Below are 107214 nucleotides of genomic sequence, written 5' to 3' on the forward strand. Positions count from 1 at the left end.
TGACGACGCGGGAGTCCTCGCACTGCCTGACACAGGGCTCGTTGCAGCTGTTAGCCAGCGGGGTGGGTCCGCAGGGGCGGCAGAGGTCGGAGCAGGCCATGGCTGTGGTGTGGAGGGGCCCTGGAAGAGAGGGGGGTGAGAAAGCGGAGGGGCGGTGGTGCAGGAGGGCGAGGGAGTGGGGAGGCGTGGTGTGGGGCTGTGGGGAGCGTGGCTGCGGGGAGGCGTGAGGGCTGCTGAGGCTGGGGCCAGCAGAGCGTGCTGGAAGAGCCGGGCCAGGCAGGCCAGGAGAAGGAGGGGAAGGGGGTTGAGGCTCACCTTGTTGAGCGCGGAGGAGAAGGCGTCAGGAGAAGGGTGTGAGGGAGAGAGGCGCTGGGCCGGCTTTTATGCGGGTGCCCAAGGGGCGGGACAGCCTTTGCGCGTGACGGCATTTTGCAGCAGGCGGCTCTTGTGTGCCACGACCTCGCCAATGATGAGGTGGGGTGTGTTTCCCTTCCCAAAACGCTCACTTTTGATGTCCTTTTCTGGAGGACGTGTACTCGTGACACTGGAGGCAACTTTTAAGTGCGAGTAATAGAGGAAAATTGCATTAATGTTGGTTCTTTGTGTCAGAGCATTTGCTAGATGTTGCCGAAATGTAGATGTGCTTGTCAACAATGAGGTCAACCCAATGCATTCGTGTGTTGTGGCTTGCGGTATGTTGTGTAATGGGGTCTCCAGTTCCTCACAGCCCTGGCAAACTGGTCTGGTCTTTGCATTTTTGTCAGGCACAAGGCATTGACCCTGCCATGGCGTTCAGTCCCTCCCCTCCTCACTGCCAGCTCACTAAGCCTCTCTTTAGACCCGGCCTTTCCTGTCATCTGCTCTGTGTGTGTCCTGTTGCCCCTCTGGCTTGTTAGGCTGTGGCTGGGAGGAAGGCGGCTGCCTGTTTGGGCTTGCAGCCCCTTGGGGCTGTCCCTGGGGGTGGCAGTGCCAGCAGGCAGAGGAGGGCTGTTTGCGAGAGCAGGCCGTTGGCCTGGCAGCCCTGGTTCAGAGCTGGCAAGCCCTGTGCTGTGGGGAGGCCTGCCCTGCTCCCCAAAGGCTTGGGTTGGCCCCTCCGGAGCAATCGCCTCGGCAAGGGCTGGTAAGTTTTCAGCCTGGGCTCTGGTGTCATGTGTCCAAAAAAGAGCAACAAAGCTGGTGAAGAGTCTAGAGAAGAACAATGAATGGGGAATGCTTCAAGCAACTTGGCTGCTTTAGTTTCCCGAAAAAGAAAGTTGTGCATGGATGTTATTTCTCTGTACAACTGCTTGAATGAAGGTTGTACGGAGGTGCCTGTCAGTCTCTTATTTCTAGTAACGAGAGATAGAGGAGGAAACAGCCTCCTGTTGTGTCCAGGGAATTTTGCATTGGATATGAGGAACAATTTGTGCACCTAGAGTGTCATCGCGTGCAGCAGGACATGTTGGGGGTAGAAAGGCTAGAAAGCAGCTTTTCTGAACCCTGCTTTGTGTTGCTGCTTGGGAGAACGAGCTGACTGCAAGGTATCATTGTGATGTCATGTCCGAAGAGGGCAAGTGTCTCCAGGGTGTCATTGGGAAGATGGTTGGCAGGAGGTTGGGGAGGTGATCCTGTACTCTCTGCAGGGCTGGTGAGGTCCCATGGGGAGTCCTGTGTCCATTGAGGGCTCCCCCATGGAAGAAGGACATGGACTTATTGGAATAAGGTAAGTGCTGGGCCACCCAGATGCTGAGAGTAGTAGAGCATCTTTACTATGAGGGGAAGCTAAATGATCTTGGCGGGTTTTCAGGCATGAGTCAAGGCCATGCTGGGAAGATGTCATCAGTGTGTCGAAATCGCAGGTGGGAGGGCAGAAGGGCAGAGGAGTGAGAATCCTCGTATGGGTGCCCATGGACAGTGCAAAGGTGAATGGAGAAGGCTGAAAAGATGTGCCATTTCCTTGGAAGGGAAGGCAACCCTTTTTTGGTGTGAGAGTGGTCAAAGAGTGAAACTGGTTGTGCAAAGATGTGCTGAATTCCCATCCTTGGAGACACTGAAAACCTGTGTGGACGTGTTTATGGACATCGTGCTCGATCTGGCCATGCTTGAGCAGGTTGGGATGGAGACGTTGAGCTCTGGAGGTTGCTTGCACTCTCAGTGATTCTTTTTGCCGTGTTTCTCTTTGCTGTGATGGCCAGAGTTGTGATGAGCAAGGGAGTGGGTCAGTGGGGAGCAGAATGAAGCCCTCATAGTTCAACGGAGATGGTTAGCGACCTGCTAGAGTGCTTGGACATGCACAAGTCTATGGGAACAAAATGATCCACCCACGGGCATTGAAGGAGGTGTTGGATGTGCTCTGCAAGCCACTTTCAAGCACTTCTCAGCACTCCTTGGCTAACCGGGTAGGTCCCAGCTGACTGGAGATTAGCAAAAGTGAGGCTCATGTGCAAGAAATGCTGGATTGAGGATGTGGGGAACTACGGTCCTGTGAGTGTGACCTCAGTGCCAGGCAAAGATATGGAGCAGATCATCTCGAGAGCCTTCACTCGGCACCTACAGGTCAACCAGGTGATCAGGCTCGGTCAGCATGGTTTTATGAAAGGCAGGTCCAGCTTGACTATCCTGATCTCCGTCACTGAGAGGAGAGGCGTTGGACGTTCTTTCCCTGCAAGTTAGTAAAGCACTTGATGCTGTTTCCTACATCATTCTCCTGGAGAAACTAGCTGCTCATGGCTTGGACTGACATATTGTTTGCTTGGTAGAGAACCGGCTGCATATTTGTGCCCTAAGAGTTGTGGTGAATGGAGTTAAATCCAGTTGGTGGCCAGTCACAAGTGGTGTTGGCCGTGGCTGAGAGTTTGAGCCAATTTTCTTGAATAGCTTTATCAGTGATCTGGAGGAGGGGATAAAGTGCACCCTCAGTAACATTGCAGACATCAACTAGTTGGGTGGGAGTGTCGATCCAGTAACAAGTGATACGATGAAAGGAAACGGCCTCACGTTGTGCCAGGGGAGGGTTAGATTGGATAGTAGGAAACATTTCTCCACTGAAAAGTTTGCGAGGCATTGGAACTGGGTGCCTTTATAATTAGTTGAGTCACCATCCCTGGAGTTATTTAAATGCTGTGTCAATGTGTTGTTCAGGGATGTGGATTAGTGGTGGACTTGGTATCATTAGATTAACGAGTTTGGACTCGATGATCTTAAGAGACACTTCCATCTAAATTGTTTTATGGTGGTGTGTGTTGTTGTTGTTGCTAAGGACATACTCGATAGGTGAGGCCTTGCAGCCCATTTCCACTCAGCCCAGTGGGTTCCTGAGCCCTGTCTTTGTGTTGGGTGAGGTTGGAAGAGCCTTGGGAGAAGAAAGGAAGTGGAGGCATTTCAAGCTGGGATGCAGGAGAGTTTTATTGAGAGAAAAAACCAGGGAGAATGCAGGATCGCCGAGTGGAAGGGAGCTGGTCTGATGGAGAAGTACGGCGACCATCAGCCAAGGTCCCTTGCATGCAGTAGATCACCCAGCTGTTCCTGTTCTGCAGTGGGAGCATCCCACCAGAGTCCTTGATGGCCTTTCTCTGCTGAGAAGGTGTTTGCAGCGGAGAATATTGGACATAGCAGGAGTGGCGATGCAAAGAAGACAGTTGGAGAACAGGAGGAGGAACATGGGTGATGTTTCCAGGAAACCGTGGCTACCCCATCCTTGCTTCCTTATTTAATGCATAGAGAGGAGGAGCCGTTGATGTTGAGCTCGTGTGTCAGGGGCCCTTAGCAGGGGTAGCAGCCTCTCCCGGCGCCGAAGCAGCCCAGGCCGCCCAAGCCGTAGCCGAAGCCGAAGCCTCCGGAGGAGACGGGCACTCCCTGGGAGCTGAGGACGTTGCCCACGGCAGCCGATGAGGAGGATCCGACGGCGGTGCTCTGGGGGAAGGAGCTGAGGATGGGTCCTGGCAGGGTGACCACCACGGTGGAAGGCTGGATGACGACGCGGGAGTCCTCGCACTGCCTGACACAGGGCTCGTTGCAGCTGTTAGCCAGCGGGGTGGGTCCGCAGGGGCGGCAGAGGTCGGAGCAGGCCATGGCTGTGGTGTGGAGGGGCCCTGGAAGAGAGGGGGGTGAGAAAGCGGAGGGGCGGTGGTGCAGGAGGGCGAGGGAGTGGGGAGGCGTGGTGTGGGGCTGTGGGGAGCGTGGCTGCGGGGAGGCGTGAGGGCTGCTGAGGCTGGGGCCAGCAGAGCGTGCTGGAAGAGCCGGGCCAGGCAGGCCAGGAGAAGGAGGGGAAGGGGGTTGAGGCTCACCTTGTTGAGCGCGGAGGAGAAGGCGTCAGGAGAAGGGTGTGAGGGAGAGAGGCGCTGGGCCGGCTTTTATGCGGGTGCCCAAGGGGCGGGACAGCCTTTGCGCGTGACGGCATTTTGCAGCAGGCGGCTCTTGTGTGCCACGACCTCGCCAATAATGAGGTGGGGTGTGTTTCCCTTCCCGCAACGCTCACTTTTCATGTCCTTTTCTGGAGGACGTGTACTCGTGACACTGGAGGCAACTTTTAAGTGCGAGTAATAGAGGAAAATTGCATTAATGTTGGTTCTTTGTGTCAGAGCATTTGCTAGATGTTGCCGAAATGTAGATGTGCTTGTCAACAATGAGGTCAACCCAATGCATTCATGTGTTGTGGCTTGCGGTATGTTGTGTAATGGGGTCTCCAGTTCCTCACAGCCCTGGCAAACTGGTCTGGTCTTTGCATTTTTGTCAGGCACAAGACATTGACCCTGACATGGCGTTCAGTCCCTCCCCTCCTCACTGCCAGCTCACTAAGCCTCTCTTTAGACCCGGCCTTTCCTGTCATCTGCTCTGTGTGTGTCCTGTTGCCCCTCTGGCTTGTTAGGCTGTGGCTGGGAGGAAGGCGGCTGCCTGTTTGGGCTTGCAGCCCCTTGGGGCTGTCCCTGGGGGTGGCAGTGCCAGCAGGCAGAGGAGGGCTGTTTGCGAGAGCAGGCCGTTGGCCTGGCAGCCCTGGTTCAGAGCTGGCAAGCCCTGTGCTGTGGGGAGGCCTGCCCTGCTCCCCAAAGGCTTGGGTTGGCCCCTCCGGAGCAATCGCCTCGGCAAGGGCTGGTAAGTTTTCAGCCTGGGCTCTGGTGTCATGTGTCCAAAAAAGAGCAACAAAGCTGGTGAAGAGTCTAGAGAAGAACAATGAATGGGGAATGCTTCAAGCAACTTGGCTGCTTTAGTTTCCCGAAAAAGAAAGTTGTGCAGGGATGTTATTTCTCTGTACAACTGCTTGAATGAAGGTTGTATGTAGGTGCCTGTCAGTCTCTTATTTCTAGTAACGAGAGATAGAGGAGGAAACAGCCTCCAGTTATGTCCAGGGAGCTTTGCATTGGATATGAGGAACAATTTGTGCACCTAGAGTGTCATCACGCCCAGCAGGACATGCTGGGGGTAGAAAGGCTGGAAAGCAGCTTTTCTGAACCCTGCTTTGTGTTGCTGCTTGGGAGAACGAGCTGACTGCAAGGTATCATTGTGCTGTCATGTCTGAAGGGGACAAGTGTCTCCAGGGTGTCATTGGGAAGATGGTTGGCAGGAGGTTGGGGAGGTGATCCTGTACTCTCTGCAGGGCTGGTGAGGTCCCATGTGGAGTCCTGTGTCCATTGAGGGCGCCCCCATGGAAGAAGGACATGGACTTAGTGGAATAAGTTAAGTGCTGGGCCACCCAGATGCTGAGAGTAGTAGAGCATCTTTACTATGAGGGGAAGCTAAATGATCTTGGCGGGTTTTCAGGCATGAGTCAAGGCCATGCTGGGAAGATGTCATCAGTGTGTCGAAATCGCAGGTGGGAGGGCAGAAGGGCAGAGGAGTGAGAATCCTCGTATGGGTGCCCATGGACAGTGCAAAGGTGAATGGAGAAGGCTGAAAAGATGTGCCATTTCCTTGGAAGGGAAGGCAACCCTTTTTTGGTGTGAGAGTGGTCAAAGAGTGAAACTGGTTGTGCAAAGATGTGCTGAATTCCCATGCCTGGAGACACTGAAAACCTGTGTGGACGTGTTTATGGACATCGTGCTCGATCTGGCCATGCTTGAGGAGGTTGGGATGGAGACGTTGAGCTCCGGAGGTTGCTTGCACTCTCAGTGATTCTTTTTGCCGTGTTTCTCTTTGCTGTGATGGCCAGAGTTGTGATGAGCAAGGGAGTGGGTCAGTGGGGAGCAGAATGAAGCCCTCATAGTTCAACGGAGATGGTTAGCGACCTGCTAGAGCGCTTGGACATGCACAAGTGTGTGGGAACAAAATGATCCACCCATGGGCATTGAAGGAGGTGTTGGATGTGCTCTGCAAGCCACTTTCAAGCACTTCTCAGCACTCCTTGGCTAACCGGGTAGGTCCCAGCTGACTGGAGATTAGCAAAAGTGAGGCTCATGTGCAAGAAAGGCTGGATCGAGGATGTGGGGAACTACAGTCCTGTGAGTGTGACCTCAGTGCCAGGCAAAGATATGGAGCAGATCATCTCGAGAGCCTTCACTCGGCACCTACAGGTCAACCAGGTGATCAGGCTCGGTCAGCATGGTTTTATGAAAGGCAGGTCCTGCTTGACTATACTGATCCCCTTCAGTGAGAGGAGAGGAGAGGCGTTGGGTGTTCTTTCCCTGCAAGTTAGTAAAGCACTTGATGCTGTTTCCTACATCATTCTCCTGGAGAAACTAGATGCTCATGGCTTGGACTGACATGCTGTTTGCTTGGTAGAGAACGGCTCGATGTTTGTGCCCTAAGAGTTGTGGTGAATGGAGTTAAATCCAGTTGGTGGCCAGTCACAAGTGGAGTTGCCCGTGGCTGAGAGTTTGAGCCAATTTTCTTGAATAGCTTTATCAGTGATCTGGAGGAGGGGATAAAGTGCACCCTCAGTAACATTGCAGACATCAGCTAGTTGGGTGGGAGTGTCGATCCAGTAACAAGTGACACGATGAAAGGAAAAGGCCTCACGTTGTGCCAGGGGAGGGTTAGATTGGATATTAGGAAACATTTCTTCACTGAAAAGTTACGAGGCATTGGAACTGGCTGCCTTTAGAATTAGTTGAGTCACCATCCCTGGAGTTATTTAAATGCTGTGTCGATGTGTTGTTCAGGGATGTGTATTAGTGCTGGACTTGGTAGCATTAGATTAACGGTTGGACTTGGTGATTTTAAGAGGCACTTCCATATAATTTGTTTTATGGTGGTGTGTGTTGTTGTAGTTGCTAAGGTCATACTCGATAGGTGAGGTCTTGCAGCCCATTTCCACTCAGCCCAGTGGGTTCCTGAGCCCTGTCTTTGTGCTGGGTGAGGTTGGAAGAGCCTTGGGAGAAGAAAGGAAGTGGAGGAATTTCAAGCGGGGATGCAGGAGAATTTTATTGAGAGAAAAAACCAGGGAGAATGCAGGATCGCCGAGTGGAAGGGAGCTGGTCTGATGGAGAAGTACGGCGACCATCAGCCAAGGTCCCTTGCATGCAGTAGATCACCCAGCTGTTCCTGTTCTGCAGTGGGAGCATCCCACCAGAGGCTTGATGGCCTTTCTCTGCTGAGAAGGTGTTTGCAGCGGAGAATATTGGACATAGCAGGAGTGGCGATGCAAAGAAGACAGTTGGAGAACAGGAGGAGGCACATGGGTCAAGTTTCCAGGAAACCACAGCTACCCCATCCTTGCTTCCTTATTTATTGCATAGAGAGGAGGAGCCGTTGATGTTGAGCTCGTGTGTCAAGGGCCCTTAGCAGGGGTAGCAGCCCCTTCTGGCACCGAAGCAGCCCAGGCCGCCCAAGCCGTAGCCGTAGCCGTAGCCGAAGCCTCCGGAGGAGACGGGCACTCCCTGGGAGCTGAGGACGTTGCCCACGGCAGCCGATGAGGAGGATCCGACGGCGGTGCTCTGGGGGAAGGAGCTGAGGATGGGTCCTGGCAGGGTGACCACCACGGTGGAAGGCTGGATGACGACGCGGGAGTCCTCGCACTGCCTGACACAGGGCTCGTTGCAGCTGTTAGCCAGCGGGGTGGGTCCGCAGGGGCGGCAGAGGTCGGAGCAGGCCATGGCTGTGGTGTGGAGGGGCCCTGGAAGAGAGGGGGGTGAGAAAGCGGAGGGGCGGTGGTGCAGGAGGGCGAGGGAGTGGGGAGGCGTGGTGTGGGGCTGTGGGGAGCGTGGCTGCGGGGAGGCGTGAGGGCTGCTGAGGCTGGGGCCAGCAGAGCGTGCTGGAAGAGCCGGGCCAGGCAGGCCAGGAGAAGGAGGGGAAGGGGGTTGAGGCTCACCTTGTTGAGCGCGGAGGAGAAGGCGTCAGGAGAAGGGTGTGAGGGAGAGAGGCGCTGGGCCGGCTTTTATGCGGGTGCCCAAGGGGCGGGACAGCCTTTGCGCGTGACGGCATTTTGCAGCAGGCGGCTCTTGTGTGCCACGACCTCGCCAATAATGAGGTGGGGTGTGTTTCCCTTCCCGCAACGCTCACTTTTCATGTCCTTTTCTGGAGGACGTGTACTCGTGACACTGGAGGCAACTTTTAAGTGCGAGTAATAGAGGAAAAATGCATTAATGTTGGTTCTTTGTGTCAGAGCATTTGCTAGATGTTGCCGAAATGTAGATGTGCTTGTCAACAATGAGGTCAACCCAATGCATTCGTGTGTTGTGGCTTGCGGTATGTTGTGTAATGGGGTCTCCAGTTCCTCACAGCCCTGGCAAACTGGTCTGGTCTTTGCATTTTTGTCAGGCACAAGGCATTGACCCTGCCATGGCGTTCAGTCCCTCCCCTCCTCACTGCCAGCTCGCTAAGCCTCTCTTTAGACCCGGCCTTTCCTGTCAGCTGCTCTGTGTGTGTGTCTTGTTGTCCCTCTGGCTTGTTAGGCTGTGGCTGGGAGAAAGGCGGCTGCCTGTTTGGGCTTGCAGCCCCTTGGGGCCGTCCCTGGGGGTGGCAGTGCCAGCAGGCAGAGGAGGGCTGTTTGCGAGAGCAGGCCGTTGGCCTGGCAGCCCTGGTTCAGAGCTGGCAAGCCCTGTGCTGTGGGGAGGCCTGCCCTGCTCCCCAAAGGCTTGGGTTGGCCCCTCCGGAGCAATCGCCTCGGCAAGGGCTGGTAAGTTTTCAGCCTGGGCTCTGGTGTCATGTGTCCAAAAAAGAGCAACAAAGCTGGTGAAGAGTCCAGAGAAGAACAATGAATGGGGAATGCTTCAAGCAACTTGGCTGCTTTAGTTTCCCGAAAAACAAAGTTGTGCATGGATGTTATTTCTCTGTACAACTGCTTGAATGAAGGTTGTACGGAGGTGCCTGTCAGTCTCTTATTTCTAGTAACAAGAGATAGAGGAGGAAACAGCCTCCTGTTGTGTCCAGGGAACTTTGCATTGGATATGAGGAACAATTTGTGCACCTAGAGTGTCATCGCGTGCAGCAGGACATGCTGGGGGTAGAAAGGCTGGAAAGCAGCTTTTCTGAACCCTGCTTTGTGTTGCTGCTTGGGAGAACGAGCTGACTGCAAGGTATCATTGTGCTGTCATGTCCGAAGAGGGCAAGTGTCTCCAGGGTGTCATTGGGAAGATGGTTGGCAGGATGTTGGGGAGGTGATCCTGTACTCTCTGCAGGGCTGGTGAGGTCCCATGTGGAGTCCTGTGTCCATTGAGGGCTCCCCCATGGAAGAAGGACATGGACTTATTGGAATAAGGTAAGTGCTGGGCCACCCAGATGCTGAGAGTAGTAGAGCATCTTTACTATGAGGGGAAGCTAAATGATCTTGGCGGATTTTCAGGCATGAGTCAAGGCCATGCTGGGAAGATGTCATCAGTGTGTCGAAATCGCAGGTGGGAGGGCAGAAGGGCAGAGGAATGAGAATCTTCTTATGGGTGCCCATGGACAGTGCAAAGGTGATATGGAGAAGGCTGAAAAGATGTGCCATTTCCTTGGAAGGGAAGGCAACCCTTTTTTGGTGTGAGAGTGGTCAAAGAGTGAAACTGGTTGTGCAAAGATGTGCTGAATTCCCATCCTTGGAGACACTGAAAACCTGTGTGGACGTGTTTATGGACATCGTGCTCAATCTGGCTGTGCTTGAGCAGGTTGGGATGGAGACGTTGAGCTCCGGAGGTTGCTTGCACTCTCAGTGATTCTTTTTGCTGTGATTTTCTTTGCTGTGATGGCCAGAGTTGTGATGAGGAAGGGAGTGGTTCAGTGGGGAGCAGAATGAAGCCCTCATAGTTCAACGGAGATGGTTAGCGACCTGCTAGAGCGCTTGGACATGCACAAGTCTGTGGGAACAAAATGATCCACCCACGGGCATTGAAGGAGGTGTTGGATGTGCTCTGCAAGCCACTTTCAAGCACTTCTCATCACTCCTTGGCTAACCGGGTAGGTCCCAGCTGACTGGAGATTAGCAAAAGTGAGGCTCATGTGCAAGAAAGGCTGGATCGAGGATGTGGGGAACTACAGTCCTGTGAGTGTGACCTCAGTGCCAGGCAAAGATATGGAGCAGATCATCTCGAGAGCCTTCACTCGGCACCTACAGGGCAACCAGGTGATCAGGCTCGGTCAGCATGGTTTTATGAAAGGCAGGTCCAGCTTGACTATCCTGATCTCCGTCAGTGAGAGGAGAGGCGTTGGATGTTCTTTCCCTGCAAGTTAGTAAAGCACTTGATGCTGTTTCCTACATCGTTCTCCTGGAGAAACTAGCTGCTCATGGCTTGGACTGACATACTGTTTGCTTGGTAGAGAACGGCTGGATGTTTGTGCCCTAAGAGTTGTGGTGAAGGGAGTTAAATCCAGTTGGTGGCCAGTCACAAGTGGTGTTGGCCGTGGCTAGGAGTTTGAGCCAATTTTCTTGAATAGCTTTATCAGTGATCTGGAGGAGGGGATAAAGTGCACCCTCAGTAACATTGCAGACATCAGCTAGTTGGGTGGGAGTGTCGATCCAGTAACAAGTGATACGATGAAAGGAAACGGCCTCACGTTGTGCCAGGGGAGGGTTAGATTGGATATTAGAAAACATTTCTTCAAGAAAAGTTTGCGAGGCATTGGAACTGGCTGCCTTTAGAATTAGTTGAGTCACCATCCCTGGAGTTATTTAAATGCTGTGTCAATGTATAGTTCAGGGATGTGTATTAGTGCTGGACTTGGTAGCATTAGATTAACGGTTGGACTCGATGACCTTAAGAGACACTTCCATCTAAATTGTTTTATGGTGGTGTGTGTTGTTGTTGTTGCTAAGGACATACTCTATAGGTGAGGCCTTGCAGCCCATTTCCACTCAGCCCAGTGTGTTCCTGAGCCCTGTCTTTGTGCTGGGTGAGGTTGGAAGAGCCTGGGGAGAAGAAAGGAAGTGGAGGCATTTCAAGCTGGGATGCAGGAGAGTTTTATTGAGAGAAAAAACCAGGGAGAATGCAGGATCGCCGAGTGGAAGGGAGCTGGTCTGATGAAGTACGGCGACCATCAGCCAAGGTCCCTTGCATGCAGTAGATCACCCAGCTGTTCCTGTTCTGCAGTGGGAGCATCCCACCAGAGGCTTGATGGCCTTTCTCTGCTGAGAAGGTGTTTGCAGCAGAGAATATTGGACATAGCAGGAGTGGTGATGCAAAGAAGACAGTTGGAGAACAGGAGGAGGCACATGGGTCATGTTTCCAGGAAACCGCAGCTACCCCATCCTTGCTTCCTTATTTAATGCATAGAGAGGAGGAGCCGTTGATGTTGAGCTCGTGTGTCAAGGGCCCTTAGCAGGGGTAGCAGCCTCTCCCGGCGCCGAAGCAGCCCAGGCCGCCCAAGCCGTAGCCGTAGCCGTAGCCGAAGCCTCCGGAGGAGACGGGCACTCCCTGGGAGCTGAGGACGTTGCCCACGGCAGCCGATGAGGAGGATCCGACGGCGGTGCTCTGGGGGAAGGAGCTGAGGATGGGTCCTGGCAGGGTGACGAGCACGGCGGGAGGCTGGATGACGACGCGGGAGTCCTCGCACTGCCTGACACAGGGCTCGTTGCAGCTGTTAGCCAGCGGGGTGGGTCCGCAGGGGCGGCAGAGGTCGGAGCAGGCCATGGCTGTGGTGTGGAGGGGCCCTGGAAGAGAGGGGGGTGAGAAAGCGGAGGGGCGGTGGTGCAGGAGGGCGAGGGAGTGGGGAGGCGTGGTGTGGGGCTGTGGGGAGCGTGGCTGCGGGGAGGCGTGAGGGCTGCTGAGGCTGGGGCCAGCAGAGCGTGCTGGAAGAGCCGGGCCAGGCAGGCCAGGAGAAGGAGGGGAAGGGGGTTGAGGCTCACCTTGTTGAGCGCGGAGGAGAAGGCGTCAGGAGAAGGGTGTGAGGGAGAGAGGCGCTGGGCCGGCTTTTATGCGGGTGCCCAAGGGGCAGGACAGCCTTTGCGCGTGACGGCATTTTGCAGCAGGCGGCTCTTGTGTGCCACGACCTCGCCAATAATGAGGTGGGGTGTGCTTCCCTTCCCGCAACACTCACTTTTCATGTCCTTTTCTGGAGGACCTGTACTCGTGACACTGGAGGCAACTTTTAAGTGCGAGTAATAGAGGAAAAATGCATTAATGTTGGTTCTTTGTCTCAGAGCATTTGGTAGCTGTTGCCGAAATGTAGATGTGCTTGTCAACAATGAGGTCAACCCAATGCATTCGTGTGTTGTGGCTTGCGGTATGTTGTGTAATGGGGTCTCCAATGCCTCACAGCCCTGGCAACCTGGTCTGTTCTTTGCAGTTGTGTCAGGCACAAGGCATTGACCCTGCCACGGCGTTCAATCCCTCCCCTCCTCACCGCCAGCTCACTAAGCTTCTCTTTAGACCCGGCCTTTCCTGTCAGCTGCTCTGTGTGTGTCTTGTTACCCATCTGGCTTGTAAGACTGTGGCTGGGAGAAAGGCTCCTGCCCGTTTGGGCTTGCAGCCCCTTGGGGCCGTCCCTGGGGGTGGCAGTGCCAGCAGGCAGAGGAGGGCTGTTTGCGAGAGCAGGCCGTTGGCCTGGCAGCCCTGGTTCAGAGCTGGCAAGCCCTGTGCTGTGGGGAGGCCTGCCCTGCTCCCCAAAGGCTTGGGTTGGCCCCTCCGGAGCAATCGCCTTGGCAAGGGCTGGTAAGTTTTCAGCCTGGGCTCTGGTGTCATGCGTCCAAAAAAGAGCAATAAAGCTGGTGAAGAGTCTAGAGAAGAACAATGAATGGGGAATGCTTCAAGCAACTTGGCTGCTTTAGTTTCCCGAAAAAGAAAGTTGTGCAGGGATGTTATTTCTCTGTACAACTGCTTGAATGAAGGTTGTATGGAGGTGCCTGTCAGTCTCTTATTTCTAGTAACGAGAGATAGAGGAGGAAACAGCTTCCAGTTGTGTCCAGGGAGCTTTACATTGCTTATGAGGAACAATTTGTGCACCTAGAGTGTCATCGCGCCCAGCAGGACATGCTGGGGGTAGAAAGGCTGGAAAGCAGCTTTTCTGAACCCTGCTTTGTGTTGCTGCTTGGGAGAACGAGCTGACTGCAAGGTATCTTTGTGCTGTCACATCCGAAGAGGGCAAGTGTCTCCAGGTTGTCATTGGGAAGATTGTTGGCAGGAGGTTGGGGTGGTGATCCTGTACTCTCTGCAGGGCTGGTGAGGTCCCATGTGGAGTCCTGTGTCCATTGAGGGCTCCCCCATGGAAGAAGGACATGGACTTAGTGGAATAAGGTAAGTGCTGGGCCACCCAGATGCTGAGAATAGTAGAGCATCTTTACTATGAGGGGAAGCTAAATGATCTTGGCGGGTTTTCAGGCAGGAGTCAAGGCCATGCTGGGAAGATGTCATCAGTGTGTCGAAATCGCAGGTGGGAGGGCAGAAGGGCAGAGGAGTGAGAATCTTCTTATGGGTCCCCATGGACAGTGCAAAGGTGAATGGAGAAGGCTGAAAAGATGTGCCATTTCCTTGGAAGGGAAGGCAACCCTTTTTTGGTGTGAGAGTGGTCAAAGAGTGAAACTGGTTGTGCAAAGATGTGCTGAATTCCCATCCTTGGAGACACTGAAAACCTGTGTGGACGTGTTTATGGACATCGTGCTCGATCTGGCCATGCTTGAGGAGGTTGGGATGGAGACGTTGAGCTCCGGAGGTTGCTTGCACTCTCAGTGATTCTTTTTGCTGTGATTTTCTTTGCTGTGATGGCCAGAGTTGTGATGAGGAAGGGAGTGGGTCAGTGGGGAGCAGAATGAAGCCCTCATAGTTCAACGGAGATGGTTAGCGACCTGCTAGAGCGCTTGGACATGCACAAGTCTGTGGGAACGAAATGATCCACTCACGGGCATTGAAGGAGGTGTTGGATGTGCTCTGCAAGCCACTTTCAAGCACTTCTCAGCACTCCTTGGCTAACCGGGTAGGTCCCAGCTGACTGGAGATTAGCAAAAGTGAGGCTCATGTGCAAGAGAGGCTGGATCGAGGATGTGGGGAACTACAGTCCTGTGAGTGTGACCTCAGTGCCAGGCAAAGATATGGAGCAGATCATCTCGAGAGCCTTCACTCGGCACCTACAGGGCAACCAGGTGATCAGGCTCAGTCAGCATGGTTTTAGGAAAGGCAGGTCCTGCTTGACTATCCTGATCTCCGTCAGTGAGAGGAGAGGAGAGGCGTTGGATGTTCTTTCCCTGCAAGTTAGTAAAGCACTTGATGCTGTTTCCTACATCATTCTCCTGGAGAAACTAGCTGCTCATGGCTTGGACTGACATATTGTTTGCTTGGTAGAGAACCGGCTGGATATTTGTGCCCTACGAGTTGTGGTGAACGGAGTTAAATCCAGTTGGTGGCCAGTCACAAGTGGTGTTGCCCGTGGCTGAGAGTTTGAGCCAATTTTCTTGAATAGCTTTATCAGTGATCTGGAGGAGGGGATAAAGTGCACCCTCAGTAACATTGCAGACATCAGCTAGTTGGGTGGGAGTGTCGATCCAGTAACAAGTGATACGATGAAAGGAAAAGGCCTCACGTTGTGCCAGGGGAGGGTTTGATTGGATATTAGGAAACATTTCTTCACTGAAAAGTTTGTGAGGCATTAGATGTGGATGCTTTTAGAATTAGTTGAGTCAGCATCCCTGGAGTTATTTAAATGCTGTGTCGATGTGTTGTTCAGGGATGTGGATTAGTGGTGGACTTGGTATCATTAGATTATCGAGTTTGGACTCGATGATCTTAAGAGACACTTCCATCTAAATTGTTTTACGGTGGTGTTTGTTGTTGTTGTTGCTAAGGTCATACTCGATAGGTGAGGTCTTGCAGCCCATTTCCACTCAGCCCAGTGGGTTCCTGAGCCCTGTCTTTGTGCTGGGTGAGGTTGGAAGAGCCTCGGGAGAAGAAAGGAAGTGGAGGCATTGCAGTCTGGGATGCAGGAGAATTTTATTGAGAGAAAAAACCAGGGAGAATGCAGGATCGCCGAGTGGAAGGGAGCTGGTCTGATGGAGAAGTACGGCGACCATCAGCCAAGGTCCCTTGCATGCAGTAGATCACCCAGCTGTTCCTGTTCTGCAGTGGGAGCATCCCACCAGAGGCCTTGATGGCCTTTCTCTGCTGAGAAGGTGTTTGCAGCGGAGAATATTGGACATGTCAGGAGTGGCAATGCAAAAAATACAGTTGGAGAACAGGAGGAGGTACATGGGTCATGTTTCCAGGAAACCGCAGCTACCCCATCCTTGCTTCCTTATTTATTGCATAGAGAGGAGGAGCCGTTGATGTTGAGCTCGTGTGTCAAGGGCCCTTAGCAGGGGTAGCAGCCTCTCCCGGCGCCGAAGCAGCCCAGGCCGCCCAAGCCGTAGCCGTAGCCGTAGCCGAAGCCTCCGGAGGAGACGGGCACTCCCTGGGAGCTGAGGACGTTGCCCACGGCAGCCGATGAGGAGGATCCGACGGCGGTGCTCTGGGGGAAGGAGCTGAGGATGGGTCCTGGCAGGGTGACGAGCACGGCGGGAGGCTGGATGACGACGCGGGAGTCCTCGCACTGCCTGACACAGGGCTCGTTGCAGCTGTTAGCCAGCGGGGTGGGTCCGCAGGGGCGGCAGAGGTCGGAGCAGGCCATGGCTGTGGTGTGGAGGGGCCCTGGAAGAGAGGGGGGTGAGAAAGCGGAGGGGCGGTGGTGCAGGAGGGCGAGGGAGTGGGGAGGCGTGGTGTGGGGCTGTGGGGAGCGTGGCTGCGGGGAGGCGTGAGGGCTGCTGAGGCTGGGGCCAGCAGAGCGTGCTGGAAGAGCTGGGCCAGGCAGGCCAGGAGAAGGAGGGGAAGGGGGTTGAGGGTCACCTTGTTGAGCGCGGAGGAGAAGGCATCAGGAGAAGGGTGTGAGGGAGAGAGGCGCTGGGCCGGCTTTTATGCGGGTGCCCAAGGGGCGGGACAGCCTTTGCGCGTGACGGCATTTTGCAGCAGGCGGCTCTTGTGTGCCACGACCTCGCCAATAATGAGGTGGGGTGTGTTTCCTTTCCCGCAACGCTCCATTTCTGTACTTCTCTTGAGGACGTGTCCTTCTGACCGTGGCGGCCACTTTTAAGTGCGAGTAATAGAGGAAAAATGCATTAATGTTGGTTCTTTTTGTCAGAGCGTTTGGTAGATGTTGCCAAAATGTAGATGTGCTTGTCAACAGTGAGGTCATCGGGATGCATTCGTGTTGTGGCTTTGGGTGTGTTGTGAAGAGGGGTCTCCATTTCCTCGCAGCCCTGGCAGACTGGTTTGGGATTTGTAGATTTGCCAGACACGAGGGACTGACCCTACCATGACGTTCCGTCCCTCCCCGCCTTATGCCAGCTTCCTAAGCATGTCTTTAGGCCTGGCCTTCCCCGCTGGCTGAGATCCATGAGGTTGCCTGCCCCTTGGTCTTGTAAGGCTGTGGCTGTGAGAAAGACGGCTTCCCTTTTGAGCAGTTCCTGATGGCTGGAAGAGAGCTTATAGGCCTGATCTATTGAAGCAGACGAGGATGGAAGATTTGGGAAAGTAGAAACTGTTGAGACTGGCCTTGCTGCTGTGGCAGGTGATGTTGGAAATCCTCGCAGAAAGCACTGTCAGTCCCAGGAAGAACAAGAAGCTGGTGCGGATCTGTCGGTGTGGATTTACAAAGGGGAAACCACAGTTGACCGACCTCCATGTCTTCTATATTGAAGTGACTCTCTTTGTGGACAAGGATGAGAGCCGTGGCTGGTGTTTACCTCGCCTTTTTTCATTAAGCTTTGACGCTTTCCCCCCTTGCATGTTCCTAAACACACTGAGAAAGTATTGGTTGCGAAAGTGGCTGAAGGGCTGGGCGCAGTGGCTTGTGATGAGTGTCCTAAATTCCAGATGCAGGCAAGTCTCAAATGGCGTAGCCAAGGACTGGCATCTATGGGGCCAACAGTGTTCAACATCCTCATCAGTGGCGTGGGGAGTGGGACGACGTGCTGACTGAGGAAGTTGTCAGATGATGCAAAATCTGGTAGAGAACCTAAGACAACGGATGGTCGTGCTGCCATTCTGAGGGAGTCTGGAGAATGAGGCAGAGAGGAATCTCTGGGAGTTCAAGAGGCAGAAATGCAAAGGCCTGCATCTGTGTGTTGAATAGCACAGGGCATCTGGACATGCTGGGGGTAGAGAGGCTGGAAAGAAGCTTTACCGAACCCTGCTTTGTGTTGCTGGTGGAGAATGACCTGACTGCAAGGCATCACTGCGCCATTATGTCAAAAGAGGCCAAGTATCTGCAGGGCGGCGTTGGGAAGAGCGTTGCCAGGAGATTTGGGGAGGTGATCCTGTACTCCCTGAAGGTCTGGTGAGGCCTCACATGGAGTCCTGTGTCCATTGAAGGCTCCCCCATTGAAGAAGGACATGGACTTAGAGGATTGAGGTAAATTCAGGGCCATTGAGACTCTGAAGGGACTGGAGCATTTTTGCTATGAGGGAAACTGAGAGAGCTGAGAGCTTTTTTCATCTGGGAGGCAATGCTGTGCCGGGGAGATGTCATCAGTGTGTCTAAATCCCAACTGGGATGGGCAGGTGGAAACGGCAGTGAGACTCTTTTCATGGGTGTGCATGACCAGGACAAGGGAGAATGGAGAAATCTGAAATGACCTGCCATAGCCTTGGAAGAGTGGCAATCGTTTTTCAGTGTGAGAGTGGTCAAAGTGTGAAACTGGTTCTGCAAAGAAGTGCTGAAGTCCCATCCCTGGAGATACCGAAAACTTGACTGGCCATGTTTGTTGACAGCGTGCTTGAGCTGGCCATGCTTGAGCCGCTTGGGTTGAAGCAGATGATCTTCAGAGGTAGCTTGGCACCCAGTGATTCTTTTTGCTTTGATTGTGCTTGTTGTGGTGACCAGAGAGTTGTGCTGGGGAAAAGGGTTGGTCAGGTGTGTGTAGCCATAGGGAAGCTATGTTAAGGGCATGTCTAGAAATGCATAGCGTGTCCGAGCCTTTCTGCAGGCAAGTGAAGGGCTTGTGTCATGGGCGGGAAGCCCCCCGCTTCCACTCTGTGTTGGTGTCCTTGCTGGAGAGATCGTCACTAAGAGTTGTTGTGTAGCGCTTTTGTACTCATTCTGATGGCCTGTTGAGCCCTGGCTTTAGGTGGGTGAGGTTGGAAGAGCCTTGGGAGAAGAAAGAAAGAGGAGGCTTGTTTGGGTGGTTTGCAGGAGAACTTTATTGAGGGAAAAACACAGGGAAAAGGCAGGAGTGCCGAGTGGAAGAGAGCCGATCTGTGGTGGAAGTACAGCGACCACAAGCCGAGGTCCCTTTTGTGCAGATGATGTTGCCAGATCTCTGAGGTCTTCCCGCCCTGCAGTAGGAGTAGCTCACTGGAGCTCCAAGTGGGCTTTGGCTTGTGAGAATGTGTTTGCAGTGGAGAGTAGTAGACATAGCAGAAGGGGCGATGCAAAGAAGACAGTTGGAGAAAAGGAGAAGGTACGTGGGCCAAGTTTCCAGGCAGCCGGGGCTCCCCCTTCCCTGTTTCTTTTCATGGTGCCTTGAGAGGAGGAGCCATGGAGGGTGAGCCCATGTGCCAGCAACAGCTCGGAGCTGCGTCCTCAATCGATGCCGTCGCTTCCAGGGTGTGGGTGGTTGGTGTCAGGGGTGGTGGTGAGGGCCCTTAGCAGGGGTAGCAGCCCCTTCTGGCGCCGAAGCAGCCCAGGCCGCCCAAGCCGTAGCCGTAGCCGAAGCCGAAGCCTCCGGAGGAGACGGGCACTCCCTGGGAGCTGAGGACGTTGCCCACGGCAGCCGATGAGGAGGATCCGACGGCGGTGCTCTGGGGGAAGGAGCTGAGGATGGGTCCTGGCAGGGTGACCACCACGGTGGAAGGCTGGATGACGACGCGGGAGTCCTCGCACTGCCTGACACAGGGCTCGTTGCAGCTGTTAGCCAGCGGGGTGGGTCCGCAGGGGCGGCAGAGGTCGGAGCAGGCCATGGCTGTGGTGTGGAGGGGCCCTGGAAGAGAGGGGGGTGAGAAAGCGGAGGGGCGGTGGTGCAGGAGGGCGAGGGAGTGGGGAGGCGTGGTGTGGGGCTGTGGGGAGCGTGGCTGCGGGGAGGCGTGAGGGCTGCTGAGGCTGGGGCCAGCAGAGCGTGCTGGAAGAGCCGGGCCAGGCAGGCCAGGAGAAGGAGGGGAAGGGGGTTGAGGCTCACCTTGTTGAGCGCGGAGGAGAAGGCGTCAGGAGAAGGGTGTGAGGGAGAGAGGCGCTGGGCCGGCTTTTATGCGGGTGCCCAAGGGGCGGGACAGCCTTTGCGCGTGACGGCATTTTGCAGCAGGCGGCTCTTGTGTGCCACGACCTCGCCAATAATGAGGTGGGGTGTGTTTCCTTTCCCGCAACGCTCCATTTCTGTACTTCTCTTGAGGACGTGTCCTTCTGACCGTGGCGGCCACTTTTAAGTGCGAGTAATAGAGGAAAAATGCATTAATGTTGGTTCTTTTTGTCAGAGCGTTTGGTAGATGTTGTCGAAATGTAGATGTGCTTGTCAACAATGAGGTCAACCCAATGCATTCGTGTGTTGTGGCTTGCGGTATGTTGTGTAATGGGGTCTCCCGTTCCTCACAGCCCTGGCAACCTGGTCTGTTCTTTGCAGTTGTGTCAGGCACAAGGCATTGACCCTGCCATGGCGTTCAGTCCCTCCCCACCTCACCGCCAGCTCACTAAGCTTCTCTTTAGACCCGGCCTTTCCTGTCAGCTGCTCTGTGTGTGTCCTGTTGCCCCTCTGGCTTGTTAGGCTGTGGCCTGGAGAAAGGCGGCTGCCTGTTTGGGCTTGCAGCCCCTTGGGGCCATCCCTGGGGGTGGCAGTGCCAGCAGGCAGAGGAGGGCTGTTTGCGAGAGCAGGCCGTTGGCCTGGCAGCCCTGGTTCAGAGCTGGCAAGCCCTGTGCTGTCGGGAGGCCTGCCCTGCTCCCCAAAGGCTTGGGTTGGCCCCTCCGGAGCAATCGCCTCGGCAAGGGCTGGTAAGTTTTCAGCCTGGGCTCTGGTGTCATGTGTCCAAAAAAGAGCAACAAAGCTGGTGAAGAGTCTAGAGAAGAACAATGAATGGGGAATGCTTCAAGCAACTTGGCTGCTTTAGTTTCCCGAAAAAGAAAGTTGTGCAGGGATGTTATTTCTCTGTACAACTGCTTGAATGAAGGTTGTATGTAGGTGCCTGTCAGTCTCTTATTTCTAGTAACGAGAGATAGAGGAGGAAACAGCCTCCAGTTATGTCCAGGGAGCTTTGCATTGGATATGAGGAACAATTTGTGCACCTAGAGTGTCATCACGCCCAGCAGGACATGCTGGGGGTAGAAAGGCTGGAAAGCAGCTTTTCTGAACCCTGCTTTGTGTTGCTGCTTGGGAGAACGAGCTGACTGCATGATATCATTGTGCTGTCACGTCTGAAGGGGGCAAGTGTCTCCAGGGTGTCATTGGGAAGATGGTTGGCAGGAGGTTGGGGAGGTGATCCTGTACTCTCTGCAGGGCTGGTGAGGTCCCATGGGGAGTCCTGTGTCCATTGAGGGCTCCCCCATGGAAGAAGGACGTGGACTTAGTGGAATAAGGTAAGTGCTGGGCCACCCAGATGCTGAGAGTAGTAGAGCATCTTTACTATGAGGGGAAGCTAAATGATCTTGGCGGGTTTTCAGGCATGAGTCAAGGCCATGCTGGGAAGATGTCATCAGTGTGTTGAAATCGCAGGTGGGAGGGCAGAAGGGCAGAGGAGTGAGAATCTTCTTATGGGTCCCCATGGACAGTGCAAAGGTGAATGGAGAAGGCTGAAAAGATGTGCCATTTCCTTGGAAGGGAAGGCAACCCTTTTTTGGTGTGAGAGTGGTCAAAGAGTGAAACTGGTTGTGCAAAGATGTGCTGAATTCCCATCCTTGGAGACACTGAAATCCTGTGTGGACGTGTTTATGGACATCGTGCTCGATCTGGCCATGCTTGAGGAGGTTGGGATGGAGACGTTGAGCTCCGGAGGTTGCTTGCACTCTCAGTGATTCTTTTTGCTGTGATTTTCTTTGCTGTGATGGCCAGAGTTGTGATGAGGAAGGGAGTGGGTCAGTGGGGAGCAGAATGAAGCCCTCATAGTTCAACGGAGATGGTTAGCGACCTGCTAGAGCGCTTGGACATGCACAAGTGTGTGGGAACAAAATGATCCACCCACGGGCATTGAAGGAGGTGTTGGATGTGCTCTGCAAGCCACTTTCAAGCACTTCTCATCACTCCTTGGCTAACCGGGTAGGTCCCAGCTGACTGGAGATTAGCAAAAGTGAGGCTCATGTGCAAGAGAGGCTGGATCGAGGATGTGGGGAACTAAGGTCCTGTGAGTGTGACCTCAGTGCCAGGCAAAGATATGGAGCAGATCATCTCGAGAGCCTTCACTTGGCACCTACAGGGCAACCAGGTGATCAGGCTCAGTCAGCATGGTTTTAGGAAAGGCAGGTCCTGCTTGACTATCCTGATCTCCGTCAGTGAGAGGAGAGGAGAGGCGTTGGACGTTCTTTCCCTGCAAGTTAGTAAAGCACTTGATGCTGTTTCCTACATCATTCTCCTGGAGAAACTAGCTGCTCATGGCTTGGACTAGCATACTGTTTGCTTGGTAGAGAACCGGCTGGATGTTTGTGCCCTAAGAGTTGTGGTGAATGGAGTTAAATCCAGTTGGTGGCCAGTCACAAGTGGTGTTGCCCGTGGCTGAGAGTTTGAGCCAATTTTCTTGAATAGCTTTATCAGTGATCTGGAGGAGGGGATAAAGTGCACCCTCAGTAACATTGCAGACATCAGCTAGTTGGGTGGGAGTGTCGATCCAGTAACAAGTGATACGATGAAAGGAAAAGGCCTCACGTTGTGCCAGGGGAGGGTTAGATTGGATAGTAGGAAACATTTCTTCACTGAAAAGTTTGCGAGGCATTGGAACTGGCTGCCTTTAGAATTAGTTGAGTCAGCATCCCTGGAGTTATTTAAATGCTGTGTCGATGTGTTGTTCAGGGATGTGGATTAGTGGTGGACTTGGTATCATTAGATTAACGAGTTTGGACTCGATGATCTTAAGAGACACTTCCATCTAAATTGTTTTATGGTGGTATGTGTTGTTGTTGTTGCTAAGGTCATACTCGATAGGTGAGGCCTTGCAGCCCATTTCCACTCAGCCCAATGGGTTCCTGAGCCCTGTCTTTGTGCTGGGTGAGGTTGGAAGAGCCTGGGGAGAAGAAAGGAAGTGGAGGCATTTCAAGCTGGGATGCAGGAGAACTTTATTGAGAGAAAAAAAACAGGGAGAATGCAGGATCGCCGAGTGGAAGGGAGCTGGTCTGATGGAGAAGTACGGCGACCATCAGCCAAGGTCCCTTGCATGCAGTAGATCACCCAGCTGTTCCTGTTCTGCAGTGGGAGCATCCCACCAGAGCCTTGATGGCCTTTCTCTGCTGAGAAGGTGTTTGCAGCGGAGAATATTGGACATGGCAGGAGTGGCGATGCAAAAAATACAGTTGGAGAACAGGAGGAGGTACATGGGTCATGTTTCCAGGAAACCGCAGCTACCCCATCCTTGCTTCCTTATTTAATGCATAGAGAGGAGGAGCCGTTGATGTTGAGCTCGTGTGTCAAGGGCCCTTAGCAGGGGTAGCAGCCTCTCCCGGCGCCGAAGCAGCCCAGGCCGCCCAAGCCGTAGCCGAAGCCGAAGCCTCCGGAGGAGACGGGCACTCCCTGGGAGCTGAGGACGTTGCCCACGGCAGCCGATGAGGAGGATCCGACGGCGGTGCTCTGGGGGAAGGAGCTGAGGATGGGTCCTGGCAGGGTGACCACCACGGCGGGAGGCTGGATGACGACGCGGGAGTCCTCGCACTGCCTGACACAGGGCTCGTTGCAGCTGTTAGCCAGCGGGGTGGGTCCGCAGGGGCGGCAGAGGTCGGAGCAGGCCATGGCTGTGGTGTGGAGGGGCCCTGGAAGAGAGGGGGGTGAGAAAGCGGAGGGGCGGTGGTGCAGGAGGGCGAGGGAGTGGGGAGGCGTGGTGTGGGGCTGTGGGGAGCGTGGCTGCGGGGAGGCGTGAGGGCTGCTGAGGCTGGGGCCAGCAGAGCGTGCTGGAAGAGCCGGGCCAGGCAGGCCAGGAGAAGGAGGGGAAGGGGGTTGAGGCTCACCTTGTTGAGCGCGGAGGAGAAGGCGTCAGGAGAAGGGTGTGAGGGAGAGAGGCGCTGGGCCGGCTTTTATGCGGGTGCCCAAGGGGCGGGACAGCCTTTGCGCGTGACGGCATTTTGCAGCAGGCGGCTCTTGTGTGCCACGACCTCGCCAATAATGAGGTGGGGTGTGTTTCCTTTCCCTCAATGCTCCCTTTTCATGTCTTCTTCTTGCAGACGTATCCACCTGAGCCCGTCAGAAGCTTTGAATGGAGAGTAGGTATTTGGGAGCATTTACATGGAAGGTGCGTGTCAGGGCATTCAGCAGACGCAGCGAAAGTGTAGGACTAATGGGGTGTCATCAGTGAGGTCATCCCGTGGCACCCGTGTGAGGTGGTTTTGCGGGTGCGTTGTGAAGAGTGGGCCCCATCTCCTCAGAGCCTTGGCAGACTGATGTGGGCTTTGGACGTGTTGTGGGTGTGAGGGGCTGGTTCTGCCGTGGCGTTCCATCCCTCCACACCTCTCTGCCAGCTCACTAAGCCTGTCCTTATACGTGGCCTTTTCCTTTGGGTATGCTTTCTGTATTTCTCATTGCCCATCAGGACTGTATGTTTGTCGCTGGGTATATTGATTTATATCGCAAGGTTTTGTTAGCAACAGATCTGCAGGGTTGTCTTCTGTGAGAATATGCCAGAAGCTTCCCTCACATCCAATAAAGCCAATGCCAGCCGGCTCCATGACAGCACATTCCATGCCAAACCTGAGCCAATCAGCTGTTGTAGTCGCGCCGCTTTGCTAATGTATTTAAGCAGGGGAAGAAGTACTGCGCAACAGCAGCAGGAAGATAGGAGGGAGAATGTGTGAGAGGAAACAACTTTGCAGTGTCAAGTCAGTAAAGAAAAAGGGGTAGGATCTGCTCGAGGCAGCAGAGGCGAGATTCCCCTGCAGCCTGTGGAGAAGGCCATGGTGAGGCAGGCTGTCCACCTGCAGCGCGTGCAGGTCTGTGGTGCAGTAAATATCCACCTGCAGCACATGGAGGACCCTACCCCAGATTGGGTGGATGCACTCAGAGAGGGGGCTTTCTGTGTGATCTCAGAGCGGAGGAATGGTGTCTTGGGGTCCCCTGAGCAAGTGGCCCAGGGACGCTGAGTTGGGGAGGATGATGGTCCGGAGACCCTCTGCATGGGTCACTGTGGGACCCTGCAGTGAAGAGGAGATGGTGGACTGAGGATCCTCTGCAAGGGATCAGTTGGGGACCCCGAAGCAAGGTGAGACTGTGGTGTGGGGACTCCCACATAGGTGGCAGGGGGACCAGGCAGCCAGGTGGACAGTGCCACAAGGACCCACGCTTGGTTCAGCTGAGGAGCCCAGAGCAAGGCGGGTGGTGACCTGGGCACCCTGCATGGGTTGCCCAGGGTCCTGGTAGCCAGGGGGGATGAGGCCATGGGATCCTGTGTGGGTGGCCCTGGGAGCCATCTGTGAGGGCAGATGGTGTCATGGGGACTGCCAGGCAGTTGGCCTGGGAACCACAACAAGGGGGACGATGACAGGGGACCCTGTGTGGGTGTGTCTGGCACCCTGCAGCGCAGGAAGAAGCGCAGGCTCTGTTGAGGTATTAATTGATGGCAGATTTTGGGGGGGATGTTATTTAATCAGGGCATTTTCCCTCCCTCTTTCCCCTCTGAGTCCCCTAACTGCTCTCGTGTGAGGTGTTACTTTTGGTTTTCGCCAGCATTTCTACCCATTCATTCCCTCATTCACAGCCACCCCTCCCAGCAGTTGTTCTGGGGGCTGTCTGGTGAAGATTATCCATTTATTGTACCAGAAATGTCGGTTTTGGAGTCCTGACAGGCACCTTCTGGAAGCTTCCAGGGGCTTCTGCAGCAGCTGGTGCCTGTCAGCTGCCCCCTGATTGGCAGGCTGTTAGGTGTCTCATGATTGGCTGGCTGCTGAGGGTGCTGAGGCAGGGCCTGGCGGTGGAGCTGAGGCTGGTGAGTTGTGGGAGAGATGGTGAGTGTGGGGAGAGGCCCAGGGGGAGTGGGAACGGCAGGCAGGGGAGGTGGGTTCTGACTTTGGGGTGATTGCCGAGGGGTGAGGCCATTTCTCTGCGCAGTGTTTGTGGGGCCAGAGTGGGATTGGATCCAGTGGAGGGGAAAGGGGAGGCGTGCGTGCTGCATGGGGCTGTGCACCTGAGAACCTCGAGGTGATGGTTGCGTGCCAAAGGCTTGGCGAAGCATAATAGACAAGACTGGACTAGAAGAGTCCAGTTGGAAGGGACGTGCAGTGATCATCTTGTCCAACTGCCTGTTCGCTGCTGGGGTGACGAAGAGGAAGAGCATGTAATTAAGGGCAGTGTTTGTCCAAATGCCTCTTAAACACTGTCAGACTTGGGGCATCGTCCACCTCTCTAGGAAGCCTCTTTCAGTGTTTCGCCACGCGCTCTGTAATGAAATAATTCCTTCTGTCTGTCTGAACCTCCCATTGAGGAGGTTCATTTGACCCATTGCCATGAATCCTGTCACTGGGTCTCATGGAGAAGAGCTCAGCAGCTCCCTCTCCACGTCCTGTCCTCTGGAAGCAGCAGAGAGCAATGAGGCTGCCCCTCAGCTTCCTTTTCCCCAGGCTAGATGAACACAGAGTCTTTTGCTGCTCCTTATAGGACTTGCCTTTCCAGCCCTGTCATCCATCAGCTTCCTTGCCCTGCTCTGGCTGCTTTCAAGAACTTTAACATCCTTTTTTAAATTGGGGGATCCAATTCTGCCCACGATACTCAAGGTGAGGCTGCAGCAGCGGGGAATCCAGCGGGCTAATCCCCTCCTGTGACCGGCTGGTTGTACTGTGTTGGCTGCACCCCAGGATGCGGTTTGCCCCCTTGGCTGCCAGGCTATGCTGCTGACTCGTCGGGAGCCTGCTGTCAGCCAGCACCCCCAGATCCCTTTCTGCAGGGCTGCTCTCCAGCCACTCCTCTCCCAGTCTGTTACGTGCGTAGAGAGATTGCTCCCTCCTATGTGCACAGTCTGCCATTTCTTCTTCTTCAATTTCTGGCCATTAATCATTGCCCAGTGCTCTAATCTATCCTGCCTGCTCCAGAAGGTGTCAGCTGTATCCCCGTTCCCTACAACTCTTTGAGCCCTGCTGTTCAGCCAGTTCTTTACCCATCGCTGCGTGTACGTTCTCACATCACAGTTGGAACAATTGTGTAGGCGTATTCCGAGAGGGCCAGAATCGGAAACCTTACTAAAATTGAGAACTGTACATCCACTGCCCTCCCTTTACACTCATTCTTAAATTTGTATAAATCCTTGAAGCCAGGGAATGAGGTGAAGGGAGCCGGGCTCTCCTCAGTAGCGCGCGTTTGCAGGACAAGAGGCCTTGGGCACAAGTGAGAAAGGATGGAATTCCACGGGCAAAAGCAGCAAGTCTTGCTCAGTGTGAGCGTGGTCAAGGAGTGGAAGAGGCTCCATCCTGGGAGATACTGAAAATGTGAGCGGCCGTGGAACCCGGACAACCTGCTGCAGCTGTCCCTGCTTGCGCAGAGGGAGTAGAAGCACCTGCTCTCCAGAGGTTCCTGCCAAAGTAATGATCTCGTGATTCTGTTTGCTGGGAGAGCTGGAGAGTAATGCTGTGGAAGACAGTCAAGTGTGTGCTGGCACAGGAAGGACCTCATCAGAGGTGTGTGTAGGGGAGTGTTGTGCTATCTACCCCTTAGTTTGTGCAAGAATGGGCTTGTGCCACAATCTGGAAGCCCCCCAGGTCCAGTCTGTGTTGGTGGTGACGCATTTCCGAGGAGAGGTCTTGTATCCCTTTTCCACCCACCACAGCAATGGCAGTTGAGCCCTGGCTTTGTGCTGGGTAAAGTTGAAAGAGATTTCGGAGAAGAAAAGATGTGGTATAGTCATTGACTGGGATGCAGAACTTTATTGAAGGAAAAAAAATGGAAAGCAAGGTCGTCTGAGGTGCAATAGGGTGACCATCAGCAGAGGTCCCTTCGGGGCAGTAGACTTTTCCAGAGCACCACAGTCTTCCTACCCTACAGTTGGAGCAGCCCGCCAGAGGTCCCCAGTGGGCTTTGGCTTTGTAGAAGGTGCCTGCGGCAGAGAGTCGTGGACATAGCAGGAAGGCGGATGCAAAGAAGACAGTTGGAGAAAAAGAGGAGGTACGTGGGCAATGTTTCCAGGAAACCTGGGCTGCCCCTTCACTGCTTCCATGTTTGGTGCTTAGAGAGGAGGAGCCGTGGATGGCGAGCCCATTTGCTGGCAACAGCCCGGAGCTGCGTCCTCAATCGATGCCGTGGCTTCCAGGGTGTGGGTGGTTGGTGTCAGGGGTGGTGGTGAGGGCCCTTAGCAGGGGTAGCAGCCCCTTCTGGCGCCGAAGCAGCCCAGGCCGCCCAAGCCGTAGCCGTAGCCGAAGCCGAAGCCTCCGGAGGAGACGGGCACTCCCTGGGAGCTGAGGACGTTGCCCACGGCAGCCGATGAGGAGGATCCGACGGCGGTGCTCTGGGGGAAGGAGCTGAGGATGGGTCCTGGCAGGGTGACGAGCACGGCGGGAGGCTGGATGACGACGCGGGAGTCCTCGCACTGCCTGACACAGGGCTCGTTGCAGCTGTTAGCCAGCGGGGTGGGTCCGCAGGGGCGGCAGAGGTCGGAGCAGGCCATGGCTGTGGTGTGGAGGGGCCCTGGAAGAGATGGGGGTGAGAAAGCGGAGGGGCGGTGGTGCAGGAGGGCGAGGGAGTGGGGAGGCGTGGTGTGGGGCTGTGGGGAGCGTGGCTGCGGGGAGGCGTGAGGGCTGCTGAGGCTGGGGCCAGCAGAGCGTGCTGGAAGAGCCGGGCCAGGCAGGCCAGGAGAAGGAGGGGAAGGGGGTTGAGGCTCACCTTGTTGAGCGCGGAGGAGAAGGCGTCAGGAGAAGGGTGTGAGGGAGAGAGGCGCTGGGCCGGCTTTTATGCGGGTGCCCAAGGGGCGGGACAGCCTTTGCGCGTGACGGCATTTTGCAGCAGGCGGCTCTTGTGTGCCACGACCTCGCCAATAATGAGGTGGGGTGTGTTTCCCTTCCCGCAAACCTCTGTTTCGTGTCCTTCTCTTGAGGACGTGTACTCGTGACACTGGAGGCAACTTTTAAGTGCGAGTAATAGAGGAAAATTGCATTAATGTTGGTTCTTTGTGTCAGAGCATTTGCTAGATGTTGCCGAAATGTAGATGTGCTTGTCAACAATGAGGTCAACCCAATGCATTCATGTGTTGTGGCTTGCGGTATGTTGTGTAATGGGGTCTCCAGTTCCTCACAGCCCTGGCAAACTGGTCTGGTCTTTGCATTTTTGTCAGGCACAAGGCATTGACCCTGCCATGGCGTTCAGTCCCTCCCCTCCTCACTGCCAGCTCACTAAGCCTCTCTTTAGACCCGGCCTTTCCTGTCAGCTGCTCTGTGTGTGTCCTGTTGCCCCTCTGGCTTGTTAGGCTGTGGCTGGGAGGAAGGCGGCTGCCTGTTTGGGCTTGCAGCCCCTTGGGGCTGTCCCTGGGGGTGGCAGTGCCAGCAGGCAGAGGAGGGCTGTTTGCGAGAGCAGGCCGTTGGCCTGGCAGCCCTGGTTCAGAGCTGGCAAGCCCTGTGCTGTCGGGAGGCCTGCCCTGCTCCCCAAAGGCTTGGGTTGGCCCCTCCGGAGCAATCGCCTCGGCAAGGGCTGGTAAGTTTTCAGCCTGGGCTCTGGTGTCATGTGTCCAAAAAAGAGCAAGAAAGCTGGTGAAGAGTCTAGAGAAGAACAATGAATGGGGAATGCTTCAAGCAACTTGGCTGCTTTAGTTTCCCGAAAAAGAAAGTTGTGCAGGGATGTTATTTCTCTGTACAACTGCTTGAATGAAGGTTGTACGGAGGTGCCTGTCAGTCTCTTATTTCTAGTAACGAGAGATAGAGGAGGAAACAGCCTCCAGTTATGTCCAGGGAGCTTTGCATTGGATATGAGGAACAATTTGTGCACCTAGAGTGTCATCACGCCCAGCAGGACATGCTGGGGGTAGAAAGGCTGGAAAGCAGCTTTTCTGAACCCTGCTTTGTGTTGCTGCTTGGGAGAACGAGCTGACTGCAAGGTATCATTGTGCTGTCATGTCTGAAGGGGACAAGTGTCTCCAGGGTGTCGTTGGGAAGAGCATTGGCAGGAGGTTGGGGAGGTGATCCTGTACTCTCTGCAGGGCTGGTGAGGTCCCATGTGGAGTCCTGTGTCCATTGAGGGCGCCCCCATGGAAGAAGGACATGGACTTAGTGGAATAAGTTAAGTGCTGGGCCACCCAGATGCTGAGAGTAGTAGAGCATCTTTACTATGAGGGGAAGCTAAATGATCTTGGCGGGTTTTCAGGCATGAGTCAAGGCCATGCTGGGAAGATGTCATCAGTGTGTCGAAATCGCAGGTGGGAGGGCAGAAGGGCAGAGGAGTGAGAATCCTCGTATGGGTGCCCATGGACAGTGCAAAGGTGAATGGAGAAGGCTGAAAAGATGTGCCATTTCCTTGGAAGGGAAGGCAACCCTTTTTTGGTGTGAGAGTGGTCAAAGAGTGAAACTGGTTGTGCAAAGATGTGCTGAATTCCCATGCCTGGAGACACTGAAAACCTGTGTGGACGTGTTTATGGACATCGTGCTCGATCTGGCCATGCTTGAGGAGGTTGGGATGGAGACGTTGAGCTCCGGAGGTTGCTTGCACTCTCAGTGATTCTTTTTGCCGTGTTTCTCTTTGCTGTGATGGCCAGAGTTGTGATGAGCAAGGGAGTGGGTCAGTGGGGAGCAGAATGAAGCCCTCATAGTTCAACGGAGATGGTTAGCGACCTGCTAGAGCGCTTGGACATGCACAAGTGTGTGGGAACAAAATGATCCACCCATGGGCATTGAAGGAGGTGTTGGATGTGCTCTGCAAGCCACTTTCAAGCACTTCTCAGCACTCCTTGGCTAACCGGGTAGGTCCCAGCTGCCTGGAGATTAGCAAAAGTGAGGCTCATGTGCAAGAAAGGCTGGATCGAGGATGTGGGGAACTACAGTCCTGTGAGTGTGACCTCAGTGCCAGGCAAAGATATGGAGCAGATCATCTCGAGAGCCTTCACTCGGCACCTACAGGGCAACCAGGTGATCAGGCTCGGTCAGCATGGTTTTATGAAAGGCAGGTCCTGCTTGACTATCCTGATCTCCGTCAGTGAGAGGAGAGGAGAGGCGTTGGGTGTTCTTTCCCTGCAAGTTAGTAAAGCACTTGATGCTGTTTCCTACATCATTCTCCTGGAGAAACTAGATGCTCATGGCTTGGACTGACATACTGTTTGCTTGGTAGAGAACGGCTGGATGTTTGTGCCCTAAGAGTTGTGGTGAATGGAGTTAAATCCAGTTGGTGGCCAGTCACAAGTGGAGTTGCCCGTGGCTGAGAGTTTGAGCCAATTTTCTTGAATAGCTTTATCAGTGATCTGGAGGAGGGGATAAAGTGCACCCTCAGTAACATTGCAGACATCAGCTAGTTGGGTGGGAGTGTCGATCCAGTAACAAGTGACACGATGAAAGGAAAAGGCCTCCAGTTGTGCCAGGGGAGGGTTAGATTGGATATTAGGAAACATTTCTTCACTGAAAAGTTACGAGGCATTGGAACTGGGTGCCTTTAGAATTAGTTGAGTCACCATCCCTGGAGTTATTTAAATGCTGTGTCGATGTGTTGTTCAGGGATGTGGATTAGTGCTGGACTTGGTAGCATTAGATTAACGGTTGGACTTGGTGATTTTAAGAGGCACTTCCATATAATTTGTTTTATGGTGGTGTGTGTTGTTGTAGTTGCTAAGGTCATACTCGATAGGTGAGGTCTTGCAGCCCATTTCCACTCAGCCCAGTGGGTTCCTGAGCCCTGTCTTTGTGCTGGGTGAGGTTGGAAGAGCCTTGGGAGAAGAAAGGAAGTGGAGGAATTTCAAGCGGGGATGCAGGAGAATTTTATTGAGAGAAAAAACCAGGGAGAATGCAGGATCGCCGAGTGGAAGGGAGCTGGTCTGATGGAGAAGTACGGCGACCATCAACCAAGGTCCCTTGCATGCCGTAGATCACCCAGCTGTTCCTGTTCTGCAGTGGGAGCATCCCACCAGAGGCCTTGATGGCATTTCTCTGCTGAGAAGGTGTTTGCAGCGGAGAATATTGGACATAGCAGGAGTGGCGATGCAAAGAAGACAGTTGGAAAACAGGAGGAGGCACATGGGTCAAGTTTCCAGGAAACCACAGCTACCCCATCCTTGCTTCCTTATTTAATGCATAGAGAGGAGGAGCCGTTGATGTTGAGCTCGTGTGTCAAGGGCCCTTAGCAGGGGTAGCAGCCCCTTCTGGCACCGAAGCAGCCCAGGCCGCCCAAGCCGTAGCCGTAGCCGAAGCCGAAGCCTCCGGAGGAGACGGGCACTCCCTGGGAGCTGAGGACGTTGCCCACGGCAGCCGATGAGGAGGATCCGACGGCGGTGCTCTGGGGGAAGGAGCTGAGGATGGGTCCTGGCAGGGTGACGAGCACGGCGGGAGGCTGGATGACGACGCGGGAGTCCTCGCACTGCCTGACACAGGGCTCGTTGCAGCTGTTAGCCAGCGGGGTGGGTCCGCAGGGGCGGCAGAGGTCGGAGCAGGCCATGGCTGTGGTGTGGAGGGGCCCTGGAAGAGAGGGGGGTGAGAAAGCGGAGGGGCGGTGGTGCAGGAGGGCGAGGGAGTGGGGAGGCGTGGTGTGGGGCTGTGGGGAGCGTGGCTGCGGGGAGGCGTGAGGGCTGCTGAGGCTGGGGCCAGCAGAGCGTGCTGGAAGAGCCGGGCCAGGCAGGCCAGGAGAAGGAGGGGAAGGGGGTTGAGGCTCACCTTGTTGAGCGCGGAGGAGAAGGCGTCAGGAGAAGGGTGTGAGGGAGAGAGGCGCTGGGCCGGCTTTTATGCGGGTGCCCAAGGGGCGGGACAGCCTTTGCGCGTGACGGCATTTTGCAGCAGGCGGCTCTTGTGTGCCACGACCTCGCCAAGAATGAGGTGGGGTGTGTTTCCCTTCCCGCAAACCTCTGTTTCGTGTCCTTCTCTTGAGGACGTGTACTCGTGACACTGGAGGCAACTTTTAAGTGCGAGTAATAGAGGAAAAATGCATTAATGTTGGTTCTTTTTGTCAGAGCGTTTGGTAGATGTTGCCAAAATGTAGATGTGCTTGTCAACAGTGAGGTCATCGGGATGCATTCATGTTGTGGCTTTGGGTGTGTTGTGAAGAGGGGTCTCCATTTCCTCGCAGCCCTGGCAGACTGGTTTGGGATTTGTAGATTTGCCAGACACGAGGGACTGATCCTACCATGACGTTCCGTCCCTCCCCGCCTTATGCCAGCTTGCTAAGCGTGTCTTTAGGCCTGGCCTTCCCCGCTGGCTGAGATCCATGAGGTTGCCTGCCCCTCGGTCTTGTAAGGCTGTGGCTGTGAGAAAGACGGCTTCCTTTTTGAGCAGTTCCTGATGGCTGGAAGAGAGCTTAAAGGCCTGATCTATTGAAGCAGACAAGGATGGAAGATTTGGGAAAGTAGAAACTGTTGAGACTGGCCTTGCTCCTGTGGCAGGTGATGTTGGAAATCCTCCCAGAAAGCACTGTCAGTCCCAGGAAGGACAAGAAGCTGGTGCGGATCTGTCAGTGTGGATTTACAAAGGGGAAGTCACAGTTGACCGACCTCCATGTCCTCTATATTGAAGTGACTCTCTTGGTGGACAAGGATGAGAGCCGTGGCTGGTGTTTACCTCACCTTTTTTCGTTAAGCTTTGACGCTTTCCCCCCTTGCATGTTCCTAAACACACTGAGAAAGTATTGGTTGCGAAAGTGGCTGAAGGGCTGGGCGCAGTGGCTTGTGATGAATGTCCCAAAGTCCAGATGCAGGCAAGTCTCAAATGGCGTAGCCCAGGACTGGCATCTATGGGGCCAACACTGTTCAACATCCTCATCAGTGACGTGGTCAGAGACAGCGTGCTGCCTCAGCAAGTTATCAGATGATGCAAAACCTGGAAAAGAGCCTAAGCCAAGGGATGTTTGTGCTGCCGTTCTGAGGGAGCTGGAGAGGCTGGAGAATGGGGCAAGAGGTAATCTCTGGAAGTTCTAGAGGCAGAAATGCAAAGGTCTGCATCTGTGGCGTGAATAGCGCTGGGCAGCAGGGCATGCTGGGGGCAGAGAGGCTGGCAAACAGCTTTCCTGAACCCTGCTTTGTGTTGCTGGTGGAGAATGACCTGACTACGAGGCATCACTGTGCCATTACGGCAAAATATGCCAAGTGTCCCCAGGGCATCATTGGGAAGAGCGTTGCCAGGAGGTTTGGGGAGGTGATCCTGTACTCTCTGCAGGGCTGCTGAGGCCCCACATGGAGTCCTGTGTCCATTGAGGTCTCCCCCGTGGAAGGAGGACATGGATTTAGAGGAACAAGGTGAGTTCAGGGCCACTGAGACTCTGAAGAGTGTAGAGCATCTTTACTATGTGGGGATAAGCTAAGAGATCCTGGAATTTTTTCAGGCAGGAGTCAAGGCCCTGGGAATTGGTTGAGTGACCATCCCTGGAGGTATATAAATGATGTGTAGATGTGCTGTTTAGGGACATGGTTTAGTGGTGGACTCGGTAGTGTTAGGTTAACGGGTGGAATCGATGATCCTAATGGCCTTTTCCAACCTAAATGACTCTATGCTGTTCTCTATTGTTGCTGCTGCTGCAGACATACTTGATAGGGTAGGTCTTATAGCACCTTTCCACCCATGCCAGTGGGTTGCTGAGCTCTGCCCTTGTGCTGGCTGAGGTTGGAAGAGCCTTTGGAGAAGAAAGGAAGTGGAGGCATTTCAAGCTGGCATACAAGATAATTTTATTGAGAGAAAAAAACAGGGAGAATGCAGGAGCGCTGAGTGGAAGGGAGCTGGTGTGAGGTAGAAGTGCAGTGACCATCATCCAAGCTCCCTTGAGTGCAGTACCCGTTCCAGAGCTCTGGGGTCTTCCTGCCATACAGTTTGGAGCAGACCAACAGAGCCTCCAAGTGGGCTGTGGATGGTGAGAAACTGTTTGCAGCAAAGAGCAGCAGACATAGTAGAAGGGGCGATGCAAAGACAGTTGGAGAAAAGGAGAAGGTACATGGGCCATGTTTCCAGGCAGCCCAGGCTACCCCATCCTTGCTTCCTTTTTTAATGCATAGAGAGGAGAGGCCGTTGACATCAAGCTCATGTGTCAAGGGCCCTTAGCAGGGGTAGCAGCCCCTTCTGGCACCGAAGCAGCCCAGGCCGCCCAAGCCGTAGCCGTAGCCGAAGCCGAAGCCTCCGGAGGAGACGGGCACTCCCTGGGAGCTGAGGACGTTGCCCACGGCAGCCGATGAGGAGGATCCGACGGCGGTGCTCTGGGGGAAGGAGCTGAGGATGGGTCCTGGCAGGGTGACCACCACGGTGGAAGGCTGGATGACGACGCGGGAGTCCTCGCACTGCCTGACACAGGGCTCGTTGCAGCTGTTAGCCAGCGGGGTGGGTCCGCAGGGGCGGCAGAGGTCGGAGCAGGCCATGGCTGTGGTGTGGAGGGGCCCTGGAAGAGAGGGGGGTGAGAAAGCGGAGGGGCGGTGGTGCAGGAGGGCGAGGGAGTGGGGAGGCGTGGTGTGGGGCTGTGGGGAGCGTGGCTGCGGGGAGGCGTGAGGGCTGCTGAGGCTGGGGCCAGCAGAGCGTGCTGGAAGAGCCGGGCCAGGCAGGCCAGGAGAAGGAGGGGAAGGGGGTTGAGGCTCACCTTGTTGAGCGCGGAGGAGAAGGCGTCAGGAGAAGGGTGTGAGGGAGAGAGGCGCTGGGCCGGCTTTTATGCGGGTGCCCAAGGGGCGGGACAGCCTTTGCGCGTGACGGCATTTTGCAGCAGGCGGCTCTTGTGTGCCACGACCTCGCCAATAATGAGGTGGGGTGTGTTTCCCTTCCCGCAACACTCCATTTCATGTCCTTTTCTGGAGGACGTCTCCTTCTGACCCTGGCGGCAACTTTTAAGTACAAATAATAGAGGAAACAGACTCAGTCTTGGTTGTGTTTGACAGAACATTTGGTAGATGTTGCCAAAATGTAGATGTGCTTGTCAACAATGAGGTCAACCCAATGCATTCGTGTGTTGTGGCTTGCGGTATGTTGTGTAATGGGGTCTCCAGTTCCTCACAGCCCTGGAAATCTGGTCTGTTCTTTGCAGTTGTGTCAGGCACAAGGCATTGACCCTGACATGGCGTTCAGTCCCTCCCCACCTCACCGCCAGCTCGCTAAACCTCTCTTTAGCCCTGGCCTTTCAGCTATCTGCTCTGTGTGTGTGTCTTGTTGCCCCTCTGGCTTGTTAGGCTGTGGCTGGGAGAAAGGCGGCTGCCTGTTTGGGCTTGCAGCCCCTTGGGGCTGTCCCTGGGGGTGGCAGCGCCAGCAGGCAGAGGAGGGCTGTTTGCGAGAGCAGGCCGTTGGCCTGGCAGCCCTGGTTCAGAGCTGGCAAGCCCTGTGCTGTGGGGAGGCCTGCCCTGCTCCCCAAAGGCTTGGGTTGGCCCCTCCGGAGCAATCGCCTCGGCAAGGGCTGGTAAGTTTTCAGCCTGGGCTCTGGTGTCATGTGTCCAAAAAAGAGCAATAAAGCTGGTGAAGTGTCTAGAGAAGAACAATGAATGAGGAATGCTTCAAGCAACTTGGCTGCTTTAGTTTCCCGAAAAAGAAAGTTGTGCAGGGATGTTATTTCTCTGTACAACTGCTTGAATGAAGGTTGTATGGAGGTGCCTGTCAGTCTCTTATTTCTAGTAACGAGAGATAGAGGAGGAAACAGCCTCCAGTTATGTCCAGGGAGCTTTGCATTGGATATGAGGAACAATTTGTGCACCTAGAGTGTCATCATGCCCAGCAGGACATGCTGGGGGTAGAAAGGCTGGAAAGCAGCTTTTCTGAACCCTGCTTTGTGTTGCTGCTTGGGAGAACGAGCTGACTGCAAGGTATCATTGTGCTGTCACGTCTGAAGGGGGCAAGTGTCTCCAGGGTGTCATTGGGATGATCATTGGCAGGAGGTTGGGGAGGTGATCCTGTACTCTCTGCAGGGTTGGTGGGGTCCCATGTGGTGTCCTGTTCCATTGAGGGCTCCCCCATGGAAGAAGGACGTGGACTTAGTGGAATAAGGTAAGTGCTGGGCCACCCAGATGCTGAGAATAGTAGAGCATCTTTACTATGAGGGGAGGCTAAATGATCTGGGAAGGTTTTCAGGCATGAGTCAAGGCCATGCTGGGAAGATGTCATCAGTGTGTCGAAATTGCAGGTGGGAGGGCAGAAGGGCAGAGGATTGAGAACCTTCTTATGGGTCCCCATGGACAGTGCAAAGGTGAATGGAGAAGGCTGAAAAGATGTGCCATTTCCTTGGAAGGGAAGGCAACCCTTTTTTGGTGTGAGAGTGGTCAAAGAGTGAAACTGGTTGTGCAAAGATGTGCTGAATTCCCATGCCTGGAGACACTGAAAACCTGTTTGGACGTGTTTATGGACATCGTGCTCGATCTGGCCATGCTTGAGGAGGTTGGGATGGAGACGTTGAGCTCTGGAGATTCCTTGCACTCTCAGTGATTCTTTTTGCTGTGATTTTCTTTGCTGTGATGGCCAGAGTTGTGATGAGGAAGGGAGTGGGCCAGTGGGGAGCAGAATGAAGCCCTCATAGTTCAACGGAGATGGTTAGCGACCAGCTAGAGCGCTTGGACATGCACAAGTCTGTGGGAACAAAATGATCCACCCACGGGCATTGAAGGAGGTGTTGGATGTGCTCTGCAAGCCACTTTCAAGCACTTCTCATCACTCCTTGGCTAACCGGGTAGGTCCCAGCTGACTGGAGATTAGCAAAAGTGAGGCTCATGTGCAAGAGAGGCTGGATCGAGGATGTGGGGAACTACGCTCCTGTGAGTGTGACCTCAGTGCCAGGCAAAGATATGGAGCAGATCATCTCGAGAGCCTTCACTCGGCACCTACAGGGCAACCAGGTGATCAGGCTCGGTCAGCATGGTTTTATGAAAGGCAGGTCCTGCTTGACTATCCTGATCTCCGTCAGTGAGAGGAGAGACTTTGGATGTTCTTTCCCTGCAAGTTAGTAAAGCACTTGATGCTGTTTCCTACATCATTCTCCTGGAGAAACTAGCTGCTCATGGCTTGGACTGACATATTGTTTGCTTGGTAGAGAACCGGCTGGATATTTGTGCCCTAAGAGTTGTGGTGAAGGGAGTAAAATCCAGTTGGTGGCCAGTCACAAGTGGTGTTGGCCGTGGCTGAGAGTTTGAGCCTTCTTGAATAGCTTTATCAGTGATCTGGAGGAGGGGATAAAGTGCACCCTCAGTAACATTGCAGACATCAGCTAGTTGGGTGGGAGTGTCGATCCAGTAACAAGTGACACGATGAAAGGAAAAGGCCTCCAGTTGTGCCAGGGGAGGGTTAGATTGGATATTAGGAAACATTTCTTCACTGAAAAGTTACGAGGCATTGGAACTGGCTGCCTTTAGAATTAGTTGAGTCACCATCCCTGGAGTTATTTAAATGCTGTGTCGATGTGTTGTTCAGGGATGTGGATTAGTGCTGGACTTGGTAGCATTAGGTTAACGGTTGGACTCGGTGATCTTATGAGGCACTTCCATCTAAATTGTTTTATGGTGGTGTGTGTTGTTGTAGTTGCTAAGGACATACTCGATAGGTGAGGTCTTGCAGCCCATTTCCACTCAGCCCAGTGGGTTCCTGAGCCCTGTCTTTGTGCTGGGTGAGGTTGGAAGAGCCTTGGGAGAAGAAAGGAAGTGGAGGCATTTCAAGCGGGGATGCAGGAGAATATTATTGAGAGAAAAAACCAGGGAGAATGCAGGATCGCCGAGTGGAAGGGAGCTGGTCTGATGGAGAAGTACGGCGACCATCAGCCAAGGTCCCTTGCATGCAGTAGATCACCCAGCTGTTCCTGTTCTGCAGTGGGAGCATCCCACCAGAGGCTTGATGGCCTTTCTCTGCTGAGAAGGTCTTTGCAGCGGAGAATATTGGACATAGCAGGAGTGGTGATGCAAAGAAGACAGTTGGAGAACAGGAGGAGGCACATGGGTCATGTTTCCAGGAAACCGCGGTTACCCCATCCTTGCTTCCTTATTTAATGCATAGAGAGGAGGAGCCGTTGATGTTGAGCTCGTGTGTCAAGGGCCCTTAGCAGGGGTAGCAGCCTCTCCCGGCGCCGAAGCAGCCCAGGCCGCCCAAGCCGTAGCCGAAGCTGAAGCCGAAGCCTCCGGAGGAGACGGGCACTCCCTGGGAGCTGAGGACGTTGCCCACGGCAGCCGATGAGGAGGATCCGACGGCGGTGCTCTGGGGGAAGGAGCTGAGGATGGGTCCTGGCAGGGTGACGAGCACGGCGGGAGGCTGGATGACGACGCGGGAGTCCTCGCACTGCCTGACACAGGGCTCGTTGCAGCTGTTAGCCAGCGGGGTGGGTCCGCAGGGGCGGCAGAGGTCGGAGCAGGCCATGGCTGTGGTGTGGAGGGGCCCTGGAAGAGAGGGGGGTGAGAAAGCGGAGGGGCGGTGGTGCAGGAGGGCGAGGGAGTGGGGAGGCGTGGTGTGGGGCTGTGGGGAGCGTGGCTGCGGGGAGGCGTGAGGGCTGCTGAGGCTGGGGCCAGCAGAGCGTGCTGGAAGAGCCGGGCCAGGCAGGCCAGGAGAAGGAGGGGAAGGGGGTTGAGGCTCACCTTGTTGAGCGCGGAGGAGAAGGCGTCAGGAGAAGGGTGTGAGGGAGAGAGGCGCTGGGCCGGCTTTTATGCGGGTGCCCAAGGGGCGGGACAGCCTTTGCGCGTGACGGCATTTTGCAGCAGGCGGCTCTTGTGTGCCACGACCTCGCCAAGAATGAGGTGGGGTGTGTTTCCCTTCCCGCAAACCTCTGTTTCGTGTCCTTTTCTGGAGGACGTCTCCTTCTGACCTTCGCAGCAACATTTAAGTACAAATAATAGAGGAAACAGACTCAGTCTTGGTTGTGTTTGAGAGAACATTTGATAGATGTTGCCAAAATGTAGATGTGCTTGTCAACAATGAGGTCAACCCAATGCATTCGTGTGTTGTGGCTTGCGGTATGTTGTGTAATGGGGTCTCCAATTCCTCACAGCCCTGGAAATCTGGTCTGTTCTTTGCAGTTGTGTCAGGCACAAGGCATTGACCCTGCCATGGCGTTCAGTCCCTCCCCACCTTACCGCCAGCTCGCTAAACCTCTCTTTAGCCCTGGCCTTTCGGCTATCTGCTCTGTGTGTGTGTCTTGTTGCCCCTCTGGCTTGTTAGGCTGTGGCTGGGAGAAAGGCGGCTGCCTGTTTGGGCTTGCAGCCCCTTGGGGCCGTCCCTGGGGGTGGCAGTGCCAGCAGGCAGAGGAGGGCTGTTTGCGAGAGCAGGCCGTTGGCCTGGCAGCCCTGGCTCAGAGCTGGCAAGCCCTGTGCTGTGGGGAGGCCTGCCCTGCTCCCCAAAGGCTTGGGTTGGCCCCTCCGGAGCACTCCCCCGAGCCGGGGCTGGGAAATTTACAGTGTGGGCCGTGGCGTGATGCATCCAAATTAGAGCAGTGAAGCTGTTGAATGGACTATAAGAGAAGAATAAATGGGGAATGCTTGAAGGAACTTTGGGTGGTTTGTTTCCAGGAAAGGAAGACAGAGGGGAGATGTTATTGCTGTGTACAACTACTTGAATGAAGGTTGTACGGAGGTGCGTGTCAGTCTCTTATTATTAGTGATGAGTGATAGAAGAAGAAACAGCCTCCAATTGTGCCCGGGGAACTTTGGTTTGGATATGAAGAACAATTTGTGCACCCAGAGTGTTATCAAGCTTTGGAGAAGGTTGCGCAGGGAAATGGTGGAGTCCCCATCCCGGGTGGTATTTGATAGACGTTTAGATGTGACATTTAGGGACATGGTTAGTGGTAGACTAGTAGTGTGAGGTTAACATTTGGACTCAATGCTCTTAAGAGTTTTTTCCGTGCTAAAGGACTCTGTGATTGCACATGGGTCACCGTGCAGGGAGACGTGAGTTTCCGGAGAGCCCATGAGTGTGGCGAGAGGAGAGGGGGAGTGGGAGGAGCAGGCAGGGGCGGCTGGTGAGCCAGGGCCTTGGGGATTTTCCTTGGGGTGAGGCCATTTCTCTGCACGGTGTCTGGTGGGACGTATGAGAATTTGGTGATTCGTTGGGGGAATTGGAGGCAAGGGTGCTCACGTTTTTGACCATGGAGGAGAAGGCATCAGGAGAAACATGCAAGGCGGTGCGAGAGGGGACTGGGACACGGGACCATCTCTGGCTGACCCGAGAACCCCACCATGAGGGAAGGTGGTGTCACTGGGTGTGCCAGGCAGTTGGCCTGGGGGCCACAGCAAGGGTGAACAATGACAGGGGACCTTACATGGGTGTCTACGGCACCCAGCAGTACAGCGAAGACGGACAGTCTGTGGATGCCTTTATTTGCATCAGTTTTTTTTTTTTTTTGGTGGGGATATTATTTTATGAGGGCATTTTCCCTCCCTCCTACCCCTCTGAGTCCCATAACTGCTGTCATTTGAGATGTTTTGTTTGTTTTTCGCTAGCATTTCTACTCATTCATTCCCTCATTCACAGCCACCCCTCCCAGCAGTTGTTTTGGGGGCTGTTTGGTGAAGGTTATCCATTTATTGTACCAGAAATGTCGATTTTGGAGTCCTGACAGGCACCTTCTGGAAGCTTCCAGGGGCTTCTGCAGCAGCTGGTGCCTGTCAGCTGCCCCCTGATTGGCAGGCTGTTAAGTGCCTTGTGATTGGCTGGCTGCTGAGGGTGCTGAGGCAGGGCCTGGCGGTGGAGCTGAGGCTGGTGAGTTGTGGGAGAGATGGTGAGTGTGGGGAGAGGCCCAGGGGGAGTGGGAACGGCAGGCAGGGGAGGTGGGTTCTGACTTTGGGGTGATTGCCGAGGGGTGAGGCCATTTCTCTGCGCAGTGTTTGTGGGGCCAGAGTGGGATTGGATGCAGTGGAGGGGAAAGGGGAGGCGTGCGTGCTGCGTGGGGCTGTGCACCTGAGAACCTCGAGGTGATGTTTGCGTGCCAAAGGCTTGGCGAAGCATAATAGACAAGACTGGACTAGAAGAGTCCAGTTGGAAGGGACGTGCAGTGATCATCTTGTCCAACTGCCTGTTCGCTGCTGGGGTGACGAAGAGGAAGAGCATGTAATTAAGGCCATTGTTTGTCCAAATGCCTCTTAAACACTGTCAGACTTGGGGCATCGTCCACCTCTCTAGGAAGCCTCTTTCAGTGTTTCGCCACATGCTCTGTAACTAAATAATTCATTCTATCTGTCTGAACCTCCCATTGAGGAGGTTCATTTGACCCATTGCCATGAATCTTGTCTCTGGATCTCATAGAGAAGAGCTCAGCAGCTCCCTCTCCACGTCCTGTCCTCTGGAAGCAGCAGAGAGCAATGAGGCTGCCCCTCAGCCTCCTTTTCTCCAGGCTAGATGAACACAGAGTCTTTTGCTGCTCCTTATAGGACTTGCCTTCCAGCCCTGTCATCCATCAGCTTCCTTGCCCTGATCTGGCTGCTTTCAAGAACTTTAACATCCTTTTTTAAATTGGAGGGATCCAATTCTGCCCACGATACTCAAGGTGAGGCTGCAGCAGCGGGGAATCCAGCGGGCTAATCCCCTCCTGTGACCGGCTGGTTGTACTGTGTTGGCTGCACCCCAGGATGCGGTTTGCCCCCTTGGCTGCCAGGCTATGCTGCTGACTCGTCGGGAGCCTGCTGTCAGCCAGCACCCCCAGATCCCTTTCTGCAGGGCTGCTCTCCAGCCACTCCTCTCCCAGTCTGTTACGTGCGTAGAGAGATTGCTCCCTCCTAGGTGCACAATCTGCCATTTCTTCTTCTTCAATTTCTGGCCGTTAATCATTGCCCAGTGCTCTAATCTATCCTGCCTGCTCCAGAAGGTGTCAGCTGTATCCCCATTCCCTACAACTCTTTGAGCGCTGCTGTTCAGCCAGTTCTTTACCCATCGCTGCATGTACGTTCTCACATCACAGTTGGAACAATTGTGTAGGCGTATTCCGAGAGGGACAGAATCGGAAACCTTACTAAAATTGAGAACTGTACATCCACTGCCTCCCCTTTACACTCATTCTTAAATGTGTATAAATCCTTGAAGCCAGGGAATGAGGTGAAGGGAGCCGGGCTCTCCTCAGTAGCGCGCGTTTGCAGGACAAGAGGCCTTGGGCACAAGTGAGAAAGGATGGAATTCCACGGGCAAAAGCAGCAAGTCTTTCTCAGTGTGAGCGTGGTCAAGGAGTGGAAGAGGCTCCATCCTGGGAGATACTGAAAATGTGAGCGGCCGTGGAACCCGGACAACCTGCTGCAGCTGTCCCTGCTTGCGCAGAGGGAGTAGAAGCACCTGCTCTCCAGAGGTTCCTGCCAAAGTAATGATCCCGTGATTCTGTTTGCTGGGAGAGCTGGAAAGTAATGCTGTGGAAGACAGTTAGTCAAGTGTGTGCTGGCACAGGAAGGACCTCATCAGAGGTGTGTGTAGGGGAGTGTTGTGCTATCTACCCCTTAGTTTGTGCAAGAATGGGCTTGTGCCACAATCTGGAAGCCCCCCAGGTCCAGTCTGTGTTGGTGGTGACGTATTTTCGAGGAGAGGTCTTGTATCCCTTTTCCACCCACTACAGAAATGGCAGTTGAGCCCTGGCTTTGTGCTGGGTAAAGTTGAAAGAGATTTCGGAGAAGAAAAGATGTGGTATAGTCATTGACTGGGATGCAGAACTTTATTGAAGGAAAAAAAATGGAAAGCAAGGTCGTCTGAGGTGCAATAGGGTGACCATCAGCAGAGGTACCTTCGGGGCAGTAGACATTTCCAGAGCACCACAGCCTTCCTACCCTACAGTTGGAGCAGCCCGCCTGAGGTCCCCAGTGAGCTTTGGCTTTGTAGAAGGTGCCTGTGGCAGAGAGTCGTGGACATAGCAGGAAGGCGGATGCAAAGAAGACAGTTGGAGAAAAAGAGGAGGTACTTGGGCAATGTTTCCAGGAAACCTGGGCTGCCCCTTCACTGCTTCCATGTTTGGTGCTTAGAGAGGAGGAGCCGTGGATGGCGAGCCCATGTGCCGGCAACAGCCCGGAGCTGCGTCCTCAATCGATGCCGTGGCTTGCAGGGTGTGGGTGGTTGGTGTCAGGGGTGGTGGTGAGGGCCCTTAGCAGGGGTAGCAGCCCCGTCTGGCACCGAAGCAGCCCAGGCCGCCCAAGCCGTAGCCGTAGCCGAAGCCTCCGGAGGAGACGGGCACTCCCTGGGAGCTGAGGACGTTGCCCACGGCAGCCGATGAGGAGGATCCGACGGCGGTGCTCTGGGGGAAGGAGCTGAGGATGGGTCCTGGCAGGGTGACGAGCACGGCGGGAGGCTGGATGACGACGCGGGAGTCCTCGCACTGCCTGACACAGGGCTCGTTGCAGCTGTTAGCCAGCGGGGTGGGTCCGCAGGGGCGGCAGAGGTCGGAGCAGGCCATGGCTGTGGTGTGGAGGGGCCCTGGAAGAGAGGGGGGTGAGAAAGCGGAGGGGCGGTGGTGCAGGAGGGCGAGGGAGTGGGGAGGCGTGGTGTGGGGCTGTGGGGAGCGTGGCTGCGGGGAGGCGTGAGGGCTGCTGAGGCTGGGGCCAGCAGAGCGTGCTGGAAGAGCCGGGCCAGGCAGGCCAGGAGAAGGAGGGGAAGGGGGTTGAGGCTCACCTTGTTGAGCGCGGAGGAGAAGGCGTCAGGAGAAGGGTGTGAGGGAGAGAGGCGCTGGGCCGGCTTTTATGCGGGTGCCCAAGGGGCGGGACAGCCTTTGCGCGTGACGGCATTTTGCAGCAGGCGGCTCTTGTGTGCCACGACCTCGCCAATAATGAGGTGGGGTGTGTTTCCCTTCCCGCAACGCTCCATTTCTGTACTTCTCTTGAGGACGTGTCCTTCTGACCCTGGCGGCAACTTTTAAGTGCGAGTAATAGAGGAAAAAGTCATAAATGTTGGTTCTTTTTCTCAGAGCGTTTGCTAGATGTTGCCAAAATATAGATATGCTTCTCGACAAGTGAGGTCATCGGGATGCATTCGTGTTGTGGCTTTGGGTGTGTTGTGAAGAGGGGTCTCCATTTCCTCGCAGCCCTGGCAGACTGGTTTGGGATTTGTAGATTTGCCAGACACGAGGGGCTGACCCTACCATGACGTTCCGTCCCTCCCCGCCTTATGCCAGCTTGCTAAGCGTGTCTTTAGGCCTGGCCTTCCCCGCTGGCTGAGATCCATGAGGTTGCCTGCCCCTCGGTCTTGTAAGGCTGTGGCTGTGAGAAAGACGGCTTCCCTTTTGAGCAGTTTCTGATGGCTGGAAGAGAGCTTATAGGCCTGATCTATTGAAGCAGACGAGGATGGAAGATTTGGGAAAGTAGAAACTGTTGAGACTGGCCTTGCTCCTGTGGCAGGTGATGTTGGAAATCCTCGCAGAAAGCACTGTCAGTCCCAGGAAGGACAAGAAGCTGGTGCGGATCTGTCAGTGTGGATTTACAAAGGGGAAATCACAGTTGACCGACCTCCATGTCCTCTATATTGAAGTGACTCTCTTGGTGGACAAGGATGAGAGCCGTGGCTGGTGTTTACCTCGCCTTTTTTTGTTAAGCTTTGATGCTTTCCCCCCTTGCATGTTCCTAAACACACTGAGAAAGTATTGGTTGCGAAAGTGGCTGAAGGGCTGGGCGCAGTGGCTTGTGATGAGTGTCCCAAAGTCCAGATGCAGGCAAGTCTCAAATGGCGTAGCCCAGGACTGGCATCCATGGGGCCAACACTGTTCAACATCCTCATCAGTGGCGTGGGGAGTGGGACGAAGTGCTGCCTAAGGAAGTTGTCAGATGATGCAAAATCTGGAAGAGAACCTAAGCCAACGGATGGTCGTGCTGCCATTCTGAGGGAGTCTGGAGAATGAGGCAGAGGGGAATCTCTGGGAGTTCAAGAGGCAGAAATGCAAAGGCCTGCATCTGTGTGGTGAATAGTACAGGGCATCTGGACATGCTGGGGGTAGAGAGGCTGGAAAGCAGCTTTACTGAACCCTGCTTTGTGTTGCTGGTGGAGAATGACCTGACTTCGAGGCATCACTGCGCCATTACGTCAAAAGAGGCCAAGTATCTCCAGGGCGGCGTTGGGAAGAGCGTTGCCAGGAGGTTTGTGGAGGTGATCCTGTAGTCCCTGCAGGGCTGCTGAGGCCTCACATGGAGTCCTGTGTCCATTGAGGTATCCCCTGTTGAAGAAGGACATGGACTTAGAGGACTGAGGTGAATTCAGGGCCATTGAGACTCTGAAGGGACTGGAGCATCTTTGCTATGAGGGAAACTGAGAGAGCTGAGAGCTTTTTTCATCTGGGAGGCAATGCTGTGCCGGGGAGATGTCATCAGTGTGTCTAAATCCCAACTGGGAGGGCATGTGGAAACGGCAGTGAGACTCTTCTCATGGGTGTGCATGACCAGGACAAGGGAGAATGGAGAAATCTGAAATGACCTGCCGTACCTGTGGAAGAGTGGCAATCGTTTTTCAGTGTGAGAGTGGTCAAAGAGTGAAACTGGTTCTGCAAAGAAGTGCTACAGTGCCATCCCTGGAGATACTGAAAACTTGACTGGCCATGTTTGTTGACAGCCTGCTTGAGCTGGCCATGCTTGAGCCGCTTGGGTTGAAGCAGATGATCTTCAGAGGTAGCTTGGCACCCAGTGATTCTTTTTGCTTTGATTGTGCTTGTTGTGGTGACCAGAGAGTTGTGCTGGGGAAAAGGGTTGGTCAGGTGTGTGTAGCCATGGGGAAGCTATGTTAAGGGCATGTCTAGAAGTGCATAGCGTGTCCGAGCCTTTCTGCAGGCAAGTGAAGGGCTTGTGTCATGGGCGGGAAGCCCCCCGCTTCCAGTTTGTGTTGTTGTCCTTGCTGGAGAGATCCTCGCTAAGAGTTGTTGTGTAGCGCTTTTGTACTCATTCTGATGGCCTGTTGAGCCCTGGCTTTAGGTGGGTGAGGTTGGAAGAGCCTTGGGAGAAGAAAGAAAGAGGAGGCTTGTTTGGGTGGTTTGCAGGAGAACTTTATTGAGGGAAAAACACAGGGAAAAGGCAGGAGCGCCGAGTGGAAGAGAGCCGATCTGTGGTGGAAGTACAGCGACCACAAGCCGAGAGACCTTTTGTGCCGATGATGTTGTCAGATCTCTGAGGTCTTCCCGCCCTGCAGTAGGAGAACCTCACTGGAGCTCCAAGTGGGCTGTGACTTGTGAGAAGGTGTTTGCAGTGGAGAGTAGTAGACATAGCAGAAGGGGCGATGCAAAGAAGACAGTTGGAGAACAGGAGGAGGTACGTGGGCCATGTTTCCAATCAGCCGGGGCTCCCCCTTCCCTGTTTCTTTTCATGGTGCCTTGAGAGGAGGAGCCATGGAGGGTGAGCCCATGTGCCAGCAACAGCCCGGAGCTGCGTCCTCAATCGATGCCGTGGCTTGCAGGGTGTGGGTGGTTGGTGTCAGGGGTGGTGGTGAGGGCCCTTAGCAGGGGTAGCAGCCCCTTCTGGCACCGAAGCAGCCCAGGCCACCCAAGCCGTAGCCGTAGCCGTAGCCGAAGCCTCCGGAGGAGACGGGCACTCCCTGGGAGCTGAGGACGTTGCCCACGGCAGCCGATGAGGAGGATCCGACGGCGGTGCTCTGGGGGAAGGAGCTGAGGATGGGTCCTGGCAGGGTGACGAGCACGGCGGGAGGCTGGATGACGACGCGGGAGTCCTCGCACTGCCTGACACAGGGCTCGTTGCAGCTGTTAGCCAGCGGGGTGGGTCCGCAGGGGCGGCAGAGGTCGGAGCAGGCCATGGCTGTGGTGTGGAGGGGCCCTGGAAGAGAGGGGGGTGAGAAAGCGGAGGGGCGGTGGTGCAGGAGGGCGAGGGAGTGGGGAGGCGTGGTGTGGGACTGTGGGGAGCGTGGCTGCGGGGAGGCGTGAGGGCTGCTGAGGCTGGGGCCAGCAGAGCGTGCTGGAAGAGCCGGGCCAGGCAGGCCAGGAGAAGGAGGGGAAGGGGGTTGAGGCTCACCTTGTTGAGCGCGGAGGAGAAGGCGTCAGGAGAAGGGTGTGAGGGAGAGAGGCGCTGGGCCGGCTTTTATGCGGGTGCCCAAGGGGCGGGACAGCCTTTGCGCGTGACGGCATTTTGCAGCAGGCGGCTCTTGTGTGCCACGACCTCGCCAATAATGAGGTGGGGTGTGTTTCCCTTCCCGCAACGCTCACTTTTGATGTCCTTTTCTGGAGGACGTGTACTCGTGACACTGGAGGCAACTTTTAAGTGCGAGTAATAGAGGAAAATTGCATTAATGTTGGTTCTTTGTGTCAGAGCATTTGCTAGATGTTGCCGAAATGTAGATGTGCTTGTCAACAATGAGGTCAACCCAATGCATTCGTGTGTTGTGGCTTGCGGTATGTTGTGTAATGGGGTCTCCAGTTCCTCACAGCCCTGGCAACCTGGTCTGTTCTTTGCAGTTGTGTCAGGCACAAAGCATTGACACTGCCATGGCGTTCAGTCCCTCCCCACCTCACCGCCAGCTCACTAAGCTTCTCTTTAGACCCGGCCTTTCCTGTCAGCTGCTCTGTGTGTGTCTTGTTGCCCCTCTGGCTTGTTAGGCTGTGGCTGGGAGAAAGGCGGCTGCCTGTTTGGGCTTGCAGCCCCTTGGGGCCGTCCCTGGGGGTGGCAGTGCCAGCAGGCAGAGGAGGGCTGTTTGCGAGAGCAGGCCGTTGGCCTGGCAGCCCTGGTTCAGAGCTGGCAAGCCCTGTGCTGTGGGGAGGCCTGCCCTGCTCCCCAAAGGCTTGGGTTGGCCCCTCCGGAGCAATCGCCTCGGCAAGGGCTGGTAAGTTTTCAGCCTGGGCTCTGGTGTCATGTGTCCAAAAAAGAGCAACAAAGCTGGTGAAGAGTCTAGAGAAGAACAATGAATGGGGAATGCTTCAAGCAACTTGGCTGCTTTAGTTTCCCGAAAAAGAAAGTTGTGCATGGATGTTATTTCTCTGTACAACTGCTTGAATGAAGGTTGTATGGAGGTGCCTGTCAGTCTCTTATTTCTAGTAACGAGAGATAGAGGAGGAAACAGCCTCCTGTTGTGTCCAGGGAATTTTGCATTGGATATGAGGAACAATTTGTGCACCTAGAGTGTCATCGCGTGCAGCAGGACATGTTGGGGGTAGAAAGGCTAGAAAGCAGCTTTTCTGAACCCTGCTTTGTGTTGCTGCTTGGGAGAACGAGCTGACTGCAAGGTATCATTGTGATGTCATGTCCGAAGAGGGCAAGTGTCTCCAGGGTGTCATTGGGAAGATGGTGGCAGGAGGTTGGGGAGGTGATCCTGTACTCTCTGCAGGGCTGGTGAGGTCCCATGTGGAGTCCTGTGTCCATTGAGGGCTCCCCCATGGAAGAAGGACATGGACTTATTGGAATAAGGTAAGTGCTGGGCCACCCAGATGCTGAGAGTAGTAGAGCATCTTTACTATGAGGGGAAGCTAAATGATCTTGGCGGGTTTTCAGGCATGAGTCAAGGCCATGCTGGGAAGATGTCATCAGTGTGTCGAAATCGCAGGTGGGAGGGCAGAAGGGCAGAGGAGTGAGAATCTTCTTATGGGTGCCCATGGACAGTGCAAAGGTGAATGGAGAAGGCTGAAAAGATGTGCCATTTCCTTGGAAGGGAAGGCAACCCTTTTTTGGTGTGAGAGTGGTCAAAGAGTGAAACTGGTTGTGCAAAGATGTGCTGAATTCCCATCCTTGGAGACACTGAAAACCTGTGTGGACGTGTTTATGGACATCGTGCTCAATCTGGCCATGCTTGAGCAGGTTGGGATGGAGACGTTGAGCTCTGGAGGTTGCTTGCACTCTCAGTGATTCTTTTTGCCGTGTTTCTCTTTGCTGTGATGGCCAGAGTTGTGATGAGCAAGGGAGTGGGTCAGTGGGGAGCAGAATGAAGCCCTCATAGTTCAACGGAGATGGTTAGCGACCTGCTAGAGTGCTTGGACATGCACAAGTCTATGGGAACAAAATGATCCACCCACGGGCATTGAAGGAGGTGTTGGATGTGCTCTGCAAGCCACTTTCAAGCACTTCTCAGCACTCCTTGGCTAACCGGGTAGGTCCCAGCTGACTGGAGATTAGCAAAAGTGAGGCTCATGTGCAAGAAATGCTGGATTGAGGATGTGGGGAACTACGGTCCTGTGAGTGTGACCTCAGTGCCAGGCAAAGATATGGAGCAGATCATCTCGAGAGCCTTCACTCGGCACCTACAGGTCAACCAGGTGATCAGGCTCGGTCAGCATGGTTTTATGAAAGGCAGGTCCAGCTTGACTATCCTGATCTCCGTCACTGAGAGGAGAGGCGTTGGACGTTCTTTCCCTGCAAGTTAGTAAAGCACTTGATGCTGTTTCCTACATCATTCTCCTGGAGAAACTAGCTGCTCATGGCTTGGACTGACATATTGTTTGCTTGGTAGAGAACCGGCTGCATATTTGTGCCCTAAGAGTTGTGGTGAATGGAGTTAAATCCAGTTGGTGGCCAGTCACAAGTGGTGTTGGCCGTGGCTGAGAGTTTGAGCCAATTTTCTTGAATAGCTTTATCAGTGATCTGGAGGAGGGGATAAAGTGCACCCTCAGTAACATTGCAGACATCAACTAGTTGGGTGGGAGTGTCGATCCAGTAACAAGTGATACGATGAAAGGAAACGGCCTCACGTTGTGCCAGGGGAGGGTTAGATTGGATAGTAGGAAACATTTCTCCACTGAAAAGTTTGCGAGGCATTGGAACTGGGTGCCTTTATAATTAGTTGAGTCACCATCCCTGGAGTTATTTAAATGCTGTGTCAATGTGTTGTTCAGGGATGTGGATTAGTGGTGGACTTGGTATCATTAGATTAACGAGTTTGGACTCGATGATCTTAAGAGACACTTCCATCTAAATTGTTTTATGGTGGTGTGTGTTGTTGTTGTTGCTAAGGACATACTCGATAGGTGAGGCCTTGCAGCCCATTTCCACTCAGCCCAGTGGGTTCCTGAGCCCTGTCTTTTTGTTGGGTGAGGTTGGAAGAGCCTTGGGAGAAGAAAGGAAGTGGAGGCATTTCAAGCGGGGATGCAGGAGAATTTTATTGAGAGAAAAAACCAGGGAGAATGCAGGATCGCCGAGTGGAAGGGAGCTGGTCTGATGGAGAAGTACGGCGACCATCAGCCAAGGTCCCTTGCATGCAGTAGATCACCCAGCTGTTCCTGTTCTGCAGTGGGAGCATCCCACCAGAGGCCTTGATGGCCTTTCTCTGCTGAGAAGGTGTTTGCAGCGGAGAATATTGGACATAGCAGGAGTGGCGATGCAAAAAATACAGTTGGAGAACAGGAGGAGGTACATGGGTCATGTTTCCAGGAAAGCGCAGCTACCCCATCCTTGCTTCCTTATTTAATGCATAGAGAGGAGGAGCCGTTGATGTTGAGCTCGTGTGTCAAGGGCCCTTAGCAGGGGTAGCAGCCTCTCCCGGCGCCGAAGCAGCCCAGGCCGCCCAAGCCGTAGCCGTAGCCGAAGCCGAAGCCTCCGGAGGAGACGGGCACTCCCTGGGAGCTGAGGACGTTGCCCACGGCAGCCGATGAGGAGGATCCGACGGCGGTGCTCTGGGGGAAGGAGCTGAGGATGGGTCCTGGCAGGGTGACCACCACGGTGGAAGGCTGGATGACGACGCGGGAGTCCTCGCACTGCCTGACACAGGGCTCGTTGCAGCTGTTAGCCAGCGGGGTGGGTCCGCAGGGGCGGCAGAGGTCGGAGCAGGCCATGGCTGTGGTGTGGAGGGGCCCTGGAAGAGAGGGGGGTGAGAAAGCGGAGGGGCGGTGGTGCAGGAGGGCGAGGGAGTGGGGAGGCGTGGTGTGGGGCTGTGGGGAGCGTGGCTGCGGGGAGGCGTGAGGGCTGCTGAGGCTGGGGCCAGCAGAGCGTGCTGGAAGAGCCGGGCCAGGCAGGCCAGGAGAAGGAGGGGAAGGGGGTTGAGGCTCACCTTGTTGAGCGCGGAGGAGAAGGCGTCAGGAGAAGGGTGTGAGGGAGAGAGGCGCTGGGCCGGCTTTTATGCGGGTGCCCAAGGGGCGGGACAGCCTTTGCGCGTGACGGCATTTTGCAGCAGGCGGCTCTTGTGTGCCACGACCTCGCCAATAATGAGGTGGGGTGTGTTTCCTTTCCCTCAATGCTCCCTTTTCTTGTCTTCTTCTTGCAGACGTATCCACCTGAGCCCGTCAGAAGCTTTGAAAGGAGAGTAGGTATTTGGGAGCATTTACATGGAAGGTGCGTGTCAGGGCATTCAGCAGATGCAGCGAAAGTGTAGGACTAATGGGGTGTCATCAGTGAGGTCATCCCGTGGCACCCGTGTGAGGTGGTTTTGCGGGTGCGTTGTGAAGAGTGGGCCCCATCTCCTCAGAGCCTTGGCAGACTGATGTGGGCTTTGGACGTGTTGTGGGTGTGAGGGGCTGGTTCTGCCGTGGCGTTCCATCCCTCCACACCTCTCTGCCAGCTCACTAAGCCTGTCCATATACGTGGCCTTTTCCTTTGGGTATGCTTTCTGTATTTCTCATTGCCCATCAGGACTGTATGTTTGTCGCTGGGTATACTGATTTATATCGCAAGGTTTTGTTAGCGACAGATCTGCAGGGTTGTCTTCTGTGAGAATATGCCAGAAGCTTCCCTCACATCCAATAAAGCCAATGCCAGCCGGCTCCATGACAGCACATTCCATGCCAAACCTGAGCCAATCAGCTGTTGTAGTCGCGCCGCTTTGCTAATTTATTTAAGCAGGGGAAGAAGTACTGCGCAACAGCAGCAGGAAGATAGGAGGGAGAATGTGTGAGAGGAAACAACTTTGCAGAGTGTCAAGTCAGTAAAGAAAAAGGGGTAGGATCTGCTCGAGGCAGCAGAGGCGAGATTCCCCTGCAGCCTGTGGAGAAGGCCATGGTGAGGCAGGCTGTCCACCTGCAGCGCGTGCAGGTCTGTGGTGCAGTAAATATCCACCTGCAGCACATGGAGGACCCTACCCCAGATTGGGTGGATGCACTCAGAGAGGGGGCTTTCTGTGTGATCTCAGAGCGGAGGAATGGTGTCTTGGGGTCCCCTGAGCAAGTGGCCCAGGGACGCTGAGGTAGGGAGGATGATGGTCCGGAGACCCTCTGCATGGGTCACTGTGGGACCTTGCAGTGAAGAGGAGATGGTGGACTGAGGATCCTCTGCAAGGGATCAGTTGGGGACCCCGAAGCAAGGTGAGACTGTGGTGTGGGGACTCCCACATAGGTGGCAGGGGGACCAGGCAGCCAGGTGGACAGTGCCACAGGGACCCACGCTTGGTTCAGCTGAGGAGCCCAGAGCAAGGCGGGTGGTGACCTGGGCACCCTGCATGGGTTGCCCAGGGTCCTGGTAGCCAGGGGGGATGGGGCCATGGGATCCTGTGTGGGTGGCCCTGGGAGCCGTCTGTGAGGGCAGATGGTGTCATGGGGACTGCCAGGCAGTTGGCCTGGGGACCACAACAAGGGGGACGATGACAGGGGACCCTGTGTGGGTGTGTCTGGCACCCTGCAGCGCAGGAAGAAGCGCAGGCTCTGTTGAGGTATTAATTGATGGCAGATTTTGGGGGGATGTTATTTAATCAGTGCATTTTCCCTCCCTCTTTCCCCTCAGAGTCCCCTAACTGCTCTCGTGTGAGGTGTTACTTTTGGTTTTCGTCAGCATTTCTACCCATTCATTCCCTCATTCACCGCCCAGCCCTGCCAGCAGTTGTTTTGGGGGCCATTTGGTGAAGATTATCCATTTGTTCTACCAGCAATGTCAATTTTGGAATCCTGACAGGCACCTGCTGGATGCTCCCAGGGCCTTTTGCAGCAGCTGGTGCCTATTAGTTGCCCCCTGACTGGCAGGTTGTCAGCTGCCCCCTGACTGGTATGTTGAGAGGTGCCTTGTGATTGGCTGGTTGCTGAAGGTGCTGAGGCAAGGATGGGCTTCTGGCACATTCTGGAAGCCCCCCAGGTCCAGTCTGTGTTGGTGGTGCATATTTCCGAGGAGAGGTCTTGTATCCCTTTTCCACCCACCCCAATGGCAGTTGAGCCCTGGCTTTGTGCTGAGTAAAGCTGAAAGAGCTTTTGGAGAAGAAAGGAAGCGGAGTAGTCTTTGGCTAAGATGTGGGACAAATTTATTAAGGAGAAAAGAAAGGAAAAAGAAGACGCACGAAGTGGAAGGGAGCTCGTCTGAGGTGTAATAGGGTGACCATTCAGCAGGGGTCCCTTAGGGGCACTAGATTTTTCCAGAGTACACCGGTACTCCTACCCTGCAGTGGGAGAATCCCACCTGAGGTCCCCAGTGGGTTTTGGTTTGTGAGAAGGTGTTTGCAGCAGAGTGTAGCGGACATGGCAGAAGGGAGGATGCAGAGAAGACATTTGGACAAAAGAAGGCGGTACACGGGCCCTGTTTCCAGGCATCCAGTGCTGGCCCTTACATATTTCTTTGCGTGGTTCCTTGAGAGAAGAGGCCGTTGACATCAAGCTCGTGTGTCAAGGGCCCTTAGCAGGGGTAGCAGCCCCTTCTGGCGCCGAAGCAGCCCAGGCCGCCCAAGCCGTAGCCGTAGCCGAAGCCGAAGCCGAAGCCTCCGGAGGAGACGGGCACTCCCTGGGAGCTGAGGACGTTGCCCACGGCAGCCGATGAGGAGGATCCGACGGCGGTGCTCTGGGGGAAGGAGCTGAGGATGGGTCCTGGCAGGGTGACGAGCACGGCGGGAGGCTGGATGACGACGCGGGAGTCCTCGCACTGCCTGACACAGGGCTCGTTGCAGCTGTTAGCCAGCGGGGTGGGTCCGCAGGGGCGGCAGAGGTCGGAGCAGGCCATGGCTGTGGTGTGGAGGGGCCCTGGAAGAGAGGGGGGTGAGAAAGCGGAGGGGCGGTGGTGCAGGAGGGCGAGGGAGTGGGGAGGCGTGGTGTGGGGCTGTGGGGAGCGTGGCTGCGGGGAGGCGTGAGGGCTGCTGAGGCTGGGGCCAGCAGAGCGTGCTGGAAGAGCCGGGCCAGGCAGGCCAGGAGAAGGAGGGGAAGGGGGTTGAGGCTCACCTTGTTGAGCGCGGAGGAGAAGGCGTCAGGAGAAGGGTGTGAGGGAGAGAGGCGCTGGGCCGGCTTTTATGCGGGTGCCCAAGGGGCGGGACAGCCTTTGCGCGTGACGGCATTTTGCAGCAGGCGGCTCTTGTGTGCCACGACCTCGCCAATAATGAGGTGGGGTGTGTTTCCCTTCCTGCAAACCGTTGTTTTGTGTCCTTCTCTTGAGGAAGTGTCCTTCTGACCCTGGCGGCAACTTTAAAGTACAATTAGTACAGGAGCCAGAGGATTGATGTTTTTGGCTCATTTCAGGTCACGTAGAAGATGCCATCATAGTGTAGGAGTGGCAGGTTGTCATCAGTGGGGTGATGCCTTTGCTCACTGATGATGCCTGACTTTTCTGGGCTTTAAATCTCTCTCAGCTCTTTCAGCCTCTCGTGAAAAATGACTCAGGCCTTCATAGTCTTGGTTGCCCTTTACTGGTCTTGCTCTCAAACGTCCATTGTTTTTTTTCCACTTGGGAGCCCAGGATTGAAGACAGCACCCTAGAAGAGACCTCACTACTTCTTAGGAGTGATGAAAAGCTACCTCCTTTGACCTGCTGGCAATGCTTTTCCTAATGATGCTCAGGAAAGTGTTGACCACTTTTCCCTCATTGGTGTATTCCCATTTCATGGCCAATTTGTTCTCCACCAGGACCACAGTGTCCTTCCCTGCTAAGCTGCTGTCTGTGATCTGACCCCCAGCCATTCCTGCTATATGGGGTGACTCTTCCCCAGAAACATGACTTTGCATCTCCCCTTGCTGAACTTCATCAGATTCCTCTAAGTTCAGTGCAGGGAAATCAGGAAGCTCCCTCAGCATTTGTGGGTGCAAACCATCTTTCCGCATGGAGTTTTGCAGATCCAGTTACCCAACTGCTATTTCTTGGGGGCAGCTGTGAGTACACTTCACACACTGGCCTCCCCAGCCCAGCCCTGCACTGGCCCAGCATGCCTCTTACACTCCAGCACCCATCAACACAGAGCCACAGATAGCCTTCCTACATCATCTCCTCTTCCTTACCACCATGCTCTGCTCACACAATGAACAACTCTAAAGACACTCACCTTTGCTGAATGTGGGGAGGTCTTGGGAGTCTGGAGAGGTCTTCACTGTTGGAAGCTATCCAGTCTTATTTGCATTTATAAAAACAGTGTGAGGGTAGACCCAGGAAACTAGAGACTTGTTAGTCTAACCACATTACCTGGAAAAGTTATGGAGCAGATCCTAGTGGGTGCTATCGAAAGACATTTAAAAGACACTGGGATCATCAGGCAACATGGGTTCACTAAGTGAAAGTCCTGCCTGACTAATTTGATATCCTCCTCCGATAAGGTCACCTGCCTCGTGGATGAAGGGAAGGCCATGGATGTAGTTTTTCTGTATTTTATTAAGGCTTTTGATCCTGTGCCTCACAGCATCCTCCTGAAATAGCTCTCCATCTGTGAGATGAGCAGGTACATGGTATGATGGGTAAAGAACTGGCTGAACAGCGGGGCTCAAAGAGTTGTGGTGAGGGGGGCTACATCTGGCTGGGACCAGTCACAAGCACTGTGGCTCAGGGCTCCATTCTAGGGCCAGCTCTGGTCAAGATTTCTAGCAATAGTCTATGCAGGAGTTGAACACACCATTAGCAAATTTGCTGCTGATACCAAACTGAAAAGTGCTGTTGACTCTCTTGATAGACAGGAGGCCAGGGACAGAGATCTAGATAGACTGGAGCATTGGGCAATGATTAATGGCAAGAAACTGAACAAGAATAAATGCAGCATTCTGTACCTGGGACAGAGCAATGCTGGACACTAACTTCTCCAGTGTGTGTCCTTCCCATGAACTGAAGTTGTCCATGAGCTGCTCCAGCATGGGTCCTTTCCATGGGATGCAGTCCTTCAGGAAGGGACTGATTCAGTATGGGTCTCCTGCAGGGTCACAGGTCCTGCCAGAAGACCTGCTCCACTGTGGGCTCCACTCTGAGGGGTTACAGCCACCTTTCAAGCACATCCACATGCTCTGGCATGGGGTCCTCCATGGGCTGCAGGTGGGCATCTGCTCTGCCATGAACCTATGTGAGCTGCAGGAGAACAGCCTGATTGACCACAGTCTTCACCATGGGCTGCAGGGGAATTTCTGCTCTGACATCTGGAGAACCTCCTTGCCCTCCTTCTTCACTGACATGAACAGTTGTTTCTCTCATATTCTCCATCCTGTCTTCCAGCTGCTCTTCTACAGCACTTTATTCCCCCTGTGAAATGTTATCACAGAGGTGTCCCCACGGTAGCTGATTGCTTCAGGTTTGGCCAACAGCGGCTCAATCTTGAAGACGCATGTCAACGGCGCTGACAAACAGGGGAATCTTCTGGCATCTTCTCACAGAAGCAACCTTTGCAGAGCTGTTGCTACCAAAACCTTGACATACAAAGCCACTAAAACCAGTGACAAACATAAAAGCCTGAGGGGCACAGACACTCACGCAGTGCAGCCAATGGGAAAGGACAGATATAAAGACAGCCTTAGCGAGATGGCAGTAAGGCAGGCAGGGACCAAACATAATGGAAAAGGGAGCTTGGCCATACACCCACAACACCTGAAAACACCAGACAAGCCTGCCATGGCAGTAAGGAAATGGGGCCCTATCTTCACAAAGCACCTGCAAACCACACCACATGGGTAAATTGAAATGGGCTCACTGGCAACGACAAAATTATCCTGTTCCTTGGTCACAACTCCTAAAGCACTAAGGATCAGAAGGACATGTCCTCAAGAGAAGAACAGAAATGGAGCATTGCCGGAAAGGAAACACACCCCACCTCATTATTGGCGAGGTCGTGGCACACAAGAGCCGCCTGCTGCAAAATGCCGTCACGCGCAAAGGCTGTCCCGCCCCTTGGGCACCCGCATAAAAGCCGGCCCAGCGCCTCTCTCCCTCACATCCTTCTCCTGACGCCTTCTCCTCCGCGCTCAACAAGGTGAGCCTCAACCCCCTTCCCCTCCTTCTCCTGGCCTGCCTGGCCCGGCTCTTCCAGCACGCTCTGCTGGCCCCAGCCTCAGCAGCCCTCACGCCTCCCCGCAGCCACGCTCCCCACAGCCCCACACCACGCCTCCCCACTCCCTCGCCCTCCTGCACCACCGCCCCTCCGCTTTCTCACCCCCCTCTCTTCCAGGGCCCCTCCACACCACAGCCATGGCCTGCTCCGACCTCTGCCGCCCCTGCGGACCCACCCCGCTGGCTAACAGCTGCAACGAGCCCTGTGTCAGGCAGTGCGAGGACTCCCGCGTCGTCATCCAGCCTTCCACCGTGGTGGTCACCCTGCCAGGACCCATCCTCAGCTCCTTCCCCCAGAGCACCGCCGTCGGATCCTCCTCATCGGCTGCCGTGGGCAACGTCCTCAGCTCCCAGGGAGTGCCCGTCTCCTCCGGAGGCTTCGGCTACGGCTACGGCTACGGCTTGGGCGGCCTGGGCTGCTTCGGCGCCGGAAGGGGCTGCTACCCCTGCTAAGGGCCCTCACCACCACCCCTGACACCAACCACCCACACCCTGGAAGCCACGGCATCCATTGAGGACGCAGTTCCGGGCTGTTGCTGGCACATGGGCTCACCCTCCATGGCTCCTCCTCTCAAGGCACCATGAAAAGAAACAGGGAAGGGGGGAGCCCCGGCTGCCTGGAAACTTGGTCCACGTACCTTCTCCTGTTCTCCAACTGTCTTCTTTGCATCGCCCCTTCTGCTATGTCTGCTGCTCTCCGCTGCAAACACCTTCTCACAAGCCAAAATCCACCTGGAGCTCCAGTGAGCTACTCCTAGTGCAGGGCAGGAAGACCTCACAGATCTGGCAACATCAACTGCACAAAAGGGCTCTCGGCTTGTGGTCGCTGTACTTCCACCACAGATCGGTTCTCTTCCACTCGGCACTCCTGCCTTTTCCCTGTGTTTTTCCCTCAATAAAGTTCTCCTGCAAACCACCCAAACAAGCCTCCTCTTTCTTTCTTCTCCCAAGGCTCTTCCAACCTCACCCACCTAAAGCCAGGGCTCAACAGGCCATCAGAATGAGTACAAAAGCGCTACACAACAACTCTTAGCGAGGATCTCTCCAGCAAGGACACCAACACAGAGTGGAAGCGGGGGGCTTCCCGCCCATGACACAAGCCCTTCACTTCCCTGCAGAAAGGCTCGGACACGCTGTGCACTTCTAGACATGCCCTTAACATAGGTTCCCCATGGCTACACACACCTGACCAACCCCTTTCCCCAGCACAACTCTCTGGTCACCACAACAAGCACAATCAAAGCAAAAAGAATCACTGGGTGCCAAGCTACCTCTGAAGATCATCTGCTTCAACCCAAGCGGCTCAAGCATGGCCAGCTCAAGCACGCTGTCAACAAACATGGCCAGTCAAGTTTTCAGTATCTCCAGGGATGGGACTTCAGCACTTCTTTGCAGAACCACTTTCACTCTTTGACCACTCTCACACTGAAAAACGATTGCCACTCTTCCAAGGGTACGGCAGGTCATTTCAGATTTCTCCATTCTCCCTTGTCCTGGTCATGCACACCCACGAGAAGACTCTCACTGCCGTTTCCACATGCCCTCCCAGTTGGGATTTAGACACACTGATGACATCTCCCCGGCACAGCATTGCCTCCCAGATGAAAAAAGCTCTCAGCTCTCTCAGTTTCCCTCATAGCAAAGATGCTCCAGTCCCTTCAGCATCTCGGTTGCCCTGCACTCACCTCATTCCTCTAAGTCCATGTCCTGCTTCAACAGAGGAGACCTCAATGGACACAGGACTCCATGTGAGGCCTCACCAGACCTTCAGGGAGTACAGGATCACCTCCCCAAACCTCCTGGCAACGCTCTTCCCAACGCCGCCCTGGAGATACTTGGCCTCTTTTGACGTAATGGCGCAGTGATGCCTCGCAGTCAGGTCATTCTCCACCAGCAACACAAAGCAGGGTTCAGAAAAGCTGCTTTCCAGCCTCTCTACCCCCAGCATGTCCAGATGCCCTGTGCTATTCACCACACAGATGCAGGCCTTTGCTTTTCTGCCTCTTGAACTCCCAGAGATTCCCCTCTGCCTCATTCTCCAGACTCCCTCAGAATGGCAGCACAACCATCCGTTGGCTTAGGTTCTCTTCCAGATTTTGCATCATCTGACAACTTCCTTAGGCAGCACTTCGTCCCACTGCCCACGCCACTGATGAGGATGTTGAACAGTGTTGGCCCCATGGATGCCAGTCCTGGGCTACGCCGTTTGAGACTTGCCTGCATCTGGACTTTGGGACACTCATCACAAGCCACTGCGCCCAGCCCTTCAGCCACTTTCGCAACCAATACTTTCTCAGTGTGTTTAGGAACATGCAAGGGGGGAAAGCGTCAAAGCTTAACGAAAAAAGGCGAGGTAAACACCAGCCACGGCTCTCATCCTTGTCCACAAAGAGAGTCACTTCAATATAGAGGACATGGAGGTTGGTCAGCTGTGACTTCCCCTTTGTAAATCCACACCGACAGATCCGCACCAGCTTCTTGTCCTTTCTCGGACTGACAGTGCTTTCTGTGAGGATTTTCAACATCACCTGCCACAGAAGCAAGGCCAGTCTCAACAGTTTCTACTTTCCCAAATCTTCCATCCTAGTCTGCTACAATACATCAGGCCTATAAGCTCTCTTCCAGCCATCAGGAACTGCTCAAAAGGGAAGCCGTCTTTCTCACAGCCACAGCCTTACAAGACCGAGGGGCAGGCAACCTCATGGATCTCAGCCAGCAGGGAAGGCCAGGCCTAAAGACACGCTTAGCAAGCTGGCATAAGGCGGGGAGGGACGGAACGTCATGGTAGGGTCAGTCCCTCGTGTCTGGCAAATCTACAAATCCCAAACCAGTCTGCCAGGGCTGCGAGGAAATGGAGACCCCATTACACAACATACCGCAAGCCACAACACACGAATGCATTGGGTTGACCTCATTGTTGACAAGCACATCTACATTTCGGCAACATCTAGCAAATGCTCTGACACAAAGAACCAACATTAATGCATTTTTCCTCTATTACTCGCACTTAAAAGTTGCCTCCAGTGTCACGAGTACAGGTCCTCAAGAAAAGGACATGAAAAGTGAGCGTTGTGGGAAGGGAAGCACACCCCACCTCATTATTGGCGAGGTCGTGGCACACAAGAGCCGCCTGCTGCAAAATGCCGTCACGCGCAAAGGCTGTCCCGCCCCTTGGGCACCCGCATAAAAGCCGGCCCAGCGCCTCTCTCCCTCACACCCTTCTCCTGACGCCTTCTCCTCCGCGCTCAACAAGGTGAGCCTCAACCCCCTTCCCCTCCTTCTCCTGGCCTGCCTGGCCCGGCTCTTCCAGCACGCTCTGCTGGCCCCAGCCTCAGCAGCCCTCACGCCTCCCCGCAGCCACGCTCCCCACAGCCCCACACCACGCCTCCCCACTCCCTCGCCCTCCTGCACCACCGCCCCTCCGCTTTCTCACCCCCCTCTCTTCCAGGGCCCCTCCACACCACAGCCATGGCCTGCTCCGACCTCTGCCGCCCCTGCGGACCCACCCCGCTGGCTAACAGCTGCAACGAGCCCTGTGTCAGGCAGTGCGAGGACTCCCGCGTCGTCATCCAGCCTTCCACCGTGGTGGTCACCCTGCCAGGACCCATCCTCAGCTCCTTCCCCCAGAGCACCGCCGTCGGATCCTCCTCATCGGCTGCCGTGGGCAACGTCCTCAGCTCCCAGGGAGTGCCCGTCTCCTCCGGAGGCTTCGGCTTCGGCTACGGCTACGGCTTGGGCGGCCTGGGCTGCTTCGGCGCCGGAAGGGGCTGCTACCCCTGCTAAGGGCCCTTGACACACGAGCTCAACATCAACGGCTCCTCCTCTCTATGCAATAAATAAGGAAGCAAGGATGGGGTAGCTGTGGTTTCCTGGAAACTTGACCCATGTGCCTCCTCCTGTTCTCCAACTGTCTTCTTTGCATCCGCCTTCCTGCTATGTCCAATATTCTCCGCTGCAAACACCTTCTCAGCAGAGAAATGCCATCAAGGCCTCTGGTGGGATGCTCCCACTGCAGAACAGGAACAGCTGGGTGATCTACCGCATGCAAGGGACCTTGGCTGATGGTCGCCGTACTTCTCCATCAGACCAGCTCCCTTCCACTCGGCGATCCTGCATTCTCCCTGGTTTTTTCTCTCAATAAAACTCTCCTGCATCCCAGCTTGAAATGCCTCCACTTCCTTTCTTCTCCCAAGGCTCTTCCAACCTCACCCAGCACAAAGACAGGGCTCAGGAACACACTGGGCTGAGTGGAAATGGGCTGCAAGGCCTCACCTATAGAGTATGTCCTTAGCAACAACAACAACACACACCACCATAAAACAATTTAGATGGAAGTGTCTCTTAAGATCATCGAGTCCAACCGTTAATCTAATGCTACCAAGTCCAGCACTAATACACATCCCTGAACTATACATTGACACAGCATTTAAATAACTCCAGGGATGGTGACTCAACTAATTCTAAAGTCAGCCAGTTCCAAAGCCTCGCAAACTTTTCTTGAAGAAATGTTTCCTAATATCCAATCTAACCCTCCCCTGGCACAACGTGAGGCCGTTTCCTTTCATCGTATCACTTGTTACTGGATCGACACTCCCACCCAACTAGCTGATGTCTGCAATGTTACTGAGGGTGCACTTTATCCCCTCCTCCAGATCACTGATAAAGCTATTCAAGAAAATTGGCTCAAACTCTCAGCCACGGGCAACTCCACTTGTGACTGGCCACCAACTGGATTTAACTCCATTCACCACAACTCTTAGGGCACAAACATCCATCCGGTTCTCTACCAAGCAAACAGTATGTCAGTCCAAGCCATGAGCAGCTAGTTTCTCCAGGAGAATGATGTAGGAAACAGCATCAAGTGCTTTACTAACTTGCAGGGAAAGAACACCCAACGCCTCTCCTCTCCTCTCACTGAAGGGGATCAGTATAGTCAAGCAGGACCTGCCTTTCATAAAACCATGCTGACTGAGCCTGATCACCTGGTTGCCCTGTAGGTGCTGAGTGAAGGCTCTCGAGATGATCTGCTCCATATCTTTGCCTGGCACTGAGGTCACACTCACAGGACTGTAGTTCCCCACATCCTCGATCCAGCCTTTATTGCACATGAGCCTCACTTTTGCTAATCTCCAGTCAGCTGGGACCTACCTGGTTAGCCAAGGAGTGCTGAGAAGTGCTTGAAAGTGGCTTGCAGAGCACATCCAACACCTCCTTCAATGCCCGTGGGTGGATCATTTCGTTCCCACACACTTGTGCATGTCCAAGCACTCTAGCAGGTCGCTAACCATCTCCATTGAACTATGAGGGCTTCATTCTGCTCCCCACTGACCCACTCCCTTCCTCGTCACAACTCTGGCCATCACAGCAAAGAAAATCACAGCAAAAAGAATCACTGAGAGTGCAAGGAACCTCCGGAGCTCATTTATTTCATCCTAACCTGCTCAAGCACGGCCAGATCGGGCACGATGTCCATAAACACGTCCACACAGGTTTTAAGTGTCTCCAAGGATGGGAATTCAGCACATCTTTGCACAACCAGTTTCACTCTTTGACCACTCTCACACCAAAAAAGGGTTGCCTTCCCTTCCAAGGAAATGGCACATCTTTTCAGCCTTCTCCATTCACCTTTGCACTGTCCATGGGCACCCATACGAGGATTCTCACTCCTCTGCCCTTCTGCCCTCCCACCTGCGATTTCGACACACTGATGACATCTTCCCAGCATGGCCTTGACTCCTGCCTGAAAACCCTCCCAGATCATTTAGCTTCCCCTCATAGTAAAGATGCTCTACTACTCTCAGCATCTGGGTGGCCCAGCACTTAACTTATTCCACTAAGTCCATGTCCTTCTTCCATGGGGGAGCCCTCAATGGACACAGGACTCACCATGGGACCTCATCAAACCCTGCAGAGAGTACAGGATCACCTGCCCCAACCTCCTGCCAACACTATTCCCAACACCGCGCTGGAGACACTTGCCCCCTTCAGACGTGACAGCACAATGATACCTTGCAGTCAGCTCGTTCTCCCAAGCAGCAACACAAAGCAGGGTTCAGAAAAGCTGCTTTCCAGCCTTTCTACCCCCAGCATGTCCTGCTGGGCGCGATGACACTCTAGGTGCAAAATTGTTCCTCATATCCAATGCAAAGCTCCCGGGACACAACTGGAGGCTGTTTCCTCCTCTATCTCTCGTTACTAGAAATAAGAGACTGACAGGCACCTCCATACAACCTTCATTCAAGCAGTTGTACAGAGAAATAACATCCCTGCACAACTTTCTTTTTTGGGAAACTAAAGCAGCCAAGTTGCTTGAAGCATTCCCCATTAATTCTTCTTCTCTAGACTCTTCATCAGCTTTGTTGCTCTTTTTTGGACACATGACACCAGAGCCCAGGCTGAAAACTTACCAGCCCTTGCGAGGCGATTGCTCCAGAGGGGCCAACCCAAGCCTTTGGGGAGCAGGGCAGGCCTCCCGACAGCACAGGGCTTGTCCGCTCTGAACCAGGGCTGCCAGGCCAACGGCCTGCTCTCGCAAACAGCCCTCCTCTGCCTGCTGGCACTGCCACCCCCAGGGACGGCCCCAAGGGGCTGCAAGCCCAAACAGGCAGCCGCCTTCCTCCCAGCCACAGCCTAACAAGCCAGAGGGGCAACAGGACACACACAGAGCAGCTGACAGGAAAGGCCGGGTCTAAAGAGAAGCTTAGTGAGCTGGCGGTGAGGTGGGGAGGGACTGAACGCCATGGCAGGGTCAATGCCTTGTGCCTGACACAACTGCAAAGACCAGACCAGGTTTCCAGGGCTGTGAGGAACTGCAGACCCCGTTACACAACATACCGCAAGCCACAATACACGAATGCATTGGGTTGACCTCATTGTTGACAAGCACATCTACATTTCGGCGACATCTACCAAATGTTCTGACACAAAGAACCAACATTAATGCAATTTTCCTCTATTACTCGCACTTAAAAGTTGCCGCCACGGTCAGAAGGACACGTGCTCCAGAAAAGGACATGAAAAGTGAGCGTTGTGGGAAGGGAAACACACCCCACCTCATTATTGGCGAGGTCGTGACACACAAGAGCCGCCTGCTGCAAAATGCCGTCACGCGCAAAGGCTGTCCCGCCCCTTGGGCACCCGCATAAAAGCCGGCCCAGCGCCTCTCTCCCTCACACCCTTCTCCTGACGCCTTCTCCTCCGCGCTCAACAAGGTGAGCCTCAACCCCCTTCCCCTCCTTCTCCTGGCCTGCCTGGCCCGGCTCTTCCAGCACGCTCTGCTGGCCCCAGCCTCAGCAGCCCTCACGCCTCCCCGCAGCCACGCTCCCCACAGCCCCACACCACGCCTCCCCACTCCCTCGCCCTCCTGCACCACCGCCCCTCCGCTTTCTCACCCCCCTCTCTTCCAGGGCCCCTCCACACCACAGCCATGGCCTGCTCCGACCTCTGCCGCCCCTGCGGACCCACCCCGCTGGCTAACAGCTGCAACGAGCCCTGTGTCAGGCAGTGCGAGGACTCCCGCGTCGTCATCCAGCCTTCCACCGTGGTGGTCACCCTGCCAGGACCCATCCTCAGCTCCTTCCCCCAGAGCACCGCCGTCGGATCCTCCTCATCGGCTGCCGTGGGCAACGTCCTCAGCTCCCAGGGAGTGCCCGTCTCCTCCGGAGGCTTCGGCTTCGGCTACGGCTACGGCTTGGGCGGCCTGGGCTGCTTCGGCGCCAGAAGGGGCTGCTACCCCTGCTAAGGGCCCTTGACACACGAGCTTGATGTCAACAGCCTCTCCTCTCAAGGAACCACGCAAAGAAAAATGTAAGGGCCAGCACTGGATGCCTGGAAACAGGGCCCGTGTACCGCCTTCTTTTGTCCAAATGTCTTCTCTGCATCCTCCCTTCTGCCATGTCCGCTACACTCTGCTGCAAACACCTTCTCACAAACCTAAACCCACTGGGGACCTCAGGTGGAGGGTAGGAGTACCGGTGTACTCTGGAAAAATCTAGTGCCCCTAAGGGACCCCTGCTGAATGGTCACCCTATTACACCTCAGACGAGCTCCCTTCCACTTCGTGTGTCTTCTTTTTCCTTTCTTTTCTCCTTAATAAATTTGTCCCACATCTTAGCCAAAGACTACTCTGCTTCCTTTCTTCTCCAAAAGCTCTTTCAGCTTTACCCAGCACAAAGCCAGGGCTCAACTGCCATCGGGGTGGGTGGAAAAGGGATACAAGACCTCTCCTCGGAAATATGCACCACCAACACAGACTGGACCTGGGGGGCTTCCAGAATGTGCCAGAAGCCCATCCTTGCCTCAGCACCTTCAGCAACCAGCCAATCACAAGGCACCTCTCAACATACCAGTCAGGGCGCCGCTGACAACCTGCCAGTCAGGGGGCAACTAATAGGCACCAGCTGCTGCAAAAGGCCCTGGGAGCATCCAGAAGGTGCCTGTCAGGATTCCAAAATCGACATTGCTGGTAGAACAAATGGATAATCTTCACCAAATGGCCCCCAAAACAACTGCTGGCAGGGCTGGGCGGTGAATGAGGGAATGAATGGGTAGAAATGCTGACGAAAACCAAAAGTAACACCTCATACGAGAGCAGTTAGGGGACTCAGAGGGGAAAGAGGGAGGGAAAATGCCCTGATTAAATAACATCCCCCCAAAATCTGCCATCAATTAATACCTCAACAGAGCCTGCGCTTCTTCCTGCGCTGCAGGGTGCCAGACACACCCACACAGGGTCCCCTGTCATCGTCCCCCTTGTTGTGGTCCCCAGGCCAACTGCCTGGCAGTCCCCATGACACCATCTGCCCTCACAGACGGCTCCCAGGGCCACCCACACAGGATCCCACGGTCCCATCCCCCCTGGCTACCAGGACCCTGGGCAACCCATGCAGGGTGCCCAGGTCACCACCCGCCTTGCTCTGGGCTCCTCAGCTGAACCAAGCGTGGGTCCCTGTGGCACTGTCCACCTGGCTGCCTGGTCCCCCTGCCACCTATGTGGGAGTCCCCACACCACAGTCTCACCTTGCTTCGGGGTCCCCAACTGATCCCTTGCAGAGGATCCTCAGTCCACCATCTCCTCTTCACTGCAAGGTCCCACAGTGACCCATGCAGAGGGTCTCCGGACCATCATCCTCCCTACCTCAGCGTCCCTGGGCCACTTGCTCAGGGGACCCCAAGACACCATTCCTCCGCTCTGAGATCACACAGAAAGCCCCCTCTCTGAGTGCATCCACCCAATCTGGGGTAGGGTCCTCCATGTGCTGCAGGTGGATATTTACTGCACCACAGACCTGCACGCGCTGCAGGTGGACAGCCTGCCTCACCATGGCCTTCTCCACAGGCTGCAGGGGAATCTCGCCTCTGCTGCCTCAAGCAGATCCTACCCCTTTTTCTTTACTGACTTGACACTGCAAAGTTGATTCCTCTCACACATTCTCCCTCCTATCTTCCTGCTGCTGTTGCGCAGTACTTCTTCCCCTGCTTAAATACATTAGCAAAGCGGCGCGACTACAACAGCTGATTGGCTCAGGTTTGGCATGGAATGTGCTGTCATGGAGCCGGCTGGCATTGGCTTTATTGGATGTGAGGGAAGCTTCTGGCATATTCTCACAGAAGACAACCCTGCAGATCTGTCACTAACAAAACCTTGCGATATAAATCAATATACCCAGCGACAAACATACAGTCCTGATGGGCAATGAGAAATACAGAAAGCATACCCAAAGGAAAAGGCCACGTATAAGGACAGGCTTAGTGAGCTGGCAGAGAGGTGTGGAGGGATGGAACGCCACGGCAGAACCAGCCCCTCACACCCACAACACGTCCAAAGCCCAGATCAGTCTGCCAAGCCTCTGAGGAGATGGGGCCCCCTCTTCACAACACACCCGCAAAACCACCTCACACGGGTGCCACGGGATGACCTCACTGATGACACCCCATTAGTCCTACACTTTCGCTGCGTCTGCTGAATGCCCTGACACGCACCTTCCATGTAAATGCTCCCAAATACCTACTCTCCATTCAAAGCTTCTGACGGGCTCAGGTGGATACGTCTGCAAGAAGAAGACATGAAAAGGGAGCACTGAGGGAAAGGAAACACACCCCACCTCATTATTGGCGAGGTCGTGGCACACAAGAGCCGCCTGCTGCAAAATGCCGTCACGCGCAAAGGCTGTCCCGCCCCTTGGGCACCCGCATAAAAGCCGGCCCAGCGCCTCTCTCCCTCACACCCTTCTCCTGACGCCTTCTCCTCCGCGCTCAACAAGGTGAGCCTCAACCCCCTTCCCCTCCTTCTCCTGGCCTGCCTGGCCCGGCTCTTCCAGCACGCTCTGCTGGCCCCAGCCTCAGCAGCCCTCACGCCTCCCCGCAGCCACGCTCCCCACAGCCCCACACCACGCCTCCCCACTCCCTCGCCCTCCTGCACCACCGCCCCTCCGCTTTCTCACCCCCCTCTCTTCCAGGGCCCCTCCACACCACAGCCATGGCCTGCTCCGACCTCTGCCGCCCCTGCGGACCCACCCCGCTGGCTAACAGCTGCAACGAGCCCTGTGTCAGGCAGTGCGAGGACTCCCGCGTCGTCATCCAGCCTCCCGCCGTGCTCGTCACCCTGCCAGGACCCATCCTCAGCTCCTTCCCCCAGAGCACCGCCGTCGGATCCTCCTCATCGGCTGCCGTGGGCAACGTCCTCAGCTCCCAGGGAGTGCCCGTCTCCTCCGGAGGCTTCGGCTACGGCTACGGCTACGGCTTGGGCGGCCTGGGCTGCTTCGGCGCCGGAAGGGGCTGCTACCCCTGCTAAGGGCCCTCACCACCACCCCTGACACCAACCACCCACACCCTGCAAGCCCCGGCATCGATTGAGGATGCAGCTCCGGGCTGTTGCTGGCACATGGGCTCACCCTCCATGGCTCCTCCTCTCAAGGCACTATGCAAAGAATCAGGGAAGGGGGAGCCCCGGCTGCCTGGAAACATGGCCCATGTACCTCCTCCTGTTCTCCAACTGTCTTCTTTGCATCGCCCCTTCTGCTATGTCTACTACTCTCCACTGCAAACACCTTCTCACAAGCCAAAGCCCACTTGGTGGCTTTGGTGGGCTGCTCTCACTGGAGGGAAGGTAGACCTCAGAGCTCTGGAACGTGTAATGCACTCAAGAGACCTCGGATGATGGTTGCCATATTTCTACATCAGACCAGCTCCCTTCCCCTCGGTGCTCCTGCATTCTCCCTGTTTTTTTCTCTCAATAAAGTTCTTCTGCATCCCAGATTCACATGCCTCCACTTCCTTTCTTCTCCCAAGGCTCTTCCAACCTCACCCAGCACAAAGCCAGGGCTCTGCAACCCATTGGCATGGGTGGAAAGGGGCTACAAGACCTCACCTATTGAGTATGTCCCCAGCAACAGCAACAGTAGACACCAGCTTAGAATCATTCAGGTTGGAAAAGGCTGTTATGATCATCGAGTCCAGCTGTTAACCTCACACTACCAAGTCCACCACTAAACCACGTCTGTTAACAGCACATCTACACATCATTTATATACCTCCTGGGATGGTGACTCAACAAATTTCCTGGGCAGCATGTTCTAACGCTTGGCAACCTTTTTAATGAACAAATGTTTCCTAATATCCAATCTAATCCTCCCCTGGCACAACATGAGATTGTTTCCTTTCATCCTATCACTTCTTACTTGGGAAAAGAAGCCAACATCCACGTCTCTGTCACCTCCTTTCAGGTAGCTGCAGAGATCGACAAGGGTCCCCTCAGCCTCCTGTTCTTCAGAACCACTCCAGGTCCCTCAGTGACTCTTTGTAGGACTCATTCGCTAAGCGCTTCACCAGCTTCCTTGCCCTTCTTTGGACATTCTCCAGCACCTCAATGGCTTCTTTTAGTGAGGGGCCCAAAACTGAACACGGTATTCCAGGGGCGGCCTCATCAGTAACTAAAAAACAGCGGGACGATCCCTTCCCTAGTCCTGCTGGCCACACTGTTCCTGACAGAAGCCAGGACACTATTGGCCTCCTTGGCCACCTGGGCACACTGCTGGCTCATACTCAGACGGTTGTTGACCAAGACCCGCAGGTCATTTTCCATCAGGCAGCTTTCCAGCCACTCTGCCCCAAGCCTAGAGCATTGCAGGGGGGTTGTTGTGACCCAGTTGCAGGACCCAGCACTGATCCTTGTTGATCCTCATACAATTGGACTCCGCCCATCGATGCAGCCTGTCCAGATCCCTCTGTCAACCCTTCCTACCCTCAAGCAGATCAACACTCCCACTCAACTTGCTGATGTCTGCAGTGTTACTGAGGGTGCACTTTATCCCCTCCTCCAGATCACTGATAAAGCTATTCAAGAAAATTGGCTCAAACTCTCAGCCACGGGCAACACCACTTGTGACTGGCCACCAACTGGATTTAACTCCGTTCACCACAACTCTTAGGGCACAAACATCCAGCCGGTTCTCCACCAAGCAAACAATATGTCAGTCCAAGCCATGAGCAGCTAGTTTCTCCAGGAGAATGATGTAGGAAACAGCATCAAGTGCTTTACTAACTTGCAGGAAAGAACATCCAACGTCTCTCCTCTCCTCTCACTGACGGAGATCAGGATAGTCAAGCAGGACCTGCCTTTCATAAAACCATGCTGACCGAGCCTGATCACCTGGTTGCCCTGTAGGTGCCGAGTGAAGGCTCTCGAGATGATCTGCTCCATATCTTTGCCTGGCACTGAGGTCACACTCACAGGACTGTAGTTCCCCACATCCTCGATCCAGCCTTTCTTGCACATGAGCCTCACTTTCGCTAATCTCCAGTCAGCTGGGACCTACCCGGTTAGCCAAGGAGTGCTGAGAAGTGCTTGAAAGTGGCTTGATGATGCACATCTACCAGGCCCCTCAATATGCTTGGACAGATCCAACACAGCCCCATGGACATGTGCGTGTCTAAGTGCTCTAGCAGGTCGCTAACCATCTCCATTGAACTATGAGGGCTTCATTCTGCTCCCCGCTGACCCACTTCCTGCCTCAGCAGTAATCTGGACATCACATCAAAGACAGTCACACCAAAAAGAATCTCACGGTGTGCAAGGATCCTCTGGAGATCATCTACTTCATCCCAACCTGCTCAAGCACAGCCAGCTCGAGCACGATGTCCAGCACCATGTCCACACAGGTTTTCAGTATCTCCAAGGATGGGAATTCAGCACATCTTTGCACAACCAGTTTCACTCTTTGACCACTCTCACACCGGAAAAAAGGGTTGCCTTCCCTTCCAAGGAAATGGCACATCTTTGCACCTCTGTCCATTCACCTTTGCACTATCCATGGGCACATGTAAGAAGATTCTCACTCCTCTGTCCATCTGCCCTCCAATCTGGGATTTAGACACACTGATGATATCTCCCTGGCACAGTCTTGAATCCTGCCTGATAAAACTCCCAGCTCTCTCAGCTTCCCCTCATAGCAAAGATGCTCCAGTCCATTCAGCGTCTCGTGAGAGCCCTGCACTCACCTCGTTCCATTAAGTTTACATCCCTCCTCCACAGGGGAGCCCTCAATGGACACAGGACTCCACATGGGGCCTCACCACCCCTGCAGAGAGCTCAGGATCACCTCCGCCAACCTCCTGCTAACGCTCTTCCCAACGCCATCCTGGAGATACTTGGCGTTTTTTGCCAAGATGATGTGATGATACCACAGCATCCAGCTCGTTCTCCCAACCAGCAACACAAAGCAGGGTTCAGTAAAGCTGCTTTCCAGCCTCTCTACCCCTAGCATGCCCTGCTGCCCAGCATTATTCACCACAAAGATGCAGGCCTTCGCATTTCTGCATCTTCAACTCCCAGAGATTCCCCTCTGCCTCATTCTCCAGCTACCTCTGAATGGCGGCACAACCATCCGTTGGCTTAGCCTCTCTTCCCGGTTTTGCATCATCTGACAACTTGCTGAGGCAGCACGGTGTACTACCACCCACGTCACTTGATGAGGATGTTGAACAGTGTTGGCCCCATGGATGCCAGTCCTGGGCTACGCCATTTGAGACTTGCCTGCATCTGGACTTTGGGACACTCATCACAAGCTGCTGGACCCAGCCCTTCAGCCACTTACACAACCCATACTTTCCTGGCTTGTCTAGGAATGGGCAAGGGCAGAAATAGTCAAAGGCCTCACTAAACAGGCGAGGTAAACACCAGCCACGGCTCCCTCCTCGTCCACAAAGTGAGTCACTTCAATATAGAGGACACAGATGCCGGATAAGCATGATTTCCCCTTTGTAAATCCACACTGACAGCTCTGCATCAGCTTCTTGTCCTTCCTGGGACTGGCACTGCTTTCTGGGAGGATTTTCAAGATCACTTGCCACAGGAGCAAGGCCAGCCTCACCAGCTTCTACCTTCCCGAATCTTCCTTTCCAATCTGCTTCAATACATGAGCCCTATAACCTCTCCTCCAGCCATCAGGAACTACTCCCAGGCACCATCACATTTCCAAGCTACTTGGTGTGCTCTCTCAAGGACTCCAGCCAGCTCCCGCAGCATTCATCGCTGTGACACCTCAAGCCCCCAGGACATACGTCCATCCTGTCACAAAGCAGTCCTTCCTGCCAAGATTCATCTCCCTCATACACAAAGACCGTTTGAACACAAAATCCTGCAAAACACTCTCCTGGACTCAGCTGGGAAACACCTTGCCATTCCTCTAGACCTTCACCACGCGTCCACCACCACCAGGGCCTCGGCTCTGCAGCCGCGTGCTGCATGCTTGCCTCCAACTCCCCTTGGAAATCTCCAAACTCTCTTTCCATTGGACACTGCAAAGAGAAATGGCCTCAGCCTTTGGCACTCATCCCAAGGAAAGTCCCCAAAGGCCCTGGCTCACCAGCCGCCCCTTCCTGCTTCTCCCACTCCCCCTCTGCCTCTCACCACACTCATGGGCTCTCCAGAAACTCCCTTACACTTTCAGGCTGTCCCATGTGCAATCACAGAATACTTTATTTTGGAAAAGACATTTAACATAATCAAGTCCAACAGTTAACTTCATACGACCTAGTCCGCCACTAAACCATGTCTCTAAGCACCACATCTAAATGTCGATTAAATCCCTCCTGGGATGGGGACTCCACCATTTCCCTGCGCAACCTTCTCCACGGCTTGATAACACTCTGGGTGCACATATTGCTCCTCATGTCCAATCCAAAGCTCCCCGGGCACAATTGGAGGCTGTTTCCTCCTCTATCACTCATTACTAAGAATGGGAGACTGACACGCACCTCCGTGCAACCTTCATTCAAGTAGTTGTACAGAGCAATAACATTTCCCCTCAGTCTTAGTTTCCTGGAAAGAAAACACCCGAAGTTCCTTCAAGCATTCCGCATTTATTCTTCTTTTATAGTCCCTTCAGCAGCTTCACTGCGCTAATTTGGATACATCACACCAAGGCCCAGACTCTAAACTTCCCAGCCCCAGATAAGGGGAGCGCTCTGGCGAGCCAACCCAAGCCTTCGGGGAGCAGGGCAGGCCTCCCCACAGCACAGGGCTTGCCAGCTCTGAACCAGGGCTGCCAGGCCAACGGCCTGCTCTCGCAAACAGCCCTCCTCTGCCTGCTGGCACTGCCACCCCCAGGGACGGCCCCAAGGGGCTGCAAGCCCAAACAGGCAGCCGCCTTCCTCCCAGCCACAGCCTTACAAGCCAGAGGGGCAACAAGACACACACAGAGCAGCTGACAGGAAAGGCCGTGTCTAAAGACAGAATTACTGAGCTGGCGGTAAGGTGGGGAGGGATGGAACGCCATGGCAGGGGCAGTGTCTCATGCCTGGCACACTTGCAAAGCCCGGACCAGCCAGCCAGGGCTGCGAGGAAATGGAAACCCCTCTTCACAGCACACCGCAAGCCACAACACGAATGCATCCAGATGGGACTTCAGCACTTCTTTGCAGAACCAGTTTCACTCTTTGACCACTCTCACACTGAAAAACGATTGCCACTCTTCCAAGGGTACGGCAGGTCATTTCAGATTTCTCCATTCTCCCTTGTCCTGGTCATGCACACCCACGAGAAGACTCTCACTGCCGTTTCCACATGCCCTCCCAGTTGGGATTTAGACACACTGATGACATCTCCCCGGGACAGCATTGCCTACCAGATGAAAAAAGCTCTCAGCTCTCTCAGTTTCCCTCATAGCAAAGATGCTCCAGTCCCTTTAGAGTCTCAATGGCCCTGAATTCACCTCAATCCTCTAAGTCCATGTCCTTCTTCAATGGGGGAGCCTTCTATGGACACAGGACTCCATGTGAGGCCTCACCAGCCCTGCAGGGACTACAGGATCACCTCCACAAACCTCCTGGCAACGCTCTTCCCAACGCCGCTCTGGAGATACTTGGCCTCTTTTGCCGTAATGGCGCAGTGATGCCTCGCAGTCAGGTCATTCTCCACCAGCAACACAAAGCAGGGTTCAGTAAAGCTGCTTTCCAGCCTCTCTACCCCCAGCATGTCCAGATGCCCTGTGCTATTCACCACACAGATGCAGGCCTTTGCATTTCTGCCTCTTGAACTCCCAGAGATTCCCCTCTGCCTCATTCTCCAGACTCCCTCAGAATGGCAGCACGACCATCCATTGGCTTAGGTTCTCTTCCAGATTTTGCATCATCTGACAACTTCCCTAGGCAGCACGTCGTCCCACTCCCCAAGTCACTGATGAGGATGTTGAACAGTGTTGGCCCCATGGATGCCAGTCCTGGGCTACGCCGTTTGAGACTTGCCTGCATCTGGACTTTGGGACACTCATCACAAGCCACTGCGCCCAGCCCTTCAGCCACTTTCGCAACCAATACTTTCTCAGTGTGTTTAGGAACATGCAAGGGGGGAAAGCGTCAAAGCTTAACGAAAAAAGGTGAGGTAAACACCAGCCACAGCTCTCATCCTTGTCCACCAAGAGAGTCACTTCAATATAGAGGACATGGAGGTTGGTCAACTGTGACTTCCCCTTTGTAAATCCACACCGACAGATCCGCACCAGCTTCTTGTCCTTCCTGGGACTGATAGTGCTTTCTGCGAGGATTTCCAACATCACCTGCCACAGGAGCAAGGCCAGTCTCAACAGTTTCTACTTTCCCAAATCTTCCATCCTCGTCTGCTTCAATAGATCAGGCCTATGAGCTCTCTTCCAGCCATCAGGAACTGCTCAAAAGGGAAGCCGTCTTTCTCACAGCCACAGCCTTACAAGAACGAGGGGCAGGCAACCTCGTGGATCTCAGCCAGCGGGGAAGGCCAGGCCTAAAGACACGCTTAGCAAGCTGGCATAAGGCGGGGAGGGACGGAACGTCATGGTAGGGTCAGCCCCTCGTGTATGGCAAATCTACAAATCCCAAACCAGTCTGCCAGGGCTGCGAGGAAATGGAGACCCCTCTTCACAACACACCCAAAGCCACAACACGAATGCATCCCGATGACCTCACTTGTCGAGAAGCATATCTATATTTTGGCAACATCTAGCAAACGCTCTGAGAAAAAGAACCAACATTTATGACTTTTTCCTCTATTACTCGCACTTAAAAGTTGCCGCCAGGGTCAGAAGGACACGTCCTCAAGAGAAGTACAGAAATGGAGCGTTGCGGGAAGGGAAACACACCCCACCTCATTATTGGCGAGGTCGTGGCACACAAGAGCCGCCTGCTGCAAAATGCCGTCACGCGCAAAGGCTGTCCCGCCCCTTGGGCACCCGCATAAAAGCCGGCCCAGCGCCTCTCTCCCTCACACCCTTCTCCTGACGCCTTCTCCTCCGCGCTCAACAAGGTGAGCCTCAACCCCCTTCCCCTCCTTCTCCTGGCCTGCCTGGCCCGGCTCTTCCAGCACGCTCTGCTGGCCCCAGCCTCAGCAGCCCTCACGCCTCCCCGCAGCCACGCTCCCCACAGCCCCACACCACGCCTCCCCACTCCCTCGCCCTCCTGCACCACCGCCCCTCCGCTTTCTCACCCCCCTCTCTTCCAGGGCCCCTCCACACCACAGCCATGGCCTGCTCCGACCTCTGCCGCCCCTGCGGACCCACCCCGCTGGCTAACAGCTGCAACGAGCCCTGTGTCAGGCAGTGCGAGGACTCCCGCGTCGTCATCCAGCCTCCCGCCGTGCTCGTCACCCTGCCAGGACCCATCCTCAGCTCCTTCCCCCAGAGCACCGCCGTCGGATCCTCCTCATCGGCTGCCGTGGGCAACGTCCTCAGCTCCCAGGGAGTGCCCGTCTCCTCCGGAGGCTTCGGCTTCGGCTACGGCTACGGCTTGGGCGGCCTGGGCTGCTTCGGCGCCGGGAGAGGCTGCTACCCCTGCTAAGGGCCCTTGACACACGAGCTCAACATCAACGGCTCCTCCTCTCTATGCATTAAATAAGGAAGCAAGGATGGGGTAGCTGCGGTTTCCTGGAAACATGACCCATGTACCTCCTCCTGTTCTCCAACTGTATTTTTTGCATCGCCACTCCTGCTATGTCCAATATTCTCCGCTGCAAACACCTTCTCAGCAGAGAAAGGCCATCAAGGCTCTGGTGGGATGCTCCCACTGCAGAACAGGAACAGCTGGGTGATCTACTGCATGCAAGGGACCTTGGCTGATGGTCGCCGTACTTCTCCATCAGACCAGCTCCCTTCCACTCGGCGATCCTGCATTCTCCCTGTTTTTTTTCTCTCAGTAAAGTTCTCCTGCACCCCAGCTTGAAATGCCTCCACTTCCTTTCTTCTCCCAAGGCTCTTCCAACCTCACCCAGCACAAAGACAGGGCTCAGGAACCCACTGGGCTGAGTGGAAATGGGCTGCAAGACCTCACCTATCGAGTATGACCTTAGCAACAACAACAACACACACAACCATAAAACAATTTAGCTTCGAAGTGTCTCTTAAGATCATCAAGTCCAAACTCGTTAATCTAATGCTACCAAGTCCACCACTAATCCACATCCCTGAACAACACATCGACACAGCATTTAAATAACTCCAGGGATGGTGACTCAACTAATTCTAAAGGCATCCACATCTAATGCCTCACAAACTTTTCAGTGAAGAAATGTTTCCTAATATCCAATCTAACCCTCCCCTGGCACAACGTGAGGCCGTTTCCTTTCATCGTATCACTTGTTACTGGATCGACACTCCCACCCAACTAGCTGATGTCTGCAATGTTACTGAGGGTGCACTTTATCCCCTCCTCCAGATCACTGATAAAGCTATTCAAGAAAATTGGCTCAAACTCTCAGCCACGGCCAACACCACTTGTGACTGGCCACCAACTGGATTTAACTCCCTTCACCACAACTCTTAGGGCACAAATATCCAGCCGGTTCTCTACCAAGCAAACAATATGTCAGTCCAAGCCATGAGCAGCTAGTTTCTCCAGGAGAATGATGTAGGAAACAGCATCAAGTGCTTTACTAACTTGCAGGGAAAGATCATCCAACGCCTCTCCTCTCACTGACGGAGATCAGGATAGTCAAGCAGGACCTGCCTTTCATAAAACCATGCTGACCGAGCCTGATCACCTGGTTGACCTGTAGGTGCCGAGTGAAGGCTCTCGAGATGATCTGCTCCATATCTTTGCCTGGCACTGAGGTCACACTCACAGGACTGTAGTTCCCCACATCCTCGATCCAGCCTCTCTTGCACATGAGCCTCACTTTTGCTAATCTCCAGTCAGCTGGGACCTACCCGGTTAGCCAAGGAGTGATGAGAAGTGCTTGAAAGTGGCTTGCAGAGCACATCCAACACCTCCTTTGATGCCTGTGGGTGGATCACTTTCGTTCCCACAGACTTGCGCATGTCCAAGCGCAGTAGCAGGTCGCTAACCATCTCCGTTGAACTATGAGGGCTTCATTCTGCTCCCCACTGACCCACTCCCTTCCTCATCACAACTCTGGCCATCACAGCAAAGAAAATCACAGCAAAAAGAATCACTGAGAGTGCAAGCAACCTCCGGAGCTCAACGTCTCCATCCCAACCTCCTCAAGCATGGCCAGGTCGAGCACGATGTCCATAAACACGTCCACACAGGTTTTCAGTGTCTCCAAGGATGGGAATTCAGCACATCTTTGCACAACCAGTTTCACTCTTTGACCACTCTCACACCAAAAAAGGGTTGCCTTCCATTCCAAGGAAATGGCACATCTTTTCAGCCTTCTCCATTCACCTCTGCACTGTCCATGGGCACCCATAAGAAGATTCTCACTCCTCTGCCCTTCTGCCCTCCCACCTGCAATTTCGACACACTGATGACATCTTCCCAGCATGGCCTTGACTCATGCCTGAAAACCCACCAAGATCATTTAGCTTCCCCTCATAGTAAAGATGCTCTACTACTCTCAGCATCTGGGTGGCCCAGCACTTATCTTATTCCACTAAGTCCATGTCCTTCTTCCATGGGGGAGCCCTCAATGGACACAGGAGACCACATGGGACCCCACCAGCCCTGCAGAGAGTACAGGATCACCTCCCCAACCTCCTGCCAACCATCTTCCCAATGACACCCTGGAGACACTTGCCCCCTTCAGACGTGACAGCACAATGATACCTTGCAGTCAGCTCGTTCTCCCAAGCAGCAACACAAAGCAGGGTTCAGAAAAGCTGCTTTCCAGCCTTTCTACCCCCAGCATGTCCTGCTGGGCGTGATGACACTCTAGGTGCACAAATTGTTCCTCATATCCAATGCAAAGCTCCCTTCACACAACTGGAGGCTGTTTCCTCCTCTATCTCTCGTTACTAGAAATAAGAGACTGACAGGCACCACCATACAACCTTCATTCAAGCAGTTGTACAGAGAAATAACATCCCTGCACAACTTTCTTTTTCGGGAAACTAAAGCAGCCAAGTTGCTTGAAGCATTCCCCATTCATTCTTCTTCTCTAGACTCTTCACCAGCTTTCTTGCTCTTTTTTGGACACATGACACCAGAGCCCAGGCTGAAAACTTACCAGCCCTTGCCGAGGCGATTGCTCCGGAGGGGCCAACCCAAGCCTTTGGGGAGCAGGGCAGGCCTCCCCACAGCACAGGGCTTGCCAGCTCTGAACCAGGGCTGCCAGGCCAACGGCCTGCTCTCGCAAACAGCCCTCCTCTGCCTGCTGGCACTGCCACCCCCAGGGATGGCCCCAAGGGGCTGCAAGCCCAAACAGGCAGCCGCCTTTCTCCAAGCCACAGCCTAACAAGCCAGAGGGGCAACAGGACACACACAGAGCAGCTGACAGGAAAGGCCGGGTCTAAAGAGAAGCTTAGTGAGCTGGCGGTGAGGTGGGGAGGGACTGAACGCCATGGCAGGGTCAATGTCTTGTGCCTGACACAACTGCAAAGAACAGACCAGGTTGCCAGGGCTGTGAGGAACGGGAGACCCCATTACACAACATACCGCAAGCCACAACACACGAATGCATTGGGTTGACCTCATTGTTGACAAGCACATCTACATTTCGACAACATATACCAAATGCTCTGACACAAAGAACCAACATTAATGCAATTTTCCTCTATTACTCGCACTTAAAAGTTGCCTCCAGTGTCACGAGTACACGTCCTCCAGAAAAGGACATGAAAAGTGAGCGTTGCGGGAAGGGAAACACACCCCACCTCATTCTTGGCGAGGTCGTGGCACACAAGAGCCGCCTGCTGCAAAATGCCGTCACGCGCAAAGGCTGTCCCGCCCCTTGGGCACCCGCATAAAAGCCGGCCCAGCGCCTCTCTCCCTCACACCCTTCTCCTGACGCCTTCTCCTCCGCGCTCAACAAGGTGAGCCTCAACCCCCTTCCCCTCCTTCTCCTGGCCTGCCTGGCCCGGCTCTTCCAGCACGCTCTGCTGGCCCCAGCCTCAGCAGCCCTCACGCCTCCCCGCAGCCACGCTCCCCACAGCCCCACACCACGCCTCCCCACTCCCTCGCCCTCCTGCACCACCGCCCCTCCGCTTTCTCACCCCCCTCTCTTCCAGGGCCCCTCCACACCACAGCCATGGCCTGCTCCGACCTCTGCCGCCCCTGCGGACCCACCCCGCTGGCTAACAGCTGCAACGAGCCCTGTGTCAGGCAGTGCGAGGACTCCCGCGTCGTCATCCAGCCTCCCGCCGTGCTCGTCACCCTGCCAGGACCCATCCTCAGCTCCTTCCCCCAGAGCACCGCCGTCGGATCCTCCTCATCGGCTGCCGTGGGCAACGTCCTCAGCTCCCAGGGAGTGCCCGTCTCCTCCGGAGGCTTCGGCTTCGGCTACGGCTACGGCTTGGGCGGCCTGGGCTGCTTCGGTGCCGGAAGGGGCTGCTACCCCTGCTAAGGGCCCTCACCACCACCCCTGACACCAACCACCCACACCCTGGAAGCCACGGCATCGATTGAGGACGCAGCTCCGGGCTGTTGCTGGCACATGGGCTCACCCTCCATGGCTCCTCCTCTCAAGGCACTATGCAAAGAAACAGGGAAGGGGGAGCCCCGGCTGCCTGGAAACATGGCCCATGTACCTCCTCCTGTTCTCCAACTGTCTTCTTTGCATCGCCCCTTCTGCTATGTCTACTACTCTCCACTGCAAACACCTTCTCACAAGCCAAAGCCCACTTGGTGGCTTTGGTGGGCTGCTCTCACTGGAGGGAAGGTAGACCTCAGAGCTCTGGAATGTGTAATGCACTCAAGAGACCTCGGATGATGGTTGCCATATTTCTACATCATACCAGCTCCCTTCCCCTCGGTGCTCCTGCATTCTCCCTGTTTTTTTCTCTCAATAAAGTTCTTCTGCATCCCAGATTCACATGCCTCCACTTCCTTTCTTCTCCCAAGGCTCTTCCAACCTCACCCAGCACAAAGCCAGGGCTCTGCAACCCATTGGCATGGGTGGAAAGGGGCTACAAGACCTCACCTATCGAGTATGTCCCCAGCAACAGCAACAGTAGACACCAGCTTAGAATCATTCAGGTTGGAAAAGGCTGTTATGATCATCGAGTCCATCTGTTAACCTAACACTACCAAGTCCACCACTAAACCACGTCTGTTAACAGCACATCTACACATCATTTATATACCTCCTGGGATGGTGACTCAACAAATTTCCTGGGCAGCATGTTCTAACGCTTGGCAACCTTTTTAATGAACAAATGTTTCCTAATATCCAATCTAATCCTCCCCTGGCACAACATGAGATTGTTTCCTTTCATCCTATCACTTCTTACTTGGGAAAAGAAGCCAACATCCACCTCTCTGTCACCTCCTTTCAGGTAGCTGCAGAGATCCATAAGGGTCCCCTCAGCCTCCTGTTCTTCAGAACCACTCCAGGTCCCTCAGTGACTCTTTGTAGGACTCATTCGCTAAGCGCTTCACCAGCTTCCTTGCCCTTCTTTGGACATTCTCCAGCACCTCAATGGCTTCTTTTAGTGAGGGGCCCAAAACTGAACACGGTATTCCAGGGGCGGCCTCATCAGTAACTAAAGAACAGCGGGACGATCCCTTCCCTAGTCCTGCTGGCCACACTGTCCCTGACAGAAGCCAGGACACTATTGGCCTCCTTGGCCACCTGGGCACACTGCTGGCTCATACTCAGACGGTTGTTGACCAAGACCCGCGGGTCCTTTTCCATCAGGCAGCTTTCCAGCCACTCTGCCCCAAGCCTAGAGCATTGCAGGGGGGTTGTTGTGACCCAGTTGCAGGACCCAGCACTGATCCTTGTTGATCCTCATACAGTTGGCCTCAGCCCATCGATGCAGCCTGTCCAGATCCCTCTGTCAACCCTTCCTACCCTCAAGCAGATCAACACTCCCACTCAACTTGCTGATGTCTGCAGTGTTACTGAGGGTGCACGCCATCCCCTCCGCCAGATCGCTGATAAAGCTATTCAAGAAAATTGGCCCAAACACACAGCCCTGGGCAACACCACTTGTGACTGGCCACCAACTGGATTTACCTCCATTCACCACAACTCTTAGGGCACAAATATCCAGCTGGTTCTCTACCAAGCAAACAGTATGTCTAATCCAAACCACGAGCAGCTAGTTTCACCAGGAGAATGATCTGGGAAACAGCATCAAAGGCTTTACTAAATTGCAGGTAAAGAACATCCAAAGCCTCTCCTCTTATTGAGGGAGATCAGGATAGTCAAGCAGGACCTGCCTTTCATAAAACCATGCTGACTGAGCTTGATCACCTGGTTGCCCTGTAGGTGCCGAGGGAAGGCACTCAGGTTGATCTGCTCTACAACTTTGCTTGGCACTGTGGTCACACTCACAGGACTGTAGTTCCCCACATCCTCTTTTCAGCCTTTCTTGTACACGAGCCTCAGTTCTGCTAATCTCCAGTCAACATGGGTGTAACTGTTTACCCCAGGAGTGCTGAGAAGTGCTTGAAAGTGGCTTGATGATGCACATCTACCAGGCCCCTCAATATGCTTGGACAGATCCAACACAGCCCCATGGACTTGTGCGTGTCTAAGTGCTCTAGCAGGTCGCTAACCATCTGCATTGAACTATGAGGGCTTCATTCTGCTCCCCGCTGACCCACTTCCTGCCTCAGCAGTAATCTGGACATCACATCAAAGACAGTCACACCAAAAAGAATCTCACGGTGTGCAAGGATCCTCTGGAGATCATCTACTTCATCCCAACCTGCTCAAGCACAGCCAGCTTGAGCACGATGTCCAGCACCATGTCCACACAGGTTTTCAGTATCTCCAAGGATGGGAATTCAGCACATCTTTGCTCAACCAGTTTCACTCTTTGACCACTCTCACACCGGAAAAAAAGGTTGCCTTCCCTTCCAAGGAAATGGCACATCTTTGCACCTCTGTCCATTCACCTTTGCACTATCCATGGGCACACGTAAGAAGATTCTCACTCCTCTGTCCATCTGCCCTCCAATCTGGGATTTAGACACACTGATGATATCTCCCTGGCACAGTCTTGAATCCTGCCTGATAAAACTCCCAGCTCTCTCAGCTTCCCCTCATAGCAAAGATGCTCCAGTCCATTCAGCGTCTCGTGAGAGCCCTGCACTCACCTCGTTCCATTAAGTTTACATCCCTCCTCCACAGGGGAGCCCTCAATGGACACAGGACTCCACATGGGGCCTCACCACCCCTGCAGAGCTCAGGATCACCTCCGCCAACCTCCTGCTAACGCTCTTCCCAACGCCATCCTGGAGATACTTGGCGTTTTTTGCCAAGACGATGTGATGATACCACAGCATCCAGCTCGTTCTCCCAACCAGCAACACAAAGCAGGGTTCAGTAAAGCTGCTTTCCAGCCTCTCTACCCCTAGCATGCCCTGCTGCCCAGCATTATTCACCACAAAGATGCAGGCCTTCGCATTTCTGCATCTTCAACTCCCAGAGATTCCCCTCTGCCTCATTCTCCAGCTACCTCTGAATGGCGGCACAACCATCCGTTGGCTTAGCCTCTCTTCCAGGTTTTGCATCATCTGACAACTTGCTGAGGCAGCACGGTGTACTACCACCCACGTCACTTGATGAGGATGTTGAACAGTGTTGGCCCCATGGATGCCAGTCCTGGGCTATGCCATTTGAGACTTGCCTGCATCTGGACTTTGGGACACTCATCACAAGCTGCTGGACCCAGTCCTTCAGCCACTTACACAACCCATACTTTCCTGGCTTGTCTAGGAATGGGCAAGGGCAGAAATAGTCAAAGGCCTCACTAAACAGGCGAGGTAAACACCAGCCACTGCTCCCTCCTCGTCCACAAAGTGAGTCACTTCAATATAGAGGACACAGATGCCGGATAAGCATGATTTCCCCTTTGTAAATCCACACTGACAGCTCTGCATCAGCTTCTTGTCCTTCCTGGGACTGGCACTGCTTTCTGGGAGGATTTTCAAGATCACTTGCCACAGGAGCAAGGCCAGCCTCACCAGCTTCTACCTTCCCGAATCTTCCTTCCCAATCTCCTTCAATACATGAGCCCTATAACCTCTCCTCCAGCCATCAGGAACTACTCCCAGGCACCATCACATTTCCAAGCTACTTGGTGTGCTCTCTCAAGGACTCCAGCCAGCTCCCGCAGCATTCATCGCTGTGACACCTCAAGCCCCCAGGACATACGTCCATCCTGTCACAAAGCAGTCCTTCCTGCCAAGATTCATCTCCCTCATACACAAAGACCGTTTGAACACAAAATCCTGCAAAACACTCTCCTGGACTCAGCTGGGAAACACCTTGCCATTCCTCTAGACCTTCACCACGTGTCCACCACCACCAGGGACTCGGCTCTGCAGCCGCGTGCTGCATGCTTGCCTCCAACTCCCCTTGGAAATCTCCAAACTCTCTTTCCATTGGACACTGCAAAGAGAAATGGCCTCAGCCTTCGGCACTCATCCCAAGGAAAGTCCCCAAAGGCCCTGGCTCACCAGCCGCCCCTTCCTGCTTCTCCCACTCCCCCTCTGCCTCTCACCACACTCATGGGCTCTCCAGAAACTCCCTTGCACTTTCAGGCTGTCCCTTGTGCAATCACAGAACACTTTATTTTGGAAAAGACATTTAACATAATCAAGTCCAACAGTTAACTTCACACAACCTAGTCCGACACTAAACCATGTCTCTAAGCACCACATCTAAATGTCTATTAAATCCCTCCTGGGATGGGGACTCCACCATTTCCCTGCGCAACCTTCTCCACAGCCTGATAACACTCTGGGTGCACAAATTGTTCCTCATGTCCAATCCAAAGCTCCCCGGGCACAACTGGATGCTGTTTCCTCTTCTGTCACTCATTACTAATAATAAGAGACTGACACGCACCTCCGTACAACCTTCATTCAAGTAGTTGTACACAGCAATAACATCTCCCCTCCATCTTCCTTTTATGGAAACAAACCACCCAAAGTTCCTTCAAGCATTCCCCATTTATTCTTCTTTTATAGTCCATTCAGCAGCTTCACTGCTCTAATTTGGATGCATCACGCCAAGGCCCACACTGTAAATTTCCCAGCCCCAGCTCGGGGGAGTGCTCCGGCGGGGCCAACCCAAGCCTTTGGGGAGCAGGGCAGGCCTCCCCACAGCACAGGGCTTGCCAGCTCTGAGCCAGGGCTGCCAGGCCAACGGCCTGCTCTCGCAAACAGCCCTCCTCTGCCTGCTGGCATTGCCACCCCCAGGGACGGCCCCAAGGGGCTGCAAGCCCAAACAGGCAGCCGCCTTCCTCCCAGCCACAGCCTAACAAGCCAGAGGGGCAACAAGACACACACACAGAGCAGATAGCCGAAAGGCCAGGGCTAAAGAGAGGATTAGCGAGCTGGCGGTGAGGTGGGGAGGGACTGAACGCCATGTCAGGGTCAATGCCTTGTGCCTGACACAACTGCAAAGAACAGACCAGGTTGCCAGGGCTGTGAGGAATTGCAGACCCCATTACACAACATACCGCAAGACACAACACACGAATGCATCCTGATGACCTCACTGTTGACAAGCACATCTACATTTTGGCAACATCTACCAAATATTCTGTCAAACACAAGCAAGACAGAGTCTGTTTCCTCTATTATTTGTACTTAAAAGTTGCCGCCAGGGTCAGAAGGACACGTCCTCAAGAGAAGGACACGAAACAGAGGTTTGCGGGAAGGGAAACACACCCCACCTCATTCTTGGCGAGGTCGTGGCACACAAGAGCCGCCTGCTGCAAAATGCCGTCACGCGCAAAGGCTGTCCCGCCCCTTGGGCACCCGCATAAAAGCCGGCCCAGCGCCTCTCTCCCTCACACCCTTCTCCTGACGCCTTCTCCTCCGCACTCAACAAGGTGAGCCTCAACCCCCTTCCCCTCCTTCTCCTGGCCTGCCTGGCCCGGCTCTTCCAGCACGCTCTGCTGGCCCCAGCCTCAGCAGCCCTCACGCCTCCCCGCAGCCACGCTCCCCACAGCCCCACACCACGCCTCCCCACTCCCTCGCCCTCCTGCACCACCGCCCCTCCGCTTTCTCACCCCCCTCTCTTCCAGGGCCCCTCCACACCACAGCCATGGCCTGCTCCGACCTCTGCCGCCCCTGCGGACCCACCCCGCTGGCTAACAGCTGCAACGAGCCCTGTGTCAGGCAGTGCGAGGACTCCCGCGTCGTCATCCAGCCTCCCGCCGTGCTCGTCACCCTGCCAGGACCCATCCTCAGCTCCTTCCCCCAGAGCACCGCCGTCGGATCCTCCTCATCGGCTGCCGTGGGCAACATCCTCAGCTCCCAGGGAGTGCCCGTCTCCTCCGGAGGCTTCGGCTTCGGCTACGGCTACGGCTTGGGCGGCCTGGGCTGCTTCGGCGCCGGAAGGGGCTGCTACCCCTGCTAAGGGCCCTTGACACACGAGCTCAACATCAACGGCTCCTTCTCTCTATGCATTAAATAAGGAAGCAAGGATGGGGTAGCTGCGGTTTCCTGGAAACATGACCCATGTTCCTCCTCCTGTTCTCCAACTGTCTTCTTTGCATCGCCACTCCTGCTATGTCCAATATTCTCCGCTGCAAACACCTTCTCAGCAGAGAAAGGCCATCAAGGCCTCTGGTGGGATGCTCCCACTGCAGAACAGGAACAGCTGGGTGATCTACCGCATGCAAGGGACCTTGGCTGATGGTCGCCGTACTTCTCCATCAGACCAGCTCCCTTCCACTCGGCGATCCTGCATTCTCCCTGGTTTTTTTCACTCAATAAAGTTCTTCTGCATCCCAGCTTGAAATGCCTTCACTTCCTTTCATCTCCCAAGGCTCTTCCAACCTCACCCAACACAAAGACAGGGCTCAGGAACCCACTGGGCTGAGTGGAAATGGGCTGCAAGGCCTCACCTATCGAGTATGACCTTAGCAACAAGAACAACACACACCACCATAAAACAATTTAGATGGAAGTGTCTCTTAAGATCATCCAGTCCAAACTCATTATTCTAATGCTACCAAGTCCACCACTAATCCACAACCCTGAACAACACATTGACACATCATTTAAATAACTCCAGGGATGGTGACTCAACTAATTCTAAAGGCAGACAGTTCCAATGCCTCGCAAACTTTTCAGTGAAGAAATGTTTCCTAATATCCAATCTAACCCTCCCCTGGCACAACTGGAGGCCTTTTCCTTTCATCGTATCACTTGTTACTGGATCGACACTCCCACCCAACTAGCTGATGTCTGCAATGTTACTGAGGGTGCACTTTATCCCCTCCTCCAGATCACTGATAAAGCTATTCAAGAAAATTGGCTCAAACTCTCAGCCACGGGCAACTCCACTTGTGACTGGCCACCAACTGCATTTAACTCCATTCACCACAACTCTTAGGGCACAAATATCCAGCCGGTTCTCTACCAAGCAAACAATATGTCAGTCCAAGCCATGAGCAGCTAGTTTCTCCAGGAGAATGATGTAGGAAACAGCATCAAGTGCTTTACTAACTTGCAGGGAAAGAACATCCAACGCCTCTCCTCTCACTGACGGAGATCAGGATAGTCAAGCAGGACCTGCCTTTCCTAAAACCATGCTGACTGAGCCTGATCACCTGGTTGCCCTGTAGGTGCCGAGTGAAGGCTCTCGAGATGATCTGCTCCATATCTTTGCCTGGCACTGAGGTCACACTCACAGGACTGTAGTTCCCCACATCCTCGATCCAGCCTTTCTTGCACATGAGCCTCACTTTAGCAATCTCCAGTCAGCTGGGACCTACCCGGTTAGCCAAGGAGTGCTGAGAAGTGCTTGAAAATGGCTTGCAGAGCACATCCAACACCTCCTTCAATGCCCGTGGGTGGATCATTTTGTTCCCACACACTTGTGCATGTCCAAGCACTCTAGCAGGTCGCTAACCATCTCCGTTGAACTATGAGGGCTTCATTCTGCTCCCCACTGACCCACTCCCTTCCTCATCACAACTCTGGCCATCACAGCAAAGAAAATCACAGCAAAAAGAATCACTGAGAGTGCAAGCAACCTCCGGAGCTCAACGTCTCCATCCCAACCTCCTCAAGCATGGCCAGATCGAGCACGATGTCCATAAACACGTCCACACAGGTTTTCAGTGTCTCCAAGGATGGGAATTCAGCACATCTTTGCACAACCAGTTTCACTCTTTGACCACTCTCACACCAAAAAAGGGTTGCCTTCCCTTCCAAGGAAATGGCACATCTTTTCAGCCTTCTCCATTCACCTTTGCACTGTCCATGGGGACCCATAAGAAGATTCTCACTCCTCTGCCCTTCTGCCCTCCCACCTGCGATTTCAACACACTGATGACATCTTCCCAGCATGGCCTTGACTCATGCCTGAAAACCCGCCAAGATCATTTAGCTTCCCCTCACTGTAAAGATGCTCTACTACTCTCAGCATCTGGGTGGCCCAGCACTTACCTTATTCCAATAAGTCCATGTCCTTCTTCCATGGGGGAGCCCTCAATGGACACAGGACTCCACATGGGACCTCACCAGCCCTGCAGAGAGTACAGGATCACCTCCCCAACCTCCTGCCAACCATCTTCCCAATGACACCCTGGAGACACTTGCCCCCTTCAGACGTGACAGCACAATGATATCATGCAGTCAGCTCGTTCTCCCAAGCAGCAACACAAAGCAGGGTTCAGAAAAGCTGCTTTCCAGCCTTTCTACCTCCAGCATGTCCTGCTGGGCGCGATGACACTCTAGGTGCACAAATTGTTCCTCATATCCAATGCAAAGCTCCCTTCACACAACTGGAGGCTGTTTCCTCCTCTATCTCTCGTTACTAGAAATAAGAGACTGACAGGCACCTCCATACAACCTCCATTCAAGCAGTTGTACAGAGAAATAACATCCCTGCACAACTTTCTTTTTCGGGAAACTAAAGCAGCCAAGTTGCTTGAAGCATTCCCCATTCATTGTTCTTCTCTAGACTCTTCACCAGCTTTCTTGCTCTTTTTTGGACACATGACACCAGAGCCCAGGCTGAAAACTTACCAGCCCTTGCCGAGGCGATTGCTCCGGAGGGGCCAAACCAAGCCTTTGGGGAGCAGGGCAGGCCTCCCCACAGCACAGGGCTTGTCCGCTCTGAACCAGGGCTGCCAGGCCAACGGCCTGCTCTCGCAAACAGCCCTCCTCTGCCTGCTGGCACTGCCACCCCCAGGGACAGCCCCAAGGGGCTGCAAGCCCAAACAGGCAGCCGCCTTCCTCCCAGCCACAGCCTTACAAGCCAGAGGGGCAAAAAGAAACACACACAGAGCAGCTGACCGGAAAGGCTGGGTCTAAAGAGAGGCTTAGTGAGCTGGCGGTGAGGAGGGGAGGGACTGAACGCAATGGCAGGGTCAATGCCTTGTGCCTGACACAACTGCAAAGACCAGACCAGGTTGCCAGGGCTGTGAGGAACTGCAGACCCCGTTACACAACATACCTCAAGCCAAAACACACGAATGCATTGGGTTGACCTCATTGTTGACAAGCACATCTACATTTCGGCAACATCTACCAAATGCTCTGACACAAAGAACCAACATTAATGCATTTTTCCTCTCTTACTCGCACTTAAAAGTTGCCGTCAGGGTCAGAAGGACACGTCCTCAAGAGAAGGACACAAAACAGAGGTTTGTGGAAAGGGAAACACACCCCACCTCATTATTGGCGAGGTCGTGGCACACAAGAGCCGCCTGCTGCAAAATGCCGTCACGCGCAAAGGCTGTCCCGCCCCTTGGGCACCCGCATAAAAGCCGGCCCAGCGCCTCTCTCCCTCACACCCTTCTCCTGACGCCTTCTCCTCCGCGCTCAACAAGGTGAGCCTCAACCCCCTTCCCCTCCTTCTCCTGGCCTGCCTGGCCCGGCTCTTCCAGCACGCTCTGCTGGCCCCAGCCTCAGCAGCCCTCACGCCTCCCCGCAGCCACGCTCCCCACAGCCCCACACCACGCCTCCCCACTCCCTCGCCCTCCTGCACCACCGCCCCTCCGCTTTCTCACCCCCCTCTCTTCCAGGGCCCCTCCACACCACAGCCATGGCCTGCTCCGACCTCTGCCGCCCCTGCGGACCCACCCCGCTGGCTAACAGCTGCAACGAGCCCTGTGTCAGGCAGTGCGAGGACTCCCGCGTCGTCATCCAGCCTTCCACCGTGGTGGTCACCCTGCCAGGACCCATCCTCAGCTCCTTCCCCCAGAGCACCGCCGTCGGATCCTCCTCATCGGCTGCCGTGGGCAACGTCCTCAGCTCCCAGGGAGTGCCCGTCTCCTCCGGAGGCTTCGGCTTCGGCTACGGCTACGGCTTGGGCGGCCTGGGCTGCTTCGGTGCCCGAAGGGGCTGCTACCCCTGCTAAGGGCCCTTGACACACGAGCTCAACATCAACGGCTCCTCCTCTCTATGCATTAAATAAGGAAGCAAGGATGGGGTAGCCGCAGTATCCTGGAAACTTGACCCATGTTCCTCCTCCTGTTCTCCAACTGTCTTCTTTGCATCGCCACTCCTGCTATGTCCAATATTCTCCGCTGCAAACACCTTCTCAGCAGAGAAAGGCCATCAAGGCCTCTGGTGGGATGCTCCCACTGCAGAACAGGAACAGCTGGGTGATCTACTGCATGCAAGGGACCTTGGCTGATGGTCGCCGTACTTCTCCATCAGACCAGCTCCCTTCCACTCGGCGATCCTGCATTCTCCCTGTTTTTTTTCTCTCAATAAAGTTTTCCTGCATCCCAGATTGAAATGCCTCCACTTCCTTTCTTCTCCCAAGGCTCTTTCAACCTCACCCAGCACAAAGACAGGGCTCAGGAACCCACTGGGCTGAGTGGAAATGGGCTGCAAGGCCTCACCTATCGAGTATGACCTTAGCAACAACAACAACACACACCACCATAAAACAATTTAGCTTGGCAGTATCTCTTAAGATCATCCAGTCCAAAGTCGTTAATCTAATGCTACCAAGTCCACCACTAATCCACATCCCTAAATAACACATCGACACAGAATTTAAATAACTCCAGGGATGGTGACTCAACTAATTCTAAAGGCATCCACATCTAATGCCTCGCAAACTTTTCAGTGAAGAAATGTTTCCTAATATCCAATCTAACCCTCCCCTGGCACAACATGAGGTCTTTTCCTTTCATCGTATCACTTGTTACTGGATCGACACTCCCACCCAACTAGCTGATGTCTGCAATGTTACTGAGGGTGCACTTTATCCCCTCCTCCAGATCACTGATAAAGCTATTCAAGAAAATTGGCTCAAACTCTCAGCCACGGGCAACTCCACTTGTGACTGGCCACCAACTGGATTTAACTCCGTTCACCACAACTCTTAGGGCACAAATATCCAGCCCGTTCTCTACCAAGCAAACAGTATGTCAGTCCAAGCCATGAGCAGCTAGTTTCTCCAGGAGAATGATGTAGGAAACAGCATCAAGTGCTTTACTAACTTGCAGGGAAAGAACATCCAACGCCTCTCCTCTCACTGACGGAGATCAGGATAGTCAAGCTGGACCTGCCTTTCATAAAACCATGCTGACTGAGCCTGATCACCTGGTTGCCCTGTAGGTGCCGAGTGAAGGCTCTCGAGATGATCTGCTCCATATCTTTGCCTGGCACTGAGGTCACACTCACAGGACTGTAGTTCCTCACATCCTCGATCCAGCCTTTCTTGCACATGAGCCTCACTTTTGCTAATCTCCAGTCAGCTGGGACCTACCCGGTTAGCCAAGGAGTGCTGAGAAGTGCTTGAAAGTGGCTTGCAGAGCACATCCAACACCTCCTTCAATGCCCGTGGGTGGATCATTTTGTTCCCACAGACTTGTGCATGTCCAAGCGCTCTAGCAGGTCGCTAACCATCTCCGTTGAACTATGAGGGCTTCATTCTGCACCCCACTGACCCACTCCCTTCCTCATCACAACTCTGGCCATCACGTCAAAGAGAAACACGGCAAAAAGAATCACTGAGAGTGCAAGGAACCTCCGGAGCTCATTTATTTCATCCTAACCTGCTCAAGCACGGCCAGATCAAGCACGATATCCATAAACATGTCCACACAGGTTTTCAGTGTCTCCAAGGATGGGAATTCAGCACATCTTTGCACAACCAGTTTCACTCTTTGACCACTCTCACACCAAAAAAGGGTTGCCTTCCCTTCCAAGGAAATGGCACATCTTTTCAGCCTTCTCCATTCACCTTTGCACTGTCCATGGGCACCCATACTAGGATTCTCACTCCTCTGCCCTTCTGCCCTCCCACCTGCGATTTCGACACACTGATGACATCTTCCCAGCATGGCCTTGACTCATGCCTGAAAACCCGCCAAGATCATTTAGCTTCCCCTCATAGTAAAGATGCTCTACTACTCTCAGCATCTGGGTGGCCCAGCACTTACCTTATTCCACTAAGTCCATGTCCTTCTTCCATGGGGGAGCCCTCAATGGACACAGGACTCCACATGGGACCTCACCAGCCCTGCAGAGAGTACAGGATCACCTCCCCAACCTCCTGCCAACCATCTTCCCAATGACACCCTGGAGACACTTGCCCCCTTCAGACGTGACAGCACAATGATATCATGCAGTCAGCTCGTTCTCCCAAGCAGCAACACAAAGCAGGGTTCAGAAAAGCTGCTTTCCAGCCTTTCTACCCCCAGCATGTCCTGCTGGGCGCGATGACACTCTAGGTGCACAAATTGTTCCTCATATCCAATGCAAAGCTCCCGGGACACAACTGGAGGCTGTTTCCTCCTCTATCTCTCGTTACTAGAAATAAGAGACTGACAGGCACCTCCATACAACCTTCATTCAAGCAGTTGTACAGAGAAATAACATCCCTGCACAACTTTCTTTTTCGGGAAACTAAAGCAGCCAAGTTGCTTGAAGCATTCCCCATTCATTCTTCTTCTCTAGACTCTTCACCAGCTTTGTTGCTCTTTTTTGGACACATGACACCAGAGCCCAGGCTGAAAACTTACCAGCCCTTGCGAGGCGATTGCTCCGGAGGGGCCAACCCAAGCCTTTGGGGAGCAGGGCAGGCCTCCCGACAGCACAGGGCTTGTCCGCTCTGAACCAGGGCTGCCAGGCCAACGGCCTGCTCTTGCGAACAGCCCTCCTCTGCCTGCTGGCACTGCCACCCCCAGGGACAGCCCCAAGGGTCTGCAAGCCCAAACGGGCAGGAGCCTTTCTCCCAGCCACAGCCTTACAAGCCAGAGGGGCAACAAGACACACACACAGAGCAGATAGCCGAAAGGGCAGGGCTAAAGAGAGGATTAGCGAGCTGGCGGTGAGGTGGGGAGGGACTGAACGCCATGTCAGGGTCAATGCCTTGTGCCTGACACAACTGCAAAGAACAGACCAGGTTGCCAGGGCTGTGAGGAATTGGAGACCCCATTACACAACATACCGCAAGCCACAACACACGAATGCATCCTGATGACCTCACTGTTGACAAGCACATCTACATTTTGGCAACATCTACCAAATATTCTGTCAAACACAAGCAAGACTGAGTCTGTTTCCTCTATTATTTGTACTTAAAAGTTGCCGCCAGGGTCAGAAGGACACGTCCTCAAGTGAAGGACACGAAACAGAGGTTTGCGGGAAGGGAAACACACCCCACCTCATTATTGGCGAGGTCGTGGCACACAAGAGCCGCCTGCTGCAAAATGCCGTCACGCGCAAAGGCTGTCCCGCCCCTTGGGCACCCGCATAAAAGCCGGCGCCCAGCGCCTCTCTCCCTCACACCCTTCTCCTGACGCCTTCTCCTCCGCGCTCAACAAGGTGAGCCTCAACCCCCTTCCCCTCCTTCTCCTGGCCTGCCTGGCCCGGCTCTTCCAGCACGCTCTGCTGGCCCCAGCCTCAGCAGCCCTCACGCCTCCCCGCAGCCACGCTCCCCACAGCCCCACACCACGCCTCCCCACTCCCTCGCCCTCCTGCACCACCGCCCCTCCGCTTTCTCACCCCCCTCTCTTCCAGGGCCCCTCCACACCACAGCCATGGCCTGCTCCGACCTCTGCCGCCCCTGCGGACCCACCCCGCTGGCTAACAGCTGCAACGAGCCCTGTGTCAGGCAGTGCGAGGACTCCCGCGTCGTCATCCAGCCTCCCGCCGTGCTCGTCACCCTGCCAGGACCCATCCTCAGCTCCTTCCCCCAGAGCACCGCCGTCGGATCCTCCTCATCGGCTGCCGTGGGCAACGTCCTCAGCTCCCAGGGAGTGCCCGTCTCCTCCGGAGGCTTCGGCTTCGGCTACGGCTACGGCTTGGGCGGCCTGGGCTGCTTCGGTGCCAGAAGGGGCTGCTACCCCTGCTAAGGGCCCTTGACACACGAGCTTGATGTCAACAGCCTCTCCTCTCAAGGAACCACGCAAAGAAAAATGTAAGGGCCAGCACTGGATGCCTGGAAACAGGGCCCGTGTACCGCCTTCTTTTGTCCAAATGTCTTCTCTGCATCCTCCCTTCTGCCATGTCCGCTACACTCTGCTGCAAACACCTTCTCACAAACCTAAACCCACTGGGGACCTCAGGTGGAGGGTAGGAGTACCGGTGTACTCTGGAAAAATCTAGTGCCCCTAAGGGACCCCTGCTGAATGGTCACCCTATTACACCTCAGACGAGCTCCCTTCCACTTCGTGTGTCTTCTTTTTCCTTTCTTTTCTCCTTAATAAATTTGTCCCACATCTTAGCCAAAGACTACTCTGCTTCCTTTCTTCTCCAAAAGCTCTTTCAGCTTTACCCAGCACAAAGCCAGGGCTCAACTGCCATCGGGGTGGGTGGAAAAGGGATACAAGACCTCTCCTCGGAAATATGCACCACCAACACAGACTGGACCTGGGGGGCTTCCAGAATGTGCCAGAAGCCCATCCTTGCCTCAGCACCTTCAGCAACCAGCCAATCACAAGGCACCTCTCAACATACCAGTCAGGGCGCCGCTGACAACCTGCCAGTCAGGGGGCAACTAATAGGCACCAGCTGCTGCAAAAGGCCCTGGGAGAATCCAGAAGGTGCCTGTCAGGATTCCAAAATCGACATTGCTGGTAGAACAAATGGATAATCTTCACCAAATGGCCCCCAAAACAACTGCTGGCAGGGCTGGGCGGTGAATGAGGGAATGAATGGGTAGAAATGCTGACGAAAACCAAAAGTAACACCTCACACGAGAGCAGTTAGGGGACTCAGAGGGGAAAGAGGGAGGGAAAATGCCCTGATTAAATAACATCCCCCCAAAATCTGCCATCAATTAATACCTCAACAGAGCCTGCGCTTCTTCCTGCGCTGCAGGGTGCCAGACACACCCACACAGGGTCCCCTGTCATCGTCCCCCTTGTTGTGGTCCCCAGGCCAACTGCCTGGCAGTCCCCATGACACCATCTGCCCTCACAGACGGCTCCCAGGGCCACCCACACAGGATCCCACGGTCCCATCCCCCCTGGCTACCAGGACCCTGGGCAACCCATGCAGGGTGCCCAGGTCACCACCCGCCTTGCTCTGGGCTCCTCAGCTGAACCAAGCGTGGGTCCCTGTGGCACTGTCCACCTGGCTGCCTGGTCCCCCTGCCACCTATGTGGGAGTCCCCACACCACAGTCTCACCTTGCTTCGGGGTCCCCAACTGATCCCTTGCAGAGGATCCTCAGTCCACCATCTCCTCTTCACTGCAAGGTCCCACAGTGACCCATGCAGAGGGTCTCCGGACCATCATCCTCCCTACCTCAGCGTCCCTGGGCCACTTGCTCAGGGGACCCCAAGACACCATTCCTCCGCTCTGAGATCACACAGAAAGCCCCCTCTCTGAGTGCATCCACCCAATCTGGGGTAGGGTCCTCCATGTGCTGCAGGTGGATATTTACTGCACCACAGACCTGCACGCGCTGCAGGTGGACAGCCTGCCTCACCATGGCCTTCTCCACAGGCTGCAGGGGAATCTCGCCTCTGCTGCCTCGAGCAGATCCTACCCCTTTTTCTTTACTGACTTGACACTGCAAAGTTGTTTCCTCTCACACATTCTCCCTCCTATCTTCCTGCTGCTGTTGCGCAGTACTTCTTCCCCTGCTTAAATACATTAGCAAAGCGGCGCGACTACAACAGCTGATTGGCTCAGGTTTGGCATGGAATGTGCTGTCATGGAGCCGGCTGGCATTGGCTTTATTGGATGTGAGGGAAGCTTCTGGCATATTCTCACAGAAGACAACCCTGCAGATCTATCGCTAACAAAACCTTGCGATATAAATCAATATACCCAGCGACAAACATACAGTCCTGATGGGCAATGAGAAATACAGAAAGCATACCCAAAGGAAAAGGCCACGTATAAGGACAGGCTTAGTGAGCTGGCAGAGAGGTGTGGAGGGATGGAACGCCACGGCAGAACCAGCCCCTCACACCCACAACACGTCCAAAGCCCACATCAGTCTGCCAAGGCTCTGAGGAGATGGGGCCCCTCTTCACAACACACCCGCAAAACCACCTCACACGGGTGCCACGGGATGACCTCACTGATGACACCCCATTAGTCCTACACTTTCGCTGCGTCTGCTGAATGCCCTGACACGCACCTTCCATGTAAATGCTCCCAAATACCTACTCTCCTTTCAAAGCTTCTGACGGGGTCAGGTGGAAACGTCCGCAAGAGCAAGACATGAAATGGAGCACTGCGGGAAGGGAAACACACCCCACCTCATTCTTGGCGAGGTCGTGGCACACAAGAGCCGCCTGCTGCAAAATGCCGTCACGCGCAAAGGCTGTCCCGCCCCTTGGGCACCCGCATAAAAGCCGGCCCAGCGCCTCTCTCCCTCACACCCTTCTCCTGACGCCTTCTCCTCCGCGCTCAACAAGGTGAGCCTCAACCCCCTTCCCCTCCTTCTCCTGGCCTGCCTGGCCCGGCTCTTCCAGCACGCTCTGCTGGCCCCAGCCTCAGCAGCCCTCACGCCTCCCCGCAGCCACGCTCCCCACAGCCCCACACCACGCCTCCCCACTCCCTCGCCCTCCTGCACCACCGCCCCTCCGCTTTCTCACCCCCCTCTCTTCCAGGGCCCCTCCACACCACAGCCATGGCCTGCTCCGACCTCTGCCGCCCCTGCGGACCCACCCCGCTGGCTAACAGCTGCAACGAGCCCTGTGTCAGGCAGTGCGAGGACTCCCGCGTCGTCATCCAGCCTCCCGCCGTGCTCGTCACCCTGCCAGGACCCATCCTCAGCTCCTTCCCCCAGAGCACCGCCGTCGGATCCTCCTCATCGGCTGCCGTGGGCAACGTCCTCAGCTCCCAGGGAGTGCCCGTCTCCTCCGGAGGCTTCGGCTACGGCTACGGCTACGGCTTGGGCGGCCTGGGCTGCTTCGGCGCCGGAAGGGGCTGCTACCCCTGCTAAGGGCCCTCACCACCACCCCTGACACCAACCACCCACACCCTGCAAGCCCCGGCATCGATTGAGGATGCAGCTCCGGGCTGTTGCTGGCACATGGGCTCACCCTCCATGGCTCCTCCTCTCAAGGCACCATGAAACGAAACACGGAGGGGCGAGCCCCGGCTGCCTTGAAACTTGGCCCATGTAACTTCTCCTTTTCTCCAACTGTCTTCTTTCCATCGCCCCTTCTGCTATGTCTGCTGCTCTCCGCTGCAAACACCTTCTCACAAGCCAAAGCCCACCTGGAGCTCCAGTGAGCTACTCCTACTGCAGGGCGGGAAGACCTCAGAGATCTGGCAACATCACCTGCACAAGGGACCTCGGCTTGTGGTCGCTGTACTTCCACCACAGATCGGCTCTCTTCCACTCGGCACTCCTGACTTTTCCCTGTGTTTTTCCCTCAATAAAGTTCTCCTGCAAACCACCCAAACAAGCCTCCTCTTTCTTTCTTCTCCCAAGGCTCTTCCAACCTCACCCAGCACAAAGCCAAGGCTCTGCAACCCATTGGCATGGGTGGAAAGGGGCTACAAGACCTCACCTATCGAGTATGTCCCCAGCAACAGCAACAATAGACACCAGCTTAGAATCATTCAGGTTGGAAAAGGCTGTTATGATCATCGAGTCCACCTGTTAACCTAACACTACCAAGTCCACCACTAAACCACATCTGTTAACAGCACATCTACACATCATTTATATACCTCCAGGGATGGTGACTCAACAAATTTCCTGGGCAGCATGTTCTAACGCTTGGCAACCTTTTTAATGAACAAATGTTTCCTAATATCCAATCTAATCCTCCCCTGGCACAACATGAGATTGTTTCCTTTCATCCTATCACTTCTTACTTGGGAAAAGAAGCCAACATCCACCTCTCTGTCACCTCCTTTCAGGTAGCTGCAGAGATCCATCAGGGTCCCCTCAGCCTCCTGTTCTTCAGAACCACTCCAGGTCCCTCAGTGACTCTTTGTAGGACTCATTCGCTAAGCGCTTCACCAGCTTCCTTGCCCTTCTTTGGACATTCTCCAGCACCTCAATGGCTTCTTTTAGTGAGGGGCCCAAAACTGAACACGGTATTCCAGGGGCGGCCTCATCAGTAACTAAAGAACAGCGGGACGATCCCTTCCCTAGTCCTGCTGGCCACACTGTTCCTGACAGAAGCCAGGACACTATTGGCCTCCTTGGCCACCTGGGCACACTGCTGGCTCATACTCAGACGGTTGTTGACCAAGACCCGCAGGTCCTTTTCCATCAGGCAGCTTTCCAGCCACTCTGCCCCAAGCCTAGAGCATTGCAGGGGGGTTGTTGTGACCCAGTTGCAGGACCCAGCACCGATCCTTGTTGATCCTCATACAATTGGCCTCGGCCCATCGATGCAGCCTGTCCAGATCCCTCTGTCAACCCTTCCTACCCTCAAGCAGATCAACACTCCCACTCAACTTGCTGATGTCTGCAGTGTTACTGAGGGTGCACGCCATCCCCTCCGCCAGATCGCTGATAAAGCTATTCAAGAAAATTGGCCCAAACACACAGCCCTGGGCAACACCACTTGTGACTGGCCACCAACTGGATTTACCTCCATTCACCACAACTCTTAGGGCACAAATATCCAGCTGGTTCTCTACCAAGCAAACAGTATGTCTAATCCAAACCACGAGCAGCTGGTTTCACCAGGAGAATGATCTGGGAAACAGCATCAAAGGCTTTACTAAATTGCAGGTAAAGAACATCCAAAGCCTCTCCTCTTATTGAGGGAGATCAGGATAGTCAAGCAGGACCTGCCTTTCATAAAACCATGCTGACTGGGCTTGATCACCTGGTTGCCCTGTAGGTGCCGAGGGAAGGCACTCAGGTTGATCTGCTCTACAACTTTGCTTGGCACTGTGGTCACACTCACAGGACTCTAGTTCCCCACATCCTCTTTCCAGCCTTTCTTGTACACGAGCCTCAATTCTGCTAATCTCCAGTCAACATGGGTGTAACTGTTTACCCCAGGAGTGCTGAGAAGTGCTTGAAAGTGGCTTGATGATGCACATCTACCAGACCCCTCAATATGCTTGGACAGATCCAACACAGCCCCATGGACATGTGCGTGTCTAAGTGCTCTAGCAGGTCGCTAACCATCTGCATTGAACTATGAGGGCTTCATTCTGCTCCCCGCTGACCCACTTCCTGCCTCAGCAGTAATCTGGACATCACATCAAAGACAGTCACACCAAAAAGAATCTCACGGTGTGCAAGGATCCTCTGGAGATCATCTACTTCATGCCAACCTGCTCAAGCACAGCCAGCTCGAGCACGATGTCCAGCACCATGTCCACACAGGTTTTCAGTGTCTCCAAGGATGGGAATTCAGCACATCTTTGCACAACCAGTTTCACTCTTTGACCACTCTCACACCGGAAAAAAAGGTTGCCTTCCCTTCCAAGGAAATGGCACATCTTTGCACCTCTGTCCATTCACCTTTGCACTATCCATGGGCACACGTAAGAAGATTCTCACTCCTCTGTCCATCTGCCCTCCAATCTGGGATTTAGACACACTGATGATATCTCCCTGGCACAGTCTTGAATCCTGCCTGATAAAACTCCCAGCTCTCTCAGCTTCCCCTCATAGCAAAGATGCTCCAGTCCATTCAGCGTCTCGTGAGAGCCCTGCACTCACCTCGTTCCATTAAGTTTACATCCCTCCTCCACAGGGGAGCCCTCAATGGACACAGGACTCCACATGGGGCCTCACCACCCCTGCAGAGAGCTCAGGATCACCTCCGCCAACCTCCTGCTAACGCTCTTCCCAACGCCATCCTGGAGATACTTGGCGTTTTTTTGCCAAGACGATGTGATGATACCACAGCATCCAGCTCGTTCTCCCAACCAGCAACACAAAGCCGGGTTCAGTAAAGCTGCTTTCCAGCCTCTCTACCCCTAGCATGCCCTGCTGCCCAGCATTATTCACCACAAAGATGCAGGCCTTCGCATTTCTGCATCTTCAACTCCCAGAGATTCCCCTCTGCCTCATTCTCCAGCTACCTCTGAATGGCGGCACAACCATCCGTTGGCTTAGCCTCTCTTCCAGGTTTTGCATCATCTGACAACTTCCTGAGGCAGCACGGTGTACTACCACCCACGTCATTTGATGAGGATGTTGAACAGTGTTGGCCCCATGGATGCCAGTCCTGGGCTACGCCATTTGAGACTTGCCTGCATCTGGACTTTGGGACACTCATCACAAGCTGCTGGACCCAGCCCTTCAGCCACTTACACAACCCATACTTTCCTGGCTTGTCTAGGAATGGGCAAGGGCAGAAATAGTCAAAGGCCTCACTAAACAGGCGAGGTAAACACCAGCCACGGCGCCCTCCTCATCCACAAAGTGAGTCACTTCAATATAGAGGACACAGATGCCGGATAAGCATGATTTCCCCTTTGTAAATCCACACTGACAGCTCTGCATCAGCTTCTTGTCCTTCCTGGGACTGGCACTGCTTTCTGGGAGGATTTTCAAGATCACTTGCCACAGGAGCAAGGCCAGCCTCACCAGCTTCTACCTTCCTGAATCTTCCTTTCCAATCTGCTTCAATACATGAGCCCTATAACCTCTCCTCCAGCCATCAGGAACTACTCCCAGGCACCATCACATTTCCAAGCTACTTGGTGTGCTCTCTCAAGGACTCCAGCCAGCTCCCGCAGCATTCATCGCTGTGACACCTCAAGCCCCCAGGACATACGTCCATCCTGTCACAAAGCAGTCCTTCCTGCCAAGATTCATCTCCCTCATACACAAAGACCGTTTGAACACAAAATCCTGCAAAACACTCTCCTGGACTCAGCTGGGAAACACCTTGCCATTCCTCTAGACCTTCACCACGTGTCCACCACCACCAGGGCCTCGGCTCTGCAGCCGCGTGCTGCATGCTTGCCTCCAACTCCCCTTGGAAATCTCCAAACTCTCTTTCCATTGGACACTGCAAAGAGAAATGGCCTCAGCCTTCGGCACTCATCCCAAGGAAAGTCCCCAAAGGCCCTGGCTCACCAGCCGCCCCTTCCTGCTTCTCCCACTCCCCCTCTGCCTCTCACCACACTCATGGGCTCTCCAGAAACTCCCTTACACTTTCAGGCTGTCCCATGTGCAATCACAGAATACTTTATTTTGGAAAAGACATTTAACATAATCAAGTCCAACAGTTAACTTCATACGACCTAGTCCGCCACTAAACCATGTCTCTAAGCGCCACATCTAAATGTCTATTAAAACCCTTCTGGGATGGGGACTCCACCATTTCCCTGCGCAACCTTCTCCACGGCTTGATAACACTCTGGGTGCACGTATTGCTCCTCATGTCCAATCCAAAGCTCCCCGGGCACAATTGGAGGCTGTTTCCTCCTCTATCACTCATTACTAAGAATGGGAGACTGACATGCACCTCCGTGCAACCTTCATTCAAGTAGTTGTACAGAGCAATAACATTTCCCCTCAGTCTTAGTTTCCTGGAAAGAAAACACCCGAAGTTCCTTCAAGCATTCCTCATTTATTATTCTTTTATAGTCCCTTCAGCAGCTTCACTGCGCTAATTTGGATACATCACGCCAAGGCCCAGACTCTAAACTTCCCAGCCCCAGATAAGGGGAGCGCTCTGGCGAGCCAACCCAAGCCTTTGGGGAGCAGGGCAGGCCTCCCAACAGCACAGGGCTTGCCAGCTCTGAACCAGGGCTGCCAGGCCAACGGCCTGCTCTCGCAAACAGCCCTCCTCTGCCTGCTGGCACTGCCACCCCCAGGGACAGCCCCAAGGGGCTGCAAGCCCAAACAGGCAGCCGCCTTTCTCCCAGCCACAGCCTTACAAGCCACAGGGGCAACAAGACACACACAGAGCAGCAGACAGGAAAAGCCGGGTCTAAAGACAGACTTACTGAGCTGGCGGTAAGGTGGGGAGGGATGGAACGCCATGGCAGGGGCAGTGTCTCATGCCTGGCACACTTGCAAAGCCCGGACCAGCCAGCCAGGGCTGCGAGGAAATGGAGACCCCTCTTCACAACACACCCAAAGCCACAACACGAATGCATCCTGATGACCTCAATTGTTGACAAGCACATCTACATTTTGGCAACATCTACCAAACGCTCTGATGAACAAAAGCAACACTAAGGCTTTTTCCTCTGTTACTCGCACTTAAAAGTTGCCAACCACGGTCAGAAGGACACGTCCTCAAGAGAAGGACACGAAACAGAGTTTTGCGGGAAGGGAAACACACCCCACCTCATTATTGGGAAGGTCGTGGCACACAAGAGCCGCCTGCTGCAAAATGCCGTCACGCGCAAAGGCTGTCCCGCCCCTTGGGCACCCGCATAAAAGCCGGCCCAGCGCCTCTCTCCCTCACACCCTTCTCCTGACGCCTTCTCCTCCGCGCTCAACAAGGTGAGCCTCAACCCCCTTCCCCTCCTTCTCCTGGCCTGCCTGGCCCGGCTCTTCCAGCACGCTCTGCTGGCCCCAGCCTCAGCAGCCCTCACGCCTCCCCGCAGCCACGCTCCCCACAGCCCCACACCACGCCTCCCCACTCCCTCGCCCTCCTGCACCACCGCCCCTCCGCTTTCTCACCCCCCTCTCTTCCAGGGCCCCTCCACACCACAGCCATGGCCTGCTCCGACCTCTGCCGCCCCTGCGGACCCACCCCGCTGGCTAACAGCTGCAACGAGCCCTGTGTCAGGCAGTGCGAGGACTCCCGCGTCGTCATCCAGCCTTCCACCGTGGTGGTCACCCTGCCAGGACCCATCCTCAGCTCCTTCCCCCAGAGCACCGCCGTCGGATCCTCCTCATCGGCTGCCGTGGGCAACGTCCTCAGCTCCCAGGGAGTGCCCGTCTCCTCCGGAGGCTTCGGCTTCGGCTACGGCTACGGCTTGGGCGGCCTGGGCTGCTTCGGCGCCGGGAGAGGCTGCTACCCCTGCTAAGGTGCATTGTCACATGAGCTTGATGTCAACGGCTCCTCCTCTCTAAGCACCAAACATGGAAGCAGTGAAGAGGCAGCCCAGGTTTCCTGGAAACATTGCCCACGTACCTCCTCTTTTTGTCCAGCTGTCTTCTTTGCATCTGCCTTCCTGCTATGTCCGCAAATCTCCCGCCACAGGCACCTTCTACAAAGCCAAAGCCCACTGGGGACCTCAGGCGGGCTGCTCCAACTGTAGGGTAGGAAGGCTGTGGTGCTTTGGAAAAGTCTACTGCCCCGAAGGGACCTCTGCTGATGGTCGCCCTACTGCACCTCAGACGACCTTGCTTTCCATTTTTTTTCTTCAATAAAGTTCTCCTGCATCCCAGTCAAAGACTATAACACTTCTTTTCTTCTCCGAAAGCTCCTTCCACTTTACCCAGCACAAAGCCAGGGCTCAACTGCCATTGTTGTGGTGGGTGGAAAAGGGATACAAGACCTCTCCTCGGAAATACGTCACCACCAACACAGACTGGACCTGGGGGGCTTCCAGAATGTGGCACAAGCCCATTCTTGCACAAACTAAGGGGTAGATAGCACAACACTCCCCTACACACACCTCTGATGAGGTCCTTCCTGTGCCAGCACACACTTGACTAACTGTATTCCCCTCTATGACTCTCCAGCTCTCCCAGCAAACAGAATCACGGGATCATTACTTTGGCAGGAACCTCTGGAGAGCAGGTGCTTCTACTCCCTCTGCGCAAGCAGGGACAGCTGCAGCAGGTTGTCCGGGTTCCACGGCCGCTCACATTTTCAGTATCTCCCAGGATGGAGCCTCTTCCACTCCTTGACCACGCTCACACTGAGCAAGACTTGCTGCTTTTGCCCGTGGAATTCCATCCTTTCTCACTTGTGCCCAAGGCCTCTTGTCCTGCAAACGCGCGCTACTGAGGAGAGCCCGGCTCCCTTCACCTCAATCCCTGGCTTCAAGGATTTATACACGTTTAAGAATGAGTGTAAAGGGGAGGCAGTGGATGTACAGTTCTCGATTTTAGTAAGGTTTCCGATTCTGTCTCTCTCGGAATACGCCTACACAATTGTTCCAACTGTGATGTGAGAACGTACACGCAGCGATGGGTAAAGAACTGGCTGAACAGCAGGGCTCAAAGAGTTGTAGGGAATGGGGATATAGCTGACACTTTCTGGAGCAGGCAGGATAGATTAGAGCACTGGGCAATGATTAACGGCCAGAAATTGAAGAAGAAGAAATGGCAGACTGTGCACCTAGGAGGGAGCAATCTCTCTACGCACGTAACAGACTGGGAGAGGAGTGGCTGGAGAGCAGCCCTGCAGAAAGGGATCTGGGGGTGCTGGCTGACAGCAGGCTCCCTACGAGTCAGCAGCATAGCCTGGCAGCCAAGGGGGCAAACCGCATCCTGGGGTGCAGCCAACACAGTACAACCAGCCGGTCACAGGAGGGGATTAGCCCGCTGGATTCCCCGCTGCTGCAGCCTCACCTTGAGTATCGTGGGCAGAATTGGATCCCCCAATTTAAAAAAGGATGTTAAAGTTCTTGAAAGCAGCCAGAGCAGGGCAAGGAAGCTGATGGATGACAGGGCTGGAAGGCAAGTCCTGTAAGGAGCAGCAAAAGACTCTGTGTTCATCTAGCCTGGAGAAAAGGAGGCTGAGGGGCAGCCTCATTGCTCTCTGCTGCTTCCAGAGGACAGGACGTGGAGAGGGAGCTGCTGAGCTCTTCTCCATGAGATCCAGAGACAGGATTCATGGCAATGGGTCAAATGAACCTCCTCAATGGGAGGTTCAGACAGATAGAATGAATTATTTAGTTACAGAGCATGTGGCAAAACACTGAAAGAGGCTTCCTAGAGAGGTGGACGATGGCCCAAGTCTGACAGTGTTTAAGAGGCATTTGGACAAACAATGGCCTTAATTACATGCTCTTCCTCTTCGTCACCCCAGCAGCGAACAGGCAGTTGGACAAGATGGTCACTGCACGTCCCTTCCAACTGGACTCTTCTAGTCCAGTCTTGTCTATTATGCTTTGCCAAGCCTTTGGCACGCAAACATCACCTCGAGGTTCTCAGGTGCACAGCCCCACGCAGCACGCACGCCTCCCCTTTCCCCTCCACTGGATCCAATCCCACTCTGGCCCAACAAACACTGCGCAGAGAAATGGCCTCACCCCTCGGCAATCACCCCAAAGTCAGACCCCAACTCCCCTGCCTGCCGTTCCCACTCCCCCTGGGCCTCTCCCCACACTCACCATCTCTCCTACAACTCACCAGCCTCAGCTCCACCGCCAGGCCCTGCCTCAGCACCCTCAGCAGCCAGCCAATCACAAGGCACTTAACAGCCTGCCAATCAGGGGGCAGCTGACAGGCACCAGCTGCTGCAGAAGCCCCTGGAAGCTTCCAGAACATGCCTGTCAGGACCCAAAATCGATATTTCTGGTACGATAAATGGATAATCTTCACCAATCCGCCCCGAAAACAACTGCTGGGATGGGAAGGCGGTGAACGAGGGAATGAATGAGTAGAAATGCTACTGAAAACCAAACCAAACATCTCACACGAGAGCTGTTAGGGGACTCAGAGAGGGAAGAGGGAGGTAAAATGCCCTGATTAAATAACACCCCCAAAAAACACTGACATCAGCGAAGACATCAACAGACCCTGCTCTTCTTCCCGTAATGCAGCGTTCATGGGACAGCCATGCAGGGTCATTGTCCCCTCTTGCTGTGGTCCACACCCAACTGCCTGGCAGTCCCAGGGACACCCTCTTCCCTCATGATGGGGTCCCCAGGTCATCCAGAGACGGTCCCATCTCCAAGTCCCCTCTTGCACTGCCTTGCACTTTTCTCCTGACGCCTTCTCTCTTCCATGGTCAAAAACGTGAGCATTCTTGCCTCCCACTCCCCTCAGATATCTCCAAATTCTCTTGCATCCCACCAGACACTGCCGAGAGAAATAGCCTCCTCCCTTGGCAAATCCCCCAAAGGTCCTGGCTCACCAGCCTCCCCTGCCTGCTGCTCCCACTCCCCCTCTGCTTCTCACCACGCTCACGGGCTCTCCAGAAATTCACTTGCTCTTGCAGGGTGCCTCATCTGCAAGCATAGAGACTTTTAGGTTGGAAAGGACCCATAACATCATCCAGGTCAACAATTAACCCAGCACTGCCAAGGCCACCAGTAAACCATGACCCTAAGCACCACATCTACAGGTTTCTCCAGGATGGTGACACAACCTCTTCCCTGAGCAGACTCTTCCACTGCCTGACAGCTCCTTCCATACAGACATGTTTTCTCATAGCCAACTTAAACCTTCCCTGGCACAAACTGTAGCTGTTTCCTCTTCTCTTATCACTTGTTACCAGGAATAAGAGTCTGAAACCCACTCAGTTACAAAGTCCACTCAGGTAGCTGTATGGAGTGATAAGGTCTGTCCTCAGCCTTCAGACTGAATAACCCCACTTCACACACAAGCACGTCAGAAATATTGTTCTCTTCACGCTTCCCCAGCTTCGCTGCTCTTCTTCAGATGCATCACTCTAAAGTCCAGTTTACAAACTTACAAGTCCCGGCTCAGGGGAGCACTCTGGAGAGGCCAACCCAAGCCTTAGAGGAGCAGGGCAGGCCTCCCCACAGCACAGGGCTTGCCAGCTCTGAACCAGGGCTGCCAGGCCAACGGCCTGCTCTCGCAAACAGCCCTCCTCTGCCTGCTGGCACTGCCACCCCCAGGGACGGCCCCAAGGGGCTGCAAGCCCAAACAGGCAGCCGCCTTTCTCCCAACCACAGCCTAACAAGCCAGAGGGGCAACAAGACACACACAGAGCAGCTGACAGGAAAGGCCGGGTCTAAAGACAGACTTACTGAGCTGGCGGTGAGGAGGGGAGGGATGGAACGCCATGGCAGGGGCAGTGTCTCATGCCTGGCACACTTGCAAAGCCCGGACCAGCCAGCCAGGGCTGCGAGGAAATGGAGACCCCTCTTCACAACACACCCAAAGCCACAACACGAATGCATCCTGATGACCTCAATTGTTGACAAGCACATCTACATTTTGGCAACATCTACCAAACGCTCTGATGAACAAAAGCAACACTAAGGCTTTTTCCTCTGTTACTCGCACTTAAAAGTTGCCGCCACGGTCAGAAGGACACGTCCTCAAGAGAAGGACACGAAACAGAGTTTTGCGGGAAGGGAAACACACCCCACCTCATTATTGGCGAGGTCGTGGCACACAAGAGCCGCCTGCTGCAAAATGCCGTCACGCGCAAAGGCTGTCCCGCCCCTTGGGCACCCGCATAAAAGCCGGCCCAGCGCCTCTCTCCCTCACACCCTTCTCCTGACGCCTTCTCCTCCGCGCTCAACAAGGTGAGCCTCAACCCCCTTCCCCTCCTTCTCCTGGCCTGCCTGGCCCGGCTCTTCCAGCACGCTCTGCTGGCCCCAGCCTCAGCAGCCCTCACGCCTCCCCGCAGCCACGCTCCCCACAGCCCCACACCACGCCTCCCCACTCCCTCGCCCTCCTGCACCACCGCCCCTCCGCTTTCTCACCCCCCTCTCTT

At 54.6% G+C, this 107214-nt stretch overlaps 23 protein-coding genes across 23 annotated transcripts in view; 9 read left to right on the forward strand and 14 right to left on the reverse strand.

The window, feature by feature from the left end:
• The window catches only part of LOC122152666 (feather keratin 1-like), a 436-nt gene extending 336 nt beyond the window's left edge, over positions 1–100 (reverse strand). Inside the window, exon 1 of the mRNA XM_042786041.1 lies at positions 1–100. This exon is cut by the window's left edge and continues 336 nt beyond it. Coding sequence (XP_042641975.1) covers positions 1–100 — 100 coding nt within the window.
• A 3641-nt stretch (positions 101–3741) lies between these two features.
• Positions 3742–4050, reverse strand: LOC122152677 (feather keratin-like). Its single transcript, XM_042786119.1, has one exon. It carries the CDS (start codon positions 4048–4050, stop codon positions 3742–3744), a length of 309 nt encoding a protein of 102 aa, XP_042642053.1.
• Positions 4051–7328: 3278 nt separating this feature from the next.
• LOC116964668 (feather keratin-like) lies at positions 7329–8006 on the reverse strand. Its single transcript, XM_042786112.1, has one exon. It carries the CDS (start codon positions 8004–8006, stop codon positions 7692–7694), a length of 315 nt encoding a protein of 104 aa, XP_042642046.1. The 3' UTR covers positions 7329–7691.
• A 3575-nt stretch (positions 8007–11581) lies between these two features.
• On the reverse strand, positions 11582–11957 carry LOC122152676 (feather keratin 1-like). The gene has a single exon (XM_042786113.1). It carries the CDS (start codon positions 11955–11957, stop codon positions 11643–11645), a length of 315 nt encoding a protein of 104 aa, XP_042642047.1. The 3' UTR covers positions 11582–11642.
• Positions 11958–15603: 3646 nt separating this feature from the next.
• On the reverse strand, positions 15604–15918 carry LOC122152642 (feather keratin 1-like). Its single transcript, XM_042785948.1, has one exon. It carries the CDS (start codon positions 15916–15918, stop codon positions 15604–15606), a length of 315 nt encoding a protein of 104 aa, XP_042641882.1.
• A 3011-nt stretch (positions 15919–18929) lies between these two features.
• LOC122152644 (feather keratin-like) lies at positions 18930–19238 on the reverse strand (the record flags this gene model as incomplete). Its single annotated transcript, XM_042785950.1, has 1 exon — positions 18930–19238. A coding segment is annotated over one exon (309 nt), but the record flags the coding sequence as incomplete, so codon positions are not given.
• A 3532-nt stretch (positions 19239–22770) lies between these two features.
• Positions 22771–23197, reverse strand: LOC122152643 (feather keratin 1-like). The gene has a single exon (XM_042785949.1). The coding sequence runs from the start codon at positions 23195–23197 to the stop codon at positions 22889–22891; it is 309 nt and encodes a 102-aa protein (XP_042641883.1). The 3' UTR covers positions 22771–22888.
• A 4420-nt stretch (positions 23198–27617) lies between these two features.
• Positions 27618–28043, reverse strand: LOC122152641 (feather keratin-like). The gene has a single exon (XM_042785947.1). The coding sequence runs from the start codon at positions 28041–28043 to the stop codon at positions 27729–27731; it is 315 nt and encodes a 104-aa protein (XP_042641881.1). The 3' UTR covers positions 27618–27728.
• A 3570-nt stretch (positions 28044–31613) lies between these two features.
• On the reverse strand, positions 31614–34892 carry LOC122152645 (feather keratin-like). The gene is made up of 2 exons (XM_042785951.1): positions 34607–34892; positions 31614–31761 (listed from the first exon to the last, which is right to left on the reverse strand). The coding sequence occupies exons 1-2, from the start codon at positions 34890–34892 to the stop codon at positions 31685–31687; spliced, it is 363 nt and encodes a 120-aa protein (XP_042641885.1). The 3' UTR covers positions 31614–31684.
• A 3465-nt stretch (positions 34893–38357) lies between these two features.
• Positions 38358–38838, reverse strand: LOC122152691 (feather keratin 1-like). Its single transcript, XM_042786138.1, has one exon. It carries the CDS (start codon positions 38836–38838, stop codon positions 38524–38526), a length of 315 nt encoding a protein of 104 aa, XP_042642072.1. The 3' UTR covers positions 38358–38523.
• A 4686-nt stretch (positions 38839–43524) lies between these two features.
• On the reverse strand, positions 43525–43834 carry LOC122152662 (feather keratin-like). Its single transcript, XM_042786035.1, has one exon. The coding sequence runs from the start codon at positions 43832–43834 to the stop codon at positions 43526–43528; it is 309 nt and encodes a 102-aa protein (XP_042641969.1). The 3' UTR covers position 43525.
• A 2864-nt stretch (positions 43835–46698) lies between these two features.
• Positions 46699–47160, reverse strand: LOC122152661 (feather keratin-like). The gene has a single exon (XM_042786034.1). The coding sequence runs from the start codon at positions 47158–47160 to the stop codon at positions 46846–46848; it is 315 nt and encodes a 104-aa protein (XP_042641968.1). The 3' UTR covers positions 46699–46845.
• Positions 47161–50681: 3521 nt separating this feature from the next.
• Positions 50682–51109, reverse strand: LOC122152663 (feather keratin-like; the record flags this gene model as incomplete). The annotated part of the gene is made up of 1 exon (XM_042786036.1): positions 50682–51109. A coding segment is annotated over one exon (309 nt), but the record flags the coding sequence as incomplete, so codon positions are not given.
• Positions 51110–53867: 2758 nt separating this feature from the next.
• On the reverse strand, positions 53868–54188 carry LOC122152660 (feather keratin-like). Its single transcript, XM_042786033.1, has one exon. It carries the CDS (start codon positions 54186–54188, stop codon positions 53868–53870), a length of 321 nt encoding a protein of 106 aa, XP_042641967.1.
• Positions 54189–60944: 6756 nt separating this feature from the next.
• On the forward strand, positions 60945–61472 carry LOC122152670 (feather keratin-like; the record flags this gene model as incomplete). Its single annotated transcript, XM_042786067.1, has 1 exon — positions 60945–61472. A coding segment is annotated over one exon (309 nt), but the record flags the coding sequence as incomplete, so codon positions are not given.
• Positions 61473–64896: 3424 nt separating this feature from the next.
• LOC122152668 (feather keratin-like) lies at positions 64897–65211 on the forward strand. The gene has a single exon (XM_042786065.1). The coding sequence runs from the start codon at positions 64897–64899 to the stop codon at positions 65209–65211; it is 315 nt and encodes a 104-aa protein (XP_042641999.1).
• Positions 65212–67947: 2736 nt separating this feature from the next.
• Positions 67948–68300, forward strand: LOC122152669 (feather keratin 1-like). Its single transcript, XM_042786066.1, has one exon. The coding sequence runs from the start codon at positions 67948–67950 to the stop codon at positions 68260–68262; it is 315 nt and encodes a 104-aa protein (XP_042642000.1). The 3' UTR covers positions 68263–68300.
• A 7161-nt stretch (positions 68301–75461) lies between these two features.
• On the forward strand, positions 75462–75909 carry LOC122152686 (feather keratin 1-like). Its single transcript, XM_042786132.1, has one exon. It carries the CDS (start codon positions 75462–75464, stop codon positions 75774–75776), a length of 315 nt encoding a protein of 104 aa, XP_042642066.1. The 3' UTR covers positions 75777–75909.
• Positions 75910–79419: 3510 nt separating this feature from the next.
• On the forward strand, positions 79420–80057 carry LOC122152681 (feather keratin 1-like). The gene has a single exon (XM_042786128.1). It carries the CDS (start codon positions 79420–79422, stop codon positions 79732–79734), a length of 315 nt encoding a protein of 104 aa, XP_042642062.1. The 3' UTR covers positions 79735–80057.
• A 9298-nt stretch (positions 80058–89355) lies between these two features.
• On the forward strand, positions 89356–90031 carry LOC122152675 (feather keratin-like). The gene has a single exon (XM_042786091.1). The coding sequence runs from the start codon at positions 89356–89358 to the stop codon at positions 89668–89670; it is 315 nt and encodes a 104-aa protein (XP_042642025.1). The 3' UTR covers positions 89671–90031.
• A 3282-nt stretch (positions 90032–93313) lies between these two features.
• LOC122152689 (feather keratin-like) lies at positions 93314–93628 on the forward strand. Its single transcript, XM_042786135.1, has one exon. It carries the CDS (start codon positions 93314–93316, stop codon positions 93626–93628), a length of 315 nt encoding a protein of 104 aa, XP_042642069.1.
• Positions 93629–96362: 2734 nt separating this feature from the next.
• Positions 96363–96715, forward strand: LOC122152700 (feather keratin 1-like). Its single transcript, XM_042786205.1, has one exon. The coding sequence runs from the start codon at positions 96363–96365 to the stop codon at positions 96675–96677; it is 315 nt and encodes a 104-aa protein (XP_042642139.1). The 3' UTR covers positions 96678–96715.
• A 5631-nt stretch (positions 96716–102346) lies between these two features.
• LOC122152680 (feather keratin-like) lies at positions 102347–102758 on the forward strand (the record flags this gene model as incomplete). The annotated part of the gene is made up of 1 exon (XM_042786127.1): positions 102347–102758. A coding segment is annotated over one exon (309 nt), but the record flags the coding sequence as incomplete, so codon positions are not given.
• Between the last annotated feature and the right edge of the window lie 4456 nt (positions 102759–107214).

This window comes from Tyto alba, unplaced genomic scaffold (genome assembly GCF_018691265.1).
Source record: "Tyto alba isolate M040663 unplaced genomic scaffold, T.alba_DEE_v4.0 Super-Scaffold_9, whole genome shotgun sequence".
Classification (NCBI taxonomy): domain Eukaryota; kingdom Metazoa; phylum Chordata; class Aves; order Strigiformes; family Tytonidae; genus Tyto; species Tyto alba.

Coding starts and splice junctions, on each gene's coding strand:
- LOC122152677 (XM_042786119.1), bottom strand. CDS start 4,050: ATGGCCTGCTCCGACCTCTGCCGCCCCTGCGGACCCACCCCGCTGGCT.
- LOC116964668 (XM_042786112.1), bottom strand. CDS start 8,006: ATGGCCTGCTCCGACCTCTGCCGCCCCTGCGGACCCACCCCGCTGGCT.
- LOC122152676 (XM_042786113.1), bottom strand. CDS start 11,957: ATGGCCTGCTCCGACCTCTGCCGCCCCTGCGGACCCACCCCGCTGGCT.
- LOC122152642 (XM_042785948.1), bottom strand. CDS start 15,918: ATGGCCTGCTCCGACCTCTGCCGCCCCTGCGGACCCACCCCGCTGGCT.
- LOC122152643 (XM_042785949.1), bottom strand. CDS start 23,197: ATGGCCTGCTCCGACCTCTGCCGCCCCTGCGGACCCACCCCGCTGGCT.
- LOC122152641 (XM_042785947.1), bottom strand. CDS start 28,043: ATGGCCTGCTCCGACCTCTGCCGCCCCTGCGGACCCACCCCGCTGGCT.
- LOC122152645 (XM_042785951.1), bottom strand. CDS start 34,892: ATGGCCTGCTCCGACCTCTGCCGCCCCTGCGGACCCACCCCGCTGGCT. Junction 31,762..34,606: donor GGGCGGCCTGGGCTGCTTCG/GTGCCAGAAGGG, acceptor TCTCCTCCGGAG/GCTTCGGCTTCGGCTACGGC.
- LOC122152691 (XM_042786138.1), bottom strand. CDS start 38,838: ATGGCCTGCTCCGACCTCTGCCGCCCCTGCGGACCCACCCCGCTGGCT.
- LOC122152662 (XM_042786035.1), bottom strand. CDS start 43,834: ATGGCCTGCTCCGACCTCTGCCGCCCCTGCGGACCCACCCCGCTGGCT.
- LOC122152661 (XM_042786034.1), bottom strand. CDS start 47,160: ATGGCCTGCTCCGACCTCTGCCGCCCCTGCGGACCCACCCCGCTGGCT.
- LOC122152660 (XM_042786033.1), bottom strand. CDS start 54,188: ATGGCCTGCTCCGACCTCTGCCGCCCCTGCGGACCCACCCCGCTGGCT.
- LOC122152668 (XM_042786065.1), top strand. CDS start 64,897: ATGGCCTGCTCCGACCTCTGCCGCCCCTGCGGACCCACCCCGCTGGCT.
- LOC122152669 (XM_042786066.1), top strand. CDS start 67,948: ATGGCCTGCTCCGACCTCTGCCGCCCCTGCGGACCCACCCCGCTGGCT.
- LOC122152686 (XM_042786132.1), top strand. CDS start 75,462: ATGGCCTGCTCCGACCTCTGCCGCCCCTGCGGACCCACCCCGCTGGCT.
- LOC122152681 (XM_042786128.1), top strand. CDS start 79,420: ATGGCCTGCTCCGACCTCTGCCGCCCCTGCGGACCCACCCCGCTGGCT.
- LOC122152675 (XM_042786091.1), top strand. CDS start 89,356: ATGGCCTGCTCCGACCTCTGCCGCCCCTGCGGACCCACCCCGCTGGCT.
- LOC122152689 (XM_042786135.1), top strand. CDS start 93,314: ATGGCCTGCTCCGACCTCTGCCGCCCCTGCGGACCCACCCCGCTGGCT.
- LOC122152700 (XM_042786205.1), top strand. CDS start 96,363: ATGGCCTGCTCCGACCTCTGCCGCCCCTGCGGACCCACCCCGCTGGCT.